General features: G+C 48.8%; 3 protein-coding genes across 4 annotated transcripts; 1 reads left to right on the top strand and 2 right to left on the bottom strand.

Moving 5' to 3' along the window:
* Nucleotides 1-8,715: 8,715 nt before the first annotated feature.
* FAM241B (family with sequence similarity 241 member B) lies at nt 8,716-11,049 on the bottom strand (the record flags this gene model as incomplete). The annotated part of the gene is made up of 3 exons (XM_079697538.1): nt 10,998-11,049; nt 9,702-9,851; nt 8,716-8,985 (listed from the first exon to the last, which is right to left on the bottom strand). Exons 2-3 carry the CDS (start codon nt 9,792-9,794, stop codon nt 8,716-8,718), a joined length of 363 nt encoding a protein of 120 aa, XP_079553664.1. The 5' UTR covers nt 9,795-9,851; nt 10,998-11,049.
* A 36,780-nt stretch (nt 11,050-47,829) lies between these two features.
* On the top strand, nt 47,830-48,477 carry NEUROG3 (neurogenin 3; the record flags this gene model as incomplete). Its single annotated transcript, XM_079700632.1, has 1 exon — nt 47,830-48,477. One exon carries the CDS (start codon nt 47,830-47,832, stop codon nt 48,475-48,477), a length of 648 nt encoding a protein of 215 aa, XP_079556758.1.
* A 44,625-nt stretch (nt 48,478-93,102) lies between these two features.
* Nucleotides 93,103-143,878, bottom strand: TSPAN15 (tetraspanin 15; the record flags this gene model as incomplete). 2 transcript variants are annotated; one of them, XM_079709758.1, is made up of 8 exons in its annotated part: nt 93,103-93,867; nt 94,250-94,366; nt 95,880-95,927; nt 100,499-100,615; nt 103,186-103,281; nt 112,205-112,279; nt 113,553-113,738; nt 143,783-143,878. In XM_079709758.1, 8 exons carry the CDS (start codon nt 143,876-143,878, stop codon nt 93,718-93,720), a joined length of 885 nt encoding a protein of 294 aa, XP_079565884.1. In that variant the 3' UTR covers nt 93,103-93,717. The 2 variants fall into 2 exon arrangements, with proteins under 2 accessions (XP_079565884.1, XP_079565885.1); XM_079709759.1 differs by lacking the exons at nt 112,205-112,279; nt 113,553-113,738.
* Between the last annotated feature and the right edge of the window lie 301 nt (nt 143,879-144,179).

Here is a 144,179-nt window from a genome sequence, read left to right as displayed (position 1 = left end):
AGGGATGCATGGAGACTACAGCCTTAGAGGGGACCCTCCAGCTCCTGAGGCAGGGGCAGCGAAGGGGCCACGCGACTAGGGGAGTCCTCATCTGGTGGTCTCCATGGAAGGGTTACTGCTTCATTTAGAGAAACACAGAGACACAGGCAGACAGCACAGCAAGCCCCAGGAGCCCTGACTCAGGGCTGCACTTACACTGTTGACACAGGTTCTTTCCTTCCTTCCTTCTTCCCTCCCTCCTGTCCTCCTTCCCTATTTCCTCCCTCCCTCTCTTTCAACCACTTGTGCTGTGGGTGGACAAGGGGGGACTGTCTGTATTTATAACTTGAGAATTAAGGTCAAGTGCCCAGGTGATATTATTTTTCCCGATCGACTGGAAGTCACAGGATCCACCCAGCCAAGGCAGGAAGGGTGAGCTCTGCCCTGGGGTCGCCCTTCTCCTTTCAGTTCGGCTGGTCGCTTGTGCCTTCTCATGCAATTCACTCAATGATCCCTAAGCTCTGATTAGGGCCCAGCCTTCATCAGGGGCTGGGAGCACAAAAAAGAACCAAGTAGTGTGTGAAAGGACAGGCACCACAGACCCCATTCCCCACGGCGAGAGAGGCTTCTGCCAGGAGGAAGTCTGGCCAGCCCAGCCCGGCTTCTAGGGCTGGATCCCACACTGCAAGTTTTAAAGCTGCCCACCCAGGTGAATCTATTGTGCGGCAGGGGTTGAGAATCACTGTCAGGGAAGGGAACACTCTGTCTCAGGCATCTGTGGTTGCCTTGTCCCTTCCCTTGCTGAAAGCATCTGGATTTTAGTCCCTTCATCAGAAGAAGATGGTTTCTCAGGATTAGGTGAGCTCAAAGTTGCAAAAGAAACACCTCCCCTAGGCTGCAGCAGGCTCTAGCCCAGGCCAGTGCCTCAGAGGCAAACTTCGTAGCTGCAGTATACTGGTAAGTACCATATTGGAAATGTTCTCAGTTTTTTTTCTCCCGAAATTTCAAAAGCAAATTACATTTTGAACACTGTTGGCTAAGTACAGCCAGTTTTCACCAATGAGCACTGCAAGAAGGGATCCAATACAAACCATCACCACGGCATGCTGCTACACACCAGGTACTATATACGTCTACCATCTGGACCTTACAACAGCTCTCAATGACACCTCCCCATTTCACAGATGAGGAAGCTGAGGCACACAACTAGCAAGTGGGAGATCTGGCTCCCTTACTCCTTGCCTCCTATGAAAAAGACAAGCACTAGACAAGGGACACTGTGTCCTGAATGACACCAGATCACAAAATCACATTTATCAAAGCAAACTGGGCTGAGTGAAGACAGGTGAGTGTGGAAGTGCTGGTGGGCACTGCACTGGGCGGGCTGCCCTAGACACAGCTCCCCCCAGACCCAATCTAGAGAGAGCCCAGCCTTAGAGAACAAACGAGTCTCTCCCGCTGGGGCCACCTCCGTGATGACAGCAAGCCTGGACTAGAAAATCACCCAGTGTGAGACTTCTCATTCCAACTCCTGCCCTGGAGGCTCAAGTACCAGGGGCTCTTCTTCAAAACAGGCCCAAGGCCCTTGGTGACAGAGTCTCTTCCTGGGGGCCTCAGCCACCCTGCACCTTCCCCCCTCCCCTCCCTTCCTCTCCCCTCCCCTAGGGGTCCCAGCCCAGATCTGCCACCTCTGTGCAACCACATGTGAGTTGCTTTAACCTCTCCAAGCCTCAGAGTCACCATCTGTGAAAAAGGGAAAAACATCTATTTTTCTTTGTGGGAAGATGAAACGAGACAAGGGTCTTACCCCAGGATGAGACCATAGTAAATTAATTCCAGTGGAATCGCATGTACTCTCCACGAGAAACCCGAGTTCTGCTATCACGGAAATGCAAGGCAATCGTAAGCCTGGGCTGGCTGAGCGGAGCACTCACCTGGGGCAGGAGGAAGGATGATTTGATGGAGAGATGGAGGTCATGCTCCTGCAGAGACATTCCACCAGGTGGCGCCATGGTACAACATTCACAGCCCTTCAGGCCGACACACCAGGATCGCTGGGGTCTCCAGGGTCTTCCTGTACAAGGAGAACAGGGCTTCATTCAGTCAGAGCTAAAGCAAGCCTGAGGCTGTGTCATTCTTCACAGCATCCCTCCATCTCCTTCATCTAGATCTTCATCAAAAGTGTCGTGGGAAGGGAGTGGGGGCACAGGAACAGTGACAGTGGCAATGCCAGGCCATGTCAGCAGCAAAGTCCATCAAGCACTTACTATGGGCAAGGCCCTCTGGTGGGTATTGTCGAGTTTTAGAGCTGAGAGGGGCCTTCAAGGAAATCCACCCTTGCCCCTTTGTTTTTCCAGAATGGAAGGAGGCCAGGGGAGGGTCACGCCTGTCTGTTAGAGGTGGTGGAGAGGCCCGCCAGGCTCACCTTAGGGTGCAGCCTGACTCAGGAGGACAGGTTTCAGGTGAGGCCACCATACCTCCTCCCCTCCTCCTTGCTGAGCTGAGCCAGACAAAGCCAGGGGAAGACAGGAAAGGCACCCCATCCGACTGCAAAGGGAACAGAGAAAATGAACTGGGTGTGACTTCCTAGGCTATTCCTGCCTCACCCTCTCCTGGGACACAGGACACTCTTCCTGAATGTCTGCTGAACAGACTGCAGACCTAGGACCAAGTTTAAACTATCCAGGGAGCTTCCTCCTCCAGCCCTGAAGAAGGGGGACATTTCTGTCAGGACCCCCTCATTTCAGAGAAACAGCCCCATGGAGTGGTTCAAGGTCAGTGCTGCAAGGCCCTTGGGAGTCAACTGGGTCAACCCCCTGTGGTACAGATGATTCCGTTGAGAGCAAAAGAGGGTCAACAACTCACCTCAATACCAAAACTCTACAGAATGAGGCAGCTTTCTATGCACTAATATGAAATGTGTCCAGGATACTGTTACATAAAAAAGAGAGGGCAGAAAATGTGTCTAATTTTCCATTATTTGTATTAAAAAAGAAGACAAAATTAGTATATTTGTGTTTGCACATAATTGCATAAATAAGTTCTGGAAGGATTTAAAAGATGCTAAGAACAGTAGTTATAGGGTTGGAGGGGGGATGCATGGATGGATGGATGGGACAGGGGAGGGAGGGAGACTTTGTCCGTATGCATTTGTACATCGCTTGATCTTTGAACCATGCAAATGTATTCTGTTCCAAAGCCTACATTTTAAAAATAGTTTGCCCAAGATCATACAGTGTTTCCCCCAGTTGTAGGTAGGATGCTTTTACATGGTAGGATGCTTTCACATGAAATGATCTGGGGTGCACAAGGTGACTGTAAGCAATTCACAAACACAGCACTGAATCATTCAGTGAGAAAGCCATTCCCTTTTCATTTCTCTTCAGTCTTCTGAATCCGTCAGAGGGAATGTCTCAGTGAGATGCTAGTAGGTCTTTAATACCTTTCTAAATCCTGGTAAACTGCCTTTTTAACAAAGAAAAAAGGCATCAGGCTTAGAGCCTTGGTTGACAGCGGCAGCTACCTAAAGAGTGAAAATGGAATCATGTTATTTTCTCTACACTGAATTTACTTGTACTAATAGCTACTAGGAATGGCAAGTAACATTGGTCTTCAATTTGCAACAGCAATATGAGTCTTCCTTTTCGAAATATTTTAAGTAAATTGTATGTTGCTCTAAAGAACACTATTACATAAACCCTAATGCCATTGCTCAGTGAATATGGTATTATCAAGTGCTAACCCTGCACCAGAAACTGCTAAGTGCTTCCCATGAATTAATATACTGATCCTCCCATCCCTGGGAGGTGCAGATGAGGACACAGAGAGGCAGGGAGAATGTGGACCTTGCCCAAGGTCACTGGCTGACTGGAGGTGGAGCTGGAATTTGAACACAGGAATCCAGCCTCCTGTAGGGCCCGACACCAGAGGGACTAAAAGCTGGTGGCCCAGTGAATGCAGACCAGACCTCCCCCCTCCAGCTGCTGTCAGCCTGCACTTTAGGTAGTTGCCCTAAAGGCTCAGCCTCATTTGGACAGCTTTATCTTCCTCCTCCCAAGCTCTGGGTCCCTAAAGTCAAATGGTTTCAGCTCTCCCTCCACCCCCTAACCAAAGGATTATAGACACACACACACACACACACATACACACACCCTCTGCAATTCCACTGAAGCACTCCATCTGCTTCCTGAACTTTCTCACTCTTTGGGGTCCCAGGCAGCAGCACAAGGAGGGCTAAGCTCTGCTTCTCCCACCGTCGTGCCCTGCTAGACAGGTTGCAGGCTTCTCTCTCCATCTGGTTTTGGGGGTAAAGCCCTCTGCCTCCCTCACCCTCACCTGTACCATCCTTCAGGGACCCTACATGAGGTAACTGGATTTCTCCCCTTGCCATTTTGCTGTGAAATGTCATGCATTCAGGAAAGCAGGGAAGAGAGCTGCACCCTATTGAATGGCTGTGGCCCAGAGCTGGGAAGCTACGGAGGCCACCCAGCTGGGCAGCTGCAGCCAGCATCCTCACACCTACCCTGTGCCCTCCGCCCTCACAGAGCTGATCTAGTGGTCACAGTGGGTCCCCGCAGGTAGTGAGGCCTGTTCCCGCCCTGCCTCTCTCCTCTCTCTGGGCCACAGGCACCCTCTGCACAGTCAGGAGATGAACTACCTCTCACTCACAACCCTCCATCAGAATCACCTGGAGGGCTTTGTAAGAGGCAGGCTCTGGACCACATCCCTCAGCGCTTCTGAGAAAGTCTGTGGTGAGGCCTGGGAATCTGCACCTGAAACAAGTCTGGAGGTGATGCTGACATATACCAAAGGTGAACAGAGGAGTGGTCGAGCGTGTGGGCTTGGCCTCAGTCTGCATCCTAGCTCCACCCCCTGCTCACCTGGGGGTGGGAGGGGTGCGGGAGTCCTGGGGGCGAGTTATAAATGCTCTACAGTGTGCTCAGCAGTGAAATGAGGATGACAGTGATTGTACCTCGATCATAAAGTTCTAGTGACAATTAAATGACACCAAGTGCTTAGCATAGTGTCAGGCACACAGCACACTTGGCAAATTCCTCCTGTCCTGACACTCGAGACCTGCAACAAGCCCCTCAGCTTCCAGGAGCGAGAGAAGCAGCTGCATTTCTTCTCCAACAGGAGAAGGTGGGTGGATGGTGACACTGGTCTTAGAAGACCAGCTCTACCCCAGCTGGGGGTCCTCGGAGCTTGGGACATGGTGGCTGCTCTGACTGAGCCCACAGCACAGGAGCTGTGGTCCAAGGCGGAGCATCCGAGGAGGAGGTGCTGGAGCTGGAGAAGTCCTCCCCATGCCCTCTGCCCATCTCCCTCACCCACTGCACTGAGGGTGATCCCTGAGGCTCCAGGCAGCAGGAGGGACCCAGAGGGACCATCACTCCTCCTTAGAGATGAGGAACAAGGCCCAAGAGACTAAGTGAGCTGTCCAAGGTCATGGACCCACAAAGCAGAGCAGGGCCTGCAAGCTTCCTCCAGGGTCCAGCCGGCCAGGGTTGGGGAGCCTTCTCTGCCCTCAAGGTCAGGTGTCCTTGGGCAGAGGCTCTTGACCACCACACCAGGGTTTTTCCTCAACTCACAGAGCCAGAGTCCCCAGTCAGGGAGCCCAAGTCCCTGCCTCTGCCAAAAGGCCCAGGAAGAGCCCTGGAGGCAGCAGATCATGTAGCTCTCTCTCAGGCGCAGTGTCTCTTCTGGGGATATGGAACTGTGGTCCCCACCGGCAGGCTAGCTGGAGGGCGGGGAGGGGTAGAGAGTGCAGAGCAAAGGGCTTGGAACTTGTGGAAGGAAGGGCCCAGGAGGCCGCTCGTCCTGGGAGATGGAGTAGCAACAGACAGTCGGACCCCAGCAGCTCCTCACCAGGTGGCCCCAACCAGGGAGTCAAACAACCCCACGGTGGGTGGGAGTTATTTCCAGCCCCATGGAGGCGGCGGAGGCATGGTGTGAACCCCGCTGTGGCTCACGAGGCAGCCAGGCCGCAAATCCAACCTGACACGGAGACACAGGGCTCCGAGGATTAGCCCTAGAGATTAGCAGAAACCTCCCTTGAAATCTGCCCCCAAGGTGGCCCAGTCTGGGGGGTACCGTCACGCAGCACGCAGGGCGGCGGTGGTGGGGGCAGAGGAAGCAGGGCCCACCCTCCTCAGCAAGCCTCCGGCTAGGATGCGCACTAGGCCAAGGTGGCCCTTGGCCTCTCTCAGGGGCCCATCGGGCTCTGCATCTGGCCACCCAGCCAGGCAACAAGCCTCTACCTGCTCAGAACATGTCTGCACCATGATTTCTGACTGCAGGCAGGCGAGAGCCCACTGAAGGGCATTCACACAGGAGTTGGAGACGTGGCCCCCAGACGGCTTATAGCAGCTCCACGGGCTGCACAACCCCAGGGGGTGCCTTCCCTCAGCACGCTGCTTCCGCCGACGCAGACTTTCGGACCCTGAACCTCGAGAAGTGAGGCAGAGCATTCGTTAGCAAACCGCCCAGAGCCCGAGGGGCACAGGGAAGGTTGGTTGAGGAAAGGAGGGTCGAGAGGTGGGCCCCTGGGCCCCCGCCCCGGGCCACTTCAACCAGCGCAGCTCTGTTGGGTCTGTGTCATGGGTGTCGCGCTCAATCAACAAAAAGCCCTTCTTTCTTGAACAACTCACTTCGTCCGAGCCCCGAGCTGCTTCCCTTAGGCTGGCTAACAAGTCCCTGGGGCAGTGCCACTGCCCCTGGCCTGATGCCCAAGGCTCCTCTTGCCCCCCAGGGCCTGCCCCAGTCTGTCTCCTAGTCAGAAGCAGGAAGGAAAGCCCTGCCTTCTCTAAAGCACCCTCAATTCTCCTCAAAGGCCTCAGGCTTTGGGAATGGAAACTGAATTATGGAAAAGGACACAGTTCTCAGCCCTGAATTTGTGGACTCAGATTCATACCCCTTCAAGGAATTTTATATATTGAGGGTCCACTTAAGATTTATTTCTTCAGAAAGTCCCACAGCTTTGCAAGGCAAAAAGAAAGGGAAAGCCCAGCCGCAGAGAGATGCACTGAAGGGGGGTGTCAGGAGAGGGAGTACTGTGCAGGATCATCCCTTCCCCCACAGCTGCTGGGCTAGAGCCACAGGAGCCTGGGGGCTGGGGGATGTGCTGGGCAGAAGGAGACGCCACGGGGAACAGCTGGGACACCAACCACGCTTGGGCACCACCTCCCCTGCCCAGGCCCCAGAGGAGCCGCCGGGAGCCAGACCCTCCCTTCCCTGTCTGTGGAAATAAAGACACAGAAAACCCTGAGATAGGAGTCCTATCTGAACAGTATAAAGCTCCCCCGGGAATGTCTATGATAAAGGCCGCCAGCCCCCTCAAGGGCAGCGGTGGGCACAAGGGCAGGGGAAGAGGGTTCTGTTCCCCCGCAGCACCGCAGGCTCTCCGGAGGGATGGAATCAACCTCCACCCCTCTCCCCCATCCTCCCCCCACATACACCCCACGATGGTTTGCTGCCCTGGCCCTGGCTTTCAAGAAGCACCTCTAAAACCTGCCTTCTTCCCCCAAACCACCAGACCCAGAAGGATCTTAAGAGGAAGGTGAGGTGAGAAATCTGGTCCCTGAGCCGGGGAAGCCCTCCAGCTCACGCAGCCTCTCCCTGACCTTGAACGGTCAGCACTGTAGGCTCAGAGCCCTCAGCCATCCGATGCCACACCCCGCCCCCCAGCAGGGCCTCCACACAGACCCAGGGCTCAACCAGCCATAACTCAAGGCCTCCACTCACGGAAAGCAGGGCACCCTCAGCCCATGTGCACAGAGTAGTCAACGCCAAGACCCCTGCTTTCTAAGGAGAGTGTGCCGAGGTTAGGGGCTGTGAGAAACTCAGGAGACTGAGGGAGGTTGAGCAGCCTCTGGTCAGAGACCCTGGGAAGGGAGGCCAGCACCCCGGCTGTCCTGACCCCACAGCCTCATTGGCCCTTCTGGTCAGAGAATCTCTCCCACACCACCCCGGACAAGGCCAACATCTCAGGGTAAGCCACAGTTATCCAGGCATCGGTCAAGGGGCCCAAGTCCAGGCTTCACCTGGCGCCCTGCCCCTGCTCTCAGAGCCCGTCAGGAAAAGGTGAGAAACCACCCTCCAAGGTCAAATGCCCCCCTCTACCTGGTCCCCAATCCCAATTCCTCTCAAACCACTTTCTCCACGTCTTCCAGATCTACATGCAGTTGTACAATTATTTACGAATGTCTTTACATGGACTCACTTTGACTTAAATTTCTTTATTGAAAACGCCACCACAATAAGTAGAATACCAGTACCACTTGTCATAAATAAAAGGTAGCCAATAAAAATATACCATTAAGACAAAACAGAGCTATAAAAGTCTGGAAACCTTTCCCACCTGCCCTAAGCTCAAGGCCTGCTTCCTAGTAATGGGGAAGTCAGCCCGCGTTCCAGACGCATGATAATGTACTGGCACACAGCAGAGACTTTCTTCTTGGGTTGGGTGAGAATTGGAGAGGGAATCCCTTTCTCGCTCTGACTTTGTGCTTAATGCCCGATACTACCAAAATGCATCTCCAGGGAATGAGCGTATCACCTGATCCTTTGGGAATGTTGGACTAGAGGCTCCCTCTGCCTCATGCTTAACACAACATGGAAACATTCTCTCTGAGCACACGTTCAAGGCACCAGTGAAGCTCCTCCCCAGGTGCCTGCTCTCACACTGAGGCCCAGCAGCTCCCTCTCCCACACACCTGCTCCAGCAGCCCCCGGAGGTCACCGCTGGCTCAGGTGGGACACCAGGTAGACGATGCCCACCAGCAGGAGTCCACGCACACCGAGCATTAGGAGCAGGAAGACGAGCAGGATGGAGGTCACCGGCTCCACGGCGTGGTTGCCCAGATGCCACTGGGGGAAGCCCATGTTCATCAGCTGCCGGTTGAGGTCACTGAAGGGGGACTGAGCGGCACCCAGCCTGGCGCCCACCTGCTGCTGGCGAGGGCCAGGACCCCCCAGCGGGGCGCCATGGCCCCTATTGAGAAAGCTCTGGAAGGTGAAGACAGAGAGAGACGAATGAATCCAGACAGAGTTTCCCTGGAGTGGAGGCACCAGAGGCAGGAGGGCACCCTCTGGGTGGGGCCCTGCTCTCCCCTACGGCCACCCAGGGCCATGCCCTCCTTTCTCAGCAATCCTCACATGCCACCCATGGGGAGCCCAACCACTGAGTCGCAAGCTCTCAGAGCACAGAAAATGCCAGTCCGTGTTCCCTACATCACGTCAGGGAGAAGATGCCCGGGACAGAGAAGAGGAAGGGGGCAAGGAGGGTGGGACTACACCCAGGGCACAGCATCTGGGCAGGCATTTTTAACATTCCTCACTCCTTCCTTTAAACCCATCATTGTGTGGCCGTGCGTTCCTCTTCTCCACTTACTCTCCAGCTTCCCTCTCATCCAACAGACTCTAAAAGATGCTGGCTCCAGTGGGGGCTGCTGCCCAGGTTAAGGGAGAGACAGCTCTTGGGTTTGAAGTCTGGGAAGGCTGCCTGGAGGAAGGAGAGCTGGGGAGGCAGGGGGCTGGGCAACCAATCTATTGGGGCTTTCCCCAAGTCTTAAACCCCCATGCTGCTCAGCCTGGCTCTCTGCAAAGAGGACTTCGGGCTAGAGAAGGTTAATCACCAGTAAGGGAGCTTCTGGGAGCTAAGGAGTAACTGGTACAGAGGACGGGAGGCCAGCTGCTCCCCTCCACAGGGGCCGGGCGACTACCTGTCGAGGGGTGCTGCTGCGTGGCTGGGTAGTGTTCCTCACACGGGGGTCATTGTCCTGCACAATTTCCCCATTGGCCAAGATCCGAACCATCCTTCCAGGAGCTATGGGTTCCTGCTGGGCTGCACCTTTCCCCAGACCTCAAAACACCTGAAGGAAAAAATTTACCAAAGTTAAAGAGATGCTTGCTTTCAGTGGGAGAAACTGCAATTCTGGGTGCTCACATTGGTGACCCACGCTGAGTAGGCAGTGTGTCTAACTAATAAAAAGGAGAGAAATAAATACAAGTTGTTTGCCAAGCAAAAATCTTTCAGACTTTGAGTCCACTAGGAAAACTATCAAAAAGATTCTTGGAGAAGGAAGTTTTATTATTAACCACCACCTCCAGCAACAATAGGGGTAACAACCCTTGCTGGGGCCCAGGCCCTGTGGAAAGTCCACCCAGGCTCAGCTCGCTCACACCTCCCAACACTCCTCCGGGGCAGATACAGCTAGGGACCCAGAGGGGCTTACCTCACTCACCCAGGACCATTCATCCATGGGCAGCAGAGAAAGAGCATGAAGCCAGGAACTCTGCCCCTAGTAGGGAGTCCAGGACACCAGGATCCCCAGTGTCTCCATTTCCCTTCCGTTAAAAAATGGTCCAGGGAGATGCTAAGGACTCAGGCCTTCTCCCCGCAGGAGATAGGGCCCACTTCAGAGCTACTTTCCTGCAGAGGGCACACTCTCACTTGTCCCTCACCTCTCAGGTAACACCAGGCGGGCACGGCCAGCTTTCCCGAAATATGGGATGAGGGATGCTGCTGAGGCCCCACTCACAGACCACAAGGGGGTCCATGGGCTGGAGATGGGGGCCTTTCCACGCCTCTCCCGAATCTGGGTAAAGGCCATCATTTTTCTCAGAAGATGAGCCAGTTTTCGTCTAAATTCTCAAAAGCACTCGTGACACACACGCCAAAAGAGGTTAAGAGCCCTTGTTCTCTCGCCCGTGGCCTGAGCTGGCGGGTCCCCATTTTGAAGCCTGCTGGCCCTTGCAGAAGGCCAAGCGGGTCCAAAGGGTCCTCCGCAGTCCTTCTGTGCTTTGTTATCCCGCCCCGCTGGGTGGGCTGAGGGTGCGGCAGGCCCTCCCTGCACCTGACACTAAGTGGGGATGGGGGTGGGGAATGGGGATGGCGGGGCTTGCTGCCGGGGTGGGAGAGGCCGCTGCCCGGGCCGCGGAGCCCGACTCCGAGACCAGGCCCGGGGTAGGGGAGGGATGCGCCCTCGTTCTCCCGCGCCCAGGGCCCGGACACTCACCTACGGGCGTGGCTCCCGGACCTAGACGGCGTCCGGTCCCCGCGGCTCCCAGGCCGCTTCCTCCCACCTGACCTCACAGGAAGCGCGCGCAGCAGCCGTACGGCCTCGCAGGTGGCTCAGCAGCTCCGTCTGTAGGCCTCTGGGGGAATTGCAGCTGCCGGACCCTGGGCGGCGCAAGGAGCGGGAGAGAGAAAGAGGGTGGGAGAAGAACGAAGATAGGACCGGGTGGACCACAGGGCAGGGAGGGAGGAGACTAGTGCGGAGCAAGAAGGAAAACAAAGAGAAGGGAGAAGAAGAGGAGGAGGAAAAACCTACGGGGGGGTGGGGGGGCCCTCTGGCCTGGGTGGCACAGGCTCAGCCCACCCGTATGGGTTTGCTGAGCCCGCTCAGCGGATGCCCCTTAAGTAGGACCCAGCCCTGTCCTCAAGGAACTCCAGCTCCTGTTCCAGTGTGGAACCTCCCAGTGGGGAAGACGACACATGAACCACAGGGCAAGTGCAACTAACTGCAACGTGAAGGAAGGCAGGCTTCCTAGAGAGGTGGCCTTCGAACTGGGGCAAGAAGGGTAGGTAGGAGTTTACCTGTCAGCAAATAAGGAAGGGCACCTGGCAAAGGAGTGAACGATAAACCTCTGCCTCTTTCCCCGTGTTTTCACCCCCCACCCCCGCCCACCTTCATAAGCTTCTCCCTGTGGGCCTGTTCACCAGTGGAAGAGAATAAGCTCAGCAATCCCACAACTTGAGTCAGACTCTGGCAAGTTCCAGAGCTGCTCAGTCTCCTCATCTGCAAAATGGGGCCACACATAGCAGTTTCCTTCAGGATTGCTGTGAAGATTAAGAATAAGAGTCTCTGGCACATGGCAAGTGTTGATAACCATTTGTTATGATTATCAAGCAGTAGATGTTTCTAGGAGCAGATATTTATTAAGCATATATAGACCTAGATGCTCACTAGCCCCTGGGTGGGGCAACAGAAAGATTGAGACTTAGACCTTGCCTCAAGGGCTCATCTTCTGCCACCACGGTTTAATTATTTGATTATGAAAACTTATCAGTAAAAAATGTTGAGCAGGACCCCTGATATCTGTATCTTATTTGTGTATTATTTATTTGTTTGTTTATAAATTATACATGTGTGCTATGAGAGCAGATTGGCATTGTGGATAAAGGGTGGATGCTAGAGCCAGCCTGGGTTGGAATCTGGCACAGCTGCCTTCTGGTGGTGTGATGGGCCAGTTACTCAACCTCTCTGGCCTCAGTTCCTTCATCTGTAAAATGCGGATAATAACAGTACCCACTTCATCAAGTTTTTGTGAAGCACTAAGTACTTAGTGTAAAGTGCTTAGATGAAAGCCTGGCCACAGTATGTTCTCAGTAGTCACTGTCATTGCTATTGCTCCACTACATTAAGTACTACATTGTAAAGCATATACATTAGAAAAGAATAGGATTTCAAAAAAATATAAACTGAAATCCTAATACTTTCTTCCTACAATCTTGCTGCAGGTGGGTATAGTGCATACATAGAAGGGGTAATCCCAAGGCCGGATGCCCAATTTTCAGAGGTGGTCTGTGGATCTCAAAACTGTCTGCACATTGGAATTACCTGTGATGTTTAAAAACAGTCCCAATGCCTGAGTCCCACCCCAGAGGTGACAGTGCCATTGATGTGGGATACAACCTGGGCATGAAGAGGTTTTAAAAAACAAATTCCAGGTGATTCTAATGAACAGCCAGGACAGAGAACCACTACCTTCCATGAACTGAGCTCCATACGTGGGGCTCATAACCCAGGAACCCCAAGAAGGGAGAGACCTCTGTGGGCTGGGGAAACCAGGGAGGAAATGAGATGTTTCTAGGAAGGCTTGAGCCAGTACAACAGCTGCCAAATAGACACAGTCTAGCCAGAGATAGCCGTGAGAGCCCATTGGAGGAAGTAAGTCTCTCCAGAGGGGGTCAAGAACAGCTTTAGGAGGCAGTAGTGTTTGACTGCACTTAGAAAAGTCCTATCTTTACCAATTAAAACAACTTCAGGGGCTTCTCTGGTGGCGCAGTGGTTGAGAGTCCGCCTGCTAATGCAGGGGACATGGGTTCGTGCCCCGGTCCGGGAAGATCCCACATGCCGCAGAGCGGCTGGGCCCGTGAGCCATGGCCGCTGTGCCTGCGTGTCCAGAGCCTGTGCTCCGCAACGAGAGAGGCCACAACAGTGAGAGGCCCGCGTACCGCAAAAAAAAAAAAAAAAAAAAAACAACTTCAGGAGGCTGTGAATCACTTTTCCTACCTCTCCACTTCCTTCAGATGTCTCCCCTACTCAGGAACCTGCAATGGTTCCCTGTTGTCTGCTCCAATAAGACCCACTCATTGGCAGGCTCCAACAACCCTCCAAATCTGGCCCCAGTACACTCTTACCAACTCCCTCCCTCAGCTCTGCCCGCCAGGGTCTCTTCACTCTCCCTGAAGTACATCACCCGAAGTCCTGCTTTGCTTGGGCCTGACTCTCTGCCCAAAGGCCCTCCCCACCCAATCTAAATCCCACCCCATCCCCAAATTTTAATGCCAACAATATAAACTTCAGTTCTGATTGTTCCATGTAGTAATGATAACCTCTAAGTGTACAGAGTCCTTACCACTTCCAACGTGCTTTTCCAGAAACCACATCATCCTTTTTGGATTATGAAATAGGAAAGGTGTATGCTATTGTTCCCCTTTTGCTAATAGAGAAACTGAGACCCAGAGGGACTCTGGGTGACCATCCCGAGGTCAGTGGCAGAGCCAGGATCCCCCCAGCTCTGCACTGTAGGCTCTTTGTATCTAGCCACCACCAAACAGCCTCCCCCAGCGTTGTCCCATCTCTGCTGCCTCTTTACTTTGTGGTCTCCCATCCAATGCCATTGGCACAGGACTGGCCCCAGGTCATGTCTTACTCCCAGAAGGTGCCCAGTACAAATGTGCTTTTGGTTTTCCTGGTCTTTGCAGGGTTACTCTTACATACACTGAAGTTTGACAAGCACTACCTTGGACCAGTGGCTTTTCAAACTCTTTGGATGGCAATACATTTTACATCACAACCTAGTAGCCCCTCCCCCCACACACACGAAAAAGAAGTTTCAAAAACAATACTATCCTTTCTCTATTAGCTATACGGTGACATTTTCTATTTTGTAAGGAAAGAAAATGCCAATCGAGACCTCACTTGATTTCTCTATCCACTAATACAATGGTTCTCAACCCTGGTTGCACATTAGAATCACCAAAGGGAACTTTCATAAACCACTGGTGCCCGAACCAATTGAATCAGAACTTCTAGAAGGTAAAGCCTAGGCATCTCCATTCCAGGTGACTGAATAGGCACTCAAGGTTGTGAACACTGATGTGTAGTCATTTTTAAAACACTGTGGTAGATGCCCCTCAAACTTAAAGCCTCTTCGGGTACAAAGCAGCAAATTCCACTTTGCTAACAAAGATTAACTTGTATAATAGCCCAAGCCCCAAACGGGGAACATTGCCCAAGGTACATCATCATAATTACAGTCACTTGCCTCCTTTGAATATCCAAATGCCAACAATAAAGACCAACACTGAGCCCCCAGTATAGCACCAATTCTTAAGGAGACCCTCCGGCTACTTGATGGCACGTTGCCTTCACTGGGCCCCTCCCAGCCTGGCAGGGCCGGAGATTCCTTCTGGCAGGAATGGACACACATTCCAGGTGTGTGTGCCTTTCCTGCCTGGAGGGCCTCAACTAGCACCATACATCTTACAGAGTGTTTAATCTACTAGTATGGGATCCCATATAACATTGCATTAGACCAGGGGTCCCATTTTACAGCAAAACAGGTGCAGGATCATGCTCATGACCATGGGATTCGCTGGTTATATGACATATGTCACCAGCGAGAAGCTAATGGCCTGAGGGACTTCCCTGGCAGTCCAGTGTTTAAGACTTCGCCTTCCAATGCAGGGGGTGAGGGTTTGATCCCTGGTCGGGGAGCTAAGATCCCACATGCCTTGGGGCCAAAAAACCAAAACATAAAACAGAAGCAATATTGTAACAAATTCAATAAAGACTTTAAAATTGGTCCACACACACACACACACACACACAATATTTAAATAAAAGAGGCTACTGGCCTGATAGAACACTACAACAGCCCACTGAAGGCACAGCCAAATGCCAGCTCAGAGGCAGTACTCTGCAAGGATGGGGTGTCATTCTCAAGTATGCATTCAATACCTTGAATCAAAGACCTTTACAAGCTGCTGTGTCTCTAATTAGAAATGGATTCAGGAACCAAGGGGTGGAAGCAGCAGTAACTGGTACCAGAGAACACAGCAAGAGTCCTGTCAAGCTAAGAGTGCAGCCTGAGTACTCTGAGTTCCTATTTCTGGAGACCCGCAGGCCTGAAGAGGAGTCACTGTCTTGGCAGGAGAAACTGGTCCTGATCACCAGGGGAGGTAGGGCTGCTCTTACAAAATGGGGACAGGCAGACCATGTTTGGCACCCAGGTGATCCACTTGGATGCCTCTGGGTTCTTCTTTACCCAAATGTAATGGTAAAGGGCAGGTGCAGCAACTCTGTCCTGAGAAGGGCATGTGACCAGGAGCCCAGAGCCCTCAGGGACAAGGGTCTGGGTCATGCCACCAGGTGAGTCACTAAAACCAAAAGAGGTGCTAGCCGAGGGGTAGTGGAGGGACCATGTGCAGCTACAACAGAGGGGACTATAGTTTGTCCCACTAGTATTTCTCAGAAAGACCCACCAGAATCTTTAGAAAGGAGATCTGAGTGGTACAAGGAGTGGACTGTGGGAGACGTGAGGATTGCTGGCCAGACCCCCTCCAAGGAAGGATTTGTTGCCCTAATTTCTGGGAGACCATCAGGGCAGCCTTCAGCCATCAGCCCCTTCACAGATTGCTTCACCAGAGACACTTCACCCGAGGTCAGGCCCCTCCAGAGGCTGCCCACATTCAATGACTGATGGAGGTAGGAGGTATCCATGAGCCATTTCAGCTCCAGAGTTCCTCTTGAGGTTGGCTGAGGCTGTAAGGTGCTTTTGGAGAAACTGGTCCATTTTGTCGAAGTTGTCAAATTTGTTTATAGAGTTGTTTGTGGTGTTTCCTTATTATCTTTTTAGCGTCTGCAGGGTCTGCAGTGATATCCCATTTTTCCTTCCTGATACTGGTATTTGTGTCATCTCTCTTTTTTTCTTTCATTCTTGCTAGAGATTTGTCAATTTTATTGTTCTGTTCAAAGAAACAGCTTTAGTTTTATTGATTTTCTCTATTGTTTTTTTTTTTTCCATCTCATTGATTTCTGCTCTTTATTATTTCTTTCCTTCCGCTTGTTTTGGGTTTATTTTGCTCTTCTTTTTCTAAGCTCTTGAGGTAGAAGCTTAGATTATTTGTTTGAGACTTTTCCTATTTTCTATGGTAAACATTTACTGCTATAAATTTCCCTGTCAGCACTTTTCATCTGTGCACCACAAATTTTGATTATGTTGTGTTTTCATTTTCACTTAGTTCAATGAATTTTTTATTTTTTTAAATTTTTATTATGTATTTATTTTTGGCTGTGCTGCGCAGCATGTGGGATCTTAGTTCCCTGACCAGGGATCAAACCTGTGCCCCCTGCAGTGGAAGTGCAGAGTCTTAACCACTGGACCGCCAGGGAAGTCCTAGTTCAATGAATTTTTTAATTCCTTTGTTATTTCTCCTTTGACCCATGGATTATTTGAAAGAATGTTGTTTAGCCTTCAGGTATTTGGAGATTTTCCCATTATCTTTCTGTTATTAATTTCAGGTTTAATTCCACTGTGGTCAGAGAACATACTCTGTATGAGTTCAGTTCTTTAACTTTTTTTGAGGTTTATTTTGTAGTCCAAAACAAACCTTTTTTTTTTTTCAACACTGCAGTTAGAAGTTGGCATCAGGGGAAAGGGGAGGGGAAGGGAATGGAAAGGGGAGGAACAAGTGGGGAGTTGCGGTGTCATTAAAGAATACAATTCCCCCAAAACTGGGGTGCCTGGGGGGAACTTGGTCTGCTTCAACCCAAGAGGAATCAGATCAAAAGTGGTTTGGGAAGGCCAGAACTGTGAGGGATGGAGAGAGGAGGCAGGTCCAGGGGGTGGGGTTGGGGGGTGCTATTTGGCAACTGGGGTGAAGGGATTGGGCTCCCCCTGCTGGGATCCCTCCAGTCCTTCTGGTCTGGCAGGAAGAGGGCAGACTGCAACTCCCGTGGGCAGGTCTGGGGCTGCCAGATACTCTAGGCTGGGGGCTGGAGGGGGCTCACAAAGGCTTGCCCTCCAGGAAGATGATGCTGCCTCCCAAATTCTCTGCCAGAGAAGCTATTTTGGTGAATGTTCCATAGGTGACTGAAATGAATATGTACTCTGCTGCTTTCAGGTGGAATATTCTACAAATCTCAATTATATACTGTTGGTTGATGGTGGTGTTGAGTTCTTCTATATCCTTGCTAATTTCATCTCTAATTGCTCTATCAATTATTGAGAGGGAGTGTTGAAGTCTCTAAATATAATTGTGGATTTGTCTACTTCTCCTTTCAGTTCTATCAGTTTTTGTTTCACATATTTAGGAACTCTGTTATTTGGTGTATACAAATCTAGGTTTGTTCTATCTTCTTGGTAGATTGACTATTTTATCATATATAATGTCTTTGTCTGTCTCTGGTAATTTTCCTTTCTGAGGTCTACTTTACTCTGTTTTCTTTTCATTAATATTAACATGGCATCTTCTCTTCCATAATTTTACTTTCAACTTGCCTATATTGTTATATTTGAAGTGAGTTTCTTATCGATGGCATATTTTTTAATCCACTTTGCCAAGCTGCCTTATATTTGGTATATTTAGGCCATTTAAATTTAATGTAATTATTGGTATGTTAGACCTTAAGTCTGCTGATTTATTTTTCACTTTCTGTCTGTTCTGTTTTTTCATTTTTCTGTTTTTGTTTTCCTGCCTTTCTGTGGGCTATTTAAACATTTTTTAGAATTCCATTTTTATTTATCTATAGTATTTTTGGTTTTTTTTTTTGTTTTTTTGGGTTTTTTTGGCCACTCCACACAGCATGCAGGATCTTAGTTTCCCAACCAGGGATCGAACCCGTGCCCCCTGCAGTGGAATGGTGGAGTCCTAACCAATGGACAGCCAAGGATGTCCCTATCTATAGTACTTTTTATTATATCTCTTTATATATCTTATTTGGTGGTTACTCTAAATATTGTATTACATATACATAACTCATCACAGTCTTCTGGTGACATCATTTTACTAGTTTGAGTGAAATATAAGAACCTACTTTCTTTTATATCCATTTACCCTCCCAATTATAATGTAATTGTCTTAAACATTTACTCTACATATATTTAGAACCACATCAGACAGTGTTATCATTTTAGTTTCAAGGGTCAAACATAATTTAGAAAACTTAAGAGGAGAAGGAAAGCTTATTTTATTTACCCATATTTTTGCTTAGCATGTTATATGCATGGGCAATCCATGCTGGGGAGTCAGAGAGGCACCCATCAAGAGTGAAATCAAGGGCTGACATCAAGACCCACAGCAGCACAAGTCTGAGGAGAGACCTTCAGGTTTCACCTGCAGAAAACTGGTCAAAGCCAGCATGGAATGGGTACTGAAGCAATAGCTGGAGCAAGGGATCAAACCAAGAAAATTTGCAAAGGTACATAAAAGATACTTATCACACACCCAGAAGGAAGATAAAGAATGGCTGTGCAACCCAGAAAAGAGCTGCTCACCTGGGTCTAAGGGATCCATAATACTTCTCCAGCTCCTCCGATTTGACAGACTACCCTGACTTACAAACTCCTCAGGCTGCCTGAGGAGAATGCCTCGACTGCCCCACAGCCTCCTACAGTGCTGACGAGCCTTTCCAGGTCATCTGACTATACCACTGTATCCCTATCTTTAAAACTAAGTAAACCATTCTAAAAGAAAAAAATACAATATTGAACAAAAGAAGCCAGAAGCAAAATGAATCTTACTGCATGGTTTCATTTATATAAAAATCAAAAGAAGGTAAAATTGAATTATACTATTTAGGGATGCATACTTGGGTGATAAAAGTATAAAGAAAAGCAAATAAATCATGACCAAAATTTAGTGGTTAGCTCTAGGGGAGAGAGAGGAATTGTGCATGGCAAGGGGTATGCACATGGTAGGCAGGGGAGGCTATAAGGGGCTGGCAGTGTTCAACATCTTGACCTGGTTGGTAGTTTCATGAACGTTCACTTTATAATAATTTGTTAAACTGCACAGGGAAGGGGTGGGGGACAGAACTGAGGAAGGAGTCAGTCTATCCAGGTCGTGGTCAAATGGGTCTATTCTTTCATTAGAGGCTGCCTAGGTATGGATTAAGTGTATGGCCTCTGGGTTCAGTTGACTTGGATTTGAATTCTCTGGCTCTGCTACCTACTTGCTGTGTGACCTTGTGCAATTTGCCTAACCTCTCTGTGCCTCAGTTGTCTCATCTGTAAAAATAAGGATAATAATACTACCTAATGTGAAGATTAATAGCTCTCAGGCATGCAGTAAACTGGGCATGAGCTTTGTTAAATAAGTAAAAAGTTGTACATTCATTCAACATAAAAATTCCTCGAGGACCTGTGCTGTGTTGGGCCCATCAATAAGCCTTCACAGGCCCGTGGTCTTGGGCCCAAGAACTGGAGCTCCACCTTAGAGGCAATGAGGCCACCTCCCACTAAAATCCAGACCAGATTGCTGGCCCAGGCCAGGCTGAGCCCAGGGGTTAGCCAGAGGGTCCCAGCTTGGGGCACCCCTTCAGGGACTGGAAGCCAGGCAGGCCCTCACTGGCCTCCTGCTTCCGCAGCTGGGCTGGGCATGGGGGCTTCGGGCAGTCTGGCACCAGAACCAGCGGCCTCTTCTACTCCAGGGCTCAGAAGAGTGGAGAGAGGTCAGACTGTGAGAAAAGACGAGCAGGGAGAGTACAGCAGCCGGGAGGGTCCTGGACGCTTTTCATCCCTCCCACAGAGGGAGCAGCAGAAACAGAAGTGCGGGGGTGGGGTGAGCAGAAAAGGAACCAAAAGCAGAGAATGAGGCCAGCCCAGCCAAGCGCTTTTCGTGGGGTCTTAATTAAGCCCATTGTTCCTTTCAGGGTAGAACATATGTTCAGGGCCTGGCTGAGGTTTGGGACTGAAATTTCAATGGTGCTGGGCCCTATGGCCTGCCGGGGAGGGGAGCCAGGATTGGGGGAATTGAGGGGGACCATCCCTAAGCCCCACAAGAACCGATAGTGTCTCCCAGAGTCATCCTCCACTATTTCCGGAGCAGGAAATAAAACAACCAGAAAGGGTAGCAGAGCCCTCACCCCAGTGTGGGGAAATGCCCATGGGGTAGGATGGAGCTACGGCACCCGAGCAGGCTGTGACCCTCTGTGGGACTCAGTTTCCCAAAGTGTGCCATTCAGGTGAGGCCATCTAGGACAGCAGACAGTCACCAGTACCTGCCACGCCCACGAGAAGGACCCACCCCACTCACCCACCCCCGACCTATCCCCATTCCCCCCACCTGGCCCCAGCAGCCAGACAGCCCAAGGGTGAAGGGCTGAACTCAGAGTCAAGCTTCCATCTGAATGCTCACTCTGCTGCTCGCCAACTGGGTCGCCTCGAGCGAGTGACTTAAGCTCTCTGAACCTGTTTTCTTATCTGTAAAATGGGGTGATAATTCCCATCCTCTATGTTTGCAATGGGAATTAATGAGGATGAGCCTTGTCAAGCCCTTAGCACATAGTGTCTTGTGCATGTTTACTGTTATCAACAACCCATCATCACACATGTGACCTTCCCCTCCTGTAGCTCTGACACAAGCCCAGGAGGACACTCAGAGCAGAGGGAGGAAACAGACAGTAAAAAACGAAGACAAAGAAATTTCTGAAGATATGGAAATGGGCTGTGAAGAATTTTTAAGAGACTTGTAATCATGTTAAGCATTTCCTCTACATTCTGGGACGTCAAGCCAAGTTAAGGGACCTCAGGAAAACCATGTATAGTTTGACATGTGTTCCTTGGAGTTTGAAGGATGCAGGAACTGGTGTCCAACTCACATCTGAAAAGTCTAAAGAAAAAAGCCGGGTTGCGGCTGCCCTGAGATAGCTGAGGGGAGAAAAGCAGAAAGTGGGCAGGCAAAGAATCCGTGAGTTCCTCTGGATCATATGTGGAATCTGAAGAAGGAAGCCAGGCTGGGTCACCTTGAGAGTGTGAAGGGACTAGGTGACCCCCCAGAAACCAAGGGGCAAAGAGGGGTCATATACAGAAACAGCAAATGGAGACAATGTCTGTGCCAAGGGAGCTGTAGGTGAGAAATCCTTAGTGAGAGGGATGGTCTGCAAAGAACCCAGGAAGCTACTTCTAGAGTGCGATGATCAGCATTTGGAAAGAACCACAGCCACAGAGCACCAGCACCAGTGACAACTATAGCAGTCAGGCGAGAACTTTCCTGATTCTTCCCACTTTGGGGTAGAAACCAGCAGCTAGGGATGTGGGCAGGAGAAGGAAGAGAGAAGTTGATCACACCCCCCATAAGCTCACTTGTCTGCCTGCGGGGCTCCCAGTCTGCTATAGGTCTAGGCTGAGGGAGGCGAGAAGCCCTAAATAAAGTTGGAGTTCTTATACTACACTGGACTGGACATTCTAAGATTTGGAAAAAGATGCTATTCATTACCTGTTAGTGATTGGGAAAGCCCTGAAAACAGCCAGAGATCTCGCCAAGGGGCAAAGAAGAATAAGATGGGTAAGCCAGTTTAAAAGGGCTGGGGAGAAATGATATATATAGCTGCTTTCTATTTGCATCCTAGCAAGTCTAGCTCATTCAAAATCCAGTTACAGATACACAACTATGGAGTGATAGTTGCCAAGTGAAAAAGGCAAGGTACAGAACAATGTATAGAGTGGTGTCTTTTATCTAAGAAAAGGGAAATACAAACACAAACAACTAAATACATCATACATACATACATACATAAATTTCCTTATATATTTAACATTGGAAGGATAAACCAAAAACTAATAAAAATGGTTTCCAATAATGGGAGGAGACAGGATTGGAAATTAGATTTTGCTGAAAGTAAAACCCAACCATGTTGGCACCCTGATCTCAGACTTCCGGTCTCCAGAACTGTGAGAAATAAATGTTTGTTCTTTAAGCCATCCAATCTATGGTGTTTTTGTTATAAAAGACAGATGCTTAACTTAAAAATTGCTAAATTACACTTGATGAAGCTCAATATCTTTATTGCAATGATGAATTTTCAGTTTCAGGTTAATATATGAGGATGATGTAATGTTCTGTTTCTATGAGCCCTTTTTTTGTCTTTTAGGCAATTGATCACACGGAAAGCTACTGTGTTTGTCACCCGTCATAATCACATTGATGTACTTTAAAGCTTAAGATCACCAGTGTAAAGTTACTACACACACATTCTTTGCTTCTAGCTCTTTATGCCATGAGCCCATAGTCCTGTTCTTCTCCAGAGTCTGACATAAATTGTGTTTAGGGCTTTCTTAGAGCCCTGGGTTGTGATTTTCAATTGTATCCTGGACATTTTGGCTATTTTGCCTGTAAAAGATCTTTGAAAGGTCACCTGTTGCTTTAGCCTGCCCAGCATGTGTTCTCCCTTCTTCTGATATCAGCAGGCCAGTTTCTCCTGAATGAATGGGCCCTTCTCCACTGTTGGTCCATTTAGTTCAGCTGGAGCTAATCTCACTCCCAGCTCCAAAGGTGACCATGTGGACCAGACCAGGTCTGACAGTATACCCTATCCTGCCAGCTCTGAGTCCATACTGATATAAATAAATGATTGAATAAATAAATGAATAGTAAGAAAAGACAAATTTCCCACACAGAAGAACTCCAAATAATTTATGTAAATATTTACTCCTCCAGAAATGGGAGGTTAATTCTCCATATCATAAGTGTGGACAGCACTTAGTGACTTGCTTCCAAAAATTATAGTATGGAAAGGAAAAAAGTAATTACAGTGGAGAAATCTGACAAACACTATCTCACCCAAATGATCGTGATTAATACTATCAGTGATAAACCATACTGCTAATATCATGTACTTTTGCTATGATGTGATAAGAATGGAGACGGCAGCAGAAAATATCAGGGAAATAAGTCAATCTAAAGAACAGAGGGAAAAAATACTGGAAAAACTTAAACAAAATCTCAGAGACCTGCAAGACAATAACAAGTCATTTAACATGCATATGATTAAAGTCCCAGAAGAAGAGAGTAAAATAGAGACAGAAAAACAATTTGAGGAAATAACAACCAAAAATTTCCCAAATCTGATGAAGAACATTGACTTGAAGATCCAAGGAGCTCAGCAAATTCCAAGTAGGGTAAATACAAAGAAAAACACACCTAGGCACATCATAGTCAAACCAAAGATAAAGTGAAAACCAAAGATGAAGTGAAAATCCTGAAAGCAATTAGAGAAGACACATTATGTATAGAGAATCAATGATATGAATGAAAAGTCATGTGGCTTTTCATCAGAAAAAAAAACGGACACCAAAAGACAATGAAATGACATCAGTAGAGTGCTGAAACAGAAAAATAAAATGTCAACCAAAAAATCCTAAAGCCACCAAAAACATCCTTCAAGTTGAGTGTAAAATAAAGACATTATCAGATAGATGAAATCAGAGATAATCTGTCTCCAGTGACCTGGGTTATGAGAAATGCTGGTGGAGGTTCTTCAAGCTGAAGGGAAATGATATCTAATGATAACTAGATCTACAGGAAGAAATGAAGAGTGCCAAAAATGGTAAATAAGTAGGTAAATATAAAAGGCTATATTATTTTTTATTCTTGTGATTTCTTTAAAATAAAATAGACTGTTTAAAGCAAAAATGATGATCATGTAAGATAGGTTTATAACATATATAGAAGGAAAATATATGACAAACATAGCACAAAGGATGGAGAGGACAGGTAAATGGAATCATACTTTTGGAAGGAAATAATGAAAGTAGTGAAAAGGTATAGAATTAAGAGACCAATGGAACAAATGAGTTAGAACACTAAAAAACATTTGATTGACCGACCCAAAAGAAGGCAGAAAAGGAAAAATGGAGGAACAAAAAGTTGAAGGAACAAATGAAAAACAAGTAGCAAGATGATACACTTACACCCAACCACATTAATAATTACATTAGAGGTAAATGCATTTATGCCATCTCTACCATCTATATTATAAAATACCATCTATATTATAAAATAATCAGTTATCTAGGTTTCCACATTAAAAAGCTAGAAAAAGAAGTAAATAGAAGAAATTCAACCTTAAGTAAACAGAAGATAAAATAATAATTAAGGGCAGAATTCAATGAAATGGAAAGAGATAAATAAAGGAGAAAGTAAAGACAAAAGTCTGTTCTTTGGAAAGATTAATAAAGTTGATAAACCCCTAGCTAGACTTATCAAGAAGAAGGAGAGAGTACAAAATACCAGTATCGGGAATGAAATGGGTGGTATCACTACAGATCCTACAGACTTTAAAAGAATAATGAGAAAATATTGTGAACAAATTTTAAAAATGAAATAATATCAATCTTAAACACTCTTTTGGAAAACAGAAGCGGAGGGAGCACTTCTGTATCATTCAGGGTCCAATCAGGAGACAGGAACTACATGGTAATTCAAATGGTAATCTGAAGTTTAATATAAAGAAGTATTAACAGGAGATTGGGGGGAAAAGGGGGAAATTGTCTAGTAGGAGTGAAAGAGAACCCTAAAGAATACTGGAATAGCAAACATAATGAGTAACCGCTATTCCTAGGGGCTGAGCTAGGGCAATCATAAATATCCCCCTCCCTGGGCTGAGATCCAGACTTCACTGAAGAGGACATGGCACGACACATTGGACAGTGGAGAGGGCTAAGGTGCCCGAGGTACCATGTGACTTGATGGAAACCTGTCCTCTGAGGTGCAGAGGGAAGTCATCCACAGTGAGGTGCTGTGCCTTGGAACCTGCTACAAAGTTGCTGGGGTGGCCATTTATGGGGAAGTACCTCACCAGCACCACCCCACTGCCACCTGAGGAGGTACCCAGGAAGGCTGCTGGCTGCCACGTGCTGCAGGAACAGGGAGGTGGGGGAGCCACCATGCTGATCTACCTAAGCACTGGGAGCTCATGTTACAGGAAGAAGAGAAAATCCTTCTCTCCTCCAGTGTCCCTCGAGCATCCTCTACTGACAAGGCTTAACGTGGTGCCTGCTGACCAAGGTGAAATATTTACATGACCATCTCCTTGATCACAGAGCAGGCAAAGAAGAATGGATTTGGAGTTGATAGGCAATAGACTGATAACTGGCACAGCCTGCCAATTCATTTTCATGTGGCCAGAAAAACACTGATAACAAAATTGAAAAAACTGTACAAGAAAATTACAGACCAATATCCTTCTTGAGCATAGAGGTAAAAGTCCTTAACAAAACATTAGCAAATCTATTACAGTAATGTATAAAAAGGATAATACATCATGACCAAGTAAATTTTATCTCAGCACTGCAAGGCTGGTTTAACATTTTTAAAAATCAATCAATAAAATTCACATTAAAGAATAAAAGACAAAAAGTACAAAATCACCTTGATATATGCACAAAAAGCATTTGACAAAGTTCAACAGCCATTCATGATTTAAAGTCTAAGTGAGCTAGGAATAGAAAAGAACTTCCTCAACCTGATAAAGGCCATCTATGAAAAACCTACCAATAACATCATACATAGTGGTGAAAGACCAGAGCCATGGAAGAGAAGTAAAAAAAAAAACTTAACTGGTAAATTTGCTGCTGGAGATGTCGCCTTAGATAGATAGGAAAGGTGAGAAATAGCCTGGTTTCTCTTCTTCCCACCCTTTAATCTCCCACCAGTGTCTCCTACTGGCTGATCCCAGGCAGAAACCAGTTCTGCTGAGAGCCTAGGAAACATAACCCAAGGTCAGCTCCTTGCAACTTAGAGCAGAGCCAGGGAATGGCAAGGAGGGGATCTCAGGGAAAGCAGGGACTATTCCAGAGATGCTGCCGCCTTCTGGGAAATCACCCGCCGTATCTCATGGCAGAAGAGGGCGGGCATGGCAGAAGAGGGAGGGCTTGGCCCTGCAGGGCTAGGGCAGCTCGTGGTAGTCCAGCCATATCGTCTATCTTGGCTCTGGAGGGCCTCCTGCTGCTAGTATGGACTTCTTCCTCCTCCTATAACCCCTTTTCACAGAGCCATCTATTGAGTCACCAAGTGACCCCAAGTCTGATACGCTTGGCAACCTAGCCCCACCCCACCCCATGCCCCCTCCTTCTTGCCTGACACTGAGATCACCCAATCAGCCACGCTACCATGTGAGTCTGTCTGAACTCTGGGTCAGCCAGGCTCATCTGGATTTTCTGGCCAAGTCCTGTAATAACCCCCATGTTGCCAGTAGAACTTATGATTTGAGCTGTCTTCCCAGCCTGGAGACAAATAATCTCTGGCCCCTCTGTGTTCTCACCACACTCTGTTCACACTCTAATAGGGCACTGACCATTCCCTCTGGTAACACTACAGTGGCTTGACTGTGAGGGAACTCTTCCTTTCCATTCTGAGTCCATTTGATTCAGATGAAATGGACCCCTCATTTCCCTTCCTCATCCTCATACCCAGTATTCCCGGGATGGAGCATGTGGCCCAGGCTAAGCCAGTCAGAGCATCTCATTTCTCTTGTCCTAATAACTGGGTCAGAGATGGACATACAACCCCAGTCAGATATGAATCAGAGCTAATGAGACTCATAATACTAATTTGAGCTACAAAGGAAGCAGATATATCTGGCAGGGCCTATCCTCGGACGGAAAAGAATGTTTCTTTATTGGGACATAGGCTTATCCCAACAGTCCCTAGAGCACATCTTTGACTCAGACCCATTAGTCTGACCATTTTCCCTGTGACCTGCCCACAAATAGGAGAGGACCTGTAGGGCCCAAGCAGGGCAAGTCTGTGGGGCATAGGACTATTTCTGTTGCTACCCTACTCCTTCTGCCAGGCCTGGGGAGAGCTTGAGACAGAAGCTAACTAGCAGCTCTAACATTATCCTGGTCTATGGGGCAGGTCACTGTGTTTCTATTTCTCAGCTCCTTCTATACTCTGCTCTGCTGTGCTGGAACTGACTGTGCAAACCACATACCTGCTTTACCTGCCAGCTTCCTGTAAGGTTTGACCACAGGGGTCACTAGAGGGAAACTGGCAGACAAGAAGAGGTGAGAGGGGACTCGCTTCTCCTATTTGCTGGAGTTTCCTATCAGCATGGCCCCAACAATGGCCCTGACAGTAGAAACTGATTCTAAGCAAGAAACTTCCAGCTTCCTTTGGCAATCTCAGCACCAGTCTCGTCACTCCTCCTTAGCTAGCAGTATCAGCACCAGCCAATGCCCTTCCTCAGAGCTCTGAGCTCTGGCTTCAAGGAAACCCTGCTCTGAACTTGTAGATTCTAACCCCCATTCCTAGAGATAGTAGCTGCTTCCTGTAGTTATTACTCTGTGTTCCCTTGGCATAAACTTTTTGCTTTTTCACCTTCATTATCCTTACATCCCTTCCACCTCTAGAAGTTCAGTGGTTCTGTTATTATCTCCAAAACACTAACTCTGCAAAGCGATGTCTCAAGTCAGCTTCCCCAGGCAACAGACTCTGACGTGGAGATTACTGTGCAGGGAGTTTATGGGAGAGTTCTCTTAGGACCAAACCTGTGGAGGGGACAGGAAAGGAAGAAAGCCTGACTGGGAAGAGGGTGAAGTTGGGCTGAGATATGTTCTAAACAAAGGCTTCATTCTACCCAAGAAAGCTCTGAAGCTGGGATGGTCCTTAAGGTTATCCCAAGTTGGGGTGATGGGGATAGATATCTATACCCCACTTTGACCAGTCATCAGATGCAGGCTGTGCAAGAAGGAAACATGACCTTGGCTATGGCAACTACATTAACCTGAGGCAATCTCTGAGGAGGGTTGACAGCCAAAGGCACTTCTAGCATCTAAAAGAGTAAATCCTTTATTACTAAAGAGCAAACTGGATGGAGCATCACTGTAGCACCCACTACAATCTACCCCTTGTGCTGCTCAGATCTCAGATTAATTTCTTTAGATAAGTTCAGGGTGCAACTTCTCTAGAATTATGGGATGCTTTATTTACTGGGGGATAACTCAGAAAATGAAGGCATCAGCTAGAAGAAAACAATACCTGCTATGTGTCTGATCTTGGGCTACAACTGATACACATAATCCCCCTCATTTTCAATCCATTCTAGATTTCCTTCCCCCATAGATATTATCTCTGCTGGGCTCAGTGGTTTACCTGATGGCATGACCCTCATCCCTGAGAGGTATGAGCCCCTATCACCATGCCCTACTCAGGTTGTGGCTGCTACACTTGTCCATCTATCACCAAGATTCATCCAAGTAGATCATCTGGGTAATGAACATATTACTCCCCGCCTCCACTTTGTATCAGTTGTCTACATCATTCTGGGGATTGAAATCAACTACTCCTGCCAAGATGATGACTCATCTTCCTGCTTCAAGGAGCTTGATATGCCAAGGCTGCAACCTAAACTTGTAGTTCCATGCACTCATGTTCTATCTCCTGTTGGAGCACTCTCCCTTTGGGTTCCTAGGGTCTGCACACCCAAAATGGTGGAGGCAGAGAGCTAAATTCCCCAAAAGGGTCATTGAAAGTGGGGCTACTCCTGCCTCCACTCTATTGATTCCGGGACTCATGTGTTCTACCTTACTGAGTATACAGCACCATATAGAGCATTGATTTAGAATGTACACTATGTCTGCCAAAGAAGACATACAGATGGCCAACAGACACATGAAAGATGCTCCGCAACACTAATCATAAGGGAAATGCAAATCAAAACCACAACGAAATATCACCTCAGACCTGTCAGAATGGCTATCCTCAAAAAGACAACAAATAACAAGTGTTGGTAAGGATGTGGAGAAAAGGAAACCCCCATGCACTATTGGTGGGAATTGTAAATTGGTGCAGCCACTATGAAAACAGTATGGAGGTTCCTCAAAAAATTAAAAATCAAATTGCAATACGATCCAGCAATTTAACTTTGGGGTATTTACCCAAAGAAGACAAAACACTAATTCAAAAAGACATATGCACACCAATGTTCACTGCAGCATTATTTATAATAGCCAAGATATGGAAGTAAACTAAGTGTTTGTTGACAGATGAATGGATCAAGAAGATATATATATATATACACACACATACATACACAATGGAATATTACTCAGCCATAAAAATGAAATTTTGCAATTTGTGACAACATGACTGGGTAGAGGCTATTATTCTAAGTGAAATAAGTCAGACAGAAAGAGAAGTATCTCACTTACATGTGGAACCTAAAAAAACAAAACAAAACAAAATAAAAACAGACTGATAGATACAGAGAATAAATAGATGGTTACCAGAGGGGAGGGCAATGGGAAGGGTTGAAATAGGTGAAGGGGATTAAGAGGTAAAAACCTCCAGTTATAAAATAAGCCATGGTAATGTCATATACAGCATAAGGAATATGGTCAGTAATACTGTAATAACTTTGTATGGAAACAGATGGTTACTAGACTTATCATAGTGATCACTTCATAATATATATAAATGTCAAATCACTGTGTAGTACACCTGAAACTAACATAATATTGTAAACCAACTATATCTCAATAAACAAACAAACAAAAGAATGTATGTTATGTTCTGGAGGATGGCATCCTATCCTTTCTGACTCATTGGTGCCTTCAGCAGCCCATTCCAACACTCTGTTAGGCCAGCAGCTTCTCAAAGATGCCATACGTGAAATAACCAGTGGATGCCATGATCCTGTATCCAATCCCTCACCTTCTTTTCTAAGACATAAGTCCCTTGATCATACACAATGCAATGTGGGCATCCTAAGACAGGAGATTTATGTTGGAGCTGAAATGCCAGGAAAGGCCTCTGGAGAAGTGGAAACAACTTTTTCCCCTAAGACATGGATTTGAAAAAATTGCATATTTTAATATTTCAAAACCATCACCTCCTGTTTTCTCCTAGGCTTTTCCCCTCATCCTCTGTCTCCAGACTTTCTCTAATGTCCTCATGGCATTTCCTGGGGTGTAAAATATGGACCATCAAAGACTGGATAATGAAACAAGATTAGGGATGAATTCCATAGTGTCTCCCTGCACTGTAATCTGAGTTCTCACCACACACCTCAGGTGGCTAGTCTCATGCGTTTGCAGAGCCCTCTGCTGTTTGTAGAACACTTTCACTCACAGCGCTACATTTGTAATGACAATGCTTTCTTATATCCATATGGAACATTCAGCTCTCCCTCAAGCTGGTTCATACCTTGTGTCTTACTCCAGGCAGAATTAAGAGACCCTTCCCTTGCCTTCAGGACAACACACCTTCCTGGTGGTCCTCCTTCCTTTCTGGCCACTCCTCCTCAATCTCCTTAGCTCTTCCTCCTCTCTTATGCCTTTAAAGCCTGGAGTTCCTTAGACTCCCAGGCCCTCCTATTTTCACTCCATGCTCTTTCCCTAAACTGTCTCATCTATACCCAAACACTGGCTATACCCAGATGGCTTAACAAATGTGAATCTCCAGCACACACTTCCATCAAGACCCGTCTTGGACATCTCAAAGGCACCAAATGCAACATGTCTTCTGGTGATCTCCATCTCACTGACAAGTGCCCCATTATTTCTATTATCCCTTCCCTAATGCCCCATACTTGATCTATTGCCAGACTCTGCCCACTCTCCCTCTCTCAGCTAGATCCAGCCATTTCTCTCCATGCCCTGGCCCCAGTCAAGCCCCATCCTCTCACCCGGACAGGCCCCTTGGCTTCCCATCTGTGAATCTGCTCTTTACATACACACTGATCTCTCCATAAATGTACATGATGAACATGTCAGTCCCCAGTTCAAAACCACTCAGTGGCCTCCTACTGCTCTCAAGGTAAATACCCATGAAGCTATGCAGGGCCCAGCCCTACCAAAAGGAGCCCTGCCAGCCTTCCAGCTTCATCTCAAACCACTCTCCCTCCTTCTCTGTGCCCCATCCACAAGGCCCTTCCACTAGATCAAATGTCCCATGCTCTTTCCTGCTTCAGGCCTTAAATATGTTGGTCCTCTCTCTAGAACACCTTCCCTGATTGCAAGCTTCCATTGCACCCTAAAGCTTGTCACTCATAGCTTTCACCAGAGTTTGTCATCATCTATTCGTATGACTGCTTTGTTAACATCTGCCTCCCCCAAGTAGACGGGCTGTCAGCCTGTAAGAGACTGTGTGTTTTGCTCTCCTGTGCATCCCTATTATGGACCCAGTGGCCAGCACCCAGTATCCCTCAATAAAGCATTGCCCTTGCTATGAGCTGGGCACTATTCTAAGTGCTAGACATCCATTAGCTCATTTAAAACAAGAACAACCTTGGATGTGAGCACTATGGTTGCATCCATTTTTAGATAAAAGAATCAAAGCCAGAGAAATTAAGTAATTAGTCCAACATTACAAAGAGATTAAGATACGTCCATAGCCTGTATTCAGACCTACCTAGCTGACTCCACAGTTTACTTTTTTTTGTTTGAATTTTATTTTTTTATACAGCAGGTTCTTATTAGTTATCTATTTTATACATATTAATGTATACATGTCAATCCCAATCACCCAGTTCATCCCACCATCACCACCCCCCTCGCCACTTTCCCCCCTTGGTGTCCATACATTTGTTCTCTACATCTGTGTCTCTATTTCTGCTCTGCAAACCAGTTCATCTGTACCATTTTTCTAGGTTCCACATATATGCATTAATATACAATATTTGTTTTTCTCTTTCTGACTTACTTCACTCTGTATGACAGTCTCTAGATCCATCCATGTCTCATCAAATGACCCAATTTCATTCCTTTTTATGGCTGAGTAATATTCCGTTGTAGATATGTGCCACATCTTCTTTATCCATTCGTCTGTCAACAGGCATTTACGTTGTTTCCATGACCTGGCTATTGTAAATAGTTCTGCAATGAACATTGGGGTGCCTGTGTCTTTTTGACCTATGGTTTTCTCTGGGTATACGCCCATTAGTGGGATTGCTGGGTCATATGGTGATTCTATTTTTAGTTTTTTAAGGAACCTCCATTCTATTCTCCATAGTGGCTGTATCAATTTACATTCCCACCAACAGTGCAAGGGGTTCCCTTTTCTCCACACTCTCTCCAGCATTTGTTGTTTGTAGAGTTTCTAATGATGCCCATTCTAACTGGTGTGAGGTGATACCTCATTGTAGTTTTGATTTGCATTTCTCTAATAATTAGTGATGTTGAGCAGCTTTTCATGTGCTTCTTGGCCATCTGTATGTCTTCTTTGGAGAAATCTCTGTTTACGTCTTCCGCCCATTTTTTTTTTTTTTTTTTTTGGTATGTGGGCCTCTCACTGATGTGGCCTCTCCCGCTGCGGAGCACAGGCTCCGGGCGCACAGGCTCAGCAGCCATGGCTCACGGGACCAGCCACTCCGCAGCATGTGGGATCTTCCTGGACCGGGGCACAAACCCGTGTCCCCTGCATCAGCAGGCAGACTCTCAACCACTGCGCCACCAGGGAAGCCCCGCCCATTTTTGGATTGGGTTGTTTGTTTTTTTAATATTGAGCTGCATGAGCTGGTTATATATTTTGGAGATTAATCCTTTGTCTGTTGATTCGTTTGCAAATATTTTCTCCCATTATGAGGGTTGTCTTTTCGTCTTGTTTGTAGTTTCCTTTGCTTTGCAAAAGCTTTTAAGTTTCATTAGGTCCCATTTGTTTATTTTTGTTTTTATTTCCATTATTGTAGGAGATGGATCAAAAAAGATCTTGCTGTGACTTATGTCAAAGTGTGTTCTTCCTATGTTTTCCTCTAAGACTTTTATAGTGTTTGGTCTTACATTTAGGTCTCGAATCCATTTTGAGTTTATTTTTGTGTTTGATGTTACGGAGTGTTCTAATTTCATTCTTTGACATGTAGCTGCCCAGTTTTCCCAGCACCACTTACTGAAGAGACTGTCTTTTCTCCATTGTATATCCTTGCCTCCTTTGTCATAGATTAGTTGACCATAGGTGCGTGGGTTTATCTCTGGGCTTTCTATCCTGTTCCATTGAGCTATATTTCTGTTTTTGTGCCAGTACCATATTGTCTTGATTACTGTAGCTTTGCAGTATAGTCTGAAGTCAGGGAGTCTGATTCCTCCAGCTCCGTTTTTTTCCCTCAAGACTGCTTTGGCTATTCGGAGTCTTTTGTGTCTCCAAACAAATTTTAAGATTTTTTGTTCTAGTTCTGTAAAAAATGCCAGTGGTAATTTGACAGGGACTGCATTGGATCTGTAGATTGCTTTGGGTAGCATAATCATTTTCACAATATTGATTCTTCCAATCCAAGACCATGGTATATCTCTCCATCTGTTTGTGTCATCTTTGATTTCTTTCATCAGTGTCATAGTTTTCTGAGTACAGGTCTTTTACCTCCTTAGATAGGTTTATTCCTAGGTACTTTATTCTTTTTGTTGCAATGGTGAATGGGATTGTTTCCTTAACTTCTCTTTCTGATATTTCGTTGTTAGTGTATAGGAATGTAAGAGATTTCTGTGCATTTATTTTGTATCCTGCAACTTTACCAAATTCATTGATTAGCTCTAGTCATTTTCTGGTGGCATCTTTAGGATTCTCTATTTATAGATCATGTCATCTGCAGACAGTGACAGTTTTACTTCTTCTTTCCCAATCTATATTCATTTTATTTCTTTTTCTTCTCTGATTGACATGGCTTCCAAAACTATGCTGAATAATAGTGGTGAGAGTGGACATCCTTGTCTCATTCCTGATCTTAGAGGAAATGCTTTCAGTTTTTCACCATTGAGAATGATGTTTGCTGTGGGTTTGTCATATATGGCCTTTATTATGTTGAGGTAGCTTCCCTCTATGCTCACTTTCTGGAGAGTTTTTTTTATCATAAATGGGTGTTGAATTTTGTCAAAAGTTTTTCTGCATCTATTGAGATGATCATATGGTTTTTATTCTTCATTTTGTTAATATGGTGTATCACATTGATTGATTTCCATATATTGAAGAATCCTTGCATTTCTGAGATAAATCCCATTTGATCATGCTGTATGATCCTTTTAATGTGTTGTTGGATTCTGTTTGCTAGTATTTTGTTGAGGATTTTTGCCTCTATATTCATCAGTGATATTGGTCTGTAATTTTCTTTTTTTGCAGTATCTCTGTCTGGTTTTGGCGTCAGGGTGATGGTGGTCTCGTAGAACGAGTTTGCGAGTGTTCCTTCCGCTGCAATTTTTTGGAAGAGTTTGAGAAGGATGGGTGTTAGCTCTTCTCTAAATGTTTGATAGAATTCAACTGTGAAGCCATCTGGCCCTAGACTTTTGTTTGTTGGAATTTTTTTTTTTTTTTTTTTCGGTACGTGGGCCTCTCACTGCCGTGGCCTCTCCTGCTGAGGAGCACAGGCTCCAGACACGCAGGCTCAGCGGCCATGGCTCACGGGCCCAGCCGCTCTGTGGCACATGGGATCCTCCCAGACTGGGGCACGAACCCGTGTCCCCTGCATCGGCAGGCGGACTCTCAACCACTGCGCCACCAGGGAAGCCCTGTTGGAAAATTTTTAATCACAGTTTCAATTTCATTACTTGTGATTCATCTCTTCCTATTTTCTATTTCTTCCTGGTTCAGTCTTGGAAGGTTATACCTTTCTAAGAATTTGTCCATTTCTCCTAGGTTGTCCAGTTTATTGGCATAGAGTTGCTTGTAGTGGTCTCTTATGATGCCTTGTATTTCTGTGGGTCCATTGTAACTTCTCCTTTTTCATTTCTAATTTTATTGATTTGAATCCTCTCCCTCTCTTTCTTGATGAGTCTGGCTAAAGATTTATCAATTTTGCTTATCTTCTCAAAGAACCAGCTTTTAGTTTTATTGATCTTTGCTACTGTTTTCTTTGTGTCTATTTCATTTATTTCTGCTCTGATATTTATGATTTCCCTCCTTTTACTAACTTTGGGTTTTGTTTTTTCTTCTTTCTCTAGTTCCTTTAGGTGTAAGGTTAGATTGTTTATTTGAGATTTTTCTTGTTTCTTGAGGTAGGCTTGTAATGCTATTAACTTCCCTCTTAGAACTGCTATTGCTGCATCCCATATGTTTTGGATCGTCATGTTTTTGTTATAATTTGTCTCTAGGTATTTTTTGATTTCCTCTTTCATTTCTTCAGTGATCTCTTAGTTATTTAGGAACGTATTGTTTAGCCCCCATGTGTTTGTGTTTTTTACGTTTTTTCCCTGTCATTGATTTCTAATCACATAGCGTTGTGGTCAGAAAAGATGCTTGATATGATTTCAATTTTCTTAAATTTACTGAGGCTTGATTTGTGACCCAAGATGTGATCTATCCTGGAGAATGTTCCGTGTGCACTTGAGAAGAAAGTGTAATCTGCTGTTTTGGATGGAATGTCCTATAAATATCAATTAAATCTATCTGGTCTATTGTGTCATTTAAAGCTTGTGTTTCCTTATTAATTTTCTGTTTGGATGATCTGTCCATTGGTGTAAGTGAGGTGTTAAAGTCCCCCACTATTATTGTGTTACTGGCGATTTCCTCTTTTATAGCTGTTAACAGTTGCCTTATGTATAGAGGTGCTCTTATGTTGGGTGCATATATATTTATAATTGTTATATCTTCTTCTTGGATTGATCCCTTGATCACTATGTAGTGTCCTTCCTTGTCTCTTGTAACATTCTTTATTTTAATGTCTATTTTATCTGATATGAGTATTGCTACTCCAGCTTTCTTTTGATTTCCATTTGCATGGAATATCTTTTTCCATCCCCTCACTTTCAGTGGGTATGTGTCCCTAGGTCTGAAGTGGGTCTCTTGTAGACAGCATATATGTGGGTCTTGTTTTTGTATCCATTCAGTGAGCCTGTGTCTTTTGGTTGGAGCATTTAATCCATTCACGTTTAAGGTAATTATCGATATGTATGTTCCTATGACCATTTTCTTAATTGTTATGGGTTTGTTTTTGTAGGTCCTTTTCTTCTCTTGTGTTTCCCACTTAGAGAAGTTCCTTTAGCATTTGTTGTAGAGCTGGTTTGGTGGTGCTGAATTCTCTTAGCTTTTGCTTGTCTGTAAAGCTTTTGATTTCTCTATTGAATCTGAATGAGATCCTTGCCGGGTAGAGTAATCTTGGTTGTAGGTTATTCCCTTTCATCACTTTAAATATATTGTACCACTCCCTTCTTGCTTATAGAGTTTCTGCTGAGAAATCATCTGTTAACCTTATGGGAGTTCCCTTGTATGTTGTCGTTTTTCCCTTGCTGCTTTCAATAATTTTTCTTTGTCTTTAATTTTTGCCAGTTTATTACTATGTGTCTTGGTGTGTTTCTTGTTGGGTTTACCCTGTATGGGACTCGCTGCACTTCCTGGACTGGGTGACTATCCTTTCCCATGTTGGCGAAGTTTTCAACTATAATCTTTTCAAATATTTTCTCTGGTCTTTTCTCTCTCTCTTCTCTTTCAGGGACCCCTATAATGCGAAAGTTGTTGCATTTAATGTTGTCCCAGAGGCCCCTTAGGCTGTCTTCATTTCTTTTCATTCTTTTTTCTTTATTCTGTTCCACTGCAGTGAATTCCACCATTCTGTCTTCCAGGTCACTTATCCGTTCTTCTGCCTCAGTTATTCTGCCATTGATTCCATCTAGTGTAGTTTTCATTTCAGTTATTGTATTGTTAATCTCTGTTTGTTTCTTCTTTAGTTCTTCTAGGTCTTTGTTAAACATTTCTTGCATCTTCTCGATCTTTGCCTCCATTCTTTTTCCGAGGTCCTGGATCATCTTCACTATCATTATTCTGAATTCTTTTTCCGGAAGTTTGCCTATCTCCACTTCATTTAGTTGTTTTTCTGGGGTTTTATCTTGTTCCTTCATCTGGTACAAAGTCCTCTGCCTTTTCATTTTGTCTATCTTTCTGTGAATGTCCACAGTCTGTTCTTGATCACTCTCTGTAACTGCTCTTCATGAATGAGTGAGCAGTCTACAGAGGAGCTGTCTACAGTTCCACAGAGCTGGAGTTAGAACCCAGAGCCCAGGACTCTTCCTGCCAGCCTTGGTTCCTGCATCTTTGCCTGCAGTGACCTCCTCAAAAGCTTATAAGCTAGTCATCTGTGGCCTGGCCCCAACTCTGGCTTCATATCAAAAGCACCTGGGGTACTTGTTAAACTTTCAGACTTCTGGACTACCAGAGGGCCTGATCTGTGATAGTAGGCACAGAAGAGTTCTGTAATTCCTAGTCTAGGTGCCTGTTGTCTCGCCACTAGACTCTGAGCTCTTGAGGCAGGGACTGGATTTATTCCTAGTGTTGACCACAGTGCTTGGCCCACTTCAAATTTCAGTACATATATGCTAAATGACTGAGAGACCTTCATTTTTTTTGCCAGAACTTTATTCAAAGCTCTCTATTCACTCAGAGCCTCAGCACATCTCTATAGAAGAGAAAAGAATTCTCAAAAAACCAAAAATCAGGGGTTTCCCTAGTGGCGCAGTGGTTGGGAGTCCACTTGCTGATGCAGGGGACGCGGGTTCGTGCCCCGGTTCGGGAGGATCCCACATGCCACGGAGCGGCTGGACTCGTGAGCCATGGCCACTGAGCCTGCATGTCCGGAGCCTGTGCTCCACAGCGGGAGAGGCCATAGCAGTGAGAGGCCCGCGTACAGCAAAAAAAAAAAAAAAAAAAAAAAATTCAGAGACATTGTATGACTTGCACAAAATTTCTCAGCAACCTTCAGACCATAGTAAAGTCTTAATGTTTGGGGCAGAGAGCCAAGGACCCCTTGATGACCTAATGAAACTCGAATCTTCTCAGAAAGATGCATGCATACACAGAACATTGCCTACTAACTTTGGGGTTTCACAATCCTTGGGAGCCCCTAGGCTTGGGGATGGACACTACATTAAGGATCTCTACTGCAGTCCAAGGAGGAAAAGTTCATCTTTTCTAATAACTAAGTGTGATAAAGACTGTTGTTAATAGATTTCCAATTTATAACTAGGCATATGGTGACCTAGACTTCAGACAACATTTCCCAGCCTCCCGTGCAGCTAAATGAAACATGGGATTAAGTACTAGTTGATCCGAACATAAGCAGAAGTAATGTATACCACTTCCAGGTTGTGCCCTTAAAGGGAAGAATGTGCCTCCCTTTTTCTGCTTCCATCATCCCCACAGCCTCAGCTCCATCACCTGCATCAGAGTTTACAACAGCAGACTGGGTCTGATCAGCCCCTTCCACTCCTTCCATATCCTGCCAACCTCTGGCTGGCTGCCCAGATGCTCAGGTCTCACATAACCTTCACCTGTCTGGGCCCATCAAGCTAGTCTCTATTGGAGACCCACCATTTACAACATCCTTGCTAAATTCTCCACATGACACAGCCCCTGTCCTCAGGGAGCTCATCCTCTACTGAGGGAGACACAGGACAAGGGTCCTCCACACACCAGGCAGAGAAGGATGGGTACCAAATGAGAACAACACAGAGCAAGGGCTCTGGGACTTGATCATGGAATGATAGTGGAAAGAGACCTGAGTTCTGACTTGGCCTCACTTGTAGTTTGAAACTGAACAAGACAAATTTCCTTCCTGTTCCCAATCATGTGTCAACTTAGTGTTGGGGACCACATACTAGTGAAGGTATTTCTCAGTCCCAACCCTCTGGTTCTTGATATTTCTCACAACACCTAGCATATCATGGGTTTGTGCTATTGCTCTGTAATGCTTCAGAAGGGGACTGGTATTACTTCCAATTCACTCAGGTTAAGAACTATAGTAATAAATACCACCCATGATCTCGAAGGACTTCTGTGGCAGGTGACTTGACTCCCCAAGTGTGTTCTATAAAACTGAATAGTCCCAGTGGAAAAGTCATGGGGATGGATGTGGTCTCCTGGGATCATCCAGTCCATCCCCCTGCCTCTAAGCAGACTATATAACCATTCTATGCCAGGAATGGGAGGTCTTTACAGAGAGGATTCCACCTCACCTGAAGAGGACTCTCACCATGTTTATCTATTAGGGAAGACATGGTCATAAATAGCCTAAATCCCTGCCTTTTCAACTCAAACCATTTCCCCTGAGTCTAATTTCTGTGACTGTAGGGAACAGCTGGCCACCACTGTCTCCTGATGACCCTTCATAAACATTTATGGGACAAAGGTAAGGTGTGCCCAATTAACCCAGGCCATCTTGGTATCTGGGCAATTGCTTTGACAGGAATTTGATTTGCTGTTTCCTGTGCAGGCTTGAAGCTCTGCATAAAAGTGCTCCCTTCTACACTTAACACCTGCAAAGTGTACCCCACCCACCAAATAAGGTCACATGCCAGGGGCCTCCAAGCCCACTATGGTTTCTGCTGGACAAGAGTGAATGAGCCATATGCACACACCACCAGCTCATTGATTAGCCCACACCCCCTTTCTTGGTAGTTGTTCTGCAAGAGCCTAACTGGGTTGGGTTTACAAGCAGCTCATAAGTGAGATGCACAGTGTAACATAGAGCCAGGGTGGACGAGGCACAGACGTGGGGTCAGAAGACTTAGATTCTTATTCCCACTCCACAGTACAAATTGGTTGCCCTTGGGTGAGTCACATCAGCTCTGCAAAGCCTCAGTTTCTTCATATGTAAAATGGGATTAAGATCTCTGACCATGTGGCCTCACTGGTGTGCTGAGAAATAATAATGGGTGATAAAGTGCCCATCAAATATAAACCTGTGTCATAACTGTTGATGATACTGCTACAGTGGCTGCGTAACACAGCAGGCTTCAAAGTGGGTTGCCTGGACGGGGGAGCATGAGGAGAGTCACGTATGAGAACTTCTAGTTATATTTATTTTTATTTCCTGGGTGCAAATTTCTTTGAAGGTATGTCTTATAAAGTACATATTACATTGTATCCAAAAAGGCTGAGCACTCACTACCTGCTGATGTTGATCACTTTAAACAGATCTGATCATTTAAGCCCCATGAGGTAGGTACGCTCTTATTATGCCCATTTTATAGGTGAGAAAATGGAGGTGGCTCAGAGAGGTTGAGTCAATTAGCCAAAGTTACACAGCTGCTAGGCACAGAAATCCAAAAATGGAACCCAGGGTGTCTGGCTCAAATCACATTCTCTTTTCCACTACTTGCCCTGTCTGGTACAGAAAGACATCTATCATCTACAATTAATCATATTTTGCATATGCTTTATATTGTACATAATAGGTGAAGAATTATAAGTAGCTAAAATATTTTGAAGGGTGTGCCTAAAATAGTTTTCTGATAGTACCACATAATGAAAAAAAATTGGGCCCACCTATTTTAAAGTCTAAGCAAGGGCGGACAGGAAGCTTGTTGCCCTCACAGCAGGGCTGGGGCTGCAGTGAGCTTAAGTGAGGTGCCTTGGGCACACAAATTAAGAAGGTGCACACTCTCAAGGGCCTGCAAGCCTGGCCCTGCCTCCGTAGCATTGCCGGGGAGCTAGGGGAGGCTCTTGGAAGCCACAGGAAGACAAAGACAAGAGAGAAGGGAAAAGTCTGCCTTATTTATTGTTCCCAAACCCCACCACTCCTGTGCCCCCAAAGCCCTGGCTGAGACCTGCCCACCTCCAAAGGGCTCCAGGGGGTGGCAGGATGAAGATCCTGGAGTGTGGGCAGTGGGTAGGGGGCCAGGAGGGTGACTAAATGAAGATTCCCTGTCAGCTGGCTGGCGGGGACACAGGGAAGAGGAATTCCAGACTCGGCTCTATGACCTTTAGCTTCAGACTGGTCAGGAGTAAAATGGGAACAAGAAAAATCCCTTCCTGGAGCCTGCACAGGTTGTGTGAGAGCGTGCTCCGCCTCCTTCAAGGTTCTATATGGATAGAATGCTATTAAGTGCTTCGTAGAAAGCTGCACTGCATTACATTCTGCGGCTTCTCCACTGAGTTACTCTAGAATTAACTCTTGACCCTGCCCACCTTCTCTACCCCTGTCCCTTCATTAGGTTGCCTTCCCAATCTGATAACTGGAGGTGGGGTGAGTATCTCATCTATGGTGACCTCAAAAAGTGAGGTGCCTTCACCCCAACTCACAGCAGTTCTGACACCCTTTGGTTCGGAGTGCTGTTGCCTATACAGAATCCCCACAGGGCTGGGGGTGGTTGGGTAGGGGACATCAGGACAGGGGAACAGAGGGTCCACCAGGCAGAGGGCTCCCCTGCCAGCACAAGCCCTGACTTCTACAAAGGAGATTTCTCCCAAAGGAGACTGCCCACTGCCCTGGGCCAGTGGACCTCAGAAAGGTCAGAACCCCTACAGTCAAAAAAAAAAAAAAAAAAAAAACATGCACACAGAAAATAAGACAATTTGTGAAAGGCTGAGGGAAGCTGTCTCTCTCTTTCAGAACGAGCAGAGTTCATCCAAGCTCACAATGAGGGTGGGAGGGGCATGTTCTTCTCCAAAAACAGGCCTGGAGAGACTAAGGGGCTTAAGAGCCATACATCCACCACCCAGCTTCCCAGCTCCATCCTGGCACTGGAAGAAATGAAGGTCTGAAAGCCTGGTATCATCAGGCATGCCTGACTGTCACCGAATGTCACAGTGGCCCAAAGGTTGCCTGTGCCCTGAGAGTTGAAAGACAGAGGGACAGAAGATAGCTTCCTAAACCCCTCAGTGCCTCTCTTTCCCTATGACCAACACCGCCCTCAGCCACTCAAATGTTGGTGAAAGACTCATCCAACCAGAAGCTCACATCTGGGAACCAGTATGGGTGTTGGGGAGCGGAGGATAGCTGCACTGGCTCTGGGTTTCCTCCACTCACAGCCTAAGGCCCATTGCTATCCAAGACTTCCAAATTTTTCAAAACTTGAAAAGAAAATTACAAAGTATTTCCTTCACAACTTTTTCCTTTAACAGAGGGGAAACCGAGGCCCGTGTAAACTAATTTGCTCAGGTGGCACAGGGATATGGGCAGAGCCAGGCCCCTCTCCCCCGTCCACTGCTCTCCTCATCATGCTCTGTTAGCGCACCCGCCAAGGAGATAAGTGGGCTGGTGAAGCGTGCCCAGCGGACTCCTCCAGCCCTAGTGCGCCTCAGGTGGATGCCCACCCAGGGAATCCCATAAGGACCAAGGCGTCTTCACCACTCAGGAGTTTAGAAGCCCAGAGGTCAAGCAAGGGCCAGAGGTCAGGCAGTGCCGAACCCGCACCTGCAGAGCTTCCAGCCCTCATCGCTTCTCCCAGGGGCCCCTTTCCTGCAGCATTTCCTTCTGCGCTCTGCGTCCACACCTTGCGCTCTCCTGGCCTCCAGAGCCGCGCCGCGCCGCGCCTCGCAGTGCGCCACTGCGCCAAGGGGCAAGCGCGAAATTGGAGGTGCCTGGAGGGGCCTCAAGGCCCCCCGGCGGTTTCCGTTTCTTCTTTTCTGGGGAGGGAAAAATCACACAGCCCTGTTTGTTTCCCCAGTCCGCGCGGGCGCGGAGCCCGGCATATGGACATTTCGCGCTCCGCATCTGTGTCATTTGTCGCGTTTACTGTGGATGTCTGCGTGTGTGTATGTGTGTGTTTGAGGCCCGGGCGCTGGGAACAAACGTGCATCTGTTAAATTTGACAATAAAGTCCTACAGCGAAGCTGCCAAGACTGGGTCAGCGGGTGGGGGCGGAAGGCAGAGAGGGTGGGGAGAGCTGGAGTCTCAAAAGGCTACACCAAAGCGCCTGGCCCAGGTATTATGTCGGGAGAAGGTGAGGAGAGCAGCTGCTCCTTCTCTCGGGGTGTGTATGGGAGCGAGGGTGCGTGTGTCCCTGTGAAGAGTACACACCGATCTGCTCAACATATGTCGCCACAAATCACAGTATCTCTCCCTCCTCCCACCCCCCACTCCCTCCTAACTGAAGGCAGAGCAGAGAGAGGCGCTGAGAAGAGGCGCCGCTTCAACAGGTGTCTTGGTGCGCAATGCACCTTTTCACGCATTCACTGTCTCCGTCGGCGGCGGAGATAATGTAGACACTTTGTTTCCAGGCGCTGCGTGCGAGCTACGGACGCCCGGGGGGAGGCGGCCCTAGGCAGGGAGGGGCATCTGCAAATAAAGACCTCGGATGCTCCTGAGGTCCGGGGCCCTCTCTTCCCTTTGTTCGAGGGCTCCCCGGGCCGGAGCTCCCTCGTGCGCCCTGGGGGGTGGCATATGGCGCCCTCTCACCTACCCAAGAAAAAGAACCGGCTACCCATTCAGGAGCGCACGAGCTCCCTGAGTCGGGGAGGGGGAGTCTCTGGGGGGAATAGCTTCTCTCCCAAAGCAGATGAGGAGCCCTCCTTATCTCTCCCCACCCCACCTCCGCCATTCTCTCAGCTGGCGCAGCAGCCGTTGGGTGGGGAGCAGAGTGCAGGGCAGCACCAGCCTGCGGAAGCGCCCCAGCTCCCGGCAGATGAAATATGGGGCTGGTGAGCCCCTGGAGACCATATGCTTTCAATAAAAGAAGACAAATAGGACCGAGATAGGCCTTGCAGCCAACCTGTTATAAATGGGTGGCAATTGGGCCAATGTACACGGGGGAAGGCCGGGGGGGCGGGGGAAGGCCTGCTCCGTGCCAAATCCATGTGTCAGCTTCTGGGACAGGTGTGCCCAGGGGCCAGGGGCCAGGTCTCCCCCATCTGGGTTTATCATGGCAAAGGTAATATTGTGTTAACTATGAGTAAACAGTCACGGTGAAAACGAGAGAGGGTTTATCAGAGGCAAACTAGTTGGGGGGTGGCTTAACAATAAAGTTGCCCGCCTTGGGAGCAGGTGACGGCTGGCTGCGGGACTCCCGCAGTAGATGTTTTCCAAAGCACTCCACTTTACAATCTCTTGTAATTATTTATTAAACGAAATCTATTTATTATTATTTTAGCAAACACTGGAGACAGGTGGGGCTTTCTTTTCGTCGTCTCCTTTTGTTTGAAGGGCTGTTTGAAGTGGCTAGTCTCGGCCTGGGCAGCTCGCTCGCCAGATTTTTGTCTTGCCCTCTTTCAGCGCAGAGGCGAAGGCGAGAGAAAGAAGCCCCCTCCTCTGGCAAGTCATTAGCTATTCAGCCTCCTGTGGCCCCCCCTCCCTTCCCCTATTTTCTCAAAGAGCCCCCAGGCACTGCTAAGAATCCCCCCGCCGACGGGAAGGCGGCAGGGCGGACCGCTGCCTTCCTTCTTTTCCAATCTGCCCGCGGTCTCCAGGCATCAGGCTGTCGCCTCTCTCCTGGGCCCCCTCAGCCTCCAGGCAAGCCTAGGTCTCAGAGAGTCGAGGGGCGCGGGGTTCCCAAAGGCCTTAGGGGCGGTGGCCGGCCGGGGGCTTCAGGAACAGGCTCTGCTCCCGGCTGGAAGAGCCCTTTCACAAATACCGCCAGCGCACACTGAGTTGTCACAGCTTGCGCCTCCGCCGCCAAAAGTACAGGAATTAACTTTGGAGAGGGGCCTGAGCATCCTCTACAGCTGAAAGGGAAGACGTGGATCCTTGATCTCTAATCCCCCAGGACTCCTCGACCTCTGGCCCCGCCCTCCGGACCAGAGGAAGGGCTGCAGAGAGTTCTTGAGTGTCTCAAGGAGATCGCTGCCCCCGGCCGCTGCGCGCTCCTCGCCCTGTGTTTTGCGCAAAGCAGGAGTGGTGGCGGCCCGCAAGCCCTGGAGAGCCCTGAGCCGGAATGGCGCTGGGGAAGCTGGATAAGAATTCTCAGAAGGTGCCAGAATTCTCTCCCGGTCAAGAAGATTCCCAAATATCCCCAGAATCTTCCCTGGTGCAGAAAGCTTGCCCTGCGGCTCTCATCAGTACACATGGGCCACCTGAGGCAAGACTGAGCCAAGGCGAGTCCCGCCTTCAGTTCTCATCTGAGGGCCACTGCAGGATGAGAGCCCTGGTTGTGGGCTGCTCTTCAAGCCTTCAGGGACCCATAGGGGTGCTTTGATCCCTTATGGCCAGGGCTCCCTCCTCAGAGCCAGGCTGGGTCCCCCAGCCCTAGGGAAGCACGCTTTGGGTCTCCTCTCTCAGATCCTAATTTGCAGGATAGAAATCAAGCAAGGCAGGTGTATAGGGTGAGAAAGTAGAGAGATGGAGCCTGAGTGGATACTGGCTCCCCTTGGCACTGGGAGATGGGGCCACTATCCTTTTTCTCCTCTGACCCTGTCATTCCTCATAGACCCAGGACTTCTATCTTCTACATTTGGGGATGTCTGGTTTTGCCTTGAAAAAAAAAATTTCCCCCAATCAAAGAGAGACAACAGCTGCAAGGGAGAATCTAGGACTAGGAGTCTTAGGACCTGAGTTCTATGTGATTCTGCTAGAACTTGCTGTGTGACCTTGCGTTGAGTCAGTTACCCTTTCTGGGCCTTGACTTTCCATCTGTAAAATGGGCCTAAGAGGCTTCCCTGGTGGCGCAGTGGTTGAGAGTCCGCCTGCCGATGCAGGGGACACGGGTTCGTGCCCCGGTCCGGGAAGATCCCACATGTCACGGAGTGGCTGGGCCCGTGAGCCATGGCCGCTGAGCCTGCGCGTCCGGAGCCTGTGCTCCGCAACGGGAGAGGCCACAACAGTGAGAGGCCTGCATACCAAAAAAAAAAAAAAAAAAAAAATGGGCCTAAGGTTCTCATTCTTATGACTAGAAGACAAGTTTGGAGCAAGTTGAGACCTAAGGGAGGAGCAGCAGCAAAATATGGAACTCAGGAGTCTCGGCAGTGTCCCCTTGTTGGTCTGGAGCCTAGCTCCTAGCTTCAGTTCCCAAGCAACAAGGGAAGGAGCCTCTGCCAACAGCACACCAGCTGAGATCCTGAGGACAGCACCGTCACCTCCACGCAGACCTAGAGCCCTGGCTCCCTGGCTCCCAAGCATATCCACCCTCTCTCTGCCTCAAGGTAATTTCGCCCTCCAAGCAGACTGGGCAAGTGTCAAGAGGCTGACACTAGGGCAGATATGCAGACTTACTTACCTCATTCCCTCACCCTATCCTCTCAGTTTCCCTGCCGGGTCCTGCCCCCCTCTACCAGCTTCCAGAGGCTCAGGTTATCTGGTTCTGCTAGAAAGTGAAGCCTTCAGGGCCTGCAGAGACTTAATCCAGACCCCGGTCTTCCCAGACTCGGCTTTCTCCCCGGGGGCACACTCACCCCGACTGACCAGAAGCAGAAGACCACAGGGTGTCCAAAGCAGAGACAAAGGGACAGGCGGGGGAAGAAAGGAGAGATGGTGTGTTCAGACTCACTTTTATTTCCAGACATTGCTAATTGGGGGTCTTGAAGAGACCCCGCCTTGTGCTCACTGCCTGACCCCTGCCTAGGGGGCTGCACCATGTAGTGCAGGCAGCCCCTGCCGGCCTGTGATTGGACAGGAGGACTAAGGGGAGAAAGAGTTGACGTGCTTCTTGGAGCACCAGCACTCCAGGGGCATTTAAAATACACAGGGGCTCCCTGTGAACTCCTGGCCCTCTCCTGACCCCTTCTCATCTGAGCTCTTCCCCCACAGGCCCCGGCAGATTGCTAGGGTACTGTCCACAATTGGTAGTGGTGGAACGCCCTTGGAGGTCCCACCATAGCCACCCTCCAACTCTGAGGCACGATAAAAATGTCTTAGGTTTCTGATGGGTGGTGGGATGAGGAGAGAGGTTCTAGGCACCTACATCTGAGCGTGGGGCATCATCTCAGGGCATGGTGGGGGGCTCCTCATCCCCAGGCAAAGGTCTCTAAGTGGCAGGGACATAGGCCAGAAATGGGCTGCGGTCACCCTGTGCCTCCTCCCAAAATAGAAAGGGTCAGTGAAACATCACCCTCTGTATTTCCTAACCTGACCCATAGAGGAGGAGAGCAGAATGGCACTAGGAATTAGTGGATGCTCCTCCAAGCTGATAGGACACCTGGCTCCTTGTCCTTTCAGAGTGGTTTGGGGACAAGCTGCCTCCTTTCTGAGCCTCAGTTTCCCCTTGTGTAACACACGGGGATTGACCTACCCTACTGACTTCTCAAAGTCCCCTTCAGGGTACCAAGAAAGGGTCTGGACAGATGCCAAGGAAAGCCAGAATAGGAGCAAAGCGGTTTGGGGCCGCCAGACGCGAGCTAGACAAGGCCCTTGTCACTGGGCGAGGCTCTTTGAGGAACCGAGAGTTGCTGGGACAGAGCCCGCGGGGAGAAAGCAAACAGAGCGGCATTCCCCTCCCCCGACCCCATCCATCCCTTTGTCCGGAATCCAGCTGTGCCCCTCGAAGGGCGGAGCGGGCTCGCGTGGCGCGGCCCCCTGGCCCAGGCGCTGATTGGACGGCGGCGCGGGCAGCAGCGGGGCAGGCACGCTCCTAGCCCGGGCGCAGCAGATAAAGCGTGCCAAGGGGCACACGACTGGCGGCTCAGAAAATCTGCAGAGCCTCGCAGCCGCGCCAAAAGAAAGCAACAGAGGCCCGGGGCCCCCCTTACACTTTTCTTCTCTGGGGCCGAAGAAACTTTCCAGTGGCGGCGCCTGCTTCTCAGCTGAACTTGCAGACGAAAAAGCCAGCGCAGCTCACCGCTGCTCTCACTGCCTACGGCTCTCTACCCCTTTGCGCCCTGTCACAACAAGGTAACGCCTGGAGCCACAGAGCGATGAGCAGAGGGGAAAGGGGGTCCTCTGGTCCGGCGGGGGTGGGGGGTGGCTTTCTCTCGATTTTTCCCACCTGGCCCCAGGATTGGGAACTGCGCCCGGGTGACTGACCCACTCTTACCCTTACCTCTTACCCCGCCGCAGGATGACGCCTCATCCCTCATGTGCGCCACCTGTCCAAGTGACCCACGAGACGGAGCAGCCCTTCCCGGGTGCCTCGGACGACGAAGTAACCTGCGTCGCATCCGCTCCACCCAGCCCCACTCGCTTGCAGGGGAACTGCGCCGAGACGGAAGGGGGCGGTTGCCGAGGGTCCTCAAGGAAGCTCCGTGCGCGACGCGGAGGGCGCAGCCGCCCCAAGAGTGAATTGGCTCTGAGCAAGCAGCGACGGAGCCGGCGCAAGAAGGCCAACGACCGCGAGCGCAATCGGATGCACAACCTCAACTCCGCTCTGGACGCGCTGCGCGGCGTCTTGCCCACCTTCCCGGACGATGCGAAGCTCACCAAGATCGAGACGCTCCGTTTCGCTCACAATTACATCTGGGCGCTGACGCAGACGCTGCGCATAGCGGACCACAGCCTCTATGGGCTGGAGTCGCTTGCGCCTCCCTGCGAGGAGCTGGCCAGCCCGGACGGTGGCTCCCCGGGAGACTGGGGTTCGCTCTATTCCCCGGTCTCCCAGGCGGGCAGCCTGAGTCCCGCCGCCTCGCTGGAGGAGCGCCCCGGGCTGCAGGCGCCTGCTTCCCCTGCCTGCCTGCACCCTGGCGCCCTGGCTTTTTCAGACTTTCTATGAAGGGGCCTGTCCGCTGCTGGGCAGTGGGTGATGGTAGAAAGGGAAGGGGCGGAAGCCGTCAGAGACGCCCGGTGGAGGCCCTCAGGCGCACTTGCTCCTGCTGCCTCTGGCTCGCTGACCCCTGGCGGGCCCAGGCGCCCAAGAGGGTGACAGGCCGGGTTCAATCCCTTGGTCTTCTGCGCCGAGCCAACTGCAACCCTCTGCAGCTGCCCGCGCGAGTGGGCACTGCAGACTCCGCGGGTTTTAGGCCCTCTCCCTGTGGCCACCCCAAAATCTCGTGCAGAAAAGATGAGAATGATAGCACTACACAGCAGGTGACACCCACTCTCTCCGCCACCCTACCCCCACTGAAGTCTGTCTGCCAGTCTGTCTCTTACCACTCCTCCCCCAATGCGGCTTAATCCAATATTTGGTTTCTCAGCACTTGCTCCTGTTGCCCAGCGTGTCTTCTTCAAAGATGCCGCTGACCTCCTCTAGTCCCTGTCAAGCCCCGGGGTTTGGGCCTCTCTACTCTGCCTTAATTCACGAAGGCGATCCTCTGCCTTCTCCTTGTGCAATTTCCCGGAGCCATTGCCCTCCCAGGGGCGGGAGACGAGGCTATGAACAGGGAAAGCGCCAGCTCGGCTGGGGGAGCGCCTCCACCACCACCCTGCAAACTGAAGCACCCTTGTCTTTAAAAAAAAAATCAGTTTGTAAATTATCTGATATCTTTTGAAATGAATTTTTGTCTGGTAAATTATATGGCCCCTCCCCTGTTTTACACGTTTGTATTTATTGATGAGATTTCACAGTGGGAAAAGTTTTTATTTTGTACATAAGATGATTTAGGGACTGGTGAATGAGATTTTGAACCAATAAAAAAGGACTCTCGAGAAGCCTGACCAAGGTAACTTGACGGGGCAGAGGGGAGGGCCCAGCCTCTGCGGCTGGGGTTGGGGGAGGAGGGCCCTGTCCAAGGAGAGGGATGAGAGTTTTTCTGGGGATCTGGGGCCCCTCCTGAGGCCTGGTCTGAGAAACTATGGCGCTAGGCTGGAGGCCAGGCAGACTGCATTCTCAGGGCAAGTCAGCTATACACACTTGGAAAGGAAGAGCTGGAAGGCTCTTAAAAATCATTGGCTCAGCCCCCTTGTTTCATTTATGGGGCAGCGACTTGTCTTATTCCAAACAGTGGTTTAGGAGAAAGACAAGCCTCCAACTAGGGTTACTCACTGGTGGTGCTGGCCCTTTCCCCTACGCCACTAGCCTGGATTTAGAGTGACTGTTGTATTTAGGGAAGGGAGGGAGTAATAACCCTGCAGCAGGGTCAGAACCCTCAGAAATGCTGGTAGGCTGGGCATCCCAGGAATTTTCCCAAAGCGCTTAGAGCCCAAGCACATCTTCTGAGCTCATTTTACGCTGCCGCCGGTGCTGAGGCTGTGGCATTGGACTCATGGACCTAAGCAGCAGGGAGTAGAGAAAGTGGAGGGTCCGGCTGCAGTCTCTGACACCTCCCAACACCCAGCAAACTTGACTGAATAAACTATTATTCTTTTCAAGGAACTATTCAAGGTTTCCAGCCCCCTGTTCTCTATTACTTCCACGGTAGAGTAGGGCTGATGCACAGTGACACTGACGTGTCCCCAGAGCACTGCTGGAGCAGCCCTACATTAGCTTCCAAAACCCCCCAGGACCTCTGGGAAGCAGGTTTGAGCTCTAAGAACCCAGGCCTGACTCTCAGGAACAGGAAAGTGGAGGGTGGGCACACTACCCTACGAGTTGAACCCCAGAGGCCTCCTTGGATTGGCCCAGGGTGCCAGGGGAAGAAGCGGGCCAACCCCAGTGGGGAATGCATGGCACAGTCAGGGACTGGGAATGGTTGGGTAGGGTAGGTTGCTTTCCAGTGTTAGAGTGCAAAGGTGGTGGCTTTGCAGGGGTTAATGCCTCTTGTGTCTGCCTCTTATGCCCTCCCCGCTTCAAATTGAGCTTTTCCTTTCTCCTCTATTCCTAGGTCCCTAAAGGTAGCTCAGAGGAGATAAGTCTTAGTTATCAGGGGCTGGATTTGGGGGGCTGGAAGGGGGATGCTGCAAACGAATGAATGAGGCTGTTGTTTTATTTCATGGCTTTAATCTGGAAGGAAAAGATTAATGGGTTATTGGTGAGTTCTGCAGCAGCCAATTTTCCACCTGGGGCACCGCCCTGGGGCAGGTGTCGGCAGCTCCAAGTTGCACAGACCAAGCCAGGGTCTGCTAATTACTGGGCATTGGGGGGAGGGGTGGACAGACATAAAAATCAGGAAGGTCCATCTCTGTCCTCCTGGGACAATAGCAAGTATGTAGACAAAATCATTCAAGGCTAAAAAACATTGGTGCTGAGTGGAGGTAGGAGCCACAGAAGGGACAGTGAGACTGTTATCTGCAGCCAGATTGGGAAGCTTGCCAGAGAAGGTGGCATTCTGGGCCAGGACTAAAGGTTTGGAGAGGAAGTCCTCAAGCAGGAAGATCATTCTTCCTGTGAAAGGCTGTGAGAAGTAGTGTTCAAATAGGCAGAGGACTCCTTTGGTGTGAACGACTTCCAGAAGCAGAAAAAGTGTTGACCGTGTGTTCCAAGTGGAGACACCCACTGCCCAGTCCCTCTCCTGCTTGTGAGCGTGCTCATTAAGGGGCTATTCGTCACCCAACACACGCAGACTGGTCCTTCACCCCACAAATTTAAAAAAAAAGTACTATTTAACCAACTCGAATGCTGGGCTGCCACCTTGGGTTGGGGTGGATTTGATCCCCCAGAGCTGTCAGCTCTAGTCTCCAAGTCAGGAGGAGGTGGAGGAAGGTTTAGGGCTCCTTGCCCAGGATGAGTTCCATCAAGGCGCATGGAATCCTACTGAGATGGGAAACCTCATCCACGCCTCTTTCCAAAGAGCCCCTCATCAAGAAGGGCGAGGAAACATTTCTGGGTGGCACCTACAACTAGCCCAGTGGCATCACCATCACACACCCCCACCCGTCCTCGGGCATTTTGCGTTCGGCGGCTTTTACAATTGGTCAGGCTGCTCTGGGTCTCAGCTGGAAGCCCACCCACTACACCTCGGCTAGAGTGGCTGCAGGGCCTCCCGTGGTCTGAGGTCGTCGCCTGCGCCCCAGCTCCCCAAAACCTAGACAGGGTCCCAAGCGGGTCCAGGAAGGATGCTCCGGTCAAAGGACTCTTCCCCCTCTTGTGCCTTTGTCTGAGCCCTGGCTTCCAGGAAAACAGCACATGAATCTTGCGGCCACCCCATCCCACCCCGTCTGCACACACAAGCAGGTAGATTTATGGTGTCCTGCCCCCATCCCACCCCATCCCCAAGCCGGCCGCAGTCGGAGGACAAAGCGTCCCAGGGCTATTGGAATGCTAATGTCTGGGAGCCTGGCCGCAGGGCTGGCACAAAGGCAGGCGGGGCCGGGGGGAGCATGCAACCCCACAGGCGCCCTCTGCCCCTCCTCTCACCCAAGGGCCACTCTGCCCGGCTGTGTGACCTTGGACAAGTCTCTGAGCCTCAGCTAATTCACATGAGAAGCTGGAGAGGGTCCCTAATACCCTTTCACTGGATTTCTGGGTGCTTTAAGACAAGGCCTTGCTTATGATGGACGGAATTATAGGCCCTGGCGACCACGGAAGAGAGACAGTGGGAAAGAGCCTTTAGACCCAGGGGAACAGTGTGTGTATGGTGTGTGTGTGGGGGGGCGAGAGGGAGAGGAGATTCGGCTGAGAATGTGGTGCAGAACAAATGCTGAGTATATTATAATTACATTATATATATATGTAATTAAGATTCTCTGCCATGTTTCTTTTCCATCTCCTCCCCTTTTAAATTCTGCAGACTGTGCTCAAGAAGGAGGGGGGGCGGCGGCAGGGACACTCACTCACCTTACTTGCCTGCTCCACCTTCAAAGGGCCAAGAGCACAGACTGTGGGAGACTTGGGGCTGGACACTTCTTATCTCAGGTCCCCTCCTACAGCCGGTGAGAGGGGCAGGATGGTGACACCCATGGAAATAGAGACCCAAAGTCTTGGAAGTAGGTGACTTGCCCAAGGCACTCAATCACTCGGTGAGTTATTGGAGCAAGCTAAAAGTATGACCCTGGCTCTAGGTTAGTAGTTTAGAGCTCTCTCCCTCTGTGCCAACTCAGTCTCTAGGTGTTTATGTACTGACTTGAGCTGTGTCCTCTGGGTCTTGTAAGACCAAGAGACTCCCTTGCGCTTTGGCCGCTCTCCGGAACCCTAGTGAGATTCACAGGCTGCTGTGTGCCCACTCTGCTTCTGCGATCCGAGGACCAAAGCGGTGGGAGAGAGCGTATGCCTGGCTAACACGGTCGGGCACCGAGGTCCTGAAAAGCGGCGGCGTGCCCCTGACCATGGTGCTGAAATGACTGCGTCGGTTCAGAGGAGAGACGCTCCTGGGAACTTGGCGTTCTCAGTAAGGAAAACCACCTATCAACCGCCTCTGCACACCTTTCCAGTGCTGAGTCCCTAGGGAGCCCCCTGTGGATATGTAGACCCAGAAGGCTGTCGGTGTCCTTGATGTGGTGGTGAAAGCACAGACTCTGTTGCTAATAACTGACTGTATGACCGACCCCAGAAAGGCCCTTTTCTCAGCTAGGACAAAAAAAATTCCCTTATAAATGACGGAGTTAGAATTGAGTTAGTTACCAGCTGAGGAATTTCTGACAGCATATGAAAGGTCTGAAGTGGAACAATATTGGAAATTTAGGATGCAGCAACCCTAACTGGAAAACTGGTTTGGAACTTTGCCCTCGATAATTTTTAAGGACAATCTAGGTTAAGCAAGAGCAAAGTGCCATTCTTTGCCTTTGACTCGGGGGTGGGAAGGGGGCATTCTCCATACATATTCTTTTTTAACTTTGCACCTTCCTTATATAATAGTTTGTATTTTGGTTATTTGCTGCCCTGGATACTTTCAGGAAGAATGAATTAAATACTCAGGGTGAGTGAGTTCGGTCTAAGATCTGAAGTTTTCAGCTATGAAAACAGGAAAAATATACAACATTTTAACTTGACTGTGGATGATGATGGCTGCATGTTTCTAATTTGTATGTGTTTCCATCTTTGTGACAAGATGCTTTAATAAATCTCTTAAATATTAAAAGAGGGGGTCTCATTCTTTGGGTTAAAATGAAATTTTAGTTATTCCAAGAACAAAGACAAAAGGAAGTCCTCCAAACACATACATAAATGGCAGAGTGGTTAAGAACAGTTACTTCAGAATCACACAGACATTAGTTCAAAGCCTGGTACTGCCACTAATTAGTGGGTTTCAATTATACCCCTTTGCCTCCCTAAGGCCCCTTTTCCTCACCTGTAGGGTTGGGACAATAAGTAGTAGCCACTTAATTGGGCTGATTAAATGTGCTTGCTTTTAGTGCACATTAAGCTGCCATAAATGGTAAGTATTATTATTATTAACATCTTCATTTGTCTCAAATTCTTCTCATTCTCCCGGGATTTTTGGGGGCAGAGGAGGCTGCTTTTGTATGAATTTGAATGTCCTGTGCAGTGCAAGCTGGCACAAAGGCCAAGGGCCACCCACCCCTTCCCGGTGACCCTCCCCAGCTGTGATCTACCTTTCCCATGCTCCAGGATTATACAGCCAGATGTCAGTTGGACACCCCAAATGAGACATGTTCAAAATGGAATTACTCTCCCCTACCTCCAAACTAATGCTGCCTCTTGTACCTGATCTCACTAACTAGCATCACCCAGTCATCCGTACTGGAAATCCAGGGTTCATCTTGATTCTTCCCTCCTACTACCCACAACCAGTTAACCCTTAAGTCCTGCTGATTTGTCCTTCCCACTATTTCTTGAACCTGGCCTCTCCTTTACCTCCTTATGATGACGTCTCTAGTTCAGGCTCTCAACTTTCACATGGAGAGACTGCCCAACTGATTTCTCTACCTTTAATCTCAATACTTGTCCCTATACCCTCCATGCTGCAGCCACAGAAACAAGTAAATATAACATTGTCACTCTCCTGTTTAAAATCTTCAAGTGGTTCCAATCATCCCTGGGAAAAAGCTCACGTTCCAATAGATAAGGATGTTGTGATGTGAGCTTTGATGTGATATGGATCTGGGTTCGATTCCCATCTGGTTCACTAATTATCAGTATGACTCATGAACAAGTTCCTTAGCCTTTCTCTCAATCTCTTCATCTGTAAAGCAGGGATAATAATATTACTTTATGGAGTTTAGATGAAAGTAAGCCCAGGCTGCTATAACAGACTCACCAATAATTCATTCTGAGGTGAGCATTCCATGTGAGTGGATAGCTCTGCTCTGTGGGATCACTACATTCTTTCCATCTTCTTCCTCTCCCAGCTCCTAGGTCCCTGCCATCCACATGGTTGAGGCTCATTGCCATGGGTCCCAGCCAGTGGGAAGGGGAAATAAGTCATGGAGGAGCCTCACCCCCAGTCTTAAAGCTTAGACTCAGAAGTAGCATGTTTCACCTCTGCTCACACTCCACTGGGAGTACATGATCATATCCCCTCAACCTAACTGGAAGAGGGGCTATGTGCCTAGGAAGAAGTGAAGAATGGGTTCTGGCAGGTAATGAGTAGTCTTCACCACAGGACTGTTGTCAGGGTACACTGGATTATATGCGCTAATATTTGTTTTTGTTTTTGTTTTTGTTTTCGGTACACGGGCCTCTCACTATTGTGGCCTCTCCCGTTGTGGAGCGCAGGCTCAGCGGCCATGGCTCACGGGCCCAGCCACTCCGCGGCATGTGGGATCTTCCCAGACCAGGGCACGAACCCGTGTCCCCTGCATCGGCAGGCGGACTCTCAACCACCGCGCCACCAGGGAAGCCCAGCTAATATTTGTTTTTATCATCGCGAATCACTCCTGCTTATGACCAGAGTCCTGCTGCAACAGCCTTTCTTTAATAATGTCTTGCTTGCCTTGGCATTTACCCTCAGAAATATTGACCTGCTTGAAGTCTTACCCTTAAACACAGTCAGTACCACTTCCATGCTTTTTTCCCACACTGCTCTCCCTGCCCAAACCCTCATTTCCCCCTCCCCAAATCTCCAACGTGGATATCACCTCTTCTCAGAATCTTTCTCTGAACTATTCCTCCCTCCTTGCTCCTGCTTCCATAATATCCTCCGCATAAGAATATCCTTGCACTTTCCAGGTAGCATTTGTGATTATCTGTTTGCTATGTGTGCCCTCCACTGGCAAAAGGAAGGGTCCTTCCTGTCTTCAGTGAGTACCCATTCTCAACCATATGCCACATGTTTTTAGAATGAATTAGAGTAAGTGAATTGACTGACTGAATGAAAGGTATTTCAATTATATGTTAGAAATTTCTATCCTTCCCCCGACTGGCTGCTATATAAAGGTCAATGAATATTTGTTGAATAAGTGAATGAATAAATTAATAAATTATACAGAGACCCATTACCCTTCCTGCAGCATACCCTCCTCGGCACCAAAATAACCTGTCTTTGGCTGCCAATGGGTTTATTTTAGAAGATGCCCCAACTGATTTGGTGAGACTGGGTTATCAGAAGAGTATCATTGTTTCTGAGATCACCAGTAACAATTCCAATAGTCAGGTGTGGGTGATGCCCCCTAAGATAGTCCATTAGAGCATGAAGCTTGGCATCTATCTCAACTCCAGCACTTCCTAATTCTATCACTTGAGCAAGTTACTTAGCCTCTCCAAGCCTCCATCTATAAAAATTTCTCCAAATATCAAAATGAAGAAAACCACACCTACCTCATAGGGTTTTATGAGGATTCAGATGAGATGACAGATATGTCCATACACTTCATGTGCCTGCCTGCAATTTGAAGCAGACCTCATTATAATTCCCACCCCATCTCCATCTTAAGCCTACAGAAGGCTAGCTAAGAAGGCAGAGACCAGGACTGACTTTCCCACATTAACCAGGGAGAGTTTATATGACTTGCCCAAGCCTGTTAATTATGGAGACAAACTGATGCTCCTGCTATTCTATCATCACCAGCTATAGTACCTCTGTCCTACTAGTTATCTATTGCTGCATAACAAATTACAAAAAAACTCTATTACTTAAAACAAGAAACATTTATTTTGTCGGTCTTCTGTAGGTGAGGAGTCCAGGCATAGCTTAGGTAGGCATCCCTGACTCAAAGTGTCCCATGAGGCTGCAGTCAGGGTGTCAGCCAAGAATGTAGTCTTACCTGTTGGATTCGCTGGGGCCAGATCCACTTCTAAGCTCACTCATGTGGCTGTTAGCAGGACTCAATTCCTCGAGAGCCATTGGACTGAGGGCCTCAGTTCCTCAGTGGCTTTAGGCCAGAAGCTTTCCTCAGTTCCTTGCCACGTGGCCCTCTCCATATGGCAGCTCACAACATGGAAATTGGCTTCCTTCAACGCAAACAAACAAGAGGTAGAGGGACATGCAAGACGGAAGCCACAGTCTTTTTGTAATCTAATCTCACAAGTGACATCTCATCCCTCTGCCACATTCTATTCACTAGAAATGACTAAATCCAGGCCACAGCCAAGGTGAGCAGATTGCACAAGGGCACGAATACCAGGAGGCATGGATCATTGGGGTCCATCTTAGAGGCTGCCCATCACAGCGGCAGTAGCAAAATATTTGCTGCCTTCCTTCTACACCCTAGAGACAGACAGACAAACACACAAGTGCACGCACATGTGTGCACTCACACACATATACCTCCCTAGGACCAAATATATCAAAGTTCAAAAGAAGAAAGCCGGGCCTCCCTGGTGGCACAGTGGTTGAGAGTCCGCCTGCCAATGCAGGGGACACGGGTTCGTGCCCCGGTCCGGGAAGATCCCACATGCCACGGAGTGGCTGGGCCCGTGAGCCATGGACGCTGAGCCTGCGCGTCCAGAGCCTGTGCTCCGCAACGGGAGAGGCCACAACAGTGAGGGGCCCACGTACAGCAAAAAAAAAAAAAGAAGATGTCTCTCTGTCCCCCTGTGCTGGGTCTGTTTCCAAGAAGGGCCCAGGAGGGACACCATTAAGTGAGCACTGGAGCTACCCCAGCTGATCTCTGACATCCGTTTACTGCTTTCACAGGCCTTCCCACCCCCACTCTCAGAGGCAGAGATTTAGGACGTCTGGAGCCTGGACACCGTACCCACTGAAGGGAAATTTACTGCCTCTAGAGAACCAGAGCCTGACTTGGGGTCTTGAATGCATCTTTTTCCCCTTTGCCTCTGCTTTATTAGGTTAATCATTGCTTGAATCGGTTGCCATGGTTTGGGCAAACCCATGGTGACTCTATAATGAAGCCTGAAAGACTTGGACCCCATTTATCATCCCCAGTGTTTGGGAGGCCCAGAGTCTCATTTGCCTCCCCCAGGGTCTGAGCACCACCATTCTGCCTGGGGCCCCTATGCTCCTTTTGAACGAGGAATGAACATGTGGTGACTTGGAAGAGAAGAGAAGACCCACACAGGTGGAGTGAGCAGGGCATTGCACATTCCCCACCACACACACACATACACACACACATTTTCCACTCTAGGAGTCCGGACACAGACCAAACACACAGGCAGCTCTGCCACAATTCTTTCTGGAAAGTGAGAGGCAGAGAATGATGGTCGGTTAGAAGGGATCCATGGCCGTCCTTAGAAACGGGGGAGCTTGTGTCTCAGCAGATCCAGATTCCACACCCCTTAATCCATGGGCACAAATTAAGCAGCGCTGCAGTCCTGCAATGAGGTGGAAACAGATGGGGCAAGGCCCAGTGGGAAAATGGAGGCATACAGAGATTCAGCAACATGTTCAAGGTCACCTAGTGATGGTATAGCCAAGGTGGAACCCAGAACCAGTAAAATTTATTTTGAAAAAAATCACAAATAGAGGTGCATAATGAATTCTCATGTATCCATCACCCAAATTCAACAATTATCAACTCAGAGGCAATTGTTTTTCACCCACATACCTACCCACTTCCCCCAGCACTACCTCTGTGGATTATTTTGAAGCAAATCCAAGACATCATACAATTTCAACCACAAATCCTTCCCCAGTTTCAGGGGTGTTTTGGGTTTGTTTGTTTGTTTGTTTTTTGCTCAACAAAAATTGCGTAATAGAGTGTAGCAGCTGAGAGCTGCTCTGAAGACAGACACTCTAGGTTCAAATCCCAGATCTGCCCCTTCCCAGCGGTGTGACCTTCAGCCAGTAACCTAATGTCTCTGAGCCTCAGTTTCCTCAACTATAAAAGGATACAATGATACCTCAGAGGGTAACTGTCAGAATTAAATGAAATTTTACAAGACAAGTGCTCAGCATCTGTGCCAGGGGCAGAGTAAATGGAGGCTTTTATTGTTTCCATTTTTGCTACCGCTGTACCATCAGCAATGGCTGTAGTCTGGCAGGAAGTCAGCTCTTGGCCTCCAACATCCAGGTCTCTTGGTGCTATCTCCTGGCATAGAGGCAAGTGGCTTGTCACTACTACTCTGTGCCTGGCACTGCACTATGAGAACACAGACCTCAGCAGTGAGCTTGGTGTCAGGTGCTGACGGCCCCCAGCCTCTACCACTCACAACCCTGCTCAGCTCTGCACTATGGACGCCCAGATCAGCAAGACCAGGACCCCCTTCTCTTCTCCTTGCATCTTTAGGCCTTCTGACCTCTTTCCTGATGGTCCCACTTGTGAGCAGGTGTCAATATACCTGCCTTAAGGTCGCATGTATATGTGTGTGCATGCATGTGCCCATGCTTCTGTGTGTGCATGTACATGTGTGTCTGAGTGTGTGCTGTCCCTCTGTGTGAGCTAGCATATTCTCATGCCTCCATGTGCTCAGCCTTTGAGAGAGACCCCAGATGGAGACTAAAACCTGCCCTCTTGCAGTTCACATTTGACTGACAGAGACCAGAGTCAAACTGGTCAAACAAAGGCATGACGGCACAAGCATGGTACTGAGACCTCCTGGAGGAAGTAGGGAGAAACTAAGGTCTGCCAAACACATAAGATTGGGAACAGAAGAGAGGGGCAGGGAGGGGGCTCCATGGAAGCCGAGGGTGGGGGAAGGGAGCCAGCCTACTGGGGTTTGTTGTATAGAGGAGGCCCGGGTCCTAATAGCTGACCTCTCCAAAAAAGGTTATTCCAGGAAATCACCCACACCCTCAGGATCAAAGCTCCAAAGAGTTCTCTTGGGCTGAAAGGGCCCCCCAAATTTCCCTTTCTTTGGATGGCAACTCATTTTTATTGAGTGTTTACTATGTCTAAGCAGAGTTCTAGTGCTTTCTGTTAATCTATGAGATCAGAATTATTATTCCCATTTTACAAATGATGAACTTGAGGCTGAGAGCAATTAACATGTTACACGTTACCCAGTGAGAGGTGGAGTTGGATTGAACTCAGGCTCCTTTGCCCTGGAGGCAGTAGACCTAACCACGGCTACACTTTACCACTGCCATGTTCTACTTCTCCTCTTTTTAAGTTCTGGTTTTGGACATTTTCAAACATGCATAAACTAGAATAGAATCCCGTGTCCTCATGGACCATCACTCTGCTTCTGCAACCATTAAGTCATGGTCAACCTTGTTTCATCTATTCACCCCGACCCCGTCTGCCCCCATCCTGCACACACACTTCTATATTTATTTGTGTGGACTTTTTAAAAACACATCCCAGATATTGATCATCCCACTTGTAAAGACTTCAGTGTCCATTTCTAAGTGATAGAACATTAAAAAAAAAAAAAAGCCATTTTTTATACTTAATAAAATTAACAATTCTATACTATGATCTAATAGCTAGTCATATTCAAATGCTTCCAATCATCTTTTGTAAAATGTGCAAAGAACCTTCATCTTAGGATCTCCTCTCTCCCAGCTGAGCAGGTGAGCCAGGTGGCCAGCTGGAGGCCAGGACCAAGGCCAAGACCAAGACCAGGCCAGCCTTGACTCCCTGGCTTAGTGAGGCTGGCCTTGGGCAAGTCAGTTTCCTCCCCGCCCCACCAGTCTCACCCCAAAGTTTGGTGACCAATCATTCTGGTTTGCCCAGGACTTTCCCAGTTTTAGTACTACAAGTCCTGTCCCCAGCAAACCCCGATGGTTGGTTACCCTCCACGGAGCCAGAAACCTGTGTCCACCCCAGCCCTCCCTCCCCCTCCTAGCTCCAGTGTGGTGTCACCCACTGAGAGGAAGGGGAGCCTGCCACTGAATTTCAAGGGCCCTCGAAATAATAAATAATTTACCGAAAGCTTTGAGGGGCCCAGGCGTGCCTGGCTCCAGGAAGAAGAAGGCCCAAGGCCCCCCCAGCCGCCAGCAGAGAATCAGTATCTTTTCACACCCAGGGGGCCAAATTCAGCAGTCTCCTCCCTCCGTCTTTTTCCCCTCTCCAGATCTAATGACAATCCAAAGAGTTCCTGATAGGGTTTTAAAAGATGCTCTTCATTCACTATCCACCAAGCATGAAAATCTAGCTCGTTTGTCTCCATTCTTTGCCCTAAAGGCCTGGCCGGCCTTGGGCCTGCAGCCTCAAACTTGTCACTCACTTTTCACTTCCTTTTGTTGGATTCGCCTTTATTTCATTCTTCTGTCTCCTCTGTGCACCCTCCTCTCCCCCTCCTCACTCCATCCCTGCCCTTCCCCTCCGCCCTCCCCCAGCACTCCCCAGTTCCTCCATCCACACAAAAAAGCAACAGATCAGTCTGGGAATTTCTTTACAGTCCCCATGTCCCCTGCCCCCATCCCAGCCTCTTCTCATTGCTTTTAAAGAGTGGGAGCAAAAAGCTAGCAGCAACTGAAAAAGGACTCGGGATCCAGGAACAGAACTGCCTCTTGCTCTGGCTGGCAACGGCCTCATGGACCCCTGAGTCCTGAACTTTGGCTTCACAGCTGTGGAAACTGAAGCCCTGAAAGGGGAAGAGACTGGCCCAAGGTCACATGCAGAGTTAGTGGCAGGTCCGGGTCCAGAGCTGAGTGTCCCAGTTTCGCAGCCTAGACTTGCTACGCAGAATTGAGGCTACCCCTCCATGCCTACGGCACCGAATTTATTCTCCTTTTATGACTCAGCTGTCTGGCTAAGAGAGGGTCATAGCTCGAAGGCAGGGGCCATCGCAGTGTCCAGTTCATCGCAGTGCCCCTTGAATGCTTAGCATGTGGTAGGCATTCAGTGGTAATGTTTTTAATGAAACTGAACTGAATGAAAGCAGGGGCCAGGCTGCCCCCTACTCTCTGGATCTCTTATCAGCCACCTTCTGGGCTGTGGTTTTGTTGCCAGGCCCAGGGTGTTCCCTTCCCTGGGCCCAGGGAGCAGGGAGGATACATAAGAAAGAGGTGTATGTTTAGCAGTCAGACCCCTTCTAGCCATTTCCCCTTCTAGGAATAGTCAACACTGGGGGAAAGGAGAGAGGTGCTCCCACCCTTCTCCAGGGGCAGGACAAATAGGTTGGAATCCTCAAAGCCTCAAGCAGGGAGGGAGGTGGCAACAGGCATCTCACCGGGGCAACATGAAACAGGAGGGCGTAAGAGAGAAGGAAGAGGGGAAAGAGAAGCAGGCAGGTTTACAGGGGCTCTGGCTCCACTGGTCCTCAGTGCATGCCAGGCCCTGTGTGAGTTGTGTGAAAAAAGAGCCACATGGGCCTCAGCAGGAGGGGCCAGTCAGACTCACAAGCACAGCCCCAGCAGAGCAGAGCGAGGCTTCCCCTCTGTGACCTGGCCACACCTCCTCCTTGAGGCTCCACTCCTACAAACAGCACCACCACGAGCCACCCACCTCCCAAGCTAGAAACCTGGGTGCCAGCCTCACCCTGGCTCTGTTGATTCTGCCTCTGCAATGTCCGTGGAGCCGCCCTGGCTCTCCTTCAACTCTTGGCTACACTATGGCAGAGGTCCCTGCCAGGAGACTTCTTGTCCCCTCTCCCTCTGGTCCAGCCTGGACGCCACAGCCTAATCTTCCCACTGCAGCTCCTGTCGTTCCTCCGCACAGAGTTTTCCACGGAGGCGAGAGCGCCACTTTACTCTCTGTTGTAGTGGACAAGAGCGTGGCTTAGGTGTCGGCTGCCTGCACTTGGATGACAGATCTGCCACCTACAGCTTGGTGACCTCAGGCAAGCTCTTTAAGCCTCGATGTCATTCGTGAAATAGGAATAATGATAGTCCCTCTCTCATAGTATCTACAGTATAACACAATATCCAACAAATATACACTATATACAATATAATAACACACAAAAGTAGGAGACTGCAAGAGACCATCAGTGAAGGTTAGCTGTGGCTACTGTCATGATTATTGTCCTTCTGTATTAAAAATTTTTTATCACGTCCATATACTACTTTAATTATTTTAAAAATTGACCCATTGTTTCTTGCTGACAGTATTATCAAATGCCTGAAAATGGTCAAACTTCTTGGCCCAGTAATTCCTCCTAGAGAAATCATCAGAAATTGCATAAGGGACTTCCCTGGTGGCACAGTGGTTAAGAATCCGCCTGCCAATGCAGGGGACACTGGTTCGAGGCCTGGTCTGGGAAGATCCCACATGCCATGGAGCAACTAAGCCTGCGTGCCACAAGTACTGAGCCTACATGACACAACTACTGAAGTCCGCGCACCTAGAGCCCATGCTCTGCAACAAGAGAAGCCACCACAGTGAGAAGCCCGCACACCACAACAAAGGGTAACCCCCGCTCGCCGCAACTAGAGAAAGCCCGCGTGCAGCAATGAAGACCCAACGCAGCCAAAATAATTAATTAATTAATTTTTTAAAAAAAGAAATTGCATGAAAATGTGTCAACAAAGGCATTCATAACACCATCTTTTATAATGGCAAAAAATTAAGATGCAAAGGAAATGTTTTATCATGGAGAACAAATTATATTACTATATATTAGGCAGATTATATTTTAAATTACACATTACATTTAAATATTAGATTATTAGATATGTGTCTAAAAAATCAGAAACAAAAGAAATGTTCAACCATAGAAGACAGATTAGATTATTATATATTCTAATATATATTAGATTCTTATATATATTCAGTGGGGTTACTATGCCCCATTGAAAATTGTGTTGTAAACTAATGCTTCTTAAAAGGGGAAATGTTTACAATATATTGCTAAGTGAGAAAAACTGGAGTTTAAGCAAGACGGCAGGCAAGGCAACTTGCAAACTACTACAAAATATCTAGAAACCTGTGGCCTGTGGGGCCAGTTATCCAAGCTGAGTGGGATTGTGTGCAAAAGAAGAATAAGTGGGATCTAAGTTAGGAACTTTTCCTTTTGAGTGCATGAGCTTTGAGTCTTGGACTTGGTGCCATCAGGATGATGCCAGAGGAGATGGGAAGGAGGGAGGCCTCATCTAGTGGGGTGGGGGCAAAGACCTCATGGTACCAGCTGGGGGCTCTCAGAAGTACAGACATCAGGCCGAACACAAACTTGCTGTGGTGGGCAGTGTCCAGCCTAAGGGCTCGTCAGAGGAGAGAGTTTCTAGAAGACTGAGGTGACCCAACCCCGGTTGGGGGAGGAGTCCCATGAGGCCACCTGGAGGAGGTGGAGCTTGAAGGGGGGAAGAACCTCAGGACAAAGAGGCAATGGCAGACAGTGAAATGAGCATGGGATGTGAGCCTACACACCTGGTTCAAACATCAGCTGTGTCACTCTTAACAACTGGTAGATATCCTTCCATATATATATTACACAGGAAAAATGACACTCTACTTTTGTCATACTATGCTTACTTCACTTAATATATTACAAATATCTTTCAATCTCAGTGAAATACAGATCTACCTTGTTATTTGAATTGCTATGTTAATTGCTTCCATTTTCTCATCTATAGAAAAGCTAGTATCTGACTTACTATGTTCTTGTGCTTAGGGGAGGTTTAAATGAGAAAACTTGTGGTACTGCAGAAGTGTACTTGTGGAGGGGTCTGTGTGTGGGTCATGGACATCTGCAGGTTGGATTTCATTAGCCATCCTGTCTAGGGGACTAACACTCCAAAGAAGAGCGTGGGCCAGGGGAGGTGGGGCAGTGGTGGCAGGACAGAGTGGCCTTCCTAAAGCTCCCCATCCATCAGTGCTGACAAACCTGGCCCCCTGTGAGGGCTCCAGACTCAGCTGCTGAGCAACGGCAGGTATAGAACAGGAGCCCCTCCCTGAGCCCTTGGCACCCTCTGCTTAGGTCAACAGACAGAGTGGGCTCTGTCGGCCAGGTTGGGACAGGGAAGATTAATGGAGCAGGTGCAGGCTGGGGAGGGACAATCACCTGGCTACAAGGTGCCTCCTGGAGATTGAATGCCCCACCCAGGCCAAGAACCAAACCTGATGTCATTCGGCCTGGCTCATACTTGACTGGAGGTGAGCTGGAGCCAGCTCTGCTGCCCCTGCTACCCACCCCGTCCCCAATCCCACCTGGCCTCACCTGGCCTCATTCAGTCTCTAATGGGGGGGAGCCTGCAGAGACTCCTAGAGCCCAACCCGTGACACCCAGCTTTAAAATAAATGTTTTTCCTGCTTCTTCAATCTCCCAAGTAACCCACTGCAGAAAAGTGTAGATTAGCAAAATATTATAAATCACCCATTAATCTCACCACCAAGAGATAACTCTGTTAACATTTGGTAGATATTATATCTATCTTTATCTATCCACACACAGACATCTCACACACACAAACACACACATACATATGTGAAGAGAGAGAGATCACTATCGTATACTTTTCTTACCATCTTTTTTTTACACTTAATGCATTGTGATGCCAATGAAGTAGAGATCTAGCTCATCATTTTAATTGCTACATATATTCTAAGTATTCAGGTATAGTATCAAAATATATTTAACCCCAAATCCCCTTTTGGATATTTAAGTTCTGTCCAATTTTTGCCCTTTATAAATAACAGTTAGATGAACATTTTTACACATATATATTTCAATTATTTCTTTAGGAAAATGTCCTAGAAGTGGAACTTTAGGTCAGAGTATATGTACTTTTTAAGGCTTTTGATATATACTGCTAAAGGGTTATACCTGTGTTTATTGGAGCCTGTGGGCTGTCCAACCGGCACCGGGGTGAGAGGCAGAGGTAGGAGGAGGGTGGCCTGTGGACAGAGGTTGGAAATAAGGCCAATCTAGCATGGACTCCACCCCCCCAGGGGGGTTGTCATCCAGGCTTCCACCCAGGAAGAGAAGTTTTTGAGCAGGCAGGTAAGGAAGCCCATGAGTTTGGGAGGTGAGTACTGGAAGCACCATAGAAGTCAGAGTAGAGAAGGAGAAAATCTACAGGGAAGATGACGTCAGAGGGGGTGACACTTCTGCCGGCCTTGAAAGGTGAGAAGGATGTGGCTGCTCAGCAGCAGTATTCCACGTGGGGCAAAGGGTTGGGGAAGAAGTGCCCCACCTTTCTAGGGGAGGTGGGAGATAGAGGCAGCCAGAGCCTGCCCTCAGCTGTGGCAACCGTCCCCCACCATGTTAGTTGAGTCTTTGGGAGAGCAGAGCCTTGTCCCATGGTCAGACCTAAACTGACAACAAGGGCTGCCTCCCACACTTAGCTTTGTGACCTTGAGCAACCCACAGAACCTCTCTGCCTCTCAGTTTTCCCATCTGCAAACGGGGATGATAGTTATATCACTCTCACAATGACCATGGGGACTGAGGGAGAGACAGGGGGTGGGCCTTTGTAAATTGTGACTAGTCTAAGAGATTAATTTTTTTTTTTTTTTTTAGCGGTACACGGGCCTCTCACTGTTGTGGCCTCTCCCGTTGCAGAGCACAGGCTCCAGACGCGCAGGCTCAGCGTCCATGGCTCACGGGCCCAGCCACTCCGCGGCATGTGGGATCTTCCAAGACCGGGGCATGAATCAGTGTCCCCCGCATCGGCAGGCGGACTCTCAACCACTGCGCCACCAGGGAAGCCCTAATTTTTTTTTCTTTAATAGAAGCTGCTTTCTAGTTTTCTGTCCTAAAAGCTAAAGTATATCATATTTCCATGCTGTCATTTCTAGGCTATCTTGTCTGCCTATAGGACACAGAGCCCCAATAGCTTAGCGGAGAACTCCCAGGAGCAGTTCCATGGCACTCAAAGAAGGGAGAGAAAATGAATAATTATTGAGAGCCTACCAAGTGCTGCCACTCCACGTCCACACTCCTTCTGTCATTCATTGCATCTTTACAGCATCCCTGAGAAGTAGGAGTTATTATTTGTCCCAGTTGACAGGTGAAGAAACTGAGGCTCAGAGCATTCAGTAATTGACCTCGGTGGGCACAGCTGGTGGGCAGCAAGGATTCAACTGCAGGTCTGTCTGACCTTCCCATAGCTCTTGAGCCTTCCCTGGGCTAGGCTGTCACCAGAGTTGGGATTACTTCTCAGCATCACTTGGGACAGGAGCCCTTTGGATTACAACAAGGGTCTGCAGGGCTGGGGAGTGTGGGATCCGGGGCTGTGGAGATGGAAGGCAGGGACTCCCACAGGCTCCTGCCCCAACACCACCAGTAGCCTCCTCGGCATGGGGCAGCCACCTGGTGACCCGACCTTGTGCCTCTGACAATGATTTAACCACACTGGTGGGGGGTTGGGAGAGATCTATAAAGCTGTCAGTAGGGGAGGGGCTTTAACTCCAGCCTCTTGGCTCAGCCACTAGTTGGGAGTGGGAGGAAGAGGACCTAGGGAGAGGCCAGGGACTTCTGATTGCGCTTGTGTTTCCTGCATTGGGGTCTACTGTGGAACACCAGGACCCATGGAGCCCGTGAAGTTCTGTGCCTTCCCCACCCTAAGTCCAGATTCCCTGTAACCTCAGGCAGCTCTGAAATACTGTCACTCCTCTCTCCTGTCCCATCTGGGCAGAGTCAAACTGGCCACAGAATATAGCAGAAATCACCCTGGCTTAAGAATCCAGAGATCAGGGTTCACATCGCAGCTTCCCCACTGTCCCTGCAGAAGCCCCAGAACAAGTGCTTCAGGGCAAGCAGGCAGCATCATGATGGTAGTGGCCAAGTGGGGACTGTAGTCACCTGGAGAGGCCACGTACCCCTAAAGGAGCCAACTGCTGCTTAAGTCCAGCTTATTATTTCTATGCAACAACGAAGACAGACTTTTTCAAGAGAAGCTAGAAATTCAGATTTGTATGTGAAATCTCCCCAATGCTAGCAACTACCTAGGGAGAAAAAAAAAAAAAATCAAACACATGATAGGCCAAACGAAATAAGTCTAAATGTAGCCTTAGGCTGGAGTCTGTCGTCTGGACACAGACACCATAAAGGCCAGAGGGGGACTTCCCTGGTGGTCCAGTCATTAAGACTCCGTGCTCCCAATGCAGGGAGCCTAGGTTTGATCCCTGGTCAGGGAGCTAGATCCCGCATGCCGCAACTAAAAGATCCCACGTGCCACAATGAAGATCCCACGTGCTGCAACTAAGACCCAGGGCAGCCAAATTAATTAATTAACTAATTAATTAATTTTTAAAAAGACCAGAGGAGCCACTATTAGATACTGTCTAGCATAACCCTTTTTGTTTCAGATGGGGAAACTCAGGCCAGACTGGGGAGAGAGGCATAACTTAGTTAAGGTTGCATGGTGAGTTAGTGGCCCCCTGGGCAAGGAATCCAGGTCTTCTGCCTCCAGTCTGTGCTTCTGCCATAAATTGCCTAGTTGGGGGGACCTGGGTAGACACTGGAGACTCTGAGCAGGGAGTGAGGATGGGAAAACTGAGGCCTTTCCTCCCTGCCAGCCTCACCTGAGGCCCCTCCAGTCCTCTGTGAGCCCAGGGGTCCAGCACCAGGGTGTTCCTCATCACCTTTTCCACCACTGCTCCCTGCCTGCTCCAGGTCAACTGCACAAGGCGGGTGGGGAAGGGATGGCACACCCTTGCTTTCTCAGGGAGTTGACTGATAAATACTGATTTCTAAGCTAATTAAGAAAACAGACAAAGAAGCAAGGCAGATAGAGACCAAGTAGCACATTTACTACACATGAAGCAAATGCTGAAGAACATGGCTCATGGCTGTGGGTAGGTGGGCATCCTCGCGGAAACCTAGAACTAGTTAGACTTACTGACAAAGTCACAGGCAACTTGGCACCATCACCAGCCTCTCCAACCCACTAGGGCACAGCAGAAACATGTGTTCCCTGCAGGTAGCTTGTACCTAGAGAAAAGGGCTGGGCTACCCAAGCCTAGCTCACCAATCAAGTAAGCCACTCACTATTTCCTGGAGCAGAATGAGGGAGAGACAGCAGAGACGCCAAGTACGTTATGCTGATGGGGCTCCCTACACACAGAAGAAAACATCAAGATTCCACTGTAGCTCTGCTTTTGGCTTAGTATCTCTACTTGTCATTCTCTTCGTGCTTGCTCTATGGTTTACAATATGCTTACTCCATATCACATATCGCAGTCTGCCATCATGTATAACGTAAGAACCTTCCAACAGTACACTTCCATTCTCCCTTCCACCCTTTGTGCCATTGTGGTCATACATTTTCTTTTTTCTTTTTCTTTTTTTTAGATGGGAGCCAGGAGGCTTCCCAGTGCCTGAACCTGGTCCCCTGGGTCCGTTTACCACACTGACACTTGTTGCAGAGCCCAGAAGACATTCCCAAGACAGCAATTTCAACATTTTTTACATATATTATAAACCTCCAAATACTGCATTATTACTTTTGCTTTATACAGTCAGTTATCTTTTTAAATAATACTTTCTATTTACCCAACTGTTTATCATTCTTGCTCTCTTCATTCCTTCATGTAGATCCAAGTTTCTACCTGGTATCATTTTCCTTCTCCTGGAGAATTTCCTATAACATTTCTCACATAGGTCTGCTGGCAACAAATTCTATCACCTTTCATGTGCATGAAAAAAATCATTTCAACTTCTTTTTTTTTTTTTTTTTTTTTTTTTTTTTTTTTTTGCGGTTACGCGGGCCTCTCACTGCTGTGGCCTCTCCCGTTGCGGAGCACAGGCTCCGGACGCGCAGGCTCAGCGGCCATGGCTCACGGGCCCAGCCGCTCGGCGACATGTGGGATCTTCCCGGACCGGGGCATGAACCCGTGTCCCCTGCATCAGCAGGCAGACTCTCAACCGCTGCGTCACCCGGGAAGCCCTCAACTTCATTTAAAAAAATTTTTTTTAATAGATCTTTATTGGAGTATAATTGCTTCACAATACTGTGTTAGTTTCTGTTGCACAACAAAGAGAATCAGCCATATGCATACATATGTCCCCATATCCCCTCCCTCTTAAGCCTCCTTCCCCTGCTCCCTATCCCACCCCTCCAGGTCATCACAAAGCACCAAGCCGATCTCCCTGTGCTATGCTGCTGCTTCCCACCAGCCAACTATTTTACATTCGGTAGTGTATATATGTCGATGCTACTCTCACTTCACCCCAAATACTGTATGCTAACACATATACACGGAATCTAAAAAAAAAAAAAAAAAAAAATGGTACTGATGAACCTAGTTGCAGGGCAGGAATAAAGAGGTAGTCATCTTCATTTTTGAAAGATATTTTCCCTGGAAAGAGAATTCTAGATTAACAGGTTTTTTTTTTTTCCTTTCAGCACTTCAAAGATGTTGTTTAATTGTCTTCTGACCTGTTTCTGATGAGAAGTCTGTGTAGTTGTTATCTTTGTTCCTCGGTGCATAATGTCTTTTTTTATTTCTCTGACTGTTTTCAAGATTTTGTCTTTATTGCTGGTTTTCAGCAATTTGATTGCAATGTTCCTTGGTGTGTTCTTTGGTGTTTATCCTGCTTGGGTTTCATTGAGCTTCCTTGGTCTGTGGATTTATAGTTTTCATCAAATTTGAAAAGATTTTTCCTATTATTACTTCAAATGCTTTTTCTGTCTCTACTCTCTCCTTCTGGGACTACAGCTTCATGTATGTCAGACTACATGATGTTACCCCATAGGTCACTGAGACTCTATTGATTTTTTTCTCAATTTTTTTTCTCTCTTCACTTCATTTGGACAGTTTCTAAGGCTATGTCTTCAAGTTTACCAATCTTCTCTTCTACAATGTCTAAATAATTGTTTATCCTGCCCAGTGAATTTTCATTTCAAATATTTTTCATTTCTAGGAATTCATTTGGGTCTTTTTATCAACTATTTCTTTCCTCATTATGTTCACGTTTTCCTCTAAATCACTGAGCAAAATTTATTTTTCTCCTAGTTACAAGTAACATTTTTCTGCTTCTTTGCATTTCTATTAACTTTTGATTGAATGCTACACAATGTAAGTTTGTTTTTGAGTACTGGATTTTGTTTTAGTCCATTAAAGAGGGTTGGACTCTGCTCTGTCATGTCATTAAAAGAACAAGATGATCTTTTACAGGCTTGTTTTTAAGCTTTTAAAAGGTAGGACTAGAGTAGCTTTTCTTCTAGAGGTAGTTTAGTCCCACTATGAAATATGACCCTTCTGGCATCTGTCATCAAATATATAGATGCCTCATATATTCAACAATGTCTTTCTACCCTGCCTAGTAGGAAATCAAATGATTCTCCATCCTGTGTGAGCTCTGAGAATTTTTTATCTTACAGCTTCCCTGGAAGTTGTTTTTTGACCAGCCTTGTGGAATTTCACTCTCCACATGCACAAATTTGTATTCAGCCCAAGACTCAAGTGAATACTATGCACATTTCTGGGGTTTTCTCTGCAAAGATCCCTCTTCTCCATTAGTCTGCCCTGCAAATCTTAGCCACACCAACTTCCTGAACTCTGTTCTCTGTCTCATCAACTCACAAGACCACCAAGCTTTGTTTAGTTTCCTCATCTTTATACCACAGATCAGAAATCACCTCCAGGCAAAAAGCCAGGGTGCTGACAGGGCTCACCTCATTTGTTTCCCTTCTCTCAAGGATGATAATCCTGTGCTGTTGTTTATTGTCTAAAAGCTGTTGTATCTTATGTTTTGTCCAGTGTTCTAGGTAAGTCTTCCTTTCCCTCATGGCTGGAAGAAATCTAGAAAGAAATACTAGGAGTGAGGAAATGTTTCTAGCATTAACAGTTCCTGTACAAGGATGAGCAAGAATGAGGACCTGGACCATTTTAGGGTCACACCTGTGCTCAGGGATGTTCTATTTGATCATCTAGCTACAAGGCCGTGTGGTGCAATGGAGAGAATCATGGAACAGGGATATCGTTCTGCCCCCTCACTGTCTGTAGTAGAATTTAAAGTTTTTGTCTGCCCCACATCCTTTTCCTCCTCCTGGTCACAGCACCCATCTTTTTTGGAGAATTCCATACAGTTCTGCTTGGGCTGCCTATCACATTCATTACCTGCCCTCCAGGTGACAGTGATGGGTATCTGATCCACACGCAGCAAGTCAGAGCTCTGTACCCCTCTGCCTTGGTTATTCATTCAGGAATGAGTACCTGATCCAAGTCGGGCCAATCACAACCCTTCCTTAAGATTTTTACATGGATGCTAGGAGAGAAAAGCTTTTTTCTAGGGGCATCGCTAATCTGGATAGAGGTAAGCCTACAGTTTTCTGCAGCTACATCCCACTCCTCTCCCCATTCCTGCAGTAAAAAAGATCAGGGCAGGAGGCCCGAGTAAAGGAGCAGAGGGAGTCCTGGCAACATGAGTGACATCCCTGCAGTCCCAGAGGCCAGCTCCGCCTCTGCACTTCCTATTTATATGAAGCAGTAAACTCCCTTTTCTACTGGTTTGAGTTGGTTTTCTGTCACTTTCAGCAACAACAAGAACAAAATCTGCCTAACTGTCCTATTTCTACGTCTTGATCCAGGTGTCTTTACAGTGCACTGTGTACACTCCAAGGGGACACAAGATGATTCATCAGTGTGTGGGAAGGAAACATAAGATCTCCTATTTATGAGTGGGCATTTTCCAGATGGAAAAGGCATATATCTACATGGCAGAATAGTATGTGCAATGGCATGAAGACTAGACTCCAGCCTCCATGAAGGCAGGGCCAGGATCTGCCTCGTCCTTTTCTCCCCCAACACTGAGCCCAGGGCCTGACTCATAGCTGACATCAGATAAATGTTGCCTTTTCTGCGCTACTTATAAAGGGGTCCCTATAGCATCATTCTGGGTTCCCGTCACAACTTTAAAGAACAACTTTCACAATGTCTGGAGCCCCAGGTGGCATGAACCTTGACATCCAGATGAAACAGTACATCTACAAAGGGAAAAGTGATGGCATCTACATCATAAATCTGGAGAGAACCTGAGAGAAGCTTCTACTGGTGGCTCATGCCATTGTCGCCATTGAAAACCTGGCTGATGTCAGTGTCATATCCCCCAGGAATATTGGCCAGCAGCCTGTGCTGAAGTTTGCTGCTGCCACTGGGGCCACTCCTTTTGCTGGCTGCTTCACTCCTGGAACCTTCACTATTCAGATCCAGGCAGCCTTCCAGGAGCTGTGACTTCCAGTGGTTACTAATGCTAGGCTGACCACCAGAATTTCAGAGTGAATGGACTGCTCCAGCTTCTAAAATAACTGCTACTCATTCTGAAGTCGCAGGCTGGTCTGAAGGCACAGGGCGCCTCCATGCCTATTCAGTTCCCGACAGAAGACAGAGCCCTCAGCCCGCTGCTCAAAATGGGTCTGCAGCTCTCACTGCTCAGGCCACTGAATGGGTAGGAACAACCACTGAGTGGCCTTAAGCTGTTCTTCCCCATCCTCTTAAGCAGAAAATAAAACTAAAATTGATGAAAAATAAACAGTTTCTAAAATAAATAAACAAATATTTGTTGGATAAACAAATGAATAAAGATGAAAAGACAGGAGTGTATAGATAAGTGCTTATAGTGCAATGTAGAGTACACAGGCAAGTGAATCCAGAAGAGCAAGTAATATGCGTTTTGGTGAGGGAAGGGCACAGGAATCCTTAAGCAGGGAGATTTCTATGCTAAAGGGGTTCTCTTTGCAGGAGAAAGACTGAGCAGGGCCGCTTGTTAGGAGTCTTCTTCAATAGTCGGTATGAGATGCCCGTAGAGAGTGAGGGAGGTGCTGACGCAAGAGGTTTTAAGAGGCAGAACTACCTTGGTCACTGGGTAGGATGACAATGGGGCCTGGGGCAGGTTTCAGTCACAAAGGGGGATGAGAGGTGTCAGGACAGAGGTGGATCAACGAGGACCTAGGAGTTTCCACGTTGGGGGCCTGGGACAGAAGATTTCATGGTGAGAAGAAAGTTTGGAGGAAACACGAGTTCAGTTGACGGTCTCTTGTGTTTTTGAGTTGAGATGTCCAGGTGGATGTGTCTTATTAGCTGTGGGATTTGTCAGCGATGGAAATAAATTTGGGAGTCATCAGGGAAGAGATAAGATTAAAACAATGAGACTGGTTATAGATGAGTAGGTGAAGGAATGAACCCCAGGTACATTCAGTGGATGGTACCAGCCCTGCCAAATTACAGTACTCCAGTAGGCTAGAGACTATGTATTTTTAAAATATATATACACACACACATACACACACAACCCTGGCAGCAGATGCCCAGGATGGACTCACAGGAAGACGGACATTGAATGCTCAGAGAAGTAGGAAGAGGCCAGGGAGAGAGTGTAGTCCTGAAAGCAAGAAAGCCTGAGTATAAAAAGGAGGGGCTTTCAAAAGGGTCAAATGCCATAGGAGGTGAAAAATAGGTACTAGAAATGGATAGATGGCAAGGATATACAGGGTGAACTCTGCTACTGACTACCTGATGTTCTTAAGCCAGCCACTCAGCCTCAATACCTCCTAGAGTATTGAAATGCCTGGCACCATGCCGAGTAAATGCTTAGGGAAAGCTTTATTCGTTTTGATTACTCTCTTTTCACCTTCTCTAAGCTTCTTTGACTGCTTCAGCCTGTGCAGACCAACCACCTCTTGGACCTCCCCGCCTCTGCCTCCCTCCCCAAGCATCTGACTGACTGGAGAGCCCCCTGAAGACTTGGGGTGCCCCTGGGTCTCTGGATCAGACTTTCATTCCCTCATCTCCTCTCCTGTAGCATTCTGAAAGCAGGGATGGCCCGGGAGAGCAGGGGGGAGCAACAAGTCCCCAAAGTGGGAACTGTTCAGTGGTGAGTGGGTGGGGCTTAATCTGAGCCAGTCCCCTAGCATGCACTGCCACTTTCCCAATTTGCTTTAATTTCCCCAGGGTTTGGGGTGGCAGTGAGAGTGAGGGGTGGGAGCCCATGTTGTCCCACCCTTGGGCGCAAACTCCCCTGGGACCAAAGCTCCCCCCAAAAGCCTCCATTTGACAGAAGAAACAGGCAATGTCCCCAGTTTGGAGAGGTCACTGGCAAGGGTGTCTCTAAAATCCCAAATCCCACGCAAAGCTCCCAGGTCCCTGTGCCTCGGAAGGCTACCTTTCAGGTGTTCTGGGCTGGAGAATTCAATTCGCCGGTGTAGAGAGAGAGGGGACAGGGAATGAGCCACAAAGGGTCGCGCTGTGTGGCCTCGAGGCAGGCCAGCTTTTCAAGGCTGATTTGCTTTGGCTGAGCTGGAGGAAGCGAATGCTAATTTCATCCCAAAGTGGGTCTGCAGCTCTTCCTCCCAAGTCCAAAGGGGAAAGCAGGAGACTAGACTTTCTTGCCGTCCTGGGGCCATCATCATCCTCCACCTCCCTTAAGCCCCTCACACTTTCTGGGACCTCAGTGACCACCCCACAAAGCACAGAAAGCAGGTCTGTCCAATAATACAGTAGATCCCACCTTGTCCCTATTCCCCACTAAGCAGTTGGGCAACCAAGGTTCAGGGCAGCCAGGCTGATGCCGCTACACCCACCACTCCAGGGCCAGGGCTGGGAGGGCCTAGAGGAGAGGTGGTTTTTTTAATCCTCTTAATCCTCCTGGATTAGGCCCAGGGGAAATCAGGGTTTGTTGCAAACACTTGCTAACACCCGCCCCCCCACCCCCACCCCCACCCCCACCTTACCACTCCCACCCCACCCACCCCTAGATTTTCTCAGCTTCCAGCTCCAAAGCCCTTGGCCACCCCAATACCTAGCTGAGGTTTAACAACATTGAGTTATTGAATCATATTTCACTTTAGAGTTAGCTTCTACTTTTTCTATTTGCATTTAGGATAGAAACTTTTCTTTTTAAATCTAAACTTTAAAATAATACACTCTAAATAAATTTAAAGAAAAAGGATTAATAGTTTAACTGGATGTGGCAAAGTGTGCAGTGAATTCCTGATGATTCAAGTCTGGCAAAACCCAGTCTGATAGGCAGAGAATGGGGTTCAGAGAGGCTGGGGCTTGCCTGAGGGGTGCTGTCTCCTGCACCACCCACGTGGCTTGAAAGAAGGAGGTCTGGCTGCCCAGAGGCTCCAGGGACCTGGAGCTTCCCTGGCAGACCCTCTGGCAGAATGGAATGAATTAAAACCCCCAGTACCAGCTCTCCTGCCTCCAGGCCTATCCCCCATGCCCCCTAGGGCTTTATTTCTCCTGGCTTGGGTGGGAGCCTACACACACACACACACACACACACACACACACACACATCCTCTCCCTTCCCTTCCCTCTCCCCCTCTTCCCCTCCCCTTCTCTCTAAGCTATGAGGCCCCTTTGGAGCCCCTTTGTAAGGTAATTGGATTTCTCCCCTTGTTAGTTTGCAATGAAAATGTCATCTATTCTGGGCCACTGCCAGGGAGGGGCGAGTTCCATTCAGCGAGCCAGCCCAGAGCTGTGAAGCTATTCAGGCCTCCCAGCCTCCAGCCGGGCAGCTGCGGTTCCCTGACAATGCACCCCTTCGCCTCTGCCCCACCAGCGTGCCCAGCCAGAAGCGGCCTCAACAGGGCCAGGGCTGGGGGACTGGGTTCTGAGGCTCCAAGATCACCACCATCCACCCCCAGCAAGTAGGCAATGCAGGAATTTGATTTTAAGAGTATTCTCCTCACCTTGGCGGGGAGGTTCTGTAAGTTCTAAGGCTTTAGGGCCCTTACAAAGCAAACTGAGAGAGACTGCCAAGGGCAGATACTGGGACAGAAGGATGGATACCTTGACCTTCCCTAGGAGATCAGTGTATGTGGTGGAGCCAACCAAACCGGAAGCCATGGTGGCGTCTCAGAGCCACCCAACCTCAGTTGGAACCACAGACAAGCACACTGCTCATCCTCACAGTTCCTAGTTAGAAAGATGAGATCGGGGGATGGATCACAATGCATTTGGATATCCAGCAGAATACTTCCCTGGGACCATGCGAGCAAAGTGAAAAATGGGGGGAAATGAGATGGAAAGGCAGTCACGTGAATCTGTAACCTTGAAAGGCTTTCCCCAAAGGGAGAGAGATAAATCCCCCCATCCTTACCCTCACTATTCAGATGTGGACACTGAACTCAAGACTGCGTGAGTACTTGCTCAAAATGACACAGCTGACAAGTGACCAAGAGGGGATTCCTGTGTGTCTGGATTGTTATGCTTACTGCTTCAAAGAGCAAACGCAACTGAGAACGGCATTAACCTTCACACGAGGGCCAGGAGAGTGCCACAGCTGGTGCTCTGGTCACAGCCCAGCTGAACAGCAAGGATGCAAATCCCGTGTCTGCAGAACGGAGAGCTCTAGGGCACTTCCTCTCCATCTGGGGACACTGAGGGGCCACACTGGGCAGCTGGAGCCCAGTCCCCCAGGGCCTCAAGGAATAGCACAGAAGTTACCAGGAGACAGGTGAGGACTCGGATCAAGGAAGTACTTTCTGAGAAAAGATGGAACCGGTGGTTTTAGTGGGGAGCAGGGGTTGTGAATGGAGGCTGAACTACCACCAGCTGGGATTCAAAACCACTTTCGTCCAAAGTGCCATTTGGAACTCTGGAGCCAGCTAATCCCCCCTCCTGGTCCTCTCATCACCAGACACAATTGCAAGCTTCTCCATCCACTTGGCCTCTCCCATGATCTCCCTGCACGATTTACCCTCCTCCTTCCAAAGCCTTCCTGGATAGCCTCTCCACCCTGAACTGCCCCCAGTGAGGAGTCTTCTGGGTGGAAAGGGGCACTGGCTCCTCTGGGCCCTCAGGAGATTTCCAACCATCATTGCCCTTCCCCCTTCGTACGAAACCTTATCTCCCTTTGAGGCACACGGTCATCGTCATGGCCATCATGGAATGTTCTAATGACTCCATAATTTCAAGGACATCGGCATCTGGATCACACTTCCTCTCCCAACTCAAGGTCTGCCATTATTCTGGGGAACTTCAGCACCCCTTGGAATCTTCACCTGGCACCTCTGTTCCTCAGCCCAGGATGGTCACCTTTGAATCGCTTTGGCTGCCCACACCCTGGAGCTTGGCATCTCCAGAGCCATCCGAATATGAAGTTGGCGACTCGCTGGCTGTCGGCTCCTGGCCTCCCAGTGCTCCCCCTGAAGTTGGGACACAGCCCGGTTGGCCTCCTCTCGTCTTCTCCAAGACCCACCCCACTCCCTCCCTCCCTCCCAGTCACAGGGCAGAAAGCAGGGAAACTGCAGATCCCGGATCCCAAGGTCCATCACTTAACATCTTTTGCCACGTGCCCAGATCCCCAGACACTTGTCCTCAGCCCACCTCAGACAGCCCTGACCTTGAGCCAGCCATGTCCTCCAGCATGTGAATGCTGTTGGGGTAAACTCTCCACAGGCAGAGTGCTACCCCTGTGGGTACACAGAGTGCAGTCTCAGCCAGGCCTCCAGTGCCCCTTGGCAAGCCTCTCTCTGTCTCAAAGCAGCCTTGCTTCCCATTCCTCTTAGAAAAGTTTAAAACCTCAAGTCCCTTGTTCTACTCTCCCACCACATTACATAACTGGGGACCTTGCCTCATAATTCACAGAGAGAGAGAAAGAAATAGAAGCCATCTGATTGAAATCTCTTCACTTTTATGCTCCCATGCCTATAACCAGTGGCAAAGATGACTAGCTATCCTCCCCCAAATCCATTCTCCCCTTTTCCATCTTAGGAGGATTGTGAGCTATATATGTGGCCACCAGAATAAAGACTGCATTTTCTAGTCTCCCATGCAAGTAAGTGCGGTTGTATGCTAAGTTCTGGCCAATGGGAGATAAGTGAAAGTAATCCATATGTTTCTGGGTCTCTTCCCTGGGCGTTTGACCTCTGATCCCTTCCCCTTTTTCTTACTAGCCAGAATATGAACATGATGGCTGGAACAGAAGCAGCCATATTGGTCACGAGGTAAACTTGGGCCTGGAGGTCAGGTCATGCTGTAGATAGAAGAAATCTGGGTACCTGACCTCATTGAATCAGCCCAAAATTGATTCCCCCAGACTTCTTCAGCATGAGAGAGAGACTGTTTTGCTGAGCCCTGTTGCTCTGGATTTTCTATTATTTGATCTTGCAGTAGTGGCTGTGCCCTTCCTCTCCTTCACAGCTGTGTGCTCTGGGACATTTTCCTCCTCAAGGGTCCTCTTCTGCTGCTCATTTCTTCTCTCTCCTGTATCTTACACCCAGCTCCTTCTAGGAACAGATGCCCTTGTCTCATCCATCTTACAGGGGCTTTCAAGCTCTCCAGCCCATGTCCCATTCTACCACTTGCCCTCTGGCTCCCTTCCTTTCAGAGCCTAGATTCAAAGAGCATCGTGCATCCTCTCCCCACCATGCCCTCTTCAATCCACAGTGACAAGAATTTCTTGCTCACAACTCCTCCAGGAGGCTGAATTCACCAAGGTCACCAAGAACCTCTATTGGCTAAATTCGGGGGCCATGTTTCCGTCCTCATTTTCCTCCAGGTCTCTTCAATGTTGGATGCCGTTACCCACTCCCTTCTCTGGGAGTCTCTCCTCTTCTTTGTTCTTCTACCTTCTCAGACTAGTCGGCCTCAATCTTCTCACCGTGACTCATTTCTCTTTTCCTCCCACTGCACACTCCTCCTGGTGAGTTCATCTACTGCTGAGGCTTTAACTCTCAGGCTGACCATTCTCTCCAGAAGCAGAATTCCTTTCCTCCCAGCTGCCCATGGAGCCTCTCTTGCTGCATCATCGTAATGATGATGATGACTGACACGACTGAGTGCTTCCTGTGGTCCAGGCTGTCCTGGCCCTCTGCGTGGGCGCTTGCCCTCCATGGAATCTCCACTCCTGTGACTGAGGTATCGTCACTTCCCAGGAGGCACAGACAAGTTAAGGGACCTGCCCAAGGTCACCACAGCTGGTAAGTGGGGGAGTCAGGATTCACACCCAGGCAGTCTGGCTGCACAGCCTGTGGTCAAAACCACTCAACGGCTTCAAAACAGACCTCCCGCTCCTCTGTCAGCACTGAGCCTATTAAAGAGGCCACCATTCACCCGCTCAGAAAAGCCGGGGTCCTGGGAGTCATCCTCACCTCCCACTTCCTCCTCCTGCCCACATCCAGCCATCACCAACCCTGTCAAGCCCCCACCCCCACCCCAGTACCTTTCAAATCCATTCTTGTTATGGACTGAATGTTCATGTCCCTCTGAAATTCATGTTGAAGTTCTAACCCCCAATAGGATGGTATTAGAAGCTGGGGCCTTTGGGAGGGAATCAGGTTTAGATGCGGTCAAGAGGGTGAGCCCTCATGATGGGATTAATGTCCTTTTAAGAAAAGGAAGGGACACCAGTGCTTCCTCTCTCAGCCATGTGAGGACACAGGGAAAAGGTGGCTTGTACGGGTGGTAGCAAGCCAGGAGGAGGGTTCCCACCAGAACCGGACCATGCTGACACCCTGCTCTCAGAGTTCCAGCCTCCAGAAATGTGAGAAATAAATGTCTGTTGTTCAAGCCACCAGGTGTGAGATGTTGTTATGGCAGCCTGAGCTAAGACAATTTGCTTCCCCCACTCCCAGGGTCCACACACCCCTTTCGTAGTCTGGGCCTTCATCAGATCATGCCAGGATTACTGCCAGAGTTTCCTCTAGTGGGTTGAATTGTTAACACCCCCACACACACACAAAAAAATCATATGTTGAAGTCCTAACCCCTCAGTACCTCAAAATGTGACTTTATTTGGAAATAGGGTTGTTGCAGATGCAATTAAGATGAGGTTATACTGGAGCAGAGTGGGCCCCTCATCCAATATGAGTGGTTTCCTTACAAAAGGGCATGCACACAGGGAGAATGCATTGTGAAGATTAGAATTATGTTACCACAAGCCAGCAACTACTAGAAGCTGGGAGCGAGGCCTGGAATAGATCCTCTCCTAATGCCTTCAGAGGCAGCATGACTCCTGGATCTCAGACTTCTAGCCTCCCTAACAGTGAGACAATAAACTTCTAATGTTCTAAGCCACCCATATTTGGTACTTTGTTACAGCAGCCTTGCCAAACTAATACACTTCCTAACTGGTTCCCCTGCCCACGCCGTGCTCTTACAATCCATCTCCTCACAGCTGCCAGAGGGACAGGCAGCAACATAGACCCGACATTGTCACCCTCCTGCTTGGAAACTCATCGGTGTTCCCATCACCCTCAAGTCCAAATTCCGCAGTATGATTTAGCCCGGCTTACTGCTCCAGCACCATCCACTGTTGGCCCCTTCCTCACATGCTGTGCCTCAGCCACCAGCTACATCCTGCATGTGCTACGGTGCTCTTCATACATCAGTGTCTGCAAGGCTATAGAGCTCCCCACTGCTGTGGCCACTTGTTCTCCTGAAAGACACCTGCTCATTGGTCTAGTGTCCCTCCTTTGTGAAACTTGCCAAGACTTCCCTCTCTGGACCCCACTGCAGTGTGCCTATGCCTTTATTCCATGTATTCTACTTTTTCTCTATGTCTGTTTCCTTGTCTGTAAAGTGGGCTAATAATCGCAATCACCACCAAGGCATTGTTGGAGGAGCCAATGGATTGGTGGTAGCTGGTATCCGAAGACAGCTGCCAACGATCCACAGTTCTGGACAGTCCCCCCCGCAGTGTTGAACCTGGGCAGGCCCGGGACTAAGAGGATGTGGAAGGAGGGTTGCTGTGCTGGTCCCAATCCTAGTCTTTAAGAGGACCAGCAGCTTCTGCTTTCCCCTCTTGGAAGGCATGGCCCTGAGCTGCCATGGAAGAAGTCCTGCTGTCCTGCTGGAAGAGAGGCCACCTGCACAGGTCACTTGAAGAGAGGCCCTGAGATGACATGGAGAGGGAACAAGGACCAGCCATCCCAACATGAGTGTCCCAGTCGAGCCACCAATTGACCCCAGGTCTACCTGTTATTTGATTGCAACTGCACAAGACACTCCAAGGAAGACCAGAAGAAGAACTGCCTAGCTCAACTCAGTCATCCTATGGAAGTGTATTAGGTAATTAAGCTACTAAATTTCCAGATGGTCTGTTATACAGCAAAGAATAATTAAAGCAGAGTTAAACAAGTAATATGCTTAGGACTGTACCACAGTAAACACTCAATTGCTGGTTCATTGTCAATTGTCCTAGAATCCTTCTGGCTCCCACGTATGCCCAGCTCTCTGGGGTAGGGGCTGGAGGCCAGAGAGGAGAAATCTGGAATCAGGAAGGCTCCCTGGTGGAAGCAGTTCTTGAACAGGCTTGATTCGTGGGTTGATGCCTTGGTGCTGCATACCGTGCAGCTGGGGTTTACCCTCTTCTGAAGTGGGGTGGAGGCTGGTCTCAAGGTCTCTCCCATCCTCATTGGCCACCATGATGCCCCAAACTCCCCTCTCCAGTTGTATGCTCCTTTACTGACCCCAGCCCACCATATCCACCAGATTTGAGACTTTCTCTCCTGGGGGCCATATTCTGGGTATCTCCAGACCTGTGGATTCTGCAGGGCATGTGCCAGCCTCCCTCAAATGCTCTGGTACCTTGGACCCAGGGCTGGTTTCTGATGGAGGCATTTTGGTTACTGAGCAAGCTAATTTACTTCATCTCTATTGTTCCTGTCCTGATCGATAATTACCTTAAACGTGAATGGATTAAAGGCTGCAACCAAAAGACACAGGCTTGCTGAATGGATACAAAAACAAGACCCATCTATATGCTGTCTACAAGAGACCCACTTCAGACCTAGGGACAATTACACTGAAAGTGAGGGGGATGGAAAAAGATATTCCATGCAAATGGAAATCAAAAGAAAGCTGGAGTAGCAATACTCATATCAGATAAAATAGACTTTAAAATAAAGAATGTTACAAGAGACAAGGAAGGACACTACATAGTGATCAAGGGATCAATCCAAGAAGATATAACAATTATAAATATATATGCAGCCAACATAAAGCACCTCAATACATAAGGCAACTGCTAACAGCTATAAAAGAGGAAATCACCAGTAACACAATAATAGTGGGGGACTTTAACACCGCACTTACACCAATGGACAGATCATCCAAAATGAAAATAAATAAGGAAACAGAAGCTTTAAATGACACAATAGACCACATAGATATAATTGATATTTATAGGACATTCCATTCAAAAACAGCAGATTACACTTTCTTCTTAAGTGCACATGGAACATTCTCCAGGATAGATCACATCTTGGGTCACAAATCAAGCCTCAGTAAATTTAAGAAAATTGAAATCATATCAAGCATCTTTTCTGACCACAACACTATGAGATTAGAAATTAATTACAGGGGAAAAAATGTTAAAAACACAAACACATGGAGGCTAAACATTATGTTACTAAATAACCAAGAGATCACTGAAGAAATCAAAGAGGAAATCAAAAAATACCTAGAGACAAATGACAATGAAAACACGACGATCCAAAACCTATGGGGTGCAGCAAAAGCAGTTTTAAAAGGGAAGTTTATAGCTATACAAGCCTGCCTCAAGAAACAAGAAAAATCTCAAATAAATAATCTAACCTTACACCTAAAGGAACTAGAGAAAGAAGAAAAAACAAAACCCAAAGTTAGCAGAAGGAAAGAAATCATAAAGATCAGAGCAGAAATAAATGAAATAGAAACAAAGAAAACAATAGCAAAGATCAATAAAACTAAAAGCTGGTTCTTTGAGAAGATAAACAAAATTGATAAACCATTAGCCAGACTCATCAAGAAAAAGAGGGGGAGGACTCAAATCAAAAAAATTAGAAATGAAAAAGGAGAAGTTACAACAGACACCGCAGAAATGCAAAGCATCCTAAGAGACTACTACAAGCAACTCTATGCCAATAAAATTGACAACCGGGAAGAAATGGACAAATTCTTAGAAAGGATTACCTTCCAAGACTGAACCAGGAAGAAACAGAAAATATGAACAGAGCAATCACAAGTAATGAAATTGAAACTGTGATTAAAAATCTTCCAACAAACAAAAGTCCAGGACCAGATGGCTTCACAGGTGAATACTATCAAACATTTAGAGAACAGCTAACACCCGTCCTTCTCAAACTCTTCCAAAAAATTACAGAGGAAGGAACACTCCCAAACTCATTCTATGAGGCCATCATCACCCTGATACCAAAACCAGACAAAGATACTACAAAAAAAGAAAATTACAGACCAATATCACTGATGAATATATATGCAAAAATCCTCAACAAAATACTAGCAAACAGAATCCAACAACATAATAAAAGGATCATACACCATGATCAAGTGGGATTTATCCCAGGGATGCAAGGATTCTTCAATATATGCAAATCAATCAATGTGATACACCATATTAACAAATTGAAGAATAAAAACCATATGATCATCTCAATAGATGCAGAAAAACTTTTGACAAAATTCAACACCCATTCATGATAAAAACTCTCCAGAAAGTGGGCATAGAGGGAACCTACCTCAACATAATAAAGGCCATATACGACAAACCCACAGCAAACATCATTCTCAATGGTGAAAAACTGAAAGCATTTCCTCTAAGATCAGGAACAAGACAAGGATGTCCACTCTCACCACTATTATTCAACATAGTTTTGGAAGTCCTAGACACAGCAATCAGAGAAGAAAAAGAAATAAAAGGAATACAAATTGGAAAAGAAGAAGTAAAACTGTCACTGTTTTCAGATGACATGATACCATACATAGAGAATCCTAAAAGTGCCACCAGAAAACTACTAGAGCTAATCAATGAATTTGGTAAAGTTGCAGGATACAAACTTAATGCACAGAAATCTCTTGCAGTCCTATACACTAATGATGAAAAATCTGAAAGAGAAATTATGGAAACACTCCCATTTACCATTGCAACAAAAAGAATAAAATACCTAGGAATAAACCTACCTAGGGAGACAAAAGACCTGCATGCAGAAAACTATAAGACACTCATGAAAGATATTAAAGATGATACCAACAGATGGAGAGATATACCATGTTCTTGGATTGGAAGAATCAATATTGTGAAAATGATTATACTACCCAAAGCAATATACAGATTCAATGCAATCCCTATCAAATTACCACTGGCATTTTTTACAGAACTAGAACAATTCATCTTAAAATTTGTATGGAGACACAAAAGACCCCAAATAGCCAAAGCAGTCTTGAGGGAAAAAAACGGAGCTGGAGGAATCAGACTCCCTGATTTCAGACTATACTACAAAGCTACAGTAATCAAGACAATATGGTACTGGCACAAAAACAGAAACATAGATCAATGGAACAAGATAGAAAGCCCAGAGGTAAACCCACGCACCTATGGTCAACTAACGTATGACAAAGGAGTCAAAGATATACAATGGAGAAAAGACAGTCTTTTCAATAAGTGGTGCTGGGGAAACTGGACAGCTACATGTCAAAGAATGAAATTAGAACACTCCCTAACACCATACACAAAAATAAACTCAAAATGGATTTGAGACCTAAATGTAAGACCAGACACTATAAAACTCTTAGAGGAAAACATAGGAAGAACACTCTTTGATATAAATCACAGCAAGATCTTTTTTGATCTACCTCCTAGAGTAATGGAAATAAAAACAAAAATAAACAAATGGGACCTAAGGAAACTTAAAGGCTTTTGCACAGCAAAGGAAACCATAAACAAGACGAAAAGACAACCCTCAGAATGGGAGAAAATATTTGCAAACGAATCAACGGACAAAGGATTAATCTCCAAAATATATAAACAGCTCATGCAGCTCAACATTAAAAAAACAAACAACCCAATCCAAAAATGGGCAGAAGACCTAAATAGACATTTCTCCAAAGAACACATACAGATGGCCAAGAAGCACATGAAAAGCTGCTCAACATCACTAATTATTAGAGAAATGCAAATCAAAACTACAATGAGGTATCGCCTCACACCAGTTAGAATTGGCATCATCAGAAAATCTACAAACAACAAATGCTGAAGAGGGTGTGGAGAAAAGGGAACCCTCTTGCACTGTTGGTGGGAATGTAAATTGATACAGCCACTATGGAGAACAGTATGGAGGTTCCTTAAAAAACTAAAAATAGAATCACCATATGATCCAGCAATCCCACTACTGGGCATATACCCAGAGAAAACCATAATTCTAAAAGACACATGCACCCCAATGTTCATTGCAGCACTATTTACAACAGCCAGGTCATGGAAGCAACATAAATGCCCATCGACAGATGAATGGATAAAGAAGAGGTGGTACATGTATACAATGGAATATTACTCAGCCATAAAAAGGAACGAAATTGGGTCATTTGTTGAGACGTGGATGGCTCTAGAGACTGTCATACAGGGTGAAGTAAGTGAGAAAGAGAAAAACAAATACCGTATATTAACACATGTGTGTGGAACCTAGAAAAATGGTACAGATGAACCGGTTTGCAGGGCAGAAGTTGAGACACAGATGTAGAGAACAAACGTATGGGCACCAAGGGGGGGAAAGCCACGGTGGGGTGGGGATGGTGGTGTGATGAATTGGGCGATTGGGATTGACATGTATACACTGAAGTGTATAAAACTGATGACTAATAAGAACCTACTGTATAAAAAAGTAAATTAAAAAAATACAATGACATTGTATTCTATGTATCATTATGCAGCTAGCGTTTCCATTCAACATTGCATTCTTAAGCTCTGATACGTACAACTTTGGTTCCTTCACTTGAAGTGCTGTAAAACATTCCACTGGAAGAACATGCCACCTGGTAGGGATTTGCTCCCTTTTGGCAAACACTCAGGGTGTTTCCCATTTTTCACTATTACAAACAGCACTGCGATGGACATCCTGGTCACCATTCCTAGTGCACCTACGTGCATGTCTAGGGCTCACCCATGTGCCATGGGTGGGCCACCGGCAGCGGAGATTCTGGTCCCCGAAGCCCAGGGCTTGGGTGCCTCCTCCCTTTACCTAGAGAACTCATAAATATTATCACTTTCTCTATAAGCACTGGAGAAAGTGAAAGAAGTGCCATAATCGCACATTTTTAACTTTACTGCGTCTTTTTCTTTTTTAATCAAGAATTTACTTCCTTTATAACTTTACTGCTTCTCTTTCCTTGTGTGTGTGTCTCTGTGTGTGTGTCTGTCTGTCTGTCTGTCTGGTGGGAGGCAGAGAATGCCCTCGGATGAGGTTTCTGTGGCCCTTGTCCCTGTTTGTTCTCATAATGCTTTGTCCTTACCCTTTTCCGTTGCATCCTGGGAATGCCTCTCCATCTGGTCCTTTGTACCTCTCATTTGATTTTTGCACTTTCAGGTCTACTATTTATTGCAACCAATGCAAATTGTAACTCAGCTCCTGTATTTTTTGTTTACCATTGTCTCCTCCCATGAATTGCCCTCATTTAATAGAAGCTGTATTCTCTTGTACCTTTTATAGAGCCTAAAGTACAAATATTCTAACTTTGCTGGTAAAATCTATTGCTGAGGAAGGTTATACTCTGAGTCACATATTCATTTGACATATTTATTGAGCATCTGCATGTGTCTTGTGAGGTGCTAGAGCGACAGTGATTATAAGATACAGCCCCTGCCCTCTCGTCCTCCTTTCCCCTTGGCTGCATCTTTTTTCATAGGTCCATTTTTTTTTCCTGGTGACTCTTCCTCTAAGGAAGAGTTCTTTCTATGGGCCTTTGTTGGATGCATGGATTGTCCCAGCTCCCACTTAGGGCCCCCAGACCCAGAGGAATCTTCCTCACAGATCTAAGGTGGAAGATGTTGGGCTATGTGGTACCCAGCCAAGCCCTAGCCAATATTCTCCACGTGCTGGTTGCCCTTCTGGGTGTGAGACCCCGTTCTAGTTCTCCAGGCAACATGGCGCAGGAGGCTTCGGGTAGCTCTTCGCAAGCGAGTCAGTTTCTGAGACCCATCTTTGCTGCCAGCAGGGTCCAAATGATTCTAAAGGGGCCTCCACTGCCAGAGGCTCTCGAGCATCACCTTGGAGGGAGGACAGCAAAGGCTAGTCATAAAAACCCCATCCGGGCCCTCACTAATGGCGTCTTAGCCTGGGTCCTTGCTAGAAGCTGCTACAAGAGCTGCCTCAAGTATAGGCTTAGTTTCTTTTTTTTTTTTTTTTGTGGTACGCGGGCCTCTCACTGTTGTGGCCTCTCCCGTTGCGGAGCACAGGCTCTGGACGCGCAGGCTCAGCAGCCATGGCTCACGGGCCCAGCCGCTCCGCGGCATGTGGGATCTTCCTGGACCAGGGCACGAACCCGTGTCCCCTGCATCGGCAGGCGGACTCTTAACCACTGAGCCACCAGGGAAGCCCGAGGCTTAGTTTCTTAAGTTGATGCAGACATTTTTCTATTTGCAGCGATTTCACCGGGGTTTTCACTGGATACTGGAAGGAGGAGGGGCAGCCATGGCATGTTCACTTTGGCAGATGGAGGAAAGGATCAGGGAGAAGGAGGGGGCGGTACAGCCACGACAGGGCAACAAGTGGCATTGCATGGCCACCCCCTGAGCCACCACACCTGGAAACCCTTAGATGCTCCTCTGGAGAGGAGGCAAGAGAGGCCCGCTGGGGGACAAAGATTTGACCAGGCTGACAGCCTGCAGAGAAGGGCAACACGCCAAGCCTGGCCCTCTGGGGTTCACATGTGGGTTACAAGGGGCCCACTGAGTCCCGGGGCCCCGCCCAGCACAGGCGCCCCGTGCTCAGGGCCACTTCCGTTCCCTCCGCCGGCGCCTGCTCACTGAGCACCCACCACACTCCACCACCAGCGCTGAGTGCCGGGGAGACAGCAGTGCACGGAGCAGGCAAAACCCCGCCTGTCAGTGGCTCAGTGGGCGAGACGGATAACAGCAAAACAAATCAGGAAAATATTATAGATAATACGTGCGGTGGCCGCTATGTTACGATGGTTGCTCGTCCACACGGCCTGCTCAGGCCTGCTCAGGGCCGGGGCAAGGGCTTGGGGCAGGGCTGGCTGTGGAGCCCTCACAGAGCAACAAGTGGACCTGCATGGCTTCCTGTCAGCCCACGGCGACCCGCCGGGCAGAGGTGCTTATCCTCTTTCCAGGGCCAGAAGCTGCCCTCCAGGGCCCAGCTGCCCCACTGCTCCGCCACCCTTCCAGCCTCATTCGAGGCCCCTCTGCGGCTGCCCGAGGGCCGAGCCCTCCCTCTGGTGGTCGCACGATGCTGGGGGCTGAGGCTGTGCCGGCTGAGCAGGGTAGCGGGCTTTCACCCCGGGCTCCCGCTTGAGGCGGGCGAGGAGGCGGCACTGGACCAACAGGTGATCCCGACAGGATGTGAGCAGAGCGCTTCAAATCCTGGTTCTTCCCTCTATTCCACGAACCGACCTAAACCCCAGTTTCCTCACCCGCAAAACGGGAGTAAAGCACCTGCCTCACTGCTGTGACGACGAACGAGGATGAAGACTAGAATGTGCTAAGCATGGTGTACCTCCGCCCTCCACACACACACGCACACCACACAGCTACCTAGGGACAGTCAATAATAGTAACCTACTGTTAGTATCCAGCCTCCGTTTCCCAGTTAACGATCACTTATTGAGTGCCTACTATATGCAGATACCTATAGTATTTTAGCCTCACCTTCTGGCCCGCTCCTTGGGGTACGGTCTGAAGGGCACACTCCGGCGGCAGCCACAGCACCAGCCCGGGCTCTGGTCGGGGTGGGGCGGGGGTGAGGGGTGGAGTTTGCGTTCTAGGCGCCAAGCCGCGGGCCGGCAGCGCCACCTAGTGGCAATATGCAGCCATGCCAGAAGACGTGCTTTTTGCCTTCCTGGGCTCTCAGGATTGCAAATCAGGCTCCCTCCAAGGGCTCAGACTGTGGGAAGCCAGCGCCAGGAACCAGCAGCCCCATATTACTGTGCACGTCCCAGGCCCCAGGCGGATGGTAGGCAGGGCAGGGGCTTGGAAGGAACCAGGTTCTGGGGTTGCTGGTGGAGCCACTTGGTATACAATTTACTAGTCTGGCCTCAGTTTTCTCCACTGCAAAATAGGTAATCATAAAAATAAGTCTTTCCACACACAGAATTGAAGTGAAACTCAAAGGAGATGGGGAAAGGGAATATGGAAGAGTTGAGAGCTGGATCTTTCTCATGAGATGATAGGTAGAACCGTGCGAGCTAAGAATGAACTGGGTAAGCCCTGCTGACAGGAACAAGGGTCACGGATGAGGCCAGAATGGTAGGTAGGACCTCCAATGCCAGGCTAGCACGTGGGGGAGCAAGGGCCTTGGAGTCAGACATGTTCTCAAATCCTGGCAGTACCACTTACTAGATGGGGGACCCTAGGCATGTTCCTCAACCCTTCTGATCCCAGTTCCCTTTTCTATAACATGGTTATTATGGACCATCATTATAGGTGAAAACAGATGAGCATGGAGCTGGTGCACAACAAGCATGAGAAAGGGGAGCAGCTGTTACTTGACTGATTCTGTGGGACAGTGGAGAGAGGTCACCCAAAGAAGGGGTCATCTTCTCAAAGACAGGGGTGGGGGAGGGATAAATTAGGAGGTTAGGATTAACATACACACACTACTATATATAAAATAGATAACCAACAAGGAGCTACTGTACTGCACAGGAAACTCTACCCAATATTTTGTAATAACTTATAAGGGAAAAGAATATATTTATATTATATTACCAATATATTATCAGTTATAGATATGTAACTGTGCTGTATACCTGAAACACAACATTGTAAATCAACTATACTTCAATAAATAAATATAGATATATAGATATATATACACACACATAGAAAAAAAAGGAAATGCAAAGTAAGACCACAACGATTTATCACCACACACCCATCAGAATGACCAAAATTTAAGAGACTGGCCATACCAAATACTGGCAAGGATGTAGAGGAAGAGGGACTCTACACTACTGGTCAGGATATAAAATCATGCAACCACTTTGGAAAATACTTTGGCAGTTTCTTATAACATAAACCTAAACATACACTTACCATATGATCCAGCTATTCCACTCCTAGATATTTACCCAAGGGGAATGAAAGTATATATCTGTACAAAGACAGGTACACGGATGGTCATAGCAACTTTATTTGTATTAAAAACAACCAAAAACCTGGAAACAACACAAATGTCCATCACTAGGTGAACAGATAAACTATGGCAAAGCCATACAAAGGAATACTACTCAGCAATACAAAGGAATGGACTACTGATCTGTGCTAGGAAATGAATGAAACTCAAAATAATTACGTTAAGCAAAAAACGGCAGACAAAAAGAAGAGTCCATGCTGTATGAATCCACTTATATAAAATTTTGGAAAATATAATGTATAGAGACAGAAAGCAGATCCATGGTCACCTGGAGATGGGTTAGCGGGTGGTGAGAAGGGCTATAAAGAAGGAAGCCCCAAGGGGCAAGAGGAAATTTCTTTAGCATGGTGGGGTTGTTCATTATCTCTATCATGATGATGGTTTGACTAGTGATATATTTGCCACGTTAAATATGTGTGGTTTATTTTAGGTTGCATATACCGCAATATACTGTTAAAACAAAGTTTGGAGAATAGTATTTGGAATTTTTATACTAACCCAGTCTTCCTTAATGCATTTTATTGTTTTGTTTTTCTTATAAATATATGAGAACCAAAAAAGTCCAAAATTGAAGCCTACAAATCTCCCCCAGCTTCACAAATACTGTGGGCTGCACTGATATCATCATTTTCTGTGTGTGCCATGGAGAGGGAAAATGACTCACTCTGAGGGTCATTCTTCCATCCTTGTGTGACAAGGGGTCAGGATGATGTAACTGCTTTTGAAGCACAAAGGGTGCAAAGCAGGGGCATCCCAACCACAGGACTGAGAAAGTCCTCTCCATGGGTTCCGTTTGTTTTCTGGAGAGGTGAGTGGCTGAGGTTTGGAAAAAAAAAAAAAAAAAAGAGAAGAGCTAAGTGTCCACGGCACTCAGCCTCCTGTGGGCACCAACCTGTGATCCCTGGTGCACAGAAGCAGCAGTGGGAGGTAGAGGGGGTGTTGGTGAGTGGTGGTGAGAAGAGGGAGGACAAGGGGACCAGAAGTTTCCAGGTTCCAGGGTAATGTGACTTTGGATAAGCAGACTCAGTGCAGTCCCAACCCCTTCGGTGCCTCTGCCATCTTGCTATCCCAAAGGCAGCTGCCACACCCTCCGAGCACAGAGAGAATCCTCAGTGAACAGCCAGAGCCAGAGTGCCACGAGGCCACCAGCCAGACACAGAGTTTGACCTGGCCTTGAATGCACTGGTCAAAATGGGGACCAGGCAGAGGCTCCAGCAGCGGCTGCAATGGCCACCCCATGGGGACAGCTACAGTAACAGCCATCCCAGGTTTTGCACGCTTTGTACCATGTGTCCATACGAGGCAACAGAATCAGTAGAGCAGAGGGGCTGCGTGCCAGGGAGATTCTACCCAGGTTCACATCATGGCTTTGTGACTTACCAGCCGTGTGCTTTGGACAAGTTACTAAACCACAATATGCCTCAGTTTCTCCATCAATAAAATGGAGATAACAGGATTTACCACATACAGTTGTAAGGATTAAAGGAGTTAATATCTATGTTTAGACAAGTTCCTGAGACCGAGTGTGCTCACTGATGTGCTTGCTATTGTTGCATTATTCTATCTTTAAAAAAAAAAAATCCCTCTTCTGCCCTTTTCTACACATCAGACAATGCAGGCTTGTACATATGGCCAACCAGGCATCCTACCTCTTGTGGGTGTGATGGGCAGTTCCTTTAACGCTCTTAAATTGAATTCTTCAGGTTTGGGGCTCATGCTGTTTATTTCTATTGCCCTGGCTACTAAGAACCTCACAGCAAATCTAGAACTCAAGTCTTGGGGCAGGAAGGCTTGGGTGGACTGATCCACACAGGTCCTGCCGTCTCCAGCAGGGGGCGACCAGCACCATCCTTTGCTAGGCAGAGAGGACTGTCCAGTCGCACCCCAGGCCCTGGAACCATGGGCTGTTTACAGTCTGAGAGTCACTCCAGTTCTATAGCCCAAAGGTCGAGGGTGGATCTGTGGGCACTGCTCCTTCCCGGACCCGTTACTTTCCTAGTTCCTATCTGCCCCACTTCCCGGAAGAGAAGACTCATGCCACTGTGGCTTGGCCTCAGTTTCCCAGTCTGTAAAATAGGTTGTCATCTCTGCCCCTTTCCCTGAGGTTTCCCGCAAGTGAATTCCTGGCAGGAAGGATGGGCACAGGAGGCTCCAGGCCCAGTCCACAAACCAAAGGATGAGAGAGGCCATTCCAAGCTGGGAACAGGCAGCCTCGGTTGATCCTCCTGGGCCTCAGTGTCCCAAACTGTCCCAAATCTTGGTCTCAGGGTGGCTCCCCTTCAATCTTTGCACCAACAAGGGGTTTCCAAGCCCAACTTGAGGTCTTCCTCACTCTCGACCCAAACAGCACAAACAAAAAAACAGAAAAAAAAAAATCATGTCTTTATTGTCTGATTAATAAACTGGCTTGGAGGGGGGAGAGGAATGGGGGGAACAGCTAGCTTTGATTAGTCAGAAACTCCTGTTAACTGTGTACAAAATGAATGTTATAAAAATCAGGTACAAAACAGGGTCAACAAAGCAGCAGCCCTGGGGAGGTCTCAAGGTACCCGGGAGGCTGAGAAACGGACCCAGCGTGGCCTCAGGGTGAGGCCGAAGGACGGGGGCCCGGGGTCTGCACCCCACCCCTCTGCTCCCTCACCTCAGGGCACACATGCTCTCCTCCCTCCCCAATTACAAATCACTACAAAACTGCCCTCAAAGGGACACAAACACCAAGGCCAAGGCACTACCAGAAATGAAATGGGTCCAGAGCCCAGCGCCCAGCTCCCCCTTCCCCAGCAGCCGGAGCCTGGAGGAGGGGTGCCCTGTTCCCCATGCCCAGCAGGGTGGGCACGCACAGAATTCCGCAGCTGGGGAGGGGCTCCGCCCCCCAGACAGGTGGTGGCCTGGGAGCCCTGAGCAAACACAGCCGGGGCTTTGGTCAGTGCCGAATGTGGAGGGAGGGGCCACAGTCCTATCTGGCCCCCACGACGTGGCCTGCGCAGAGCTGTCCTGTCACGGTCCTTCTGGAGCTGCCGCCCCAGGCCATGGCCCTAAATGGGGTAGCACATGCAGCACCCCGTGCCTGCTGCCTCCACGCTGGGTTTGGTGCCGGGTCCCAGGAGCCCATCGGTGACAGAGTGCTCCGTGATGATGTCCTCCACTCGGGTGATGTACAGGAATGTCAGCAGGACCCCCAGGAACTGAGGAGAAGAGGCAGGGCGGGTGAGAGCCTGCTGGCCACCTGGGTGGCCCTCTCCGGCAGTCCCTAGCCCCCGCTACCTCAATGGCCCCAGCCCGGGCCCTCCTCTGCGCCTGCCAGGAAATCCCAGAGACCCTCCATTCTGCGATTCCTATTCCCCCCCAGCTATGTCGCTCACTTTCTAGGCCATTCACCCCCTCCTTCCAGCCCTCCAGCCCTCCCAGGGTGAGCCCAGGTGGCTGGTCCAAGAGCCCTCTTCACCCCAGCCCTTTGTGCCTACTCTGCACTCTGTGATCACCAAGCCACACATCAACTGAAGCCACAGCCTGCCCACACCATCCCCACCTCTAGCCCCCCTCCCTGGTGGCGGGGGACCAGCACACCTGGGGGAGCAGGATGCCTAGCAGGAGACCCGCCATGATGGTGTAGTTGTCCATGAACCAGATGAGCACGGCGTTGGTGCAGCCCCGCACGTAGATGACATGCTGTACGCTGAGGCGCTGCCGGGGAGGAGCCTGGCTGAGCACTCGCCTGGGAGCCCTGGTCCCAACTCTGCCACGCACCCCAGGTCCAGGCGAGTCCCTCAGCCTCTCTGGGCCTCAGTTTCTCGTATACAGTGTGATGAGAAGGTGGCTCTAGATCACTGGGTCTCAGCAGGCGGTACCGTTCCCTAGAGAGCACTGCGGACATTGTGGTGGCACTTCTGGTTATCCCTGTGATTGGGGTTGGGGGCTGAGGGACTGCAGAGCTCAGGGCAATCCCACTCCATGGACAACTTCCCAGACTACCTGCCTCTTAGATGTCCCCTGGGCATCTGGATGGGTGAAAACCCATCCATAATTATCTGAGCCCAAAGCCTAACTCCAGGGACATAAAAACCAAAGTGTTTTCTGCATGTTTTTACTATGCACTGAATTCTGTAGAAAGAATATTAGATAAAGTAAGGAATAATTATACTTTATTTTGTTTGCAACTTTATGAAGAATTGTTCACCATTTTGAAAAACCATATCAATGGCAAAAATATGCCCATGGTAATGCAAGTTGTCCACACAACACCCCACCCAAGTATCAGAAGCCCCTGGCAGTGTAAACACCCAACCACTTCGCTTTTTCTGTCTAGTGCCTGAGCATGTACATGTTGAAATATGGTATATGGTTGTAAATTGTTTTATCTTATTTCTCCTTTTATCTCAAATCATTACGTTACTTGTTTTGGAATTACGTGTGTAGGTAGGTTATATTATCTGTGAATTTCACTTTGGAATAATAAATAGGGCATTACCAAGTGTTTAGTATAAAAACTGGCCATTGGGTTTGATGGTTGGAGAACCACTGCTGGTCTGTGGCTCTGCATGTTAAATGTGTGTCAGAATCACCTGCTGACGCCACCCCAAGAATGCCCGTTTCTAAGAAGTTCCCGGGTCGGGGGGGTCGGGGGAAGGCCCTGCTGTTGCTGCTGGTCTGGGGACCTCACTTTGAGAACCACTGCTCAGAGGCATCTCAAGCCGTCACGGTTTTTAGCTCCCTTCTCAGCACCACCCCAGCTTGTCTCCAAGTCCAGGAGAAATGCCCAGGAAGCTGAGCCAGGAGGGACCTTCCAGAGGCTCTCTTCCCCAAGGGACTCCTGGGTCCCAGGCTGAGGAAGCCAGTGTGCGTCGTCTGCAAATGGGCAGCTCCAAGGGCAGAGGAAGGCTGGTGCTGAGCGCAGCCGGGCACAGGGACATGCTGGGGGCACTGGCAAGGGCACGGTGGCCTCGATGGCCTCACACATTAGGTGCTTGGCACACCCTGGCAGCCAGCCTTTCCCAGCCTGGGGGGATTCTTGGCTCCCCGAGTGCTCCTGTTCTGGGTAGGGCAGAAAACCTGGGCAGTCCCTGGCTCCTTTTCACAGCCAGGAATGTTGGGAAATCTCAGGAGCCAGGAGCCTCACCCCTGGTCACCCCTCTGATCACCCTGGAGATGGGACAGGAAGGGCAACCTTTCTAGAGGAAAGAGATTTCAAAGACGTTACCTCCTTGTCAATAGTTCTGTAGCCACACATGGTGTTGACAACTTCTGTCTGAAACAGAAATGTGTATTAGCTAACACTTACATAGTGTTTACTGTAGAAGACATTTATTCCCCCTGTCCCCCATGTTATAGTGCACAGAGAGTTGCACTGTCCAGTATGGATGGAGCTGAGATTCCCACCCCGGCAGCCTGGCTCAAGTCTGCATCTTAACCTCCCGCCTCCAAGAAATGCACAGGAAGGACAGGTGGGAAGGCCAGTTCCGTGGTGCTTCAGTGGGAGGCCCACTGCTCCATCCGCGGCAGCCCAGGAACCCAGAGGAAAGGACACTGCCCCAGACTCCCCCACTGCAGCTTCTCCAGAGCCCAAGCTTTGCTGATATGGTTATGCGTTGTCTGAGGTCAGGTCTGGGCCGCTCCCACTACGCTGGCTCTTATGAAAGAAAATCCCAGACCACAGCCAGGGCCCTGGCCAGCTGGGGTTTACCTGAGGGCAAAGCCAGGCCTCTGACCACACTTCCCTGCTCCTGCAGACAGCCACCCACCAGTGGAAGGGCCGCCCAACCTCCTTCCTGGGAAGAGAGCTGCTCTCAGGAACTCCCAGCGGCTGACTAATCTAGGCACAGGGGAAGCTGTGGTCGGCCCTAGACCCATCAAATCTCTTCCCAGCAGACCTATATCACAGGACTGGCAGGGGCACTTCCCATCACTGCCTGAGCCCTTGTGTAGTTTCCTCTATTTTCTAGAAGGTGAGAGAAAGCTCGATGTCCCGGTCCCATCCCTTCACATCTAAGTGAAAGCTGCTGTGGGACCAGGATGCCACAGGTTCCAGCAGTAATGCAGGACAGCAGAGTGGCCAGTGTGGTCTCTGGCATCACGTTACCTGGTCCAGGTCCTGCTCTGCCACTTAGGAGCTCTGTGACCAACCTTAGGTGGGCTGCTGAGGGACTGGCACATGCAGGTACTCAATAAGGATTTGTGAATGAATGAATGAATAGCTTCCCTGGTCTCTTCCCTAAAGCAATGGTGATCTAAGAATGTACTCCACGGGGCTGTTTTGAATATAAAGTGAGATATACACATAAAGGGCTTATCCCAGGGCTGGGCACATGGCAGAACACAGACACGCTGGCTGGAGTGACTTTGGACACGATCCCAGCCCCCTGGAAGGCAAGGAGGGCTGTCTACTCTCTTTCCAAAAGAGTGGGTTGAACCTCAGGCGTCATCTAGATCAGTCTAAATGTCAGGGCCTGATGTGTGGGCAAAATAACCTCTCTCAGTCTAGACTGTCCCCCAGGAACCCTCAGACCCCAAAACACCGAGCATCCACTTCATGTCAGTCAGCATTTGTGGCCCCCCAGGCCAAGAACATGACCCCCAGGGAGAAGGTCAGGCCTGGGGAGCAAGTGCACGAGGGCATGATGGGAACAGGTGCTTCCTACCTCATTTGTTCATTCATTCAGTCATTACTGAACAAATACTGAGCACTCATTATGTACCATTCTCTGTTCTAGGCGTTGGGAATACAGAAGAACAAAAAATGGTCCTTGCCTTCATGGACCTTTTATTCTAGGGAGGGAGATAGACAATGAACATAATAATAAGTAAACTATATGGTATGTAAGAAGGTGACAAGAATAAACTTACTCTTCACTGTGCTTCCAGCCCTGGAGGTAGAACCACAGCTCCTGCCCCTCAGGAACCAGACATGCAGCAGCAGAGGCCTCCCTAACCCTAGAGCCCAGAACTCTTCTCTAGGCCCCAGGGTGACTCACCTAGATATCTATGCAAACATTAATTCTGGGTGGTTTTTTAATGAGATTAACATTTTTTGTTTTTGTTTTAATTAATTAATTTATTTATTTTTGCCTGCATTGGGTATTCGTTGCTGCATGCAGGCTTTCTCTAGTTGCGGTGAGCGGGGGCTACTCTTCGTTGCAGTGCGCGGGCTTCTCACTGAGGTGGCTTCTCTTGTTGTGGAGCATGGGCTCTAGGCGCTTGGGCTCCAGTAGTAGTTGTGGCTCATGGGCTCTAGAGCGCAGGCTCAGCAGTTGTGGCGCACAGGTTTAGTTGCTCTGCGGCATGTGGGATCTTCGCAGACCAGGGCTCGAACCTGTGTCCCCTGCACTGGCAGGCGGATTCTTAACCACTGCGCCACCAGGGAAGCCCCCAATGAGATTAACATTTAAATCAGTAGCCTGAGTAAAGCAGATTGCCCTCCCTAACGTGGGTGGGCCTCATCCAATCAGTCGATGGCCTGAATAGAACAAAAGGGCTGCCCTTCCCCCAAGTACAGGAGAATTCTTCCTGCCTGACTTCAAACCTGAACTGAAACACTGGGTCTTCCTGGGCCTTGAGCCTGGCAGCCTTAAAACAGGAACTACATCATCAGCTCTCCTGGTTCTCAGGCCTACGGACTCAGACTGGAACTAAACCATTGGCTCTCCTGGGGCTCTCGCTTGCTGACTCTCCCTGCAGATCTTGGGGTTTGCCTGCCTCCATAATTCTGTGAGCCAGTTTCCTATAATAAATCTCTTTACACACACACACACATCCTATTGGTTCTGTTTCTCCGCTGAACAAGCTCGCAGGTCCCTTCCAGGTGGGACGCTCCTCATGTAATGCCTGGTGCATGTGGAGGGTATGAAGACCTGTTCCCCTTGCCCCAGTATGGGACAACTCTGAAGGATCATCCCAGGACATTCCCGGAGAGGCAGCTGAGGCCCCCACTGAGCCTGCATCATTGCTCAACCTCTCCCTCTGCCCAGCCCAGTTTCTGTCACCTCCCTTACAGGTGTCAATCTTGAGCACACCTCCGACTAAGCCTCCTGCTCACTAACCAGCATGTCAGAGCCCACTTCCCGGACAGCCTTAGCTGTGACACCTGGACCACTGCACTAGCCCCTAACCAGACTCCCCACATCACCTCTGTTCCCACAGCAGACAGGGTGGTCCTGGTAAAGCCTAAGTAAGATCTGTTACTCAGCTACTAAAGCCCTGTCACTTGACTGCTTGTCACTCAAGGGAACCTAAGTCCTAACCATGGCCATCAGGGCACCCATGACCTCCCTGACTTTGTCTGCCACTCTCCTCCCCCACACTCACTCTGCTCCAGCCACACTGGTCTCTGCACTGTTTCTCAAACTCTCCAGGGCAACTCCCACCTCAGGGTCTTTGCACTTGCTGTTCTCTCTGCCAGGAATTCCCATCCCCAGATACACATGGCTCACTCCCTCACTTCCTTCAGGGTTTTACTGAGAACCTACCTTCTCAGTAACTAAAATTGCAATCCTCCATGCCCCTGCTTTATTTTTCTCCTTAGCATTTATCATCTTCTAGCATACTATCTCTTTTACTTATTTATTTTTCTTGTCAGTTTTACCCACTAGAAAGAATGTCAGCTCCATGCAGGCAAAAGTTCTCTGTGTGTTTTCTGTATCCTCAGAGTGTAGAACCACATCTGGCAGGTCCTCAATAAATACTTGTTGAATGAATGAATGAATACAAGTTGGGCTTCCACATCTCAACCTGGACCTTCAGGTGCCACTGCCTTGGGTGATGAAGTTCAGGGTCACGCCCCGTAGGCCTCCCTAAAAAACCCGGGTTCTTCCCTAACACTCCCCTTGCACAGAAAGCTACCCTAAAATGGCAGCTACAATTTCCAAATAAACCTCCCCTCCTGGCCCAGCCTTTTTAGGGCTAATGCACTTGACACTGGCTCCCTGACTCACTGGGTGAGGCCCCCACCCCTACCAGCAGCTGCTTGGTTTACAGAATCCGGAAGTGGGCACAGAATGGTGGAGCATCAGAAGAGAAATTTTCCATGACTCTTCAGGGTGTGAGTAATTGCAAAGCTCTCCGCCTCATTCCAACCCAGAAACCATGCAGTTTTTGGACACATTAGTCAAACACAGGATTGACCAAGCCTCTCATTTATTAGCAGTGACAGCACAGGGCAGCCTCCCAAGTGGCCAAGGAGGCAACAGAGCTGAGAGGATCCCACTGGGGAGAGGCGGAGGCTGACGGTTACATCACCAGACCCCTTCCAAATGCCCTGTTGCTGATGGTCACCAGGACGTCAAGCCCAAAGGCCACCAGCAATGCCCAAAGTTCAGGCCCTGCTCTGGTCCTCTGGCTACAGCCGTCAAGCCGGCCACCCTGCTAAGCCCCCCAGCCTGGACCCTCTCTTACTCCTCGCCTGGCTTGCACAGGAGTCCAGGGTGCAGCTCTGACGATGGCTGCCTGAATTTCATCCCAGCCCCATCAACCTTGGGCAAAGCACCTAATCTTTTGGTTCCTCAATTTTCTCATCTGTACAGTGGGTGAAATAACGGTACCTACCTCACAGGGTTGTTGAAAAGACTAAATGAGTTAATACAACTAAAGAACCTAGAAAAGGCCAGCACATGGTAAGTGCTCAGTAGATGTTAACGACCGCTACTAATAAGACAAGACTTCCCCGCCCCCCCTCCCAGATTCACCCCCTTTAGTAGCCCTTGAGGCTCAGGAAGCCTCAACAATGACCACCACCTCCTGCCTGCCGCACCCAACCATCCCCACCACCCGTCCTGAAACGTGAGAGAAGTGTTTGACCAGCCGGGAAGCCCCAGGAGCAGTGGGTACCGTGTTTCTGAAGCAGCAGGTGTAGGGCACCCCGCAGGCCAGGGGTCCGGGGGCACTGCAGTCGTGGTACTGGTTTTTGCTCCAATCTCGGTAGTCTTCTCCGCCACAGCACTTAAACTGAGGGAGGAAGCAAGCGGGGAAAAGAGCTGCCATCACCGCCGGGGCCCTGGGCAGACGGCAGGCAAGGACCCTGCCGGGGGATGGACGATGTGATTTATGATGGGGGTCACCCTGGTAGGGGGAGCTACAGGGAGCAAACGAGGCATCCGTTGTGGGGTCAGAGCTCGCCAAAAGCGGCATGGCTGCCCAATAGGTAGTGAGCGCCCCGTCACTGGAGAGGCATGCAAGCCAAGGCTGGGGAGCCTTTTGGTGGGATAGCGGGGTGGTGACTAAACACTGGAGGGAACATCCTTCCTTGACAACCGGACTCCATCCTCACATCCCCAGGGCAGGCGCTCAACCCAAGGAGCTGGCCTTTAAGGTCCCGGAGACTAGGATTCTAGGGAAGCCCCACAACCCAGGGGTCCCTGGACCACACTGACCTTCTCCTCACATGCCCCAGCTCTGCCTGTCCTGCCCTTAGCAAAGGGGCACACACCTCACACCCTGGCCTGGGCTCAGGACTGAAGCGATGGCACAGCTGGCATCATTTTCCCCTTAGCTTAGCCCCTCCCTGCATCTCCCCCTGTACAGATGCCAATGCCTGGGGGAAGCAGTTACTCCACTGAGATGCTGGTGTGTGCCGGGCATTGTTCTGTGTGCCAGAGAGACAAGGGGGAACAAAAGCACCACAGCTCTGCCCATATGGGACACATCTGCAGAGGGAGACAGAGAGGAATCACCGTCGTGAAAAGGGCAGTGAGGTAGTGCTGGGTACCAGGGATACGGCAAACAGGGGAAGGAGCGGGGAGGTCGGGAAAGGCCTGAGGAGATGTCATTTAATTTGAAATAGGAACAACAGGAAAAAGCCAGTCAAGACATGCAAAGACCCCACGCAGAGACGAGGTAGTTATATTTCAGCAGCAGGTGTGTCTGGAGCAGAGCCAGCAAGAATGGAGGACATGAGGCCAGACCGTGAAAGCCTTGTCAGCCAGAACAAGCAGGGAGCTGGGATGGTATTCTGAGTGATGGAAAGTCATTGCAGGGTTTAACCAGGGGAGTGATACGGTCCAAGGTCTTAGTAAAAACACAAAGCAGATACCCTTTCAGAGTCCCCATAGAGCCTCTTCGGTTATCAGTTTGAGGGATCTGGAAGTGCCTCTTTGGGGTACAGTGCAAAGGGATTTGCTTTGCCATCAGACAGGCCTGAGTTCAAATCCTCACACTACCACTCCATGCTGTGTGACTTTGGGCAAGTCAATGATTCTCTCTGGGCCTCAGACCCTCAACTGTAAAGCAGGAAGAGCAATGCCAGCTTTACACAGCTGAGCTGAGAATTACAAAGGGAAGCCACGCATGAGGCATTCAGCACCAAGCAGGGTGCCCAATGAGCATGAGTCATCCCGCCATTCCACCCTGGAAGAAGTGAAAATTGCAAGCCAGCTGAAGGTTGGTTCCAATAAAAGCATTTTGCTCCACTTGATGGCCAGAGCTGGCAGGCACATCCCTGGCAAAGAAGGGCCTCCCAGAGACTGCACCTGTTGTGACTACATCGAAGGCCTGAGCCAAGGGTGTGGCCACTATGGGTGGCCCTGGGTGCGCTGAGATGTTGGTCCCCACTGAGGACTAGCACGGAGATCAGGCCAGCTGACGCCCCCAAGGTCATGTCCAAAGAAGCACTGCCAGGGCTGAGCGGGCACTCGGCCCTCAAACTCTGCTTGTCCTCACCTAGTAGGACATGAGGATGATGATCGCTGCAGCTGACACTGACTTAAGTCTCATCATTTGCCTGGCACTGCTCTAACCACCTCTGAAATACATCAAGGCCATCTCACAACGACGCCAAGAGGAAGGGACCGTTAGTATCCCCTTGAGGCAGATGAGGAAGCTGAGGCTCAGGACTAAGTGAGATTGATGTGTAGAAGCCCCCGAGGGCAGCAGCTTGCCCTGCAACTGCTATTATTATTACACCCACAGATTTGGGTGGACCTTGGGAAGAGGGATGACATCCCCAAATGACAATCATCACATTCAAAGAAGTGTCATCGAGGAAAACGAGAAGTCTTGTTCTGTTCCCCCATGCAGGGGGAAATGGAATCGGGGAAGAGCTCTCTCCCCGTCGGGGCTGTCCTTGACTTGGCAAGGCAGTGAGCTCCCCGTCACTAAAGGGTCTTGGCAGAGGGAACTTTGAACTGGGTGGCTTGGAGGTCACTCCCACCTCAAAGAAGGAGGATCTTTACCCACTGGAGAGGGGCACCCTGAGGCACTGCCAGGTGGCTTGTAGCTACCCCTGACCTTGTTCTTTTATTTTTCCAGGAGGGGAGGGTCCGTGTACCTGGAGAGGAACAGGTAGGGCAAGTATACTGTGGGTGAAGCACACGGGTAGAGAGCTGGTTGAGAAGGTCAGGCCCTGGCATCCCTACCATTGGTGGCCATCCATGGCCCACTCTTGCCTCCCAACTTGGCCAGCCACCTGCTTTGGGAATGGATAAGCCATGTGACCCTCACCCCCACCCTCTTGAGCAGCGTCCCCAGTAGGGGACAAAGGGCATGGGAGGCAGATGTCTGACCCAAAGCGCCTGGCTCACCTCCTTCTGAACAAAGTCCATGATGTTTTTGAAGTCCAGATCGTCATAGTAGTTCACGATTCCTCTTCGAATGTTGTCATTCAGAAAGTCAATCGTCTATTTAGACAGAGAAATTACAAAGGAAGAAGAGCACACATCCCCAGAGTCCCGAGATTTCCCAAAAGTCGGGATTAAACCAGAGTGCCCACATGCTCAGGTGGCCCCTGCCCCTACCTGCAGAAAGCACCCCTTCCACGCCCCCAGTGCCCATCGGATGCAGGAATGGTGCATCCCATTCCTTTACAGATCAAACAACCCATCCAGGCCAGGGCTGGGACTCAGCTCAGGTTCCTGGCCTGGTGCTGCTTCTACTGCCAAAGACAGGCCTGTGCTGGAATCTTCCCTTTGCCCTCCAGGCCCCCTCTCCACTCTTCTCTCCTATCCAAGCTCTTGTTCTACAGATAAGGAGGCCCAGAGAGGGAGCTTGATTCTCCCCAGATCACCGAGCAGGTCTCAACTCTGGTTAGGGGCCCGGCCAGGACTGGAAACCAGGTCTCCTGACTCTCCTCCGGGCCTCTCTCTGTCACTGCAGGGAGATGACAGGGCCCACCTCCCTCTCGGGCTGGGACAATCCCCACCGGGAAGGGCGCTGGCAGGCTGCCCTCTCCCAGTCACACTAGGCCTTCTGGATCAACAGTCCGGCTGTTGTACTGGGATCCAGGAGCACAAAAGGCCCCACAGCAGGAAGGGATGGGGCGGGAGCGTGGGCAGCCCAGCTCCACACTCGCAGCGACAATCAGGGCTTTCAGAGCAGGGAGGCCCGTGTCTCATCAGAGATTGTGCTGGCACAAAGGGTGCATTCTCAGCTCTGGAGCCCGACGATTCCTGGGGGAGGCGCCCTCAGGGTACATGGGGACAGCAGGGCCCTGGGTTCCAGGCCCCAGCCTGGGACTGCAGGCCCCATCACAGCTACTCCTCCTCTCTGGGCCTCAGTTTCCCACTTGTGAACCAACCCTGCAGGCCTATGTTTAAGACACCTTCGAGCTCTGAAGATCAAAGACTAGGTTGGGAGGGGCTGTCAAGCCTCATGGTCAAGAACACTCCCTGCAGCCACGCAGGCCTCAGGCACTTCATTTAACTTCCGGGATTTCTTCCTCTACAGAATGGGGGCTGGGGGTGGGGGAGAATCCTCTGCTTGGGAGGGGTTGGAGATTCAAATAAAATAAATCTACAAAAGTGCTTAGCAGGATGCCAGGCACATAGTAAGTCCTGCTGTTATTATGATAGGTCTTTCTTTTTCCAGGAGACACATACCCTATGGTATCACTTCATACCCATTACGTCATCAGTGGAAAATGGCTAATGCCAGAAGAAATTAAGGCCCTAAGTCTTGTCCAAGAGCTGGACCCTAGCCTGGGACCCCTCACAAACACCCTGCAGCCCAAAGAGGTGATGTGATGTGTCCAAGGTCACCTTGCTGATCACTTGCAGAGAGGTGCTGGAACCAAAGCGTCAAACTCCCGGCCTGATACACTTTAAGAAGCCAAGATAAGTATATGTATAACTGATTCACTTTGCTTTATACCAGAAACTAACACAACATTGTAAATCAACTATATACTCCAATAAAAATTAAAAACAAAAACAAAAACTCTGTGTGGGGATAGGTTATCCAAGGTAACTCCTCCGTAAAATGAGAAACAATATTAACAATCTTAGACTCATAAAAGATCATGTGTTATCACTGATTAAAGCTAATATGGAAAACAGAAAACAAAAAAGAAGCCAAGATAAGAACCCAAGGTTCAGATTGGGGCCATCTCCCCAAACCATCTCCAGTATCAAAAAGAGAGGAATGAAGGATGTGACAGCCATCTCCTTGCTGAAATTCAGACACTGCTCAAAGCCAAGGTGACAAAGGAGACTGGCTCAGGGAAACCTATCTCTGTGGCCAGAAGGAAAACCCTCTGCTGATGAAAATCAGCCGCTCAGGAGCAGACCTGGGAGCTGCAGGCCTCGGGAGGCACAGAGCCAGCCCCCTTCCCATGTGAGAGGCTCTGCAGTCACCAGCCCTCAGCCCTGCCCAGGTCTGGCACTGGATCCCATCCAGGGCAGGGGCTCAGGGGAAGAGCCGCTTGCTGGCCACTCGACCTGGGCAGAGCAGGAAGCTGCCTGGCCTCAGGCCACCCTTCCCAGAGGCCCCCAGGTCCTGCAGCCTTTCCGACCTTGGGCACCTGCTCCTCTGGGTGACGAAGGGACAGGCCAGCCAGCTGGAGCATGGTTGGGGGTGTCGAAGAAAACAGGACACCAGGCAGGATCAGTCTGTCACCCAGGGTAGGGCAAGGGAATGAGCTCGCAGCATTAAATGGCATGGTGCAAGGGGCCCTTGGCTGAACTGAGGTGCAGGGGCTGATGTTCAAGGTCAGGGACATGTCTAGGGCCACACTCATGGGAGGCGGGGTGGCTTCCTTCCACTCTCAAGGCACTGTGGACCATCCTGGTCCACCTACCCCAGCCCACTGGCTCACCCCTCAGCCCTCCCACTGGATCACATGCTGTTAGGAAACAGGGTGGGATGCGGGCAGGAGGCCCAGGGCAGGGAGGAAGACAGGTGGTAGAGGGAACACTCAGTGGCCCAAAGCAGAAAGGCTCTCCCTCCCTCTTTGGTGAGCAGCCCTGACCTCCCTCCCCAAACCAGCTCAGCCTCTGAGCATTTTCCCAAGGCACGGACTCCAAAAGAGCCCTCTTTGTGCAAATCAGGCCTTCCATCTGGTTAGCTGAACCGGGACCCTGTGGGGAAGGGAGGCCCCGCTGGAGGCCTCTCGGGATGGACAGGAAGAACAGATGGTCCCAGGCTCCACAGGCGGCAGCTGCCCCCAGTTCCCATCACAGAGCTCTTTGGTTTGTGCTGGTTCTTGCACGTGTGCACTGCCTTCGGCACCACGCGTGTGCGCATGCGTGCCCGCGCCAGAGAGATGTGTAGAATGCTTGGGTGGTTCCTGTGGGGGTGGAGGTCGTACAGGTCATTAATTAACTCTAATTAACTGTAAAGCACGGTGCTATATCCCACAACGTCCTGAGGGACTGGGGGAGCCGCTGAGAGGACGTGCCCTGTGGGAGCGTGGAAGGGAAAAGAGAATTCTGGCTTCCTCTGCTGCATCCAGAGGCCAAACGCACACAGTGCCAGCCCCACCCTGCTCTAAACCAGGTCACACAGCAGGGGCAGCTCCAATGAGGACTAGTAAACCACCTTTCACAAATGGCTGGCATGGCCTCAGAGGCACGTGGCCCGGGCTAAATTAAGCAAAGAGTAAGCAAACATCAAAGGCCATGGGATTTTCAGAGCACATTGTTCAAGCTACCAGACTCAAGCTACAAAGAACTGCCCTTTCCAGTTCTTTCTTTTAATCTAGTTTTACAGATATCTGAAGCCTCTGCATCACTGCTCTCAGTAGAGGCACTTGGAGAGTTTTTAAATGAATGAGGAGAATAGCTAAGGGATGTCAGATTTCTTCTGGAGGTCATGAAAATGTTCTAAAATCGACAGTGGTGATGGTTGCACATATCTGAATGTACACTTTAAATGAGTGAATTGTATGGCATGTGAATTAAATATCAATAAAGCCTTTTTTTTTTAGCCTAAATAAATGAGGAACTGGAGGGGTGGGGGGCATGGGGCAGCAGCTCCCCCAGGACGGGAGGCCAAGGAGCAGAAAGGCAGGAGTGGAAGGGCTGGCAGCCGGAGCCTCCCACCGGGCCTCTGGGGACGGAGCTGTCCTAGTTTCCTGCAGGCTGCCAGCCGGCTTCCATCGCTTCATGTCCGCTTCTGAGGCCCATGCTGGGGAGGCCCAATAGCCGGCAGTTCAGCTCTCATAACGCAGAGGCGGGTTCTCAGCCTAGGACTTCCTTCCTCCCTTAGTGCCTGGGCTGAGCCAGCATCTCCGGGCTTCCCTCAGTACCCCCAGAAGGTGGGGATTCATCCTCGTTGCCTCCAGACCCCAGCCTCTGCTCCAGCCCTGAGATGGGCCCCATCAGACAACCAAGGGCTGAGAGGAACCCAGGGAGTGAGAAAGAAAGAGGTGCAAATTCTGCAAGGTTCTCTGGAATACCCGGCTGGAGGTCACAGGATTAACCCCCATGGTGGGGGAGGGTTGCTTTGGTCTCCCAGGTGTTTGGGGCTCCAGCTCTCACTCCCACAGTGGGAGGCACCAGCTGTGGGAATCTGTCCATAACAGTGCAGAACTTTCTCTACTTTCTTCTGGGTGGGAAGGATATATATATGCTCAGGTGCTCAGCCAAGCAGGCCATGCTGTCTCCTTTCTCCCTGCCCTGACCTCATGGTCACACCCAGAGCCCGCTAGTGGCAGTGCCATGATAAACAGGCTGGGTGCTGCCCATCATTCCATGGCCTGGTGCTGGGTGTGACCACAGCACCCTCTGATCAAGGCCAGGAAACTGGTCGCTCCCCTGACTGTTCTGGTGGTAGAGGGAAGGAGGTCGGGGATGGGTAAAGACGTACCAGCTACAGCCCAGTGCCCTCTGGGTGCCCCTGCTCAGCCCTGCCTGGCTGGGAACACACGGGCAAGAGCTGCCCACCTCCAAAACCCCCGACACCCTCCAGAGAGGCTCAGGACAAGCTGGGGTGATGGCAGGTCAAGAGCGGTGAGACCCAGACAGCTGTGGAGGTCATTCAGGTTCTCTGCCCCCCACTGGGTTCAAGGTGCTGCACTTCTCCTGCTTCTAATGCCCGGGCCCTTGGGGCCAACAGCTCTGCACCCAGCTCTCCAACGCACGGCCACTCGACCCTGCACGAGCAGAAAAGCTGCTTCAGTCCAACTACTGGGTCATGCCTGGCAGCAGAAACCTCATCCAGGGGCAGCGGTTGATGGAGAGTTTCTTCCTTACACTCGGGAGTCTGTTTACCTTTCGCTGCCTGGCAGTGGCCATGGTCTGTGCACCTTCCTGAGAACCCTGTGTGAAGTTATTAGCCTGATGACTTGTCCTCATTTGTCACCACAAGTGGATTCTTAGAGTTAAGAGGTAGCCTGCAGGGCTGGAGACTGAACTTGTTACATTGTGATTCAGAGAAATCCGTCTTCTCCTCTTGGTGAAGAAAAACTGGAGTTGGGAACTCACCTCCTCCTGGAACCTGACCTTGACTGTGCCTCACCTCTTCCTCCATCGTACGCTGCCCTTTTCTGCCACCATCAACAGCCAGGCTGCTCCTTCCCTATCCTCGCCATTGGCCCATTTCTTGTTTTACAAAATCGCATGGCATTACAGTTGGCAGGGACATCATTTTTCTTTATATGGTATTTTCCCCCTTGATTATAAAAAAAGAAAAAGAAAATTTGGGAGCTAGGGAAAAAAAGAGTCCCATCCCTCAGAGGAGATGTGAATTAATATGTTAATATTTCTATTTCCTTCCAGATTTTTCCTTCATTGTGGAGACCTTACTGCACTTACTTTTGTATCTCATTTTTAAATTTTTTGAATTATGTATCATGGGCATATGACAGCACAGCCCATCATGAGCCTCCAAAGAGCTGAGAGCCCTGAAAGTGAAGGTCCTTCCTGGGTTGTACACTGAGATCTTCCCCTGACAGGGCCCCATGAAGGGGACAACCCATCCAAGGGGAAGGAACACACTTCACCCCGTGGTGCCCTCAGGGTTTGGGGATAATGGAAACTCTCACCCCTGACCTCAGGCCCACGGCATCCTCAGCTGTAAGGACTAAGGGTCCCTGGAGGTTTCGTCTTAGCTCAGTTCTCTCCCTAGAAAGGAGTGGTGTCACAGCCCCTGTTGACCTACCCGGCACTGGAAAATAAGTCAACCGCCTTTGTGAAAGCACCTGGGAAACCAGAACTGCTGTTCACTTAGGGGATTGTTTATTAAACCAATGAGGCTGCTAACCCTGGCCTGGACCTGTGCTCCAGTCAGTAAAGCACTCATAACTCTGCTCAGCTGTGGGCTGGCCAGGAGCCCTGCTGGCTGCACAAAAATCCATCCCCATTCGCAAATGGAATAAACATCTCTCTCCCCTCAAGGCTGCTGAAAAATGAACCAATACCCTGGAACTGCCAGCCCAGAGCAGATGGTCTGAAAAGTAGAAAAGAGAAAAAAGGAGGAACAGGTAGCAAAACTAGATTGGGAAGACAACCAATGGGACAAGGCAATCTACAGATTCAATGCAATCCCCTATCAAAATTCAGATGGCATCTTTCACAGAAATAGAAAAAAAATCCTCAAATTCATATGGAACCACAACAAACCTCAATAGCCAAAGCAATCTTGAGCAAGAAGAACAAAGCTGGAGGCATCACTCTTCATGATTTCAATATTGCAAAGCTATAGTTACCAAAACAGTATGGTGTTGACATAAAAATAGACACATAGGTCAATGGAACAGAACAGAGAGCCTGGAAATAAACCCACACATATATGGTCAACTAATTTCCAGCAAAGATGCCAAGAATATACAACAGGGAAAGGACAATCTCTTTAATAAATGGTGTTGAGAAAACTGGAAATCCACATGCTAAAGAATGAAATTAGACCCTTATCTTATACCACAGACAAAAATCAACTGAAAACAAACGAAAGACTTAAATATAAGACCTGAAATTGTAGAACTAACTCCTAGAAGAAAATATAGGGAAAAACTCCTTGACACTGGTCTTAGCAGTGATTTTTTGGATCTGACATCAAACATATAGGCAATGTTGCCTATAGCAAAAATAAATAAGTGGGACTACATCAAACAAAAAAGTTTCTGTACGGCAAAATAATCAAAAAAGTAAAAAGGCAAACTATGAAAATATTTGTAAACCATATATCTGATAAGAGGTTAATATCCAAAATATACAAGGAACCCTTACAACTGAATAGCAAAAAAATCAAATACAATTGACCCTTGAACACTGTAGGGATTAGGGATGCCAACACCCAACACAGTTGAAAATCTGCATACCGCTATTTCTGCCTCAAAAACAAAGGAAATGATAAATAACTCACCCAAGGGCAGGAAGCTAAAACAGCTTAAATAGAATCAGGACTCTAACCCTGTTTATGTTTATGTTTGGGTTAGAGATTGTGATCTCTAACCCAAATATAAACTTTTCCTCACACTTAGTTATTTAAAGATCTGTAAAATGAAATACAGGTACTATATTTGTTGAAAAAAATCTGTGTATAAGTGGACATACACATTTCAAACCCATGTTGTTCAAGGGTCAACTGTAATCTGAGTAAAAAACAGGCAGAGAACCTGAATAGATATTTTTCCAGAGAAGACATACAAATGGCCAACAGGTATATGAAAAGATGCTCAACATCACTAAACATCAGGGAAATGCAAACTGAAACCACAATGAGATATTATCTCACTCCTGTTGGAATGTCTATTATCAAAAAACGAGAGACAAATGTTGGTGAGGAGAAAAGGGAACCTTTGTACACTGTTGATGGGAGTGTAAATTGGTACAATCATTATGGAAAACAGTATGATGATTCCTCAAAAAATTAAAAATAGAACTACCATATGTGGTACAATCCCACTTGCGGGTATATATCCAAAGGGAATGAAATTACTATCTCAAAGAGTTATGTGCCAGGAAAAGAACTCTCATGTTCATTGCAGTATGATTCACAATTGCCAAGATATGGAAACAACCTAAGTGTCTGTTGCCAGATGAATGGATAAAGATGTGAGATATATACATATATAGAGAGAGATACAGATATGCATATAGATATATATACATATATTCTCCATTGTGTGTGTGTGTGTGCATATATATATATAATGTATATATAATGGAATATTATTCAGCCATAAAAAAGAAGGAAAACCTGCCACTTGTGACAACATGGGTGAACCTCAAGGGTGTTATACTAGGTGAAATAAGTCAGACAGAGAAAGAAAAACACTATGTGGAGTCTAAAAAAAAAAAAGTCAAACTCATAGAACCAGCGAGTAGAAAAGTGGTTGCCAGAGGATAGGAGGTGGGCAAAATACGGAGATATTGGTCAATGGTACAAACTTCCAGTTATAAGATGAATAAGCTCTGAGGATCTAATGTACAGCATGCTGACTATAGTTAATAATACTGTATTATACATTTGAAATTTGCTAAGGGAACAGATCTTAAGTATTCTCACCAAAAAAAAAAAAAAAAGTTAACTATTTGATGTGATGGATGTATTAATTAACTTGATTGTGGTAATCCTTTCACAATGTATACATATCTCAAATCATCACACTGTACAGTTTAAATATATCACAATTTTATTTGTCAATTATTCCCCATAAAGCTAGGGCAGGGGAGAAAAAAGAACTGAAAAAAAGATTGGAAAGCATCCCTGAGCTGCCTCCATCTTCCTGTGCGCTCTCAGGAGGGTTTCTTAACCTCTCTGTGCCTCAATGACTCCATCAATATGATGGGAATCTCCCCTTCCATCATAAAACAGGAAGAAGACCCCTGGATTCCAAGGGTGTAGACATGCCTGTGGTTAAGGTCCACCCAGCTGGTCTCCCTACTGTCCACTCTCCATTCAGCAGCAAGTAAAATGTGAATCAGATCACATCACTTCCCAGCATAAAACTCTCCAAAGGCTTCCTACTGCCTTTAAAACAAAAACCCAAGGCCCCACCTGATCTGCCCTAGATCTTCACCTTCTACCCCCTCCCCATCACTCACCTGTTTCAGCCAAGCGGCCTCCACACTGTGCACAAAACTGCCAAGCTCCCTTCTGCCTCAGTGGCTCCCTCCGCCTGGACCTCTGTTCCCTCTGAGCCTTAGCCGGTTGGCTCCTTTTCAGCAGCATCCTCCCCACCTCCACCCCAGGCACTCTGCTATCAGCCTGTTTTGTTTTCTTGTTCTCCGGTTTACCTGTTCAGTGCCCACCGCCCCAGCCCGGTGGATGTTCCACGAGGGATTACCTGACCAGCTCTCTGCTGCACCCCCAGTTTGCAGCCCTGGGCACACACACAGTGGGTGACTAGCATACACATGGCTGATAAATGCGCCAGAGGCCCACCTGGTTCCGGAAGATCAAGGCCACCACGCCACCAATGAGCTCGATTATGAGGCAAATCCCAAGGATGTACATAAACTGGAAAACAAAATTCAGAGATTCACCTAGAGGGGAAGGGGAAGTGCCATCTGCTCCGAGGTCAGGCGCAATGAAGAGAATCATCTCTGTCGGAGCTCTTAGCGGCTCCTGGGCCTTTCGCCCCTTCCTCCTGTGAGGACACAGGATGTGGACACACATTCCCGGGAAAGCCTGTCGCTGGAGCTAGTGGTCAGGAAAAGTGACTCAGCTGTCCCAGCCAGACTGTTATCAAGGTTTGTCCCAGGGGTCCTCAGCAGGGTCCAGGTGGAGAAACACAATCCCCTCTACCCACCCCCCACCACAAGCAGAGCTGGTCCTCGCTCTGGCTGACCCAGAGGGGACGGGCCTGGCTTGATGAGCAGGCTGCACAGCATTTCCAGCTCTGCCTGCAGAGGCTCTGCACAGTGGCTTCCCAGACCCCCAGGGTGGGTGAGGGGATGCCTGAGGCTGCGAGGATACACCCCCCTTTATCACAGAAACAGGCATTGTCCAAACTGATGTCAGTTAACTTCCAGGCTCAGGCAGCACCGAGACTATCCTCATAGGGGCTTTTAGGGGCTTCCCGTGTGAGGTGGACAATGAGGGCAAACACACACGTGGATGCAGAGAAAACAGATCCTTCTACCCGGCACCCCCCACTTTGGGAAGCCATCCATCTCCTGCCAGTAAGGGGGGTAGGGGGGTTGACCTCCCCTGACCCCAGGGCAGGCACTTGGCCAAGCAGGCCCATCAGAGTCCTAGGACCTTGGCCAGAGTTACCAGGAAAGATTCCCCGGAATCAAGAACCATAAGGACTGTTGGCCTGAGGCTGCTGGCCACCACTGCAAAGAGAGCCTGAGAACAGCATCGGGCATCCAGTTGGGAGGTGGCAAGAGAGAGAGCCTGAGGGCACCATCTATACCCCCGGACCCAGTATGGGCTTGCTGGTTACATGAGCTACTGACTCACCACCAACAACTTTTCTTGGTTTTGCTTGCTCTCATTTGAGTGTACTTTCTCCCACCTCCAACCGACAGTCCAGACCAACACAGGGTTTAAGTAAGAAGAACAGTATTCAAATCAGCCTTTCTACGCAGAAGTGGAGGAGGCTGGGCACTCTTGGGCCAACGTGCACAGACAGGCTGACCCAGGAAACCCTCTAAAAGAGCTGGTTTGAGGCAAGGGCTGAATAACTGGGATGCCCAAGGGCCCAGGGGTGCTCTCCCCAGCTCTCCTGGGGATGCCAAGGACCCCACCACCACCAGTGGCTGAGGGGTGCGTGGGGTGGACTCACCGCTTGGAGAAGGCACAGGTTGTCGCGAAGGGAAGCCAGCACGCCGATGAAGGACACGATGAACATGACAACCCCCAGGAGGATGAGGATGATGGCCGGGGCCAGAAAGGCACTTTCCAGGGTTTTGTATTTCTGCCTCTCGACCTCTGCATAGATCCCCACTGACAGGACCAGGCCCCCGATCAGCTGCAGCGAGAAAGCAAGGAGTGAGAGAGGAGAAGGACTGGCAGTCACGTGATTTTCCTACAAAGGGCTCGTCTGAGGGCTGTGGTGTCTGCTGTTAGAGGGGCTCACCTCAGGTGACTGGATGTGAGGGAACCTGTTATGGGCTCAACTGTGTCCCCCCAAATTCACATGCTGAAGCCCTAACCCCCAGGACCTCAGAATGGGACTGTACTTGGAGATTGAGGCTTTAAAGAGGTAATTAACTTAAAATGAGGTCTTATGACTAGGCCTTAATCCAATACAAATGTTGTCCTTAGAAGAAGAGGAGATTACGATACAGACACACACAGAGAGAAGACCATGTGAAGACACAGGGAGAAGACAGCCATCTACAAACCCAAAGCGAGAGGCCTCAGAGAAAACCAACTCTGCCCACACCTTCATCTTGGACTTCTGGCCTCCAGAACTGCAAGACAACAAACCTCTGTTGTTTAAGCCACCCAGTCTGTGGCACTTTGTTATGGCAGCCCTAGCAAACTAACACAGACCCTATCTGGAAATGCTGCTTTAGAAGAAGGTACTGGTGAGTCAGGGAAAATCCACTGGCTTAGAGGGTCAGAGAACCTGGGTTCAAGTCCCAGCTGTGCCGCTTGCTAACTCTGGGCGTTGGATAGGCATTGGACCACATGAGTCTGTGTTCTCATCTGAAAAGTGGCTGAAGTTTATCATTTCTGCCCTGCTCACCCCACAGGTTTTTGCAAGGCTTTTGTGAGGTAAGGAAACTGGAAACACTAAGTCTGAAAGCCTGGGGCCCCTGGGATGCGTATTACACAGGCAGGTCACCAAGGGAAATTTCAGAACTGCTCAGGGAGATGGGCATTTCACTCAGCACCATAAACATGGAATTTATCTTCAGAAAGACTATCAGGAAGGCCGAAAGTTGGAGCAGGAGGGCTTTTCCAGTGAATTCTTCATCATCAACTTTCCTAACGGTGGAAAGGTGACCACTGTAACAACCCATCAGAAAACAGGCAAAAAAAAGCCCTTGGGGGACCCCTTTTTTGCTCTCAGCCTGAAAGCTCTCATACTAAATCTTTAGGGAGACTTATCAGCTGACATCACCCCGAACCCTCAGATGAGTCTGTGGCTGCACTGCCACAATGCACTGGGATCGGCAATAGTGTTCTAACTGGCCCCCTTCAGCCCGTCCTCCACAACAGAGTGACAGGCGAAACCTAATCAGGGCAGGCTGGTACTCTGTGTGCCAAGAGTAAAAGCCACAACCCTAATCACAGCCTACACAGCCTGTCTGAGCTCACTTCTCACTCCCCCCACTTCCTCACTCTGCTTTAACTGCATGGGGCTCCTCACCTCTGGCCAAACACACGAAGTGTGCCACCCCAGGGCCTTTGCACAGGCTGTTCCCACTGCCTGGAATGCTCTTCCTCCTGATCTCCATATGGCTCTATGGCTCCCTCCGTCACCTCCTTCCCGTCTTTGCTCAATTTGTCCTGCTCAGTGAGGCCTTTGGGGTCATCTTGTTTAAATGTAGAAAATCCCTCTCCTTGAAACTCCCGATCCCATTTTCCTGTTTTATGCTTTTCCTTTGTAATTGCAAGTATTTAACATACTACATTTTTTGTTCTATTTTTTAATTGTTTGTTTTCCCCACAAGAACATAAGCTCCATGCTAGGAGGGATTTTTGACCATTTCGGGCACCGTCAGCACCCAGAACAGTCCTGACATTTAGGAAGTACAACAGGCATTAACAATCAATGTCTGTCGAAGGGATGCAAGCCAGGCTTCCCAATAGACCCCCTTGGGTTTGAGTCTGCCGCTGTCTACCCAGCCTCCTTCCCGTCCAAGGATTCTGACTTTCCAGGCCACACATTCCCAAGAGCAGATACACTGGACTTCAGAGAGCAGAAGGCAGTGTGGGAGAGGAGCTGGAAGCCATGGTGCTGTCAGCAAAGGTCTGAGTAAAGGAAATGAGGGATAATACAGACAAGATGTGGGCCAGATGTGCCATGAGCACAGCTGCCCTAGAGTCAACATCTGGAACTCGAGTTACTCCTGGTCTACCCCCGCCTTAAATTGGCTACAATGTGCCCTCAAAGTAGATCCCCTTGATTGCCTTCTAAAGAGCACCAAGACTGTCCTGGGTAAAGGGAAGTGCCTGCTTCTCCTAAGCTTTGACAAGTGGCGGGGATGCCAAAAGTCAAACAGGCCAACCTTACTTAGAAACACTGGGTGACACAGGATTACTGGGAAGCCATCTCCCTCGGGTCCAGGGTTCTGCTGTATTTCACAGCTAAATGCCATTCCCCTCGTTTGAAAGGATAATCTGGGACTACTGAGACCCACTCCCCTGGTCTAAAAGGAATGCCTTCCCAACACACATGGGCCAATAGGTGCGAAAGGCATTGACAAACTTGGCCGTGAGCCACTTATTAACAAGTTGGCCATATCAGGAAAACCGTGAGTGAAATGATGTCATCCAAATTACCCAGTTGGGTAAATTTTTAAATTAATAAGACAGGATACACACACACACACACACACATGCGCGCACACACACACACACACACACACACACACACACAGCCCTCTATAGGAAAATGGGGACCACAGGAAATAAAATCTACCTTTGATAGAGAAAGATTAACCAGAGTTATTTGGTCAGTTCATGCTCCAAAACCCAGAACATGATGAAATCATTGTTCAAGGCTGGCCTAAGCCCTGCGGGTCCTCTGAGAACAAGGGCAAGCAGCTTTAGAGAGCCAAATCCTCCCCTTCCGAATTAGTGCAATTACAAGAAATCACTCACTCAACCCTAACCCTGAACCAGAAACAGAGCCCAGAGATCCTTCCACTCTGGAGCTGGGGATGACGGTTAAAGAAGAACCCCACAAAGAGGTGACATCTTCAGAGCCCAGGCAGGAGTGCAGCCAATATGCAAGGCCATGGGGGCAACAGAGGTGGGGCTTTACCCTCTATCTTGGTGGAAAGTACGATTCTCAGGTTGTCACTGAACCAACAAGATAACATCTTAATATTTTCAGGATTGATTCCATATACTTTTGAGAGTTCTATGTTTCCTGTTGTTAAAAAAAAAAAAAAAAAAAAAGCTCTTCTTGGGCAGGATGGACACAGGCCCTGACATCTTCCCAGTGCCCTAGCCTGTCCCCCTCCCTCCTTCCCGCTTGAGGCTATGCTTTTGGATTAAAGTACCATAAACCATCTCCAAAACACCAAAGCTGTCATTGGCCTCCATTCTGAGCAGAATTGACCCCAGCCCTCTTTGTAAAGGCAGTCAGTGGCTTCTTCTATTTTTATAAGCTCCCGGGACACTCCAGAACAGCCTTGCCGGGAGGAAACAAAACTTCCTTTGGTCTGATCTCCCTCCTGTTACAAAAGATCACATTTTCCTTGCTAGTCAGCCTTGCAACATTTCCAGACCACTAAAGCCATAGGAAAGCTACTGTGGCAAACGCAGACCCAAACCTTTGGACTCCCGCACCACTGTGTACTGAGCTACCACAGGTTCGTGTCTCCTGGTCCAGCCCTCCCAGCGGCCAGCAGGCAGTCCCCAAGGCGGCTTCGCACACAGCACACGCTGATCTGGGCTCCTCATTCAAGGGTTCCAGGGGCAGTAGGCATGGGGAGAGGCCAGCATAGCCCTCCCAGGCACTTCAAGATTTCCAAATGACATTTACATCTCCGAGGACATCAGTTTATGTTTCCATGTGAGTATAAAATTAACTGCTGATGCTAGCGTGCAATCCCATCCACTCTTCTCTGCTAATTATAGTCTCTCTTCGGGGCCGGCCACTCCAGCTCCAGCGCAGAAAGTAAATGGCCCATTTGTCAAGCAGGACAGCTTCAGCTAAACATGGCTGGGGATGAGGGGCACACAGCCATGCCCATTTGGGGCCAAAGAGGCAAAGAACATGCTGTTGGTAGCCCGCGGGCCAGGACCAGAGCCCCAGACTTTGCAAGCCACATGGCATCTTCAACAGGCTGCATGGGAGCCCTGTCGTCCATTGTGAACCAGGCCCAAAGGTCCCCTCTGAGTCCTGCAGCCTGGAACCGGCTTCTTCCTCTGCAGGCTGAGGCCCAGCTTCACGCAGCTGCTGGGAAGCAGGAGGCCGTGTGAGGCATTCCAGCACCTGTGTCGTCCCCTCCTTCAGGAAGCATCTGGTCCCAGTTGGCTTTCCCCCAGCTGGGGCAGGTCTGCACTTCGAGGGGACCTGCAAGGCCTATTTTTACCCACAAAGGCACATGCCAGGCACCTACTGTGTTCCAGACCCTGGGGGTCCCAAGGGGTCCCAAGACTAGACAATGGGCTAAGTCTGGAGGAGGGGAGATTAAGAGGCTAGAAATGATCTCTACTGCCTGATGGATGGAATTCAGGGGTCTTTGAACTGGGGATGGAGAAAAAAGCCAATCTTTACTTTCATTAGCCTTTAACTGAAATGTTCCTGTCACGAAAAAAGAGGAAGAACCTCAGGTCAACGGGAAGCATGCTGCAATCCCTCCCATGGGGAAGGCTCTGGGAATTTGAACAAAACTGAGGGGGAGAAAGGAAACATCAGAAAATCAAGGCAGGCTTCCTGAAGGAGCCAGTGTTTCCTGGAAGGCCCCAAGAACTGCTTCACTCTGAAACCATCTCATGGATCACTCAAGGCTCCAGGGTTCTGTGTGGCCCCAACAAAGCACTTTTCTGAGTTTTGAGCTTGAAAGGATGTGGGGAGTAGCTAAAATCCAAGGCCTGAGAGAGATTTTCTTTTTTCTTTTTTTTTTTTTTTTGTGGTACGCAGGCCTCTCACTGTTGTGGCCTCTCCCGTTGCAGAGCACAGGCTCTGGATGCGCAGGCTCAGCAGCCATGGCTCACGGGCCCAGCCGCTCCACGGCATGTGGGGTCTTCCCGGACCAGGGCACGAACCCGTGTCCCCTGCATCGGCAGGCGGACTCTCAACCACTGTGCCACCAGGGAAGCCCTGAGAGAGATTTTGAATAAGATAGGGCTAGTAGGTCCCCTGCATCCAGCCAAGAAACCCCGGACTTCACATCCATCAGCTCTTCTGCCCCAGGACGATCCTGCCTGGCCCTAGGCCGAGCCCACCCTGCAGACAGCCACCTCCTCCTCCTCAGCACACTGTATCAGCTTCTCTCATGCACAGATTAGGGCTGGAAGGAGCAGTAGAGGCAGGATAAGAGATGGGAGTTGGCATTCTGGACCTTCATTTATTAGTTTGGTGCCCTTGGCCATGTCACTTCGCCTCTTTGACCCTCACCTTTCACCTGTAAAATAGTAAAGCCTGCTGCCATGTACAGAGTGATTATGCTGTGCCAGCATCCTGCAAAGTGCTATACCAGCATGATCTCCCTTGACCATCACACATCCTTGCACATCTAAGAAACAGCCAATCACATGTTACAGACCAGTCTCAGTGAGGCTAAGTGTCACAGAACTTACGAGCGGCAGAGCCAGGATGTGTGGGCAAAACCTGTCTGGCCTGCCACTAAGGCTACAGATGGGCCTTTCACTTAGATCTGGGAGATAACTGGTCTGAAATGTCTCTGCAAACTACAAAGGTTCCAGTAGCAGAGCAGTGCTCCCAAGAGAATGTTCTGTGATGACAGTAACGTCCAATATGGTAGCCACTAGCCATGTGTGGCTAGTAAGCTCTTGACATGTGGCTTGTGTGCTTGGGGAGCTGAATTTTTAATTTTACTTCATTTAAAGTAGCTTAGATGTGATCACGTGTAGCTGGTGGCCACCGTACTGGACAGCACAGCTCCAGAGCAGCTCTCACTGGACGCTGCCCCTTACCAGTCTCACCTTGCTCCTTTCTGATAGTACAGACCACCCTTATTAAAGAGTCACGTGCCCTAACCATCCTGCCGCTAGCTAGAGGAAGTTCAATTCATACCCACTGACTTCATTCAGGAGAAAGCAACCTCTTTTCCCACCTTCCCCAAGAAAGCTCAGTTCCTATTATCCCATCCCTCTTGCCCCTAAGGAAAGCAGGACACACCAGATCCAGCGCCCCCAACCCAAACTGATATAGGGCCTATTCTGTCTCCTGGGAAGATGCCAGACCCACCTCTAGGACTACAGGGCAGTATTCTAAGCTCTGGGGCCCTGGACCCCAGCACTAAGTCCAGGCAGCCTGTGCTTGAGGAAAGGAGTTCCTCCCAACCCCAAAGGAAAGCCAGCCCTGGAGGAAACAGCAGAGACTGCCTCCTGCTGCCAGCAAAAAAGCCAGCCTCTGGTTTTTGTCACTGATACTCTGCTGTCAACTCTGCCTTGACCCTGGACTTCTTTCTTTTTAAAAAACTGGACATCAATGCAGAGAACTTGGTTAACTGCAACACCTGGTCCATGACATCCTCTGACAGTCTGCTTTTGTTTGGAACGTAAGAAGCACCACATATTAACCAGTCCTCCTGTCCTCGCTGATGTGCTATGACTCTGCTGTCACACACTGACTCTCCCATCGGTCACTCGGTCCCAAAACGAACCTCCCTAGTGTAGTGACTACAGTTTTATAACACACCATGGCATCTGCTAGGCCACAACCCTCCTTCCTGTCTTCTTCGGAAGTGTCCTGGATATTCTTAGACCTTGACTCTTGTGTAGATATTTTAGAATCATCGTATCAAGTTCCATGAAAAAAACCTGCTAAGGTTTAACTAGAACCGCAGTGAATCTATAGATCCCTTCGGGGAGAATCGACATCTTTATCAGGTCTTCCTGCCCAAAAGCATGATTTATTCCTTCTTTATTTACATCACCTTTATTATGACCTCTCTGATAACAGTGCTCTCCACCTCCCTCAAGCTTTTCTGTGGCTGTCCAGGCAGATCTGGGGAGAGACTTGTGGAAGTCTTTCCCAAGCTGCCCCTCCAGCTAGGCCCAGGGTGGGAAACATGGCCTTTGGAAAACAAATCTCTCTAAGAAGCAAAGTGGACACACCAGTCTGTTTTGCTACCCTCCTGTCACCAACAGTTACAAACACTTGATTTAAAAGACTCCCACATGATAAATTAGGAGTTTGGGATTAACATATATACATTACTATATACAAAACAGATAATCAACAAGGACTTACTGTATAGTACACAGAACTCTACTCAATATTCTGTAATAACCTATAATGGAAAAAAATCTGAAAAAGAATGGATATATGTATAGCTGAATCACTTTGCCATATACCTGAAACTAACACAACTTTGTAAATCAACTATATTCCCAAAATAGAAATTAAATTAAAAAATAAAAATAAAAGACTCCCACATGTTGTCTGTTCTCTATATTGTGAAGTTTTTTAGAGGTCTGCTTTGTCACTTTCTCTATCACTAGATGATCATCCATATTCCTACAGCTGGAAAAAAAAAAAAGGCTCCCACATGCACACAGCTCATTCCAGGCTGTGAAAGAGCTAAGCTGGGAGGTTTGCAAGCCCCAGCTACTCAACCCAGCCAGGGCAGAGTGGAATTTCTAATCACAAACCAGCACAAACATATGAAACATTGTGGGTAAGAGCTGACAGAGCCCAGACTCTCTTTGGGAAGAGTTTAGGGTCAGGCAGATGGGGAGTGGTGTAACAAACAAGTGGTAAAAATCTTCTGAGACAAGAGGCCTGGCAGTCACTTCCTCCTGGGAAATCAGAGCAGGCCCATTGGAACTGAGCCTTGGAGGATGCACAGGAGTTTGACTTCACACCACTGGACGCTCCATCAGCACAGGGACTGGTGATAGATCTATCGGAGGAATGAATCTGAGAAATGCTATTGCTTCAGATGCCTATGAGCCCAAAGAAGAAACTAGTGATGCCATTCCAGAGTAGAGCCCTCTGAGGCTTAAGGATAAGATGACTTACCTGGTTAATCTGAAAACCACAGAAACAGCCAAGGGGCAAAGGAGAGTCAAGAGCATATCACCTCCACCCAACACACTCTTCTCCCTGGTTTTCTTTTCCCTTCTGTCTCTGGAGCCCTTTCCTTCTCTCCACCTTCCATGTGTCTGAACCAAGAGTCAGAGCCCACCTCCCAGGGCTGTATTCCCACGGTGCCTGGGTGATTATCTTCCCAGATCTCGGCCCAGGTAGGGTGCCCCCTGCTGGGGTACACTCAGCAGTACACCCTGTGCCAAACCACTGCTGGTCTCCCCTCCCTTCTTTCTCTAGCCGGGCTGGCTAAGGCTCCCCTGCTCAGAGCTGCAGGCTACTGGCAGGAGTAAGATGGCCCAGGTCTCCCCTTCCCTCAGACCCTCTAAAAGCAGACACAGGCTCACAGAGGTGACAAGGGGGCTTTGTCCTAGACAGCCTCCAGTTCAGGTCCCAGGAGCCTTTCAAAACACCCAGCTGCCCACCAGGAACTGGGCCAGGCATCCCCCATTCTTTCCAAAGTGGCGGCAAGAGGAATTTCAGGGAAGGGGGCAGGAAGGTGGAGTGCCCCATGATCTCAACTCTCCCTGACCCTCCGGGCTGCTGAGAGAAGCCACAATAAAGAAGGGAGCTGGGCTTCCCTGGTGGCGCAGTGGTTGAGAGTCCGCCTGCCAATGCAGGGGACACGGGTTCGTGCCCCGGTCCGGGAGGATCCCACATGCCGCGGAGCGGCTGGGCCCGTGAGCCATGGCCGCTGAGCCTGCGCGTCCGGAGCCTGTGCTCCGCAATGGGAGAGGCCACAACAGTGAGAGGCCCGCGTACCGCAAAAAAAAAAAAAAAAAAGAAGGGAGATGCACCAAAGAGAACAGGAGTTTGGGGAGTAGACATGGGGGGTGCGGGGGGAGATAAAGGAAATTCCAGCAGCAGGTGCATAAGGCAGTGAGGGCCCACAGCCAGGGCTGCCTTTTCCCGGGGGACACCTGGCTGCGTTGGGCAGATATAAACTAAGGGCTGTCTCCACACAATTTTGGCAATAACAGAGCTTACTGTTGTGTGTTTCTTGTTTTTAATGTTAGATGTAGTTTTATAGCTAAGAAAAAATAAATCGAATTGATATATATATATATATATATAATATATATATATATAAAATATATATATATATATATATATATATATATGGCCCTTGGTTCATTCTTTGCACAAAATCCCACATCTGAACAGAGCCCTTTGTCCCTGAACGAAGGCTGGAAGGCAGAGGAGGCAATCAGACCACAAGCATCAATGCCTGGCATGACACTTAAAGAACATAAATTGCCCCCACTCCAAAGGCTCAAGACTCCAAAGAGGTCAAAGGGCAAAAGGGAAAAGGAGGCAGCATGACACATTGGAAGGAGAACTGGGGGGCGGTGGGGGGAGGTTGAGAGGGGAGCCCTGAACTTTAATCCCAGCTCTGTTGCTAACTCCTATGCAACCTTAGGTAAGTCTCCCTTCCCCTCTCTGGGCCTCAATTTCCCTGCTCCAAAAGGGAGATGTTTGGCCACAAGCCCTAGAATCCCTTCACTGCTCCGGGAGCCCATGGCAACTCATGCCCAGACGGCCCTTGTTAGAACCCTGGCCATGAGCAGACCGTGGGTGGTCCAAAGTCCTCTCCTCTACTGAGTCCTTCTCCATGGGTCTACCCCTGCTTTCCCACCTGGCCTGGAGACGTCACACTCCTGCATGAGAAAGGTCCTACAGGGGACAGAGATGCCCTTTCCGCCCTGATCAAGGCACACACCTCCCAGCCTCCCACAGCAGCTGGGGGAAGGAGACCAACTGTTTTTTGGAAATAACAAAGCTGAAAGAGGCTAATGCCCATCCCCCAAAGCTCAGCTCAAAGTCTCCTCCCCTGGAAAGCCTTCCTGGATCACCCCAGCTATAGAGATCTTTCTCCACTTGTGATCACCTATGAAATGACCAATGGGAAGCCCTCACTGGTACTGCTATTTACAATACTAACTATGCCCAGTGAACAGATCATTCTGGGTATTTACTAACCACTGAATGCAGGACGAGGTGGCAGGACCCAGCAACACATATACCATACCATCTCTGACCTCAACAACTTCACAGTCTGCATACATGATGCAAATGCATTAGTCCCAAAAGTTCACAGGAAGTTTAGCTTAGCTCCCAGACCACATTCTCCCACAGAAGCCATATGAAAAGTGGTTAAAGCCCAAGCCGGTTCACAGTGGCCTAATGAACCACAATGCCCCTGAAGCAAGATACCATGCAAAAGTTCCTGGCACCCAGCAGGTGCTCAATAAATGTTACTTCTCCTTTCCCAGTAAAGATGCAGTACTGTTGTAACCCTGACATTTCAAGACTCAAATCAGATGCCAGAAACCATTTCCCCTTTAGAGGCACTTTGGTCCAAGGATAAATTAGGGGAAAGAGAGTCCCTATTCTGAATTCTAAGGCAACACTCACTGATTCAACATATATTTAGTAAGTGCCTAGTATGTACCAGGCACTGGTAATAAAAAGGTAAGACCTAGCTCCTGCCCTCAAGAAGCTCAGTCTGGTAAGACACACCTGCACACAAACAAATGCAGTGGAGGTGGGGAAACACTGGGGTAGAGGTAATTGTGCAGAGGCACTAGAGATAGGAAACGCTAAATCATAGGCAAGGAAGGCTTCCTGGAGGAGGTGAGTTTGAACTGAGTCCATTTGATGCACGTAATGGATAAGTAAGAATTTCTGAAATGGACAAGAGGTTTCAGATGCCCATGAAGGTGCCATGGGGACAGCAGGTTAGCATAGCTAGAGCCAAGGACAGGCAGATGGGGGAGGGGAGGAGGCCAGGGAAGCTTGCAGAAGCCAGACCACCGAGGCAAGGTCTCTCAGGTTAAACCAGAAAGTTCATTCCTTCATTCAACATCTCTTTACTGAGAGGTTGTGTAAGCCAGTGGTTCTCCAAGTTTTTGGTCTCAGGATTCCTTTTCATTCTTAAAAACTTTTGAGGACCCTAGAGTTTTTGTTTTGGGGGATTATATCTATCAATTATTTGCTACATAAGAAATTAAGACATATTTTAAATATTTATTAACTCATTTAGAAATAACAATAAGAGATTTACATGTTAATATAAATATTTTTTGTTAAAAATTTTCCCCAAAAAATTGAGGGGGAAGAGTGGCACGGGCTTTACATTCTTGCAAATGTCAATGTCTGGCTGATGAGAAGAACTGGTGGATTCTTGAAGCTGCTCCTCACTCAGTTTGCTGCCACATCACCATCACGTGCCCCTGAAGTACTCCCTTGGGCACTCCTGAGAGAATGAGAGCAGGAAAGCAAATAGTATCCTAGTATTATCATGAAAATGGTTTTGACTTCACAGACCCCTCAAAAGAGTCCCCCCACCAAGGATCCCTGGAGCACACTTTGGGAGCAGCTGTTAGGAACGGGCTGCGGGGTGGTGGGTGGGGCCCAGCTATAGCAGTGAACCAACCAAACACAAAAGTCTCAGCTTTGGTGGAGCTAACGTTCTAGTTGGGGAGAAACAAATAAATAAGAAAAGTATACGGTATGGCTTGGTTATAAGTGCTATGAAGACAAAAACAGAAAAGGAGGCCAGGGAGGCTGGTAGAGGGGGCTGTCATTTTAAATAGCACAGCCAGGGAAAGTGACACTGGAGTGAAGACTTGAAGTGGGGAGGGGTGGGCGTGGCTCTGTAGCATCCACGTGGATACACAGCCGAACATCCAAGCAGCTTCCAAGACCTTGGAATGTGCCCATGTGTTCAAGGAACAGCTGCTACAGCCTGATGGGGTGAGAGTGGAGGGGAGGAGGGGAGAGGGCAGGGGTGTGGGCTGCAGAGCAGATGGACCCTTTGAAGCTATTGAGGCGACTCTGACTTTTGCTCTGAGTGGAAGGCAGTACAAGTTTGCAGAGGAGTGATCTGATATGACTTTGATTTTTAAATGAGTTACTCTGACTGCTGTGCTGAGAGCTGGGGGATGGAGGCATGGAGGTGGAATGGTCAGGAATCTACTGCAGTAACCTAGATGCTAGGTGAGAGTGGCCTGGATCAGGGTGGGCATGTGAAGGTAGCAAGAAGCAGGCAGACTGGATAAATTTTGAAGTTGAAATTAGGAAAATCACTGAAATAATTTAAGCAGGGAGTCACATGCTCAGATTTGCTTTCAAAAGTTGTTTTACCAAACAGAATATGCACACAGCCCCAAGTGTCATCCACGGTTTACGCATTTGTTATCATAGGGAAATGCAGGCTTGCAATGGAGAGGGCTGGCGGTCAAGCTTGGCATGGTCAGCAGCCGGGAGGCCGGGCATCACGTGCCTCCTAAGGTGGCCTCCTGTACCCCCTCACCGCCTCCCCACACAGGGTTCGTGCAGGAAATGTGTGGCCTGAACCTAATTACAAGGAAACCATAAAGCAAATCCAGAACGCTGATGTTCTGCAGATGAAAGGCCTGGAGGCTTCAAAGGAATCAAAAGCAGTGAGGATAGTCTAGGTTAGAGGAGATGAAAGAGCCATGTCACAGTGAAAACAATGGGTGGACCTTGATTGGATAAAATATCCACTACAAAGAACATTTGGGAAACAACTGGTGAAATCTGGAAATGGACAGCACAGATGATGTTCTATTTAATGGTGATTTGTTTTCAGATGGACAATGGAAGCATGTGGGAGAACACCCTTTTCGGAAAGCTGGATGCTGGGGTACGTAAGGGTGAGGCCACAATGGCTACAGAAAAAAAAAAAAAGTGTTGTATTTATTGAGAGAGAAGGGCTCGTGGGAAGAAAGAGAGATAAGGGACAGGGATGTTAAAAAACAGGATGTTAACAATTGGTAACTCAAAGGCATGTAGGTGTTCTCTGAACTCTTCTTTCAACTTTTCTGTGGGTTTAAAAAAATTTTTTTAAGTTCATTTCCCCATCACAGCTTGATTAGGCACTACTTATTTAGTGCTCCCTGTCTAGTGAAAGAAGGGCCTCTCTCCACCACCCCTTCCCCAAGGAACAAAGAGGCTCCGCTCAACACATCCTGACAAGCTGGTTGTCTGCAAACAGAGCGTCTTTGAACAGATAACACCAGGGCGTGCTGGGTGGTGGGCCCCGGGTCTCAAAGCTCTTTAGAGCATCTCCCCACCAGTGCCTAGCACAGGGCCCAGCACATGCCGTTGGTGACTGACAGTGGACACTCAGGGAGTCCTGGGTCTGGCTTCCGGCCACTGAGCAGTTCTCCTTCCAATGGGAAGAGGGCCCATGCAGGGTGGGCCAGCAGCTCCACATGGATATCCAGGCCCAGCAAGCCTCTCCCTCTCTGCTTTCTGAATTTTCCTAAGCAACGAGAGGGCAAGACCCCAGTAGGTCTTGGTGGATCAGACAAATGCAGGCAAGTAACACATGACTGTCTTCCCTGGGACTCCAGAACCTGTAACATTCAAGGCCTCAGAGGTCACCCCTCATGTTTCAGATGCACTGGGACCTTTTCTGTCAAAATGAGATCCACTGTAATGCATGAACTGTAATTCTGGATCCTGATTTTTTTTTTTAATGCACTATGAGAAATATCTTAAGGATAACTGGAGAAGTTTTAACATGGACTTGGTATATAGTGGTGTTGTGGTTGTATCCAAGGACAATTTTTTTTTTTTTTGCGGTACGCGGGCCTCGCACTGCTATGGCCTCTCCCGTTGCGGAGCACAGGCTCCGGACGCGCAGGCCCAGAAGCCATGGCTCACGGGCCCAGCCGCTCCGCGGCACGTGGGATCCTCGCGGACCGGGGCAGGAACCCGCGTCCCCCGCATCGGCAGGCGGACTCCCAACCACTGCGCCACCAGGGAAGCCCCAAGGACAATTTTGTTTAAGGAGATGCATCTGAGGATATTTGGGGTGAATTGTCATGATGTCTGCAACTTACTCTGACATGGCCAAATGTTAAAATTACTGATTCTGGTTAGTGGGCAAATGGGTGTTCACTGCATCATTCTTTAACCTTTTTATGTTTTATTTTTTAACAATAAAAACGTTGAAGCAGCAAGCAAGATCCAAGTTCCATTTCTTCTAAGAGGATATCTGTTCACAGTCTGAGTCTCCCTTTGGCCTGGGAAGTCTCAGTGGCCGCAGCCAGGGGCTGGCTCACCAGAGGCTCAGGGCAGGCAGCCTCCCCTGGCCTGGAATTAATGCCCTCACCAGATGTTTCACTAACTGCCAACTGGGGCTACATATCAGCTGTGACGGGAACCTACCTATTATCCATCCAGCGAGCTCACTAGAAAACAGCACTCCGGGGGGCTGTAGGACACACTCCACCTTGTGCACGGGTTAGAGGCCTGCAGGAAGGGACAGAGAGGGCCACTCGTTACCTTCAATCCCATCCTTCTCTGCTTTAAGGAAATTAGGACAAGAGAAGATGCATACGACAAACCAACAATATGATGACAGCCGGTGCCAGCTGTGGGAGGAAGTAAGGCCGAGGGATCCACCGCTCCCTGAGGCTGGGCTGGTGGAACTGGCAAAGAGCATGTGCCAGCTGAGGCCCTCTGCACTTAGGAGCTGTGTGACCTTGGACAGATCACTTCCCTCTCTGAGGGTCAGCTGCCTCTGTTGTTAAACAGGAATGATAACACCTGCCTAATGGTCACTCAAAGGACCTGGGGAGATGGGGAAACTCCTTTGTAAACTGTAAGGTGCTGTAACACATAATGAGAATCCCCATTCTTTCTTTAAAAGCCAGCAGATACAGACTGTTAAGTGCCTACACCTGACCAGGAAATGCCACTATTTTTCTTTAAATTGACTGACTTTTCTTAAATAAATATGGTCTTGGCCTAACCTAATCAACATCTATGAAATCATAGATCTGAGGTATTAGTTATTTTCTTTAATACACATTACACCTAATGCACACGTATTAAATTTTAAAATGTTCCCCCAGGAACCACCTAAAATCATCTTGTGGACCACCAGGACTAAGGAGATGGATGCTGTTCTGGCCCCACCCCCTTATTTTGCAGATGGGAATCTGAGGCCCAGAGAGAGGCAGTCACTCCCATAAGGTCACACAGTCCAGTGCTCTCTCCACTGCAAGCTGCCCTCCCTCATCGGGAACAAAGAGTTCTCACGCCCTGGCATATCCTCTCATAAAAGAAAAATTAAAAACCTGCTTCTGAAGGATGGTGATGGAGGCTCCATTTCTGCCTTCCTGCAGCTTCAGAGAGCCCACTGGGGACCTGGCCCAGGTGCCTTGTGCCACTTCAGGTCTGCTCCCGCCCTTCCCACAGAGTATGACAGTCAGCCCACCTCCCTGGGGCCCTGGCCCCAGGAAGCTGGTCCCCACTCCAGGGCCCCTGCTCCTCTAGCAGCACCTCAGGGAGAACCAGAGGGCCCCCGGATGCCTGGGAAATGTTAGATGAGTGACTAAAGGACCGAACCAATGAACAAACAACCCATCCCCAAACAGCCCACCTCCCTTAAAAGCATCCTTCTCTTAAGGACAAACACCTGGGATAGGAAGGCATCGAGAAGTCCGCCAGAAGAGAGGGGATAAGGCTTTGTATTTATTTGCAAGTTCCCTAACCTCTCTGAGCCTCTCTTTACCTCAGTGTAGAATGGGGCAATAACCCTAAAACTGCCTCTAACGGTTGCTGGAGGATTAAGGAGAGAATGTCTAGGAGACAACTCAGTCCAGCACATAGGAAGGGCTCACTAATTATTAGCTTTAAAAAGACAGAGAGTCCAGTTATAAGGTAAATTAATGCTAGAGATGTAATGTACTATATGATAAATATAATTAACACTGCTGTATGTTACATATGAAAGTTCTTTTTAAAAATATTTATTTATATTTTTGGTTGCATCGGGTCTTAGTTGCAGCAGCCGGGCTCCTTAGTTGTGGCTCAAGGGCTGCTTAGTTGTGGCTCAAGGGCTGCTTAGTTGTGGCTCACTGGCTCCTTAGTTGTGGCTCACTGGCTCCTTAGTTGTGGCTCGTGGGCTCCTTAGTTGTGGCATGCGAACTCTTAGTTGCGGCATGCACATGGGATCTAGTTCCCTGACTGGGGATCAAACCCGAGCCCCTGCATTGGGAGTGCAGAGTCTCAACCACTGCACCACCAGGGAAGTCCCTGAGAGTTCCTGAGAGAGTAAATCCTAAGAGCTCTCATGACAAAGAAAACTTTTTCTTTTCTATTTCTTTCATGTTTTATCTGTATGAGATGTTGGATGTTCACTAAACTTATTGTGATAATCATTTCATGATGTAAGTCAAATCACTATGCTGTACACCTTAAGTGTATACAGTGCTGTATGTCCATTATATCTCAATAAAACTGAAAGAAAAAAATTAAAAAGACAAAAGAGGAGGAAGCAGAAGGCACAACCAGGCTAGACAGAGGGCAGCCAGGGGAGATTTTCTCACTGCAAAGGGGAACGTTTAATTCTAAATGAGGTGAGCACCAGAGGAGACTGCAGTGGAGAACCAAGATGCAAACAAACAGGGCCGCTCCTGTCTCAGGACTGTGGGTCCCTGAACAATTCCTGTCCTCGTCTTCTTTCTGCTCTGATCCTGAGTCCACCACCACCCCCCCCGCCTTGAAGATGGAAAGAGTCAAGTGGCTGCTGCCACCCCCATGGGGAGCCCAGAGCCCAAGTCTCCACTGCTGACTAAGCCTCCCCACCCACCGGAGCCTCCTGGGAGCCGCTAGCCCACCCCACTCCAATCACAGAACATCTGCAGCTATCCTGAGCACACTGCTAGGACTCAGTGAGTGCCGGCTTCTCAAGGGACGGGGCTGGCTCATCTGTCCCCACCAACCTAGCACAGGGCCAGGCAAACAGTGCTCCCCGGTGGCACGCACAAGCGTTCCCGCTGTCTGAGTTCTTTCTGGCTCTGCAGAGAAGGCCAGTCTGTGATAAGTCACACATCAGGCCTCTGTCCCCAGGTGCAGCAGCAGGCCCGTTTACAGTAGGGACACCAATAATCCCAGCTGGAGAGCATGCCACTGGGGTGAAATCACTGAGCAGTGCCCACTGTCCCCTCTGAACGATGGAGGTATTAGAACCAGAAGCACTTGCCGTGTGGTCTGGTCTCAGTTTCCTCCCCTCTGAGAGGAAGGCATTGCTACACCAGATGCCCTCCATGGCCCTTTGAAGTTCGCCCAACTGGAACCCCACCCAACTAACTGCCCCAAGTGACGGGTGATACTCCTGTTCAGAAAGGTTGTAAGGGAATCACAGATATTTTACAGCCCCACTTAGAAAGCGGTTTCAATTTAATTCTTTTCAGAATCAGGAAGTCCTTCCTGAGAGCTAACTTATATTCCCTTCTCATGCTTTAACCTCCTTCTATCAGGCTTTCCTTGCAGAAACCAGTTGTAGAGCACAGCCTTTGAACTGTGTGGGCAGACAGTTGCTGGGAAGGGGCGGGGCCTGTGTGGGGCAGGCTGCTTGGGGGTGGGGCTGCAGGAGGGGCGGGGCCACCAGCAGGGGTGGGACTACGGGCATTACCCTCTGCCAGCCCGGCTCCTCTCCCCATCCCTACCCCTTGTCCTCTGTCTTCAGCACCCGCAGAAAGGAAAGGGATATTCAGGGACCTGCTCAATTGGACCCCTCCCTAGCGAGGCAACCTGGTGAAGCAGAAAGGGCTTGCATTGGTTTTCTGGGTTGCTGCAACAAATGACCACAAACGGCTTAAAACAACAGACGGCTTAAAACAACAATTAAAACAATGGCTTAAAACAACAATTCTCTCAAAATTCTGGAGGCCAGAAGTCTGAAACCAAGGTGTCACTGGGCCATGCTTCTTCCAGAGGCTCTAGGGGAAAATCCTTCCTCGCCTCGTCCAGCTTCTGGTGGCTCCAGGCATTCCTTGGTTCGTCTGCCTTTGCATTCACACGGCTCTCCCCTAGGTGTGTTTGTGTCTTCTCTTCTGTCTCAAAGCTCCCTCTGCCTTTCTCTTACAAGAATACTTGTCATTCAATTTAAGGCACGCTCAGGCGATCCAGGATGATTTCATCTCAAGATTCTGAACCTAATTATATCTGCAAAGATGCTTTTTCCAAATAAGGCCACATTCACAGGTTCTGGGACATGAACACATCTTTTTGTGGTGGGGGGGGCACCATCCAACCCACTACAGAGCTCACTGGTCAGAGTCAGAAGTCAAGTCCCCATCATTCCACAAACTGGCCACGAGCTCATCACTGTAACCCCAAGCAAGTTCATCACACCTACCTGGAACTCTGCTTCCCCACCACCTGCTGTACCTCCCCTACAGAGTCAGAACAGCAGGTCGCTGACACTCAATAGATCACAACCAGCTTTCCAACATGATGCCTACACATCAGCAGTTCTCAAACTGGAGACATAATTTCGGGGTGGGGGGAAATTATCACAGCTCACCCCCTAAGTGTGTGAATCCCTGACTCAAGAAACTCAAGTCTGGTTCTACAGAAACTTCTTCAGATTACAAAGTTAACTACAGAGACGTGTTGCCTTTAGAGCAGATTAAAGGATGCTATAAAGATAACCAAAAGGAAAACAAAATTCTAGAACCATGGACACCCCCCAACCCGGATACATCTGGGTCCCTGGAAGAAGCCCAGCCTCCCACACGGGCTGGTGGTCTCCATCCCCAGGCTGGTGGTCTCCACACACCTCCGCCAGCCTAGACTAGCCCCGCCAATACCCCACCCAACACCCCGGCTCCTCCACCCCTGGCTAGCGCACCCTCCCCTTCCAGGACGGCTCCCTCACGGTGAGCCTCTTCCAAATGTGCACAGTGACTTCCCAGCACACGGACACTGTCCAGATTGTCAGCGAGGTTGGAAAAAGGTTCAGCAAGGCAGTCAGGGTTCAGATAGAGAGAAAGTCAGCTTGGAAACCGGGCCACTCCCATCAGAATTCCCTCACAGACACCACCATGAGCTGCAGTTCCTACTCCAGCTGCACGTTAGAATCACCCGAGGAAGTTTAAAAATTTTAGGTGCCTGGGCCCCACCCTAGACCCATGCAGTCAGCTCTGAAGATGGGGCTTGGACACGTGCCCTTGTGAAACCCTCAAGATGGGAGGCCTCAGAGGCCCAAGGCCCAGAAGGTCCTGTCTTTTGACCTCAGGAAGTGACCCAGTCTCCGAATTTGGTGCCAGCCTCGGAAGCCAGCACCCCACTCCACTCCAGCCAGGCGACTTGGCCCCGATCTGTGACGGGGCAGACTGGGGGCTGCGCCCATCTCTGGGCCCAGCGCCCAGCCCACAGAGGGTGCACAGGAACTGACCACCTGACCCCAAGTACCTCTGCGGCCCCCCACACTGCACCCAGCACAGCCCGTCCTCTGGTAGGGACGGGAAACAGTACAAGGAGCCTCATGGCTTGTCCAAGGCCACACGCTGCATCCTGGGAGGGGCTCTCCAGCAGGAAGGGGGAGGGCTCTGAGAATGACCAGGCCAAGGCTGTTTTCCTTCTACCCTCTGAGCAAATATTTACTTCCCTGCAGGCCAAGATGCAAACGCCTCCACTGGTGCCAAAGTCTACTCTGGAAAGAATTAAACAAAACACAAGCACCACTTTCACAGTGAAACAGCTCTGGTCTCGGGGATGGATGCAAACGGTGGGTTGTGCCAGTCATGTCCCCCTCTCTGGGCCTCAGTCTCCTCAGCTGTGAAAGGGGAAAGTGCCCAGCTCACAGGGTTGTTCTGAGGACCCAGAGAAGTGAAGCGATGTATGGTGATGCAAGTGCAAAGTGGAGGCTCCTCCCACCCTCCAGCCCTTCTCACCAACACCCAGCGAGCTGCCACCAGGCTCCTGCCCAGCGATGCTTCTCCTCCCGGCATCCGCGCTGATGCTTACCACACAAGACATCCGGCTAAGAGCCCTGGAGGCATCGCCCCATCCAAGCCTGGCCCCCTGTGAGGTACAACGGTTACCCCATTTCCACAGACAAGGAAACTGAGGCACAGAGAGCTGGCCGTGACTTGTCACGTAGCCAATCAGACCTGCTCCTCACCCATCAACCAAGAAGTGCTCGTTCTCCTAACTTGCTGCGTGGTAGAGCTGGGCCTCCAGGACTGGTCCTCTCAAAGGGCGTTTCTGGGGGCTTCCCTGGTGGCGCAGTGGTTGAGAGTCCGCCTGCCGATGCGGGGGACACGGGTTCGTGCCCCGGTCCGGCAGGATCCCACACGCCGTGGAGTCGCTGGGCCAGTGAGCCATGGCCGCTGAGCCTGCGTGTCCGGAGCCTGTGCTCCGCAACGGGAGAGGCCACAACAGTGAGAGGCCCGCGTACCACAAAAAAAAAAAAAGGGTGTTTCTGACCTCAACATCCAGGCCCAACAAATATCCCATTCTGCAGTGACCCACCCTCCTCTCCCAAAGCTCATCTCCACTCCTCTCAGCCTGGCCTCCATGCCCTTCAAGCCCGGCTCCCACCTCCTGGAAGTCCTCCCCAGGGCTCCTCTGCAGTCACGGCCAGGCAGCCCTGCAGGAAACCACATGCTGCCTCCAATCGGCTGCTGCTGCCTGATTTCACCTTCCAGCTCCCTCGTGGGCTGACCTCTTAGTCTTCTCTGTCTCCCCTCCCACAGGCCCAGGTGGGAAGGCCCAGCCTGGAGCTGAACAGTACACCTGTGTGACACTCCCTGGCAAGGGCAGACCCTGCCCCTGGGCTCCCAGAAGTGCTTCTCCCATCCTTCCTTCTCCAGGTGCTCTCAGAGCATTGAGGATACTTCTAGTTTGGCCTCCCTAGACCCACATGCCCATCATGTGGCACACAGCCTCTGCTGATACACCACTAAAGCCTAGGAACTAAAGGGTGGGAAGAACTCAGGCCCCAGAAGAGGCTGAATGCACTCCCAAGGGGTCAGACTTCTCCGCCCAAGGGCAAGGCCACAGCCATCTGCTCTAAGCAGGCAGAGAATCCCCAGCAGAAAGCAGCTTCCTCTGATAAGACAAATTCCAGAACTTCTCATCACATCTTATGTCCCAGCTCCCCCTGAGCTCTGTGAGGCTCCCCAGATAAGTCTCCATCCCCCCATGGACACCGGGCCTACAGTGTGCTGGGTGCTTCCACATCTCTCATCTTGCAGGGTCCTCCCCACAGCCCTCCAGGGTATCCGCAGATGAAGCGTCCAGGAGAATCAGAGAGTTGATCCTTCACCCAGCGTCACAGCAGAACCAGCACTTGATCCGTGTCTCCAAATGGCACTGCCATCAGGTCCTGACAATTAAACATCCCCTCTGGGCCACTCAGACCCCAAACCCCTCATATGACCAGAGTCTCTCCACCCACAATTTGGCCCTTAGGCTTCCTCATCTGCTGCGGCCACACTTGCCTACCTCGGGCCTGTGCACTTACTGCTCCCTCCCTCTGAGATGCTCTCTACAGGCCTTTTTTGTGGCTGGGTCCTTCTCATTCTCTGACCTCCTCATAAAGGCCTTCTTTGACCACCCATTTGAAGTAGGAACTCCCATCTCTTCCCACGTCCTCCCTGATTTCCTCCTTAGCACCTATCACAACTATGTTTATTTACTGGTTTGTCTGACTAACCTGTCTCATTCACAGTTGTTTCCTGGTAACTATCACAATGCCTGGTATACACAGTAGGCATTAAATAACTATTTTGTTGACTGAATAAGCAAACGGTCCCCACCCTGGAGGGAATGGGAGGTCAAGACTGGAATCTGCTGCCTTCCACGGAGATGTGGATTCCGACCCACTCACGTCCAGAGGTGCTCTCTGGGAAAGGTTTATCTTCTCAATCCCCTGTGTCCGGGCTTACCCAGAAGACATCATTTCCCTGTATATGCAGCCAACTGGTATGGAAATTGCATTATCGGTCCCTAATCTGGTTGACTCTAAGCCCCACCCCAGGTTGACATTGTGAGTCACGGAGAGAGAAGAGGCACCGGGCAGGGGAAAGGAGAAGGGCAGGTAGTTACTCCTGCTCAGGAACGAACAACCAAAGGCAGCGAGGTCCCAACGCACTCCTACAACTTAAAGCAACCCATCTCTCACAGGAGGAGGCAGGTTCATTCACAGAAGCCTCGACTAAGCGAAAAAGAAACTTTCTCGGGGCCTTGCTTGCTCATATGGAAAATGAGTTCATTAGAAGGTTCTCCAAATCCCTTCCGGGACTGCCTTCCTGATTCTCTGGATTTTAAAGGTCCCATGGCCAAGTTGGGGGAAGGGAGGACCACTCCGGGCCTGAGGCCTGAGCCCAGCCCCAGATCATCTCTGACAGCCCATGAGGCATGGTAACCGCTTCTCCAGTATGAAGGCTGCCTCACTTTCTGCTTGAGTTTCACTATTTTCTCTTTGAAATGCTTGCCTAGAGCAAGAGGGAAATAGACCTGCCCGATCAAACACAATAAAAAAAAAGTTAAATATGTACATATATGTACAAGGAGATGTCCAAATGGGTATTAACCCCAACAATGGTTCTCTCTCAGTGGTAGAATCGAAGGTGACTTTTATTTTCGTCTGTGTACTTACCTGAATTGCTTGGAATTCTTTTTAAACTATGTGCACATATTATTTTCACACAAACAAAGCTCTTTTCAAAACTTAGAAATTCCTGCTATGGACTTCCCTGGTGGCACAGTGGTTAAGAATCCGCCTGCCAATGCAGGGGACGAGGGTTCGATCACTGGTCCGGGAAGATTCCACATGCCACGGAGCAACTAAGCCCGTGTGCCACAACTACTGAGCCTGTGCTCTGGAGCCCGCGAGCCCCAACTACTGAAGCCCATGCACCCTAGAGCCCGCGCGCCGCAACTACTGAGCCCACGTGCTGCTACTACTGAAGCCCGTGCACCTAGAGCCCATGCTCCGCAACAAGAGAAGCCACCGCAATGAGAAGCCCGCGCACCGCAACGAAGAGTAGCCTCTGCTTGCCACAACTAAAGAAAGCCCGCACACAGCAACGAAGACCCAATGCAGCCAAAAAAAAAAAAAAAAAAGGAAATTCCTTCTGTGTTTAAGTGAGAGGCCAGGTATTTGGTTCCTTCCAGAAATGCTGTCTTCCACCTACACCTTGAGCCCTGACATGTGGAGGGACTACCACGGGGTAGGGGCTGGGGGTACAATGGCTGGTAAAGGTCACAGTGACCCCATGAAGAAACTGAAGTCAGGCAACCGGGTCCTGGTCTGGGTCTGTCACTAACTTGCTGTGGGGTCTCAGATACTTGCTTCCTCTCTCCAGGCCTGTTTTCTCCTCAGTAAAACAAAAAGGTCACACTAGAGGTTCCTTCAAGGGCCCTTCTAATTCTCAGTGAGTACCAAGAAGAATAGAGAGGAAGGTTGGGAAAGAACGGCTAATCCTTAAGTAGCTGGTGCAGTGTTTACCATGTGTTAGGCATTGCTCTAAGCTCTTCCTATAATTAATCCATTTAATGGTCTCAGCAACTCTCAGGTAGGTTCTGGTTCCACATATATGCGTTAATATATGATATTTGTTTTTCTCTTTCTGACTTACTTCACTCTGTATGACAGTCTCTAGATCCATCTATGTCTCTACAAATGACCCAATTTTGTTCCTTTTTATGGCTGAGTAATATTCCATTGTATATATGTACCACATCTTCTTTATCCATTTGTCTGCCAATGGGCATTTAGGTTGCTTAGTAGAATAGAGGTTGCCAGGGGCTATGAGATGGGGTAGTTGAGATGATGTTGATCAAAAGGCACACACTTGCAGTTAGAAGAGGAATAAGTTCTGGAGCTCTAATGCACAGCATTATGATTATGTATTGTATCTTTCAAAGTTGCTAAGAGACTAGATCTTAAATGTTCTCAGCACCAAAAGGAAATGTTAATTATTTGGGGTGATAGAGGTGCTGTCAAATATGACAGTGATAATCATAGTGTAATATATAAGTGTATCATATCAATGTGTTGTGCATCTTAGACTTACACAATTTTTTGTTAATTGTATTTCAATATTTTAAAGATTTCTATCATCTAAAATTTATTTTAATAAATAACTAATAAAATAAATTCTACCAAGTACTTTACAGGTGGTAAATGTGCAATGAAAGTCAGTTGGAATGGGATAAATATTGAAATTTGTTTGAGATGCAAAATTAATGTGATTATGCTTCGGTGTTTTCACCACAATCATAGGTACATTCAGTATCTTATATTCATTCCTAACTATAATTATTAAAAATTGTATGTCACAATATTGTAGAAATAGTCATTTCTCAAAGAAACATTTGGTGTTAGTTAGCCCAGAATTAGAACATATTTTTGCAAGAGAGGATGTTTCTTTTTTTTAACATCTTTATTGAAGTATATTTGCTTTACAATGGTGTGTTCCCACCCACTTTACACATAAGACAACTGAGGCAGATGGAAGTTAGTGCCTATGTCACTCAACCTATAAGCGTCAGAGTTGGGATATGAACCCAGACAGCTTGGTACAGAGTCCACACTCTTAACCATTAAACTTTAGGGGAAAATAAAGCATCACAGATCAAACTATGATAACGGGGCCCATCCTTGGAGAGGGCAAGAAGAGTTAATATTGCCTCTGGCATTTATTACCTTCATCACCTATCCACGCCCACTTCCTTCTCAATCATCAACACCCCTCAGCCCTGACACCATTACCCAATTGAAAACCCTACCTCATTGTCAAGACAACAGGTGCTTTCCAGAAAGCCAGTGTCTCCATGACCGGTAAAGCCCACTTTGCAAATTCAAGACGTCAGCAAACCTGACCACTGCTGGCTATACACCCAGTTCAGCCTCTGATCCAGGTACCCATATCTCCAATCCTTGCTTCCAAGATGCAGGTTGGGACTCAACTGCCCCAATGCAACAAGCTTTCCTTGAGCACCTACTGTGTGCCTGGTTCCAAGACCAGCATTTGGAAGAGGATATGAATGAGCTACACCCCTGACCTCCAGAAGCCCACAGTCCAGTGAGGAAAAACAGTCATGTAAACGGATCTCTAGGATACCCTGTGGTTGGTGCTATAATTAGAGATGTGTCCCCAGTGGGCTAAGGGTACATGTGTCAGAGTGATTCACCCATGTGGTGGTAAGAGGAGGCTCCAAGAGCCTCTGGGTGAGCTCATTTCTCACTGAACTGGGAATGAGGGGACGTGGGGGCTACTGCCAGCTCTGCTCAGTGACTCTGAGACACACTCCCTCTGAGCCCCGCGGTCACCCTCTAAAAATGAGAGGGCCCCCAAGTGTGGGACAAGAGATCATTGTAAGGGGTTCAAGGTCATATTCATATTGACTCATAGACTGGGAAGTTTTCATTGTTCATTTTTCCCTTCTGATCTTTCCAATCTCATCAAGGAGCAAATCTCAGCTTTGGTGTCAGTTTGTCTCTACACCTCTCAAACACTTGCCAAACTGCTTTTGAACAACCAGGGCAAGCCTCAGGTTTGCAGTCTACAGCACCCACAGTATCTAGCTAGGATTGAATAACTCGTTTTGTCTTTCCTGCATTATATTTACTGTCATATTTACCTGCTATTTTTTTAACATCTTTATTGTAGTATAACTGTTTTACAAAGTTTTGTTAGTTTCTGCTGTATAACAAAGTGAATCAGCTATATGTATACATATATCCCCAGATCCCCTCCCTCTTGCGTCTCCCTCCCACCCTCCCTATCCCACCCCTCTAGGTGGTCACAAAGCACAAAGCTGATCTCCCTGTGCTATGTGGCTGCTTCCCACTAGCTGTCTATTTCACATTTGGTAGTGTATATATGTCCATGCCACTCTCTCATTTTGCCCCAGCTTACCCTTCCCCCTCCCTGTGTCCTCAAGTCCATTCTCTATGTCTGCATCTTTATTCCTGTCCTGCCCCTAGGTTCGTCATAACAATTTTTTTTCTTTTTTTTTTTAGATTCCATATATATGTGTTAGCATACGGTATTTGTTTTTCTCTTTCTGACTTACTTCACTCCGTATGACAAGACTCTAGGTCCATCCACCTCACTACAAATAACTCAGTTTCGTTTCTTTTTATGGCGGAGTAATATTCCATTGTATATATGTGCCACATCTTCTTTATCCATTCATCTGTTGATGGACACTTAGGTTGCTTCCATGTCCTGGCTATTGTAAATAGTGCTGCAATGAACATTGTGGTACATGACTCTTTTCGAATTATGGTTTTCTCAGGGTATATGTCCAGTAGTGGGATTGCTAGGTCATATGGTAGTTCTACTTTTAGTTTTTTAAGGGACCTCCATACTGTTCTACATAGTGGCTGTATCAGTTTACATTTCCACCAACAGTGCAAGAGCGTTCCCTTTTCTCCACACCCTCTCCAGCATTTATTGTTTGTAGATTCTTTTTAAGTTTGTTTGTTTGTTTATTTATTTATTTATGGCTGTGTTGGGTCTTCATTACTTCACGCAGGCTTTCTCTAGTTGTGGCGAGTGGGGGCTACTCTTTGTTGCGGTGCCCAGGGTTCTCACTGTGGTGACTTCTCTTGTTGCAGAGCATGGGCTCTAGGCGCGAGGGCTTCGGTAGTTGCAGCGTGTGGGCTCAGGAGTTGTGGCTCGTGGGCTCTAGAGCACAGGCTCAGTAATTGTGGTGCACAGGCTTAGTTGCTCCACAGCATGTGGGATCTTCCCGGACCAGGGCTCGAACCCGTGTCCCCTAAATTAGCAGGCGGATTCTTAACCACTGCACCACCAGGGAAGTCCCTGTTTGTAGATTTTTTTGATGATGGCCATTCTGACTCGTGTTAGGTGATACCTCATTGTAGTTTTGATCTGCATTTCTACCTGCTATTTTTGATGAGGAATATTGGTTCCCCATTGGCAGTGGTGATATAAAGCCTCCTTTTAAAAACAAACTTACGTTTAAAAAGTGAATCAGCTTAAAGTAATATAATATTACACGTAAACAATATTATAATAGTTACAGCCTCTACGTATGGCTATTTTAACAACATCTATCAAAATTTTTAATGCACATACAAAAACAGGCGAAGCTGTTCTGTGCTATTAGACATCCCAATAGTGATTACTACTGGCGAGAAGGGGTAGCGACTGGCAGTGGACACGATGGGAGTTTCTGGCTTCTTCTGTCCATTCTGCTGGTTGACCTGGGGGCTGATTATACAGTGGTGCTCACTTTGTAAAAATTAATCAAGTTGTACACACTTATGATGAGTGTATTCCTGTATGTATATTATATATTCATATACCCTTTAACCCAGCAATTCCACTTTTAGAAATTACCCTGAAGACATACACACATATGTGCAAAATGACACGTACGAAGATGCTCACTGCAGCACTGTCTGCAGTATCAAAAGACTGGAAACAACCTGAGTTCCCCAGCTGGAGACTGATTAAGTATATTTTGGCCTAGCCTACAGAGAATTCTATGCAGCCATCAAACAGAATGAGGCAGCCCCTAGCAAAGCTCCAAATTTTACACAGATTTAAATTTAAGTGAAAAGGTAAGGGCAGAGCTGTGTATAGCATGCTACTTTATGCCGGGGGAACAAAAAAGAATATACAACATATGCACATGTTTGTGCCTAGGACATCCTGTGCCTAGGATAGCATCTCAGAAAAGAATCATAAGAAACTCATAACAGAGGCCTCCTCTGGACAGGGCAGGCCAGGAGAGAGGGATAGGAGGAAGGCTTATCACTGATGACGATTCTTCTATACTTTTAAATTTTGTAGTGTCCTTGCATTTCCTATTTGATAGTAAGTTTTAAAGCAAAAAGCCCTATAGAAGGTGCATGGCTATGGTAAAACTTATGGCTCCTTAAATACTGAGATGAAAGTGCTGGCACTTTGGGCTTATAAAGCAAGTAACCCTTGGCCCTCCTCTTCCTCCCAAGGGACGGAGATGATAGGCTCTCTTGTATGGCTTCCAATTAACAGCAAACCCAGTCTAGGACAAATTACTTAAACTGGGCCTCCGCCCTGCAGTCAAATTCTGGTACCTGGAGTTGCCCTGGCAGGTGGCTGAGCTCTTGGCATGATGCACAGGGAGATTTTTAAGCACACATACCTGCAGGGATGGGAAGTTAACGATTTGGTAAGGCAATCTCAGGTGGCTGGAAAGGAAAGATTCTGAGATCTGAGTCCCACCCTACTCCAAGAGAGATAAAGCAAAGGCCACAGAGTGGTCTTTTCTCAGGGCTGCAGGGGACAGTGACAGGACAAGGCCTTGGAAATTCAAGTTCCATTTTAACTGTGCAACTTTCTTTTTTATAGCACTCGGTTTCCCCACATGTCACTGTTTCCCCACATCACTACCCCCAAAAACAATCCAATGAAGTGTGGGGCAGGGTATCAGTTATCCATTTTACAGATGGAAAAATGGAGGCATGAAGAGGTTAAGAGACTGGTCAGTGATTATTTATCAAGAGAAGGGGTGAAGCCAAAAAAGTAACCCCCACCTTCTGACTCCTGGTCTTCCCCTATTTTCTCACCTCCCCACCCATCAACCTTAGCCTTCTTTCTTTCAACTCTGACCTACAGAGAATGAGCTTCTGAGGCCAGACAAACAAGGAGAAGGCAAGAAAAATCCAGAATCAGAATCAAAGAGCCTACGAGACCATCTAACTCAGCTGTTTTTAACCCTGACCACACACTAGAATTACCTGGGGAGCTTAAATAAGTTTAAATAAATACATATGCCAGGGCCCAGGTTAGTGTTTTTAAAATTCTGTAGTTGATTCTGATGCAACTTTGAGAACCACTGAATGACAGCTCAAATCACCCCCATCCAGTTCCACATAAAACCTTCTGCCTCCCTGGAGCCTCCATCAATGGGTCTGTGCTCCATCCTCCGGCCCCCACACATACTGCTCTTCTCTCTTCCACATTACATAGAGTCAGAGAATTGGACTGGGAGCTGGGCAAGTCAATTAACAGCTCTCAGGCCCCAAACATGGAAATGACTTGCCTAAGCTCTCCCAGTGATTCAAAACAGAACAAGACTAGAATCTGGATCTCTTGACTACCAGGTAAGGTCACATACACAGAGGGGTCACAAGGAAAGCCAGGCTTGATGGCAGATCTAACAGTTCCTGCCAGCAGAACAGACCCAATGAGGGCTGAGGAGAAGACCAGGAGTGTGCATGTGTTTTGAGGGGGAGGGGTGTCAGGTACCTGGGCAAGTCTGTCCTGTGGCATACTGGGGGTAGGGGGCTATTCTAGAGTGGCAGGGCTGGCTCTGGCCTGTAGAAATATGTCCTCATTTCTACAAGGGGACCCAGCCTAGTCTGAAATCTCCATAAAGAAATCCAGTCTATTGGGTCAGCTTACCAGGATGGCCCAGCTCCCTTGCCCATAATGATAATGGCTGACACCTCTTAAGCTCTCCACTGGTCCCTGTGCTAAGCAATGTACTTGACCTGTTTCATTTAATCTCCACAACCATTCTGAAAGTTGAGTATAATTAGTCTCCATTTGCAGACAGGGAAACTATGGCCTAGAGAGTTGAAGTAACTTCCCCAAGATCACTCAGCTGGAAAGTGGTAGTAACAGGATTCGAAGCCTGGTTCATGTCCAGCCACTACCACCCTGCCCCCAAGAACAGAGAGAGAAGGTTAAGTGCGGGGCTTTTTAAAGTTACTGAGCACCTGGGAGCAGCCGGAGACCACAAGTCTGGTGGACTCCTCCTTTCACCAAAGAGGAAATCAAAGCACCTGGAAAAGCATCTTGCTCAGGGGCATCGGCAAGTAAATAGTGGGGACAGCATAAGGAGTTCAGGTCTCCCGACTCCGGACAACAAAGCCTGACCACTTCTCCGCAGACGGATGGAGAGACGAACTCAGTAACACCCGGCAGGTGGGGTGAGCGCGGCCAAACGTGGTAACCACAGCCTACGGCACCAGCGGAAGCGCAGCGGACTCGCAGAACCAAACTGCTGGTCAGGTGCACACAGGTGAGCCAGGCGGAGCTCCTTCGTCGGAGCTCCTTCGTCAGAGCCATTGCCACCAAGCTCTAAGGCTCCGCACCGGGCGGCTGAAATTCAGACGGAGCTGGAGCAACCATAATTTCCTAGTTCGCAAGGAGAGTGGGACGAGAATCCAGGAGTGCGCTTCTGCCCCTCCCTGGAGCAGGCAAGCCTGGACCCAGCCCACCCCCACCGCCGGCCCAGCGTGTGTGTGAACAAGGGAGTGCCGACTCCCCCTCCCATGCCGGGGCCCGACTGGGGTCACTCACCCAGAACACCGTGGAGTAGATGACGAGCGAGAACTTGAGCCAGAGATAGGAGAGGCGCGCGCAGTAGCGCACCTGCTCCGAGTCTCCGCGGGGCATCCTGGGGGGCTCCCGGGCTGGGTCCCTCGCTGCCAGCAGCCCCACCTGAGGCTGCCTGCCCAGCTCCCCGCCCCGCCACCCGCGCTCACTCGGGGACTGACACCGGCGAGCCGCAATCACAGCCCCGGCCCGGGTCCACCCAGCCCCAGGGCCAATGGGCGCTCTGGGAGGGGGCGGGCCTGGGGCGGGGCAGCGGCCTGGACCCTGAGGAGGCCGAGGGAGGGGCGGGGGCGAGGGTTTTGCGAACGAGGTCGCGTGCAGCTGTGGAAGCGCCTGTGCTCAGGCACGTTGGGGGACGTGG

The sequence above is a fragment of the Hyperoodon ampullatus genome (assembly GCF_949752795.1).
Source record: "Hyperoodon ampullatus genome assembly, chromosome: 1".
Lineage (NCBI taxonomy): Eukaryota > Metazoa > Chordata > Mammalia > Artiodactyla > Ziphiidae > Hyperoodon > Hyperoodon ampullatus.
The sequence above is the reverse complement of the archived record's forward strand: the minus strand, read 5'-3'. Positions and strand labels throughout refer to the sequence as shown.